The sequence below is a fragment of the Prionailurus bengalensis genome, chromosome B3, assembly GCF_016509475.1.
Source record: "Prionailurus bengalensis isolate Pbe53 chromosome B3, Fcat_Pben_1.1_paternal_pri, whole genome shotgun sequence".
In the NCBI taxonomy this organism is placed as follows: Eukaryota; Metazoa; Chordata; class Mammalia; order Carnivora; family Felidae; genus Prionailurus; species Prionailurus bengalensis.
In genome coordinates, this window is record NC_057355.1 from 115,331,189 (window position 1) to 115,473,831 (window position 142,643).

The following is a 142,643-nucleotide window of genomic DNA, read 5'->3' on the forward strand; positions in this document are numbered from 1 at the left end:
CTCTGCCTCAACCTACCCCTGTGACCGCGAGCAAGCCAATGCTCTCAGGCTGTAATCTTCTCCTCTGTCAAATGAAAAGGCTGGACTTTGTGACCTCTTCGGTTCTCTAACACTAACATTCCATGGACATCTTTGCCCTTCATCCCACATTTAGCTCGTCACCGAGGCCCACTGAAGCTTCCTTGGACGTCTCTCAGCCACCCCTCCTGCTATTACCTTGGGAGAGGAGTGGCTCCTCCCTTTCTTCCTGAAATGCTGCTTTCACCACTGGCTCTAAATTTAGAACTAAAAAGAATTTTGCAGTGAGTAGAGCCTGGGAGGGCTCCCTGGGAAATTCTGGACGGACAAGGGGACATCTCCGTTAATTCTGATCCTCAGAGAACGAAACTGAGATGAAACTTCAGCTCCTAATTTCCCCAAACAACTCAGTGTCCTAGACTGTGTCCTGCCTGCAGCCCTCACCCCCTCAGCCCAGGGCCACTAACCAGTCCACCCACTTCCTGTGGGCCTGGCCATTCTGGCCCTTTTGGGGTTTCAGGGTTTTGTAGCTTCTATCTCCCTCCTCTGTGGACTAGTGTTTTTAGGGTGAGGGGCTCTGGTCCAACAGCTGTGACAGCCTCCCAGGGGCCAACATTGCAAACTGAAGCTTTTGAAGCGGGAGTGGTTTCTCCAGAGCCTCAAGCCTATAACATGGGCCCCTGGCGTCAGGGAGGCAACCAGGCTCCCGTGAGGCCTGAACAATGGAGCAGGTGTGAGTTTCCTACTGCTGCTGTAACAAATTACCACAAACATAGTGGCTTCAAACAACACGAGTTTATTATCTTATACAGGCATCTACCTCAGAGATATTGTAGGTTTGGTTCCAGACCACCACAATTAAGCAAATATCACAATAAAGCAAATCAAATGAATTTTTTGGTTCTCCACTGCATATAAATGTATGTTTACACTATACTGCAGCCTATTAAGCGTGCGATAGCATTATGTCAAAAAAAAAAAAAAAAGATGCGTGTGCCTTAATTTTAAAATACTTTATTGACACAGAGACACGAAGTTGGCAAATGCTGTTGGAAAAATGGCGCCGAGAGACTTGCTCAACTCCCGGCTGCCAAAAAATTTCAACCTGTACAAAACACGGTATCTGTGAGGTGCCATAAAACAAGGTAAGCCTATATAGTTCTAGAGATCAGAAATACAAAGTCAGTAGCAGGGCCGCGTTTCTTCTGGAGGTTCTAGGGGAGATTCCATTTCCTTGTCTGTTCCAGCTTCTACTAGCCATCCACATCCCTCAGTTTATGCCTCTACAGCACTCCAATCTCTACCTTCACTGTCCCTACCTCTTGATGAAGGCCCACCCAGATAATCCAGAATATTCTCCCCATCTCAAGATCCTTCAATACATCTGCAAAGTGCCATCTGCCATGTGCAGTGGCGTAATCACACGTTCCAGGGATTAGGACAGGGACGTCTCCTGGGGACTACTATTAAGCCCACCACAGAGCTCAAAGACCGGAAGAGGACTCCCCTTAATGGTATTTTTCTAGAACCAGGCCTTTTGCCTCAAGAATTTTTAAAATAGCATAACAAAGCACAGCTAATTTTTTTTTTAAAAAAAAACTATATTAATACTTACTATCACCTATTAAATGCCTATCGTGTGCCAGGCACAAAAGGTAAGTGGCATTACTGACGCCATTTGGGGAGGTTATTTACCTAGCTGGGGAGTAGGAGGGCACACCTGAGCCCACGTGTCTCCTTTGAAAGGCACTGATGTCAAAAGAGGTTGTATTCCTTCCCTCAGTGACAAGAAGGCAGACCCTAGTCTAAGGCTGGGTTTAGGTGGGACGACTCAGAGGCACCCCTCACCACACACGCCACCCTTGGGCACCCTCCATACTGAGCAACCCTACCTGGCACAGGCCAAGGTACTGGCAGAGCCTCTGATCCCCTTCCAACCTAAGGAAATCTTAACTGTTCTCAGTTGTGGTAACTCACTCACCACAATGACTGTACCCTTTGAGCATTTGTCCTGTGTCCAGGGGACAGTTGTGTGTTGGTCCAGTGATGGAGGACACAGCAGATTCCTGAGACAGGCCTGGGACTTGGAATGGTCACAGGATCTCAACCAAACGCTTGACAGGCCAGAGAGAGAGGAGCTATTTTCGTAGACTGGCCTTCATCAGGCTGTCACCAAAGTCCCTCCAAATGTATGGACAGAGGCAGATAAAAATACAAGAGAAACGCATGCTCTACATAGGCAAGAGAGTCAATGAGTTCATCCCAAGGATGCAGGAACAACCAACTGCCACCTGCATCAGGACAGAAAATTCCACCTACCCTATCATTGCAAGTAAGCTGGAATTGTTTACAATGAAAATTGGCAAAGGGTGAAACATAAGAGATGACCAGCAGGTGAGGGGCATGGGCTCGGGCACAGCAAACAGCCCTTGACTATTGGAGTCAAGGCCATGAGTTCACCGGTGCCTTGGGTGAAATCTAGAAGTGGGTGAGCACTTCATCTTGTGTCCTGGTTTGGAATCGCCACATGACAGATGTCACAATTCTGAACCTGTGACCCGAAAACCCAGCAATGAGCCACAGGGGAACTTAAAATCACCTATGTAGAAATAAGTAAATGGACGAAGTAAGTCAGACTCTCAGTATTAAGATTCTGGAGGGGGGGGGGAGGGGGGTTACACAGTTTTATACTCGTGACAACCTGTGGCTTAATCTAAGAAGTTTGAACACATAAGAGAGCCCAGCACCTATCTGCTTTGGGATTTTCATCTGGAATGTGTAATTGAAATTAGATGCATGATTTTAATTTTGGAGGTGTGAGAGAATTGTTAGTAAACAGCTTTGCACTGCTCCAGAGAACTTGATTTACATTTATAATACTTCAACTGCTTTGTGCTAAGACTTTGCTGCTTCAATTTGAATTTGCCTTGGTGGGAGTCTGATGTACTGGAAAGAATGAAAATTTGTAAATATGTTTAAAATATTTAAAGGAACTTAATTATTTTGGGAAATTTAAACGGGGTTGTTTGTGGGTGGTTAACTTAAGATGTATGAATGATTAGGACAAGCAAGAGTGTTTTTACTTTTAGAGAAAAAATCATATTGTCAATATATTAAGACAAGTGTGGTGACCTAAAAAGCTTAAGAAACAGGTTTTAAAATTTTTATCTCTTTAACAGATTGAACATTTAAAGTAACTATAGTCATTTGCCCACATACAAGCATGCTTGAATATTGAAAAAATCAAATAAGGGAATTTCTCTAAAGGATGTGGAATAACTCAGTAAGCATACTTGCATTGAAAGGACTCTTACACAATTTCTTTTTTAAAGCAAGCAGTGAAAAGGTTGATTGATTGTACCTCTGGAAACTGTGGTATGGTAAAGTGCTTGCACCCCAGGTTTAGGAAACTTTCTGGTTGGAACGATTTCCCCTTCTCTTCAACTCCTGTCCCACTGTACCCTTGGTTAGACTTGCGTATAAATAGCTAAAAGAAGCCATCTTATATATTGGCCTCTCTCAAAGGACTCTGACCTTCTGAGACCAGCCTCTGGCCTTGTTCCACGGCTCTCCCCGTGCAGCTATACCCACAGCAGACCGACGGCTGAGCATTTTCTGGACTTTTTACCAGCCAGTGGTAACACTGACAGGAATGTTTCCCAAAGCAAATGCCAACCTCTACCCCAGGTCCTTCCTTCTGAATGGCCTTCTTGCCTCTTTCCCTGGGAAGTGAGTATTCCAAAATGTTCTAATATTCTTGGAGCTCTGTGTGTTACCGCGATGGCTTTCCAAAAGCACTATTATTCCCACTTAACAGATAAGGGAACTGTAGTGCAGTTTACCCATTTGGGAAGTGGCAGTCTACTGCACTATTACTGGTATGATCACTAATTGTCTTTACTCCCTGTACTTGAAGTAAAAGCCTCAGGGAGGAGAGAGAGGTAAGGAGAAAAAACTACAGAAGCCAGAGCAGTGCACACAGATCCCCTGGGGATCTTGTTAAAATGCAGATTATGGGGTGCCTGCATGGCTCAGTCAGTTAAGCGTCCGACTTTGGCTCAGGTCATGATCTCACAGTTCGTGGGTTCGAGCCCCACATTGGGATCTGTGCTGACAGCTCAGAGCCGGGAGCCTGCTTCGGATTCTGTGTCTCCCTCTCTCTCTACCCCTCCCTTGTTTGTACTCTCTTTCAAAAATAAATAAACATTAAAAAAAATGCAGATTCTGAGTCTGAAAGTCTGGGGTGGGGCCTGGGACTCTGTATTTCCAGCAAGCTCCCAGGTGATGCTGGACAGCTGTTGTCTGTGGAACATTTTGAATAGCAAGGGGTGGGAGGGGTTTTTGAGACCTCAGTGCATTCCCTTGTAGCAAAGATACAAGGAAGGGGGGCATAGAGATGTCACAGAGCTGTTTCATGCCACAGAAAACAAAGGTAGGACTTATCATTAAACGGCCCCTTCCTCTAATGGGTCACATCTGTGACCTTATTCTCAACTCACAGGAGCCTTCCGAGGAAACCACCTTTTAAAATAAAGGGGGTCGCCTGGGTGGCTCTTTCAGTAAAGTGTCCAACTCTTGGATTGACTATGCCAAGGTCATAAACATATTAAGGTTGGGTACAGGTGGCCCCCATCATCCTTGACCCCACACACACACTTCTGGAAAACAGTAAGCAAGGAGCAAGCAAAAAGCGGTCACGGGAACGCTGTCGCTTTAATATGGCGTGTGACAAGCAATACCAAAGTTGTCCACACTCTCCGATCTTGTTCTGACCATTTTTAATAGGCAATATTAAAATTAAAGGGAAAATAGTGTGTGCTGATAAAGAACCTAACCACACTTCTGGACTTAAAAACGAGAAGACAAGCCACATAAATTCTCTTCCTTAGAAAACAGCCATTTCAAAAGATTTTCTTTAATATCATAAAATATTTTCATGGACAAGTGAGCTAGCAAACACACATGCACCAATGTGCCTTTTGACAAGATCCCCCACCCCCACCCCCACCCCCACATCAAGGTGGACATGAGATTGGCGAAATGAATACAGCAGATGATACAGAGAGGAAAAAAAAATCGATAAAAAGTATGGAATATAACATTGTGCTTGGTTTTTTTCCTATGTCACAACAAAACAAAACATTTCGGTGCAAACAGTTAATTTTTCCTCTTTTCCATTGAAGTCTGGTGGAGAAAAAAATACTTTTTCTATAATAAAATATGTGGTTTTTTGGTGGTTTTTTTTTTTGTTTTTTGTTTTTACTTTTTTTAATGTAACTTTTTTTTTTCTTTTTTTTGCAGAAAATAATTTTGTAAACTGTCACTTTGCGGGCAGGGCGGCTCGACGCCACGTGGGTCCCGGCTCGCCCGGTTCGAGGGTTCGAGGCTGCGCGAGGAGACCAAACCCGGGCTGGGGTGGCGGGCGGGGGAGCAGCGGGGGCGCAGGGCGGGGGCGCACAGCGGGCAGGGCGAGGGCGCTGGCCGGGGCCGGCGGGTTAGAGGTCGCTCTCGCCGTACAGCGCCGTGGAGAAGGACATGTAGTCCAGAGCACCGGGCACGGCGTCGGGGCCGGTGTAGGGGGCCATCCGGGCGATGCAGTACTCCGCCTGATCCGGCGGCAGCTCTCGGCGCAGCTCGTCCACCGTGATGTAGTTCTGCAGAGAAAGCGGGCGGGGCGGCCGGGACCCTCACTCAGGGCGGCAGGAAGTGCCCCGCCCTCCCGCTTCTGGATACGCAGGCATGTGTGTGCACACATATCCACGTGTACACCAAGTATACACGTGTGTTTATTATGCATACACAGGCATACATATACACCACGAAATACACAGGCATTTAAAATCTCCTGTTTGCCATTTCAACACCGACTTTGGCCCGCTTCCAAGCTAATTCCAAGTGGGAACTGCACCTGTAATTTCATGTACTCTAGACTCACTCTAGTCTGCAGGAACCATGGGCAGGATCAACACCAGCAGGTACTCTGGTGGAAGACAGGGGACCCCAAACCCACTCAAGCTGGGCTCTGTGGAGGTCATGTCATTTCAGCAAATACAGTGAGCATCCAAGTTTGACACCCGGCTGCTGTCTCCTCCATGACGTTGGCAGGTCTTGGGCCTGCCCCCGCCCCCGCCCGGCCTGGCTCCCGGTCTAGGTTATCTGCTTGCCCATGACAGGCCTCCTTGGAAGCTGCTTCTCTTGGGAGCTTCAGGCTCCAGAAGGGCTCACTCACAGGATCTGACCCACAAGGTGGGCCCCTAGCCCCATGCCCTACTCCTTGCCAGAGTCCCCTAGGAACCAGTTTCAAGGAGGGTGGGGTTGATCAGATCCCTCCAGAAGTCAGGAGACCAGGCCCCAGAGTCACTTCAACAAGGTGGTTTCTGAGGGTCATTCCAGCTCTAGGTATGACTCTGATAAGGTGTGCCTGAACTTAAATCAGACCTTTAGGAACCTCTATAGGTTCAGTCTTTTTTCCCTTATGGATTGAGGCATTTCCAAAATCAGAAATCCCTATTGGCTTTCATTTTTTATAATTGAATCTTTCCCGTCTGAAAGGAAAGGATGGCATTAAGGATTAAAGGAAATCTGGCCTCTAGAATCCCTGCTTTGCTAGTTTCCCTTGGTGCTCCCACTTTTCCACTGCCAGGCAGGGAACTTGGGAAATTTGGAAACCAAAACGGATTGCTGCTTGGGGTAGACAAATGCGAGACACGCTTCCCTCCTGATCCCCTCCAACCTTCCACACCTATGCCCAGAGTGATGTAAGGGTAACATCACCCTTACATCACTCAGTCACATACCCCCCCGACCCCCACTCTACCCACCTCTGCCACTCATCACTCCATCCCAAGTGTGAAGGAGTCCCACGCCCTGGCAGGAGACCCCTTTAAGCTAATATGTGTCCTAACACCTTAGCAGATGCCCAGGCATTACAGAAATGGGTAGAAGTGGACAGCACTGGGAGGCCCCAGCGGGAGGAAGAGGCTATGGGGTGCAAGTGGCCTCCCCTCCAGATCAGAGTGGCCCCTGCATGGTGCCCACGCCATAGCAGACCCACCTTGTCCCCAGCCAAGATCTTGAAGGAGGCCATGACTTGGTCTGCTGTGTCCGTGTCGGCCGTCTCCCGAGACATAAAGTCGATGAAGGCCTGGAACGTCACTACCCCCAGGCGGTTGGGGTCCACAATGCTCATGATGCGGGCAAATTCTGCCTCTCCCTGGAGAGAAGAGCCAACCCCAGGCCTGTCAGCCTCTCTGCCTCAGCCCGCTGGGAATCTCTCCTATGGTCCTGAAGCCCCAGGGGGCTCAGAGTAGCCCGAGGCTGTCAGAGGCGGGGCACAGCGGCCCTCTGACCTAACCTGGGCTGTCCTGAGGGCATGACAGGGACACAACATCTAGGAGTGGAGACCCGGTTCAGGCTTCCCGCCCCCTGCAGGTTCCCGGGGGAGCAAATGCTGATAATGCCGGTCACAGCTGTAATCACAACCACTGCATGCCAGGTGCTACTCTAACCACCACACACGTTTCATCTCACTTAACCCTCACCACGACCACAGGACATGGGCATTTATTATTTCCATCAGGCTTCCACATGAGAAACCCGAGGCCCGGACGGGCTTAGTGACTTGCTCAAGGTCACACGACCAGGAAGTAGTAGAGTTGGGACTTGAACTTGGATGGTCTGCCTCCACAGCCTGTGCTCTCCCCACCACCCCGTACTTTGTGTGTCAGATGTACTTTGTGTGCCCAGCATTCAGGGAAGTTCCTTCATTTAACCCTTACGACAGGCCTGCAGGGTTCCCCTGGTCCCCAAGCTGGAGCTGGGATTTACTCCTGGGCTCCCCACATAGACAGCCTGCGCCCTTGCTCTGCCCTGGGCAGCCCACAAGCTCTGCGCTCTGCATCATGGCTCAGGAGCTGCCCGGCCGCCCAGGTAGGCCCCTGCTCTGCTCAGAAGGCCTGGTTGGGGGCAGACCACTGAGAAAGTTGTGAAGGCCAAGGGGCGGCAGGCGTGGCTGGAGCCCCCACCAGGGCAGAGACAGAAATTTCTTGCTTCACGAAAAGACGAAGTAGAGCCAACTCGGGGCCAGAAAGGCCAAACTACCAGTCCTTCCTGCTGGCCTTGGGGTCAGCCCCGCCATCTGCCATGGGAGTGAAAAAGCCCATCTCCACAGTAAGTACCAAAAGACAATGCCAGCACCGAGACGGAGGGGAGAAGGCCAGGCCTCGGGGACACGCACAGGCCACGAGGCCGGGCCCAGACTTCAGGGCGCCATCTTCCCCACCGACCAGAATCTTGAGGGCCCTCCGGGGAGAGCAGCCCCTAGCCTGGGGCCTCCAGCCTGCCCTGGCCAGTACTTGGCTTCTCTGGCCAGCTGGCTGGCCCTCGCCAGAACAGAGGGTGGGGTTTACATTACCATGTTGTAACCCATGGAGATAAGGCAGGCGCGGAAATCATCCGTGTCCATCATGCCTGTCTTCTTCTGTGGGGCAGTAGCGAGGGTCAGAGGCAGGAGGAGGAAGAGCCGGCCCGGGGCCAGGAAGACAGGGAACAGATGGCCAGAGGGGAGGTCAAGGTATACGGTTGGGAGGTTTGGAGGGGAAAAGGAACACAGGAAGAGACACATCCACAGGGAGGAGAAAGAATAGGGAGGTACAAAAGTTGGTCCACAGGATGGAGGGCAACAAGGAGAGAGGAAGGTGGGCCCCAAGCAGGTTCCCACGAAAGACAACCAAGGGCAGAGGTCAGAGGTAGGAGCCCGACGCAGGCCAGGCAGGGACAGCAGGAGAAGACGAGCCCCGAGGCCCACAGGAAAGGGAAGACAGGGAGATCCAGACAGAGAGAGAAAAGAAAAAGGAGAAACGCGTTATTTCTCGCCCCGGATGCCACCCCTGAGCGTGCTCCATGCAGGAGGCGAGTACCTGGGGGTCGTTGCCAATATCATAACCCAAGCTGATGAGGCAGGCTTTGAACTCCTCGGGACCCAGCGTGCCGGAGTGATCCTGGGGCCGCCGTGCGCCAGGCAGCGAGCCATGCGGTGCCAGGGAGGTGGAGGCCGTGAGGGGAGGGGGGTGGGCCATGCCCCGGGTGGAGGGTGGTGTGTGTGGGGAGACACAGGGACAAAGGCATGCGGACGGAGAGGGTGGAGGGTGGAAGGGGCAGGGGAGGAGGGGAAATAAAAGTGCACACGGTTAGACACACGGACGAGGTCCAGAGGGTGCCCTCTCCCTGGCACACACAGCCCTGCTCCGGGAAGCAGGCCAGAGGGGAGCACGGTGAGCCGTGGGGGTGCCCAGCCCACCCCAGCCCCAATGCCCAGACCCGGCTTTCTAAGAGGGCCTCACCCACCTCACCCAAGAGGCTGGAGGACAGTGAAGCAGGCAGAGGTGGTGGGCAGCACCTGGCCCCATGCTTCCACCCCTCTGGCCGCCCCGGAGCCCCAGGGCACTGGGAGGGACAGCCCACACAGAACCCAGCCTGTCCCTGAGCTAGGATGAGAACCCATGACTTAACATCACTGACACCCCCATAGCGCCTCCCGAAGGCTGTGGGGTGGGGATGGGGGGTGCGGTGGGGACGAAGCCTCTGCTCCTCTGTCCTGAGGCAGAGGCAAGTGATAGTCCCCACAGCCAGGGGACATCAGGCCTGCCCTTAAGGCCATGGTAGCCTTGCTCCCAAGGGTTGACCCCTCGTGGCAGAAGAGCAAGTGTCATGGGCCAAATAGCCTGTCTCTACCCACTACATGAGCTCTTGCTTCAGAAAAGCAGGGAAATTCACAGGACACCAGGACAGGTTGATAGCACTTCCTGCCCAGGAACTGGCCCGGCATGGCCGCCCATCCCCTGGGCAGTGCCCTCCAGGGCCCTGGGGCAAGGGTTGGGGGCTGCTCTAAGTGCAGGGGCTCTCACCCGGTCAAAGTGGTTGAAGGAAGCTCGGAACTCGTTCATCTGCTCCTGGCTGATGCCTTTGGCATCTCGGGTCAGGATCTGATTCTCCACCTCATTGATGGTCCTGGCGATGGTGGTGAGGAGCTGCTCCCAGCCCACACGGATGTGCTAGGGGTGCATGAGGGGCCTGTCATCAAAGGGCACCCCCCCAGGCCCGGACCCAGGCCGCTCGTGGCTACTCCCTTCCCCCAACTGTCAAAATGGCCCAAGCAATCAAATCCAGCCTTCTGTCCAGATTTACAGCATCACCAGGACAAGGACAACACACTCTCTAGGACAGAGAACCCAGATGATGAGCAGGGAAGTTCAGGCAGGGCGGTGGCCTCTGCCTGGGACAGCAGAGACCAGAACTGACAGCGTGGGTCAGGTCAGGAAGGAGGGCAGGTTTGGTAGAGGGAAGGATTAAAGAACAAAGCCTGGGTAATTCCCCGTACATCCTGCTCTGTGACCTCATGTACGTGCCTTCATGGCCCGAACAATTCATTGCCTGGAAAGCAGGTGCCTAAGCCAGTGTTTGGAGACCACCCGCATCTGAATTTTACATCTGCTTGTTAAAAATTTTGATTCCTCAGCCCCACCCCAGACCTCGTGAATCAAATTCTGGAGATGGAGCCTGAAAGTCTGCATACTCAACAAGCTCCCTGGAAATTCAGAAGGCCCTGAGGACTGAAGACCCTGAGCTCTAGGAGTGAGAAGCAGTGTGTATCCCCTCACTCCAAAGAGTCTGTCCTCCTAGTATGACCAACTAGCTTCCTTGGAAGATGAGTAACTGTCCCCTGCCCCAGCCCAGGGGGCAGGGAGCAGAATGGGATCCAGGGCTCCCTTCCTGGAGGAGCAGAGTCGGCGCCACCCACCTCCATGGTGTAGTTAGTGTGCTTGTTGTCGAAGATGAGAGCCTCCTGGATGAGCTGGTGGTCGCCCTCCAGCTGGTCGATCTTGGGCTTGTAGTTGACGATGCTCTTCTCATACTGCCGCAGATGGCTGAGCTGGTCCTCCAGGGTCCCGTGCATCTCAATGGAGATCCGCCCAATCTCCTGCTCACCCAGAAGGAAGCCCTGGTCAGACTACCCCACTCTGCGCCCCTAGGGTAAGGACTGGGATGCCTAGGTCATCAGTCAGCCCCTCAGATGATTCCTCGGTTCCTACTCCAGCACCAGGGAACCCGTCAGTGGTAATTAGTAAGCCGAGAGCAAGACGCATTCAGCAGGGATGCACTTTGGCATGGAAATAGCATCATAAAGGGGTATGACAAACACTGTCGTCATCAGATGAAATACTTCCTGTCTCTCAAGTAGCTCTCAGCCTCAGAAAGGGGCTGCAAGGTCAGTTGCCAACCTAAATGCTCATTCCTCTGCTTGCCATTCAAACTCCCCGCCCAAGCCTTGTTCCCAACTGTCACCCATCTCAGGGACTCTCTCTGTGCCCAGGGAGCCAGATTCCTCACAGCCTCAGAGCACCGGACTTACCTCCTCAGTGGCTATGCCTGCCTTGGCCTGCCTCAATCCCACCTGCCCCATGGGCCAGGCCTAATCCCCCTTCCTGTCTGTCCTTCATCCATGTAAACAAACATTTGTAAGAGCCCTTTCTGTGCGCTCAATTCGACCCAGCAAATATTTCCTGAGCACCTACTATGCACAATGTGCTAAGCAGATAGGGCTGGGGTACAGGAGAGACACAAACATGACCTCGAGATGGTCTTTGCCCTCAAGGAGCTCGGAGGGACACCATGCTCTAACCCTAGCAGTGCCCCCTTCCCTGATCTACAGAACCCCAATATCTGGCCCAACGATTCAATAAAAGGTTCTATGCCTGCCCGAGTCTCGGTTCTCTCTCTGGAAAGATCCTCCTCTTTGCTCAGGAGGAAGGGAGGCCTGGTTAGCCAAATAAGCCGAAGTAAGCTAGTCAGTTCCCCAGGCACTCATCCCTCCGTGGGACTTTCTCAGGTGGCTCTTCAGTGGCATCCCTGTGCAGGTCTTCGCTCCCGAACCAGACTTTGGGACCAACCCACCGGCCTTCCCTGACAGGCTCCACACCCTCTGTAGGGCAGCAGACCAATCTTGAACCTATTTAGGACTGCATTCCTCCACGAGTCTCGCCAAGGAGGAGACAGGGCAAGCCTGACTGGCTGGGACGGTGCTGGGAAGGGGTGGAAACCCCTATCCCTGCCTCCCATGATGGGACTCACCTCCATCTTGGTCTGAATCCAGGGCCCGATGACATTGGCCTGGGCCGCGAACTGCTTGCGTAGCCTCTCGTTGTGCTGCTGGCGGGCATGCTCCTCCGTCAGGGCCTGGTCCCTCCGTGGCACCAACTGCCGCACCTGGGGTGGGAACAATCACAGAACCTTGGGAATGGACCAGCCACCTGCCCCATTCTTCAGATCAGGGAATGGAGGAGCCATGAAGGGAAGGGGCCAGTCAGTAAATAGAACAAGAATGAACATGTTGACCTATTCCAGAAATTCAGTCATTCATTAACTTGGCAGATGAACGCTTGCCACGTAATGATGAAATAAATAAATAAATAAAATCAATGAAAATCAACAACAAAAAAGGTAAAATCCCTGCCCTCATAAAACTTGCAATGGCTCGGCCACAATGTCCCACCAGCCCTTGGACTCACGTGGTCCCACTTGCTATTGATCTCCTGAGGAGTGATGGTTGTGTAGGGGTTGGTGCCCGCCATGTTGACGTGGTAGGTCTGGACAATCTTGGACACCTCGTTGTGGATACCCAGGATGGCCAGGCGTTCCTTGTCGGCATCAGGGAGGGTGGCCTTGAACTGCTCGTGGGCTGTGGTCAGTCCCTGGATGCAAGAGAAACACAGTGACTGGTGCCTCGTGTGGGCAAGATGAACTACGGGAGCCCTACAGGTCCCAGGGTAGAGGTGGGTGGGAAGGCCACTGAAGGCATGGCCCCACACCAGCGGGGAGACCTGGAGCATCAACCAAGGATGCTCATGGCTGAGAACCAGGAGAGCAGGGCTGGCCACGGGGAGGTGAAGGCAGAGCCATTAAAGCAACCGCTTCATGCCTGTGGCTGGTAAAGTCAGGGGCGACCACCCTAGAGTGCGCACCGCCCCGCAGTCAGGTTGGGGACGAGTCTGCTCCCCAGGTGACCTCCCCCAACCCAGGCTCTCCCTCTGCAAAATCTTTTAAACCTAATACACCACAGCTGTATAAAAGAATGGGGAAGTGGTTTATTACAATGCAATGAGCTCCAAAATATTTAGTTAAAGATAAAGGGTTCAGAATACAGTACCCAGCGAAAGCTACTTTTTGTGTTAAAAAGGGGTATGGGGAAGAACGTGTTAATAAATAAATCTATTTGCCTGCATGTGCAGAGACTGCGGGGCTGGGGGACAAAGGTAGGAGGGACAATTTATCGTATATTCTTTTTACCTTTTCGGTTTTACACGACCTGCATAAATTACCTAGTCAAAATAAATAAAATGCAATTCTTCCAAACCTATCAACTCCTCGCTCGCTATCTCCATTCCCCCATCCTCTCCCTAGAGAGCAGTCATGCAGGAGTAAGGTTTGCAGAGTGAGGTTTCCACGGGTGTCTGGTGGGGGTGCAGCTTCCAGGGGTGAGGGGTCCGCAGCGCACCTGGATCTCCTCGATGGTGTGCACGATGAAGGTGTCCTGCAGATCCTCCATGGCCCCCTCCATCCAGTTGTTGAAGGGTGCAGCCCGCTTGGCATACTCCAGGTACAGCTGGTCAATGGTCTCCAGCAGTTTCTCTGTCCGCTAGGAATGGCAGTTGAGGGGAGGGGGTGGATAGAAGGATTGCAGCAGAGTCAGATCCAGAATCACCACCCCCTGCTCCCCCACCCCTGAACTCCCAAGGTCCTCCCGGCCAGCCACAAGGGGTCCAAGTCGGGAAGCACCAGACTAAGTCAGACCAAAAGAATAGACTTTCTCTGGGACACTGCTTCTTAATGTGGGGTCTACGGACCATCCCACATTGGAATCACCCGGCCTGGCCCCCGGGCTGGTTTGTAGATAGGAAAATTCTCCAAGGGCTGGGGTTGGGCTGTGAAGTGCACTGAACGATGAGGGGGAGGTATGGTCAGGGCCACAAAGGAGGCGTCTCCATTAAGGCAAAGCCCAATCCGGCGCCAGGGTGAACCTTCAACAGGCCACGGCAGGTCCAGGCAGCGCAGTGGAACCTTCTGGCCCAAAGCAAAGAGGCACACAGAGCTGCCATCTCCCTCAGGGGCCCTCACCTCCAGAGCTTCCCTCCGCTTCTGGGTTAGGGCTCCCAGATTGTCCCACTGGTCACAGATCTTTTGGCACCGGGCGTTGACACTGGGTGAGTCGTAATAGTCCAGCTCACTGGAAGGGAAGAGACAGGAAGAGTCAGGTGACCCAGGTTACCTCCACGGCCTGCTCTCTTCTCCCTGGGGCTGGGGGTGTGCTCCCTTCACCAAGACCTTCCACGTGCCCTCCCACCCCCAACTCCGTGGCTTTCAGAGGACCACTGGGAGATGAATGAAGGCCCGTTCTAAGGCCCCCCCTGCACCTGAGCTGGAGGCGATACAGTCTTGACCCCAATGTCCAATGGCAGGGAGCCACTGAGGCCCAGCGAGAGCTCAGAGTGCACATGGTCATCCTCTGGTCCTGCACTACTTACAGGGAAGGACCAGAGGCCCTCCACAGGAAGGGTCACAGGCTCCTTCTCCACCTGGGGGATACTCAGAGTCCTCTGTATTGACGCCCTTCCCACTGGGGCACCGGCTGTACCCAGCCCCCTCACTTTTCACGGCCACGCCCCACTTCCCCCAGCAGCCCCAGCCCTCACTGGGCCTCGCATACTTGAGTTCCTGTGCGATGGCGGCAATTTGCTCCACGCGGTCCTGGTGGGCGGCGAGGTCACTCTCAAAGGCCTCATGCTTCTTGAGCAGGGCCTTGATCTCCGAGAGAGTGGCGGTCTCGTAATCCTTCTGCCGTAGCATAGCCTCTTTGCCTGGGTTCAAAGAGAGGGACACAAGGCTAAGCGGAAGCCGGGGCCCCCCATCTTCTTGGCCCCAACCATCCACCCCTTGGGACCCCAGGAGCCCCATTTCCGGGAGTACATCCCCAGAAGATGTCCACCAGATAGCTATCGATCATCTGCAGTTCGAGAAAGCAGATGTGCAACTGAACATCCCCTACGGGGCCAGGTAAGGGAAGTTACTACCTTCCATGGAACATGTACCATGTTCCATGGCCATGAGGAGCAGTTACATACAAAGGCTGCGCAGGGCTAGGCCCTATGGTATAACCAGGAAAAAACGAGCCAGGCACCTCAGGGGCACCCCATCTTTAGAGTTTCTCCAGCTATTGTTGCTAGCCCCCAGCAGCCCTGCAGGGACCCCTCCCCTGAATTAGTCTCAGTTTCTCAGCATGTCTAGTGCCCTCTGCAAATAATCCACCACTGGCCAGAATATTCCCTGTCAGGGACACTGCCCTCTCTTTAGGAGTGGGGCAGGGCTTGCATTTCTTGGATCCCTCTTTTCCAGGAGGAAATGGGATGAGAAATGAACCTCTTGGGGCTGTCACTACATGACGTCCACCAGCTGTCTCGGGAAACACCCGGTACCAGACTGGGGCTGCCCTGGCCTTGCCCACACGCCCACCTGCCACGTCTGTGTCCACCAGGGATGTTCTGCCCTGCTCAGCAAACGAAAGCTGGGCCGTGAGGTCGGAGTCTGTGCCTCATGTGGCCCTCCTTCCCTTCCCTCTACTTCTCTTTCCTTTGTTTTTTTTTTTTTTTTTTTTTAAGATTTTATTTTTAAGTCATCTCTGCACCCAATGTGGGGCTCGAATTCAAGCCCCCTGACTGAGCTAGCCAGGCACCCCTCCGCTTTTTCTTTAAGTCCAAATAATAATATGACAAGTTTAGGGGAAAAAATTACAGATGAGCCTACCTATCTACTCTTTTTCAGTCTTTCCTTATACGGAGGCTGTGGTAAGACCATAGGGTATATGTAAATTCAGTTTCCTGCTTTTCAAACATTCAGCAGCACACCATCAGAGTCTCTGCCTTGGTGCCAGATTTCCCACGTGCCCCCTCCGGTGGCCAGCGTTCCATCACGTGGCCGAACCACCAGTGGTGTAACCACCTGCTGCCCTACCGTGTGGCATTCAGGGCCCTCGGCTTGTGCTATTATAGAGGGTCTCATGGCAACCATCCGCAGACGTGTGATTTCCCCACATTTAGGGTTAATTCTTTAGACAGTCTCAAGAATTCCTAGGTCAGCAGGCAAGAACACCGTTAGGTGGGGATGTGTGTCACCGGACTGCTTTGCCCAGGGGCTGCGCCCGCGTCTGCCGCCAGCATGCCGGCACTTCTCATGTCCTTGCTGGCGGCTGGCCAGCTGATGGGGTCCCTGCTCTGTACCTTTCTGTGAGCGGTTCCTTGGCCCTGGAGAGGACACGATAGAAGCGCATGGGTGAACTGGTACAGTCTCCAGTATTCTGCACCATCCGTACCTACATAAAAAACTTCGCGCATGTGTGGGGGGGCGGGGGGGGGGCAGCGACCTCACATCCTAGCGTTCTTACAACACGGAGCAAAACCCAACCTCCTCAGGCTGAGTCAAGCACACTCCCGTCTCCTACCAAGCCGGGCGGCCCCTGAGTGGCCGCAGCGTACGGCTGTCCCTAATCGTCTCCAGCCTGAGATCGGAGGAGCCCAATGGAGCCCAATGGGGGAGTCTGGGGACATTGTGCCCCAGCAGCCAATAGGGTCTGCCGCAGGGGCTCCAGCCGAAGTGGCTGCAGAACCCTAGGAGGCGGGCGGCGTGGATTCTTCTCCAGCCCTGGCCCAGGTTCTGAGGAAAAGACGATTCCAGGTGTGATTCTCTCTCTTTGGAGTTAACTTCGGCCGTCAACAAGCAGACACCAGACATGGCCCCAAACGCCTCTGAGTTGGAGTAATGGAAACACACTTGTGCTAACAGGGAAAAGGCTCTAGGTCACTATAATTGGGGCCAGAAGGCAGTGGAGGAAGAATATCCAGGGCTACCATTTACTGAGTACATTCTACGTGCCATGCACTAATCTAAGCATAAAAGGTACTTGTGATACTTATGCCTACAACGATCCTACGAGGTGGTATGCTGAGTTGAACAGTGTCCCCCAAAACTCATGTCAACCCAGAACCTCAGAATCTGGGCTTCTTTGAAAATAAAGTCTCAGGGCACCTGGGTGGCTCAGTCGGGTTAAGCGTCTGACTGGATTTCGGCTCAGGTCATGACCTCAATGTTTGTGAGTTTGAGCCCCACATCGGGCTCTGTGCTGAGAGTGCAGAGCCTGCCTGGGATTCTCTCTCTTCCTCTCTCTGTCCCTTCCCACCCCCCTCAAAAATAAACAAATAAGCATTAAAAAAAAAAAAAAAAAAAAGGAAAAAGAAAACAGGGTCTTTGTAGATGCAATTAGTTAAGATGAGGTCATACGAGATTAGGGAGGCGACTAAATCCAATGACTGGTGTCTTTATTAGCTAAGGAAAGAGAAATTCCGTCACTGAGACGTAGAAGCAGCCATGTGGGGACGGAGGCAGGGACTGAACTAAGTCAGTGACACCAAGGATGGCCAGCAACCCCAGAGGCCAGGAAGCAGCACAGATGGCCTCCGGCTCAGAGCCTCCAGAAGGCATCAATTCTGCCGACGCTTTCCCTTAGAACCCCTCCTGACCTGTGAGAGAACACATTTCTGTTAAGCCAGCCAGTGTGTGGTCATTTGTTCTGGTGGCCCTAGGAAGCTAACACAGGAGAGGACACACGATCACCTGCATGTTACAGAAGTTGCTGGTCCAAATGTACTCTGCTTCTAGGTGGTAGAGTCGGGATTCGAACCCCAACCTAACGGACTCAGGGAAGAAGAAATCATCACGGTGACAAGAACCATCAACAAATTACACATACACAGCATCGTACCATGCCAGGAACTCTTCTCGATGCTTCAGATGTAGTAATCCATCAAATTCTCATAAACCTATGAAGTTGATACTCTGATTATCCCCACTTTACAGACGAGGAAACTGAGGCAACCAAAGGGCTGATGAACTTGTCTAACATCAAGCAACCAGTAAGACACAAAGCAAAACAAACCAAAAAGCAGGAGAGAAAGGAGTTGTGGCCTGGCAATTCAGTCAGCAGAGCACGAGGGTCAGAACCCTCCAGGAGGCAGGAGGTCAGGCTGGCCTTACCGTCCGTCCAGGCCTCGTGGATGGAGGCTTTCTGCCGGAATTTCTCTGCCAGGTGGTCGAGACGCTCCAGCCTCCGGATCTCGTTCAGCAGCCACTCCTCATAGCCCTTCTCTGCCTGCTCTAGGCAGCCCCAGGCATTGTTGATGTCCTGTAGGGATGAGAGGCATGGGGTCAGCCCCACCTGGCCCCCAAGACCCGCAGAGCTGCCCCAAGCCTTCTGGAAGAAGCCCCTTTCCCATCTCAGTTGTGCCCACCCAGCCCTCTACTGGTGTTAACCTGGGCTTCTGGACACCAGGCTTCCCGGGCAGGGAGTGAGGCCCAAGTCCATGTGGGCCACCCAGCTATTGGGCCGTGGGTGTGCAGCTCTGTGAAGAGCCCAAGGCCCTCTGTGACCCAGGATTCTGGCCAATCACAGAGGCTGGAGGGCCAGCCAGTGGAAAAGAACAATAACTGAATGAAGCAAGCAGGCATGGGAAACTCCCAGCCTCCCCACATTTCTGGATCTGTTCATGGGCTCTGGGCAGTAGCCTGGAGCCTGCAGGGACCCTGGCCTGGGCGAGCTGGCCATGCACCTGAGGACAGTGACGGCTGCTGAGTACAACCCACAGCCCTTCAGGCAGAGAGCCACCCACCGGGTCGTCTCTACAATTAGCACAAGCGTGCCCGCTGGGCACATGTGGGCTGAAGCCAGCCTGCCCGCCACCTGGGGCCCAGGGGACAGGCCGCATCTACCCAGAGGGGGCACTTCTAACTCGCACAGAATACCCTCTGGTCAGCTGAGGCTCTGGCCACCTAAAAGCTGCAGATGCAGCCTGGAATCTATAAAAAGACTCCAATTTTCCAAAGTGCATACACAGTGGAAAGGGCCTATTTCTTTCCTCCAGATTCCCCGGGATCCTGCCGGCTTCCAATACTGTTTGCTGGCTTGGCCGTTCCCTGCCCTTCCCTTTTATGTCCATGCCTTCTCATGATTTCTCATTTTGAAGGCCAAAAGCTCTATCTTGGTGGGTTTTTAAATTTTCTTTTGCATGTTTGTCTGTCTCGTAACATTTCTCCGAGTCTGAGAGAGGGCAAGAAGGAAGGGGAAATAACATAAGTAACATAAATGAAGATAATTTAACAACTTGGAAAGCCATTCACAATATAATTTTAGTTGGGTTTTTAAAATATTTTTTAATGTTTTATTTACTTTTGTGAGAGAGAGGGAGAGAGAGAGAGAACACAAGCGGGGAGGGGCAGAGAAAGAGACACACACACACACAATCTGAAGCAGGCTCCAGGCTCTGAGCTGTCAGCACAGAGCCCGACATGGAGCTTGAACTCGTGAACAGTGAGATCATAACCTGAGCTAAAGTTGGATGCTTAAGCTACTGAGCCACCCAGGCACCCCTTAGTTTTTTTGTTTTTTTGTTTTTAAAGCAGCTTATTAAGTAAAACATGCTTTAGAATTCCCTTAAAAATCATATTTACGTAGGGCGCCTGGGTGGCTCAGTTCGTTAAGTGTCCAACTCCTTTTTTTTCCCCAAGTTTGTTTTATTTCTTTTTGAGACAGAGACAGTGCAAGAAGGACAGAGAGAGAGGGAAAGAGAGAGAATCCCAAGCAGACTCCACACTGTCAGCGTGGAGCCAGATGCAGGGCTCACGAACCATGAGATCATGACCTGAGCCGAAATCAAGAACTGGACAGTTAACTGACTGAGCCACCCAGGCGCCCCAAGTGTCTTCTGACTTCGGCTCAGGTCATGATCTCAAGGGATTTGTGGATTAAGCCCCACGTCGGCTCCGTGCTGATGACCCAGAGCCTGCTTGGGATTCTCCCTCCTCTCTTTCTCTGCCCCTCCCTCCACCTGTACTCTTTCTCTCTCAAAATAAATACATTTTTTAAAAAATCCTATTTACATAGACTAAAAGAATCTTTTCCAAAAAACACTTTATTTCAAAAAACATTTTTAAGTTGATATTGGATAGTTAAGATTATGAGTAATTTCTATTTTCTGTATTTAGCAGATTTGTATCTTTGAAATATCCTACCAAAAAAAAAAAAAAAAAACCACCAACTCATTACTTGTTTAAGGTAACACATTTTTTTTTTTTAAGTGCTTAAAAAAGATTTTACAGAGGGGCACCTGGGTGGCTCAGTTGGTTGAGAATCTGACTCTTGGTTTGGGCTCAGGTCATGATCCCAAGGTCGTGGGCTCGAGCCCCGGGTCAGCTTGGCACTTAAGAGTGGAGCCTGCTTATGATTCTTTCTCCCCTTGTCTCTCTCTCTGCCCCTCCCCTGCTCATGCTCACATCCTCTCTCTCTCTCTCTCAAATAAATAAAGTAATAAAATGTTTAAAAAAGTAAAAATCACCCTAATTGCTACTGAATTATGCCCTCTTTGGTTCAATATGTCAAGAAGCACTTAGTTTGCAGAGATGCTTTTCTAAGGTGGGGGGAGGGGGTGCTGGGAGGCCCAGGTGGATATTCAGGGGTCTGGCAGGACAGGTCTGACCTGGGATGGTCAGGAGACAGGGGGCTTGAGTCTGGGTGGCAATCTGGAAGGGAGAAACGATTTCTGGAACAGCGTATGCAGGTGGAAGGAAGCCCATCCCGCCCTGACCCGCCCTGTCCTGCCCTGTCCCGCCCACGGTGCCGGTGCCACATTCGGCCGGGAGCAGCTCCCGGCTCCCCGGCGCTCACCGAGACCATCCTGCCCTCGGAGGGCATGAAGGCGGGCCGGTTGCTGAGGCGCAGCTTGGTCTGCAGTGTGTTGAAGTTGATCTCCAGCTGGCACTTCTCCTGCACCTTGGGTGGCTTGTGCAGACGCCGGTAGTCCCGGAAGTCCTCCAGCTTCTGCTGCATGGCGTGCATGGTGTTCTCCGGCGCCCGGTTCTCCAGCCACGGGATGGTGCGGCGGATCCACTCCAGCAGCTGGGGGGAGGGGCACGCGGAGGGCGTGAGGATGCTGGGAGGGGGGCCCGGGGCTGCCTCCCTTCCCTCCTATGGCCTTTGGGCCCCTTCCCTGCCAGGGGGAGCCGGGGGATGTCTCTCCTGACAGCATGTCCCGTCCCAGCTACCACTCCCCGGCAGTAGAGGCCAGGCTCCAGGAGAGCCACAGACTTCATGCAGCCTGGCCACCAGCCTCTTCTCTGCCAGGGGAAGGGGTTAACTCAAGCTCTGCCCAAGGAAGAACCGTGGACCTGGTAGGAAGTCAGCCAGACCAGGAGGAGACCCAAGCTCTGGGTCCAGCCCCACCAGCTGGCTGGGCTTCGGTGTCCTCTGTCCCGGGGAGGTAACAACCATAACGGCCGCTTCCTGAGGCCCTTGTCACCCGGGATCTAGAATTCTAGAATGTGGGCCTCTGACTCAAAAAGGAAGAGGCTGGCTTCTGGGGCACAGGCAGGGAACAGCCTGGATGAGGTGATGACGGTGGAGAAAGTGGAGGAGGAGTGGAATGGGTGACAGGAAACAGAACGAGCACCTGCAAGGTGCCAGCGTGTCCCCCAGACGGACTCATCGGAATGAGGATTGGGATCCCATGGGGTTCTGTGCTGTGACTCCTGCCCCAGGTTACAGAGAGGTAAACCGAGGCGCCGTGAGGTTACGTGACTTGCCAAGGTGACCAAGCTGGAATGGCAGAGCTGGGCTTACACCTGGCACCTGTGTTCTTACTATGCTGGATGGCAGATCCACCAAGAGCCTGGGCTGAGCTGTTCAGAAGGCTGAATTCTTTTAAGCAAGTGGAGCCCTACCCTAAATATAGTCAACGGCAGAACAGCAAACCCAGCCCTGTCTCCTCCTGTCCCCTGGGTGGGCCCAGCTGCTTAGCGAGCCTGAGGCAGCACTGACCCCATCTCCAGATCACATCCTCTCAGAACCAGGCATACTGTTTTTCTAGGCCAAGCGACTCACAGAACAACAGTATACCAGGCTAGAAAGGCCCTTGAGATCCCTTGGCTTAGCTCTCACTCGGCAAGGGGAAAAAACCCAAGACCCAGAGAGGTGAAAAGTTTCGCGGGCTCACTGTTTGTTGGCAAGAAACACAGCCTACGACTCGGCTTTCTGGAGCCTAGAGATGAGCCCCACCTCTGCCCTGGGTCAGCTGTGCTGGGACCAAGGACTACGCCCAGCCTGGGATTGTACCCCAGGGATGGGTCTGGAGGTACAGGCTCTGGGGGCTCCCTCTTCTCCCGGGGTGGGGTAGCAGAGCCCTGCCGGAGCCAGCTGGGGGAACTCAAGAGGTACCCACATCGCTGGCCAGCTTCTCATAGTCTTCCATAAGCTGCTCGTTCTCCTGGTTGACGGCCAACACCTTGCAGATGCGATTGGCTGCTGTCTCCGCCTGGCAACAAGAAAGGGCGTGGGTGTCACGGTCAGCCCTGGGCAGCAGGAGCTCCCGCCCTGCAGCTCTACCGGCAGGAAGTCAGCCCCTGAGGCTTTCAGTCCACATCCTCCTCCTCATCCTCTGCCAGCCCATGCCGGGTCCCACAGGTCAAGTGAGCCCGAAGAGAGATCTTGGTGGCTGAACCGGGGCCCTTGGAGAAGGACCAGAGTTTGAGGCCAACCATGCACGTTGGGAAGTAACTAATGTGATGACTGATACAGTCAAAACGGTCAGCTCAGGTAAAGAGGGCAGAAAAATTCATGCCAACCCTACAATCCCAAGTGGAGGCCCTGGGGTCCCCAAGGCTCAGGCTGTCAGGTTGGATTTGCCAGGATCTTAGGAGATGCAGGTATTCAAACCTGGGAGTCCAGAATAAGGTGCTGACTGAGAAACAAAGGGGCCTACAGAATCTGCTCCTGGCTCAAAGCCCAAAGAACATTAGAGAAGACTCAGGGACCCCTACTGCATGAAGGGCAAGACTTCAGGATCAAGCCAGCATGCACAGAATGTCCAGAAAGCTGGGCACTGGCACCTCTGGGAAAGCGGAGGCCTCATGCTCAGTGAGTGCCGGGCAAACAGACACAGGACGCAGGTTTTGGCAACAAGAGGACTGAAAGGAAATCAGATGCAAAGGCCCGGAAACTCCAGGGACACCACCTTCTTGGGCCATGGAAGGCACCGTGCACTTAACACCAGCAAGGGCCAGGTGGTCCTAAACCACCAGGAGCTCAGGTAACCTTTAAATTCATCTGTTTTCTTGTGTACATCATAACCCAACTCCAAGGGGAGGGGAACTCAAAGCCTTTTTGGGGTCCTGGGATAGAAAGACAGCCTGGGAGTAGGAGCAGATAATGCCTATTAGAGAAGGGTAAGCCTACAGATGACAAGGGTTTAGGGGATAGAAAGATGGGACCTCACAACTGGTTGATGAACAAGGCAAAATGGGTTTTGACTGCAGCAAGATAAACTGAGGCTAGGCATGAAGAAGAACTTCCTGAGAATGAGGGTGCTTTGAACTGAGAAGGAGTAATTAAAATGTAAATGTTTTTTCTTTGCAAAACTTTTCAAATAGGATACACAGCCACCAAATCCCGTGATTGGGAGTGGCTGCTGGGATGGGGGGGGGGCGTGCAGAATGAGGTCAGCATAAAGGTCTTTTCAAACTCAAAATCAGGAGATCACACCCCCCGCCCCAGGCAAGGTGTTAGAGCAGGGAGGCCTCCACCAGGCAACTGGGAATGGCTAGAGGGCCTTCAAGATGGGCACTTTGAGACTTGGGTCTCAAGAAACTGAGGCAAGGAGTCACATCCTTAGACCTTCACCCCCCTGCCCTCTGACCTAACTCTGCCCGGGAGATGCCATGACCATTTCTTCCATGGAGCTCTTGATTGATTGTCCTTCCTCTTAAGAACCAACAAGTAACCACAGAGAAAACCAAAAGGTGACAAGGAGAGAAATTCTTTCCTGGAGACTGTGCCAGAAGACGTGGGGCCCTTGGAAAGAGCAAGGTCATGGGAAACATGCCAATGTGCCCCATGAAGAGGGCCGGGGGTAGCAATCTGCCTGAAGCGACCAGGGCCACTTCCTGTGAAGGCCGGGGAAGGGGACACAGGGGCCAGTGGTCTCTGTGCTGACATAAGTAAGCTATGCCCAGCATGCTGACCAAGTGGGTAAGAATCAGAGGTGGCCACGCATCACAGGCAAGAAGCGGCTGCCACCGTGATGTCTCATGAATAAAGCCCTCCTTGGCCTCGTTACCCCGACGCATCTTGAAATCCTGGGCTCAGTGGTCATAAGCTTTGACTTGTGTGTCAGTCGGTCAAACTGGCAGACTGAGTGAGAGATAATCCATTGAGCCTCAGGAGCCTCACCCATCCGCAGAGCCTGTTGACGGACTGTTCTAGGATCAACAGAGGCTCCTTTTGGATGCCGTCTGGGGGACGTTCCCAGGTGGGCCACCTGGGGACTTTTTGCAGAGACCCACCTCTTTCCCAAGCTTGCGGCTCAGCCTGCCCCACTCCTAGGTGGCTTCACCAGCAGAGACTGAGAAAACCACTCATTATAACCAGGAAATCTGTCTTCGGAAAGAAAGCACGGGCATCATGGAACAAGAGAGCTTTCTTTAAGAGAGCTGTCTGCAAACTCCATCTGGATTGCCTCTGCCCTCGAGGGACAGCCCAGCTTCCACGGTTACCATTAGGAAGGAAGCAGACTCCTGGAACCCAGATTTAACGTTAGGGGAAAAAAGAAAAAAAAAAAAAAAGGTAGAAACCTCAAGACCTTGACCCATCTCTTTCACTCACTGCTTAACTCCCTCCCCCAGACTGGCAGTCTCACCCTTTACAAAGAAGGGTTCAGTCATCCACCACCACCAGCCCAGGAGGTCACAGAGACCACGCAGGAAAGACCAACGTGGTAAGGCCTGAAGGACATAATCCCTGGGGTGGAAGGCAAACGGGACTCTTGAGCGTGGGACCCAGGCTTACCCTAGCATCCCACTTTCTAGTTTTCTAGAAACTGTTTCTTCCGTGGCCACAAGAACGCCATCACCATGAGGGATTTAGGAGAGAGGTACTTAGCACCACCAGCTCCTAAAGAGACTGCCCAAAGGAGAGATTTGTTCTAGGGGAGGAAAGATTCATTCTCTGAGAGAAACAGAAATTGAAACGCCATCAGAAAAACAACCGTAGGAGAGTCCTGGCCTCGGGCAGTTCCCGCAAGAGGAGATGGGCTGTTCCAGAACCCAAGAAGCAAAACCAGAGTGCCCAGGCCTTTCTGATGTTGGCAGAATTTGCACAAGGGGTGGAAGCGTAAATATCGTAAATGGGCTGAGAAAATATTTTGTAACACTAGGCAATAAACACACACACAAAAAAGGGAGACTTCTAGAAATCTGCATTTGCCTTCCCTTGGTTTATATTTTCACAACTTACTTTAAGTTATATTATTATACAGCTTAACACAGAACAATCTGTTTGGCTTTATATTAGTAACTTTTTTTTTTAAGTTATGGACTCTTATTCCTGGAGTACTAATAGCTATCCCAACTGAAACTCTGCAATCCCAAAGCCACACTGCTGTGCTAACACGCAGCATCGAACTCGCTGGTACAAGGTAGTTAATTAAGGTAACATCTAACACCCAAATGTGGCCAAATGACGCACAATGGCTCTGCCACCCACAAGCCGCAGATTCACACGAATGCCACAAAAATGTCATCTGTGACCTTTTTAGTCGAGAATTTCCCAGATCTATCTAGAATTGCCCATTTCCTTCCTCCCACAGCCTAGCCTCTCCCTGTGCCTAAGTCAGCACCCAGCCCCAGTACCCCTGCCAGCCAGGCCCGCAGGCAAAGGCACGCGGCCTGCTCCCCGTCTCTGGCTCCCCCTGTGCTCCTCACCCCAGGCAGAGGACCAGGGCTAACTCGCTGTCCCCTCACAGGCTGACCTGTGACATCTCGAAGCTGTCACACAAGCTGTGACCACCTTCCTGATCTTTGCCGCACTTTCACTTGAGGACCCCTACTCCACCCTTAAGACCCCCAAGACCAGGTGCCTCCTGTTCAAGAAAGCCTCCGTGTGGTGCAGCCCCGTGGCCCTCCCCCCCTGCCCGTCCCCTGCTCAGGCCCACAGGACAGCAGGCACTGACTAGACCGCAGCCATTGCTGGCTTCCAGGTTTCAGGGTTTCCCCAGATGGACCATAATCCTTCAAGGGCACAAATGGCTGTTTCCTTCCCTTAGGAGATTCACGATGTGACAAAAGCAAGCAAGGGGCCAAGCGAAGAGATGCAAACGTCACCATCTACTCCTGAAAGCATCCAGAAACACCTGCAGCAGATCTAGCCTGTGCTTTAAATGGCTGTTTCTCCAACATTCCCAATAGACCGTAAACTTTAAGGCACAAACTACATAAACAAAAATCTGGTGCTTTCTGTTGATTCTGAATCGACGCGGGGGACGAGGAGGGCAAAGGAAAACTGAGAAAGAGTCAGAACCCAAACCAACATGTCAAACAGAAGTCGGTCCTCACCTGACAAGGAAAACCAACGACGCGCCCCTGTGTGGGTGCGTGGACGGCCACACGCGCGCGCACACGCATGCACACGCGTGTACACGTGTGCACGCGTGTGCATGCATGTGTATACCATCGTATGGTGCACGCATGTATGTACTGAGCATGGGTTTCAGAATATGGCCCCCCACTGGCATCAGACACGGAGACAGTCAAGACACGAAGAGTGTGTGAGTCGGAATGAATCGTCCATCTTCCAAGGAGAGGAGGAAGCTTCCCCTCCCCCTGGTCTGCTTGGCTCTAAGCAGTTGCCTGAATCCTTAGAAGTGGTTACGGGCAACTCTAGGAGAGGCCCCCGACCCAGGACATGAGGTGAACGCCACCGCCCCCCCGCCCCCAGCCCCACACTGGTGACCTTGTCCTCGAATGTGGACAAAAGGAGTGTGAAATGGTTGCAACAAGGATGAGAGGGAGGGAAGAGGGGCGTGGGGAGAGGTGGTATGAGATCTGGGAGGGAGAAAAGCAGGCTGCTAATGCACACGCACATACGCACACGCACGTGCACACACTCTCGCACACACTCCCGTCCGAGCATTATCATCAGCCAGGACACAGGGAAGGCCAGTGTCGGCAGGCGTGAAGCCCAGGAGAGGACCCCTGGAGGGGCAGGGGACAGAGAGGAGGAGCTGGAAAACCCCAGAGCAGAGAGCAGTCTAGCTACAGAGGCGGGCAAGCAGGCCCTCTGTGGTTATCAGGGCTGGGGGGGGCCCACCAAGGAAGGGGACAGATGCTGCTCACAACCTGGCTGACAGGTGGGGGCTCAGAGGGGCCAGAAGAAGTTGACGAGAGAGCAGCAGCAGAGGTGGGACAGAGGGAAACAGGAGGAAGCAAGAGGCAGGCCGGAGAGGAGGTTGGAGGGGGCTGGGGATCCTGGGAGGGCCAGGACACCTGTGAGTCACGGAAGCCTCCACGAGGGGCAGCTCTCCCGTCTCAGTGCCAGTGAGGCCTGCAAGGAAGGCGAGGAGGGTTCTGGTGCCCGTCCAGCCAGGGGACGGGGTTGCTACAAGCCCACGTGCCTCTGTGTAACTTTTTAAAGGCACCTCTTCCCAAGGCATTCCTATTGGAAAACTGTCATACTGATCTGTTAGAGAATATTGTTACTGCCATCTGCAGGATTCCTTCTGTAACAAATATCCAAATCTCCATGGTCTATGGTGCACACATGGCAGGCTTGTGGAGTGCGCAACCTGCACCACGTCCGTGGCAGGCCTGGTTGGGAAGGGCTCTGAGCCTCTGGCCTGGACACCAGGGAGAAGGCAGGAAGGCTTCTCCCTGCCCTGTCTGCTGGGTAATTTGAAAGGATGGTTGTGACGGAGCGGGAAGGAGAGAAAATGAAGGGGCCCTGAATGTTTAAGGGAATAGTTAGGAAGCATAGCCCAGAGCCATATCGCTTGGGATAAGGGCTCTTGACTCAGGGTCCAGGGAAGGAGCTGAGACCACGAGCTTCTTTCCCATCTGTGACCTCCACTAAGCCCAGTGTGCATGGTCAGAGACACAAGGGGCCATCCAGAGGCTGGGGCTCTCTGGCGTCTTCAACCGGCCAAGGTTCAGAGAGCACCCTGCCCTCCTACAAGAGGAGGAGGGGCTGCAGCCCCACGGACTGCTGCCGGAGCATCCAGGGAGGAAGGAAGAGGTGGGTGGAGGGCGGCAGGGAGAGCGGGCGAGGCCGAGGGAGAGCTCACCTTCTGCGCACCCAAGAAGGCGTGGCAGTGACATGAAACATTAGGTCACATGGCCTTCCCATCCTTAGCGTGCCTACACATCTGCACAGAGAAGGAGAAGAGGTTGAGAGGAGAAAGGGAGCAGCAGCACAGAATAAACCCAAACAGCCGTGGCGGACAGGGAGAATGCAAGACAGACGCACAGACAGCAGATGAGGGAGTGGGCAGAGAGAGACGAAATGAGATGGTGGGAGGAGAGAAGGGTGAGGAGGTGGAGGGCACAGGCTGAGACAGGAAAGGGAGAGAGAGAGCAGAGGGAAAGGCTGGGCAGAGGTGGGAGGGGGGAGCGCCCCCATCATGCATTTGGAGACAGGTCACTCAGACTCCATGCGGAGGGTGGGAAATTGGCCTGAGCACATCCAACCTGATGTGACAGGTCCACGGCTCGACACCGTGAAGGCCCAGCCTGTGGTCCTGTCAACCTGCATGTTGTGTTTCCAGGGTCCTGCCTGTGAGTGGGGTCTGGAAGAGAGGCTTCTGCTGCCTGAGCTAAGCCTGGTAACAAAAATATTCAGCGCTCTTTAGTTGTGGTACCCTTGTGCAGTGTGCAACCCGCACAACTGGACTTTAAACTCAGGCCTCCCTGAGCAAAACTGGGCCGGGACATTTGAAGGGGGCTCACAGCGGCCCACCTCCTCCCATCCCCCTCCAAGGGGCTGTGCTTACGTCTGTAAATACAGCATGCAGAGTGACCCCACATGTGGGTCCCCGGCAGGATACAGAAGGCATCAGGGCCCGAAAAAAAAGCTGTGGACAGATTTGCTACATCATGCCCACGAGTGGGAGAAAGGCGGGGGGCTTCACGACACCTTTGCAAAACAGGTCCGTGAGGACAGGAGACGCCTCCCTAAGGGAAGCCCGGCTGCTGTGTTAAAAAGCCTGTGGCTTCAACAAAGGTGGGCGCGGAGAGCTTCCAGGAGTCCAGAACCCCCAGGCTGATTCCACACATGCAGCTCTTCCTGCTCAAGCCAGCCCTCTGGGCCCCAGAAGGCGAGCTCGAGCCCAGTCCTCTCAGAGACTGCAGGGGAAGAGGAGAAGAGGAACAGAGGGGCAGGGCGGGAGAGGAGCCGAGCGAGAGCAGCACGCCGCGTTGGCACCGGGAGCTAACTCTACCAGAGAGACGCGCCATCCAGACCCTGCTGCCAGGGAGAGGTGGGGTGGGGGGGCGGGGGCGCATGGTTTGGGTCCCGGCCCGAGGTGTGCTGCACAAGGAATGAGGGGAAGGGGGGGGGCGGGTACCTTCTGGGCTCCGGAGAAGGCATGGTAGAAGCTGGACACGTAAGTCATGATGGCTTTCTCATCCGGTCGGGCGGTTCCGACGATGTCTGTCAAGAAAAATCTGGAGTTAAAAGCCAGCTGGCGAACACATGATGCACTTCCTGATGTGATGCGGAAAGAAGCTTGCAGAATCACCAAGTCTTCTGGGCCACAGGCTGAGCCTGAATCTCACCAGCTTCTGGACTCAGCTTCCTTCCGCTTACAGGAACATGAGAGGTAGAGGGAGGAGAGAAACAGTGACCCAAGGAAGCAAACAACGAACCCAGAATGAGGAACATTCCACGAGCAGCTGGCCCCGTCTGTGCAACAAGTTTCACGGCAGGAATAAAAAAGGGATGAAGGAAGGAGGGAAGTACTACAGATTGGAAAAGACATAAGAAATAGAACTAAACGCCAAGTGCAGACCTTATCTGGATCCTGGTTAAAACAAACCAACTCTAGGGGCGCCTGGGTGGCTCAGTCGGTTAAGCGCCCGACTTCGGCTCAGGTCATGATCTCACGGTCCGTGAGTTTGAGCCCTGCATCTGGCTCCGTGCTGACAGTGTGGAGCCTGCTTCGAATTCTCTCTCTCTCCCTCTCTCTCTGTCCCTTTTACACTCTCTCTCTCTCTCAAAATAAATAAAATAAACTTGAAATTAAAAAAAGGAGTTGGACACTTAACCAACTGAGCCACCCAGGTGCCCTACACAAATATGATTTTTAAGGGAATTCTAAAGTATCTTTTATTTAAAATGCTGCTTAAAAAAAAAAAAAAAAGCAACTAAGGGGTGCCTGGGTGGCTCAGTACCTTAAGCATCTGACTTTAGCTCAGGTCATGATCTCACTGTTCAGGAGTTCGAGCCCCACGTCGGGCTCTGTGCTGATAGCTCAGAGCCTGGAGCCTGCTTCAGATTCTGTGTCTCCCTCTCTCGCTGCCCTGCTTGTGCTGTGTCTCTCTCTCTCAAAAATTAAAAAAACAAAACAAAACAAAACAATAAAACTCTAAAAAGAAACAATTGGGGAAATTTGATTTTGAATTAGGCAGTCAATATATCAAGGATTTACAGTCGCCTTCCTAGGCATGACATTTGTTTTATGGTTACGTAAGAATATTTTTAAGGTATGTGGTGGTGAAATGCTGTGATGTCTGGGATTTATTTGATAATATTCCAATGAAGAAAACAAAAGGGAAAAAAACTGACAAAATCTATTTTTTTGTTCTTTTTTTTTTTTTTTAATTTTTTTTTTTTTCAACGTTTATTTATTTTTGGGACAGAGAGAGACAGAGCATGAACGGGGGAGGGGCAGAGAGAGAGGGAGACACAGAATCGGAAACAGGCTCCAGGCTCTGAGCCATCAGCCCAGAGCCCGACGCGGGGCTCGAACTCCCGGACCGCGAGATCGTGACCTGGCTGAAGTCGGACGCTTAACCGACTGCGCCACCCAGGCGCCCCAAAAACTGACAAAATCTAATTGTTTTATCTATATGCTGGGTAAATGGAAGTTCCTGCACTATCCCCCTGCTTTTGCATATATTTGAAAATGGCCCCAGACACACATTGTCACAAACTATCACCTCTCCCTCCCATTCTCCGAAGGGCCCATTCATCTTTCTAAAAAGTCACTTGTTTTTCTATAAATGCCAGTTGTCCCCTCCATTTCCCCTACAAGTTGGGTATGGATATAGACCCCCAACTCCTAACCACCCCATGAAGGCCTCATCACCGAGAGCTCTCATGTGTGTACACACGATGCACTTGTTAAGAGACCTCTGTTTGCTTTTCTCCTGTTAATCTGTCTTTTGCCAGTCTAATGTGCAGGATCCCAGCTGGACAGCCTAAGAGGGTAAGGGGAAAGATTTTTTCCCTTGGCTACAACAACAGAGGAATGTGGTGCCCCACCCCAGCACCCTCTACCTCAACTCCAAGACAGAGATGAGAACCATCTTTAGGCAGCTGATGCAGAAACGGCCTCAAAGCCCTTCTCAGCACCAGCTAGCCTCCCCTCCAAACCCCAGGGAACCGAGGAATCCCCGGCGGCAGGTGACCCCCAGGCTCCCCAGATGAGGTCCCAGAGACCAGACCTTTTCTCTTCCCACCTCGGGCTGCCGGGCCCCACCCTTCCCGGGTGAGAAAAGGGCCAGAGGCACAGACAGAGACGCCTTTTACCTTCAGCATCCAGCATCTTGGGGATGTCTAGGTACTTCTCTGCCACATCAAAGGCTGTGTTCAGATTTGTGAGTGGGTCATCCTAGAGGGAGACGAGGATGAAGGCATGTGAGAGGCCCAAGAAGTCACTGGTTACCCCCATGCAGGTGACCAAAGACTGGGGGCACAGAGGGGACTTCTGCAGTCCTCTCTCCCCCAAGGTGTGGTCCTCAAGGTCCAGCTCTGTGTGTACAAGGCTCGCTTCACCTCCAGGGCTTGTTGTGTGGGCGGTTAAAATGCCATCTTTCCCCGTCAAGCCTCAGTTTGCCAGAAACAGGATGGAGAGGGGCGCCTGGGTGGCTCAGTCGGTTGAGCGTCCGACTTCAGCTCAGGTCACGATCTCGCGGTTCGTGAGTTCGAGCCCCGCGTCGGGCTCTGGGCTGATGGCTCAGAGCCTGGAGCCTGCTTCCGATTCTGTGTCTCCCTCTCTCTCTGCCCCTCCCCCGTTCATGCTCTGTCTCTCTCTGTCTCAAAAATAAATAAACATTAAAAAAATTTTTTTTAAAAAAGAAACGGGATGGAGAATACTGGCCTACAGCCCAAGAAAGAACTGCTAGGAACTACACGCTGCAAGCCGAGCACAGGCCTGGGCATCGTCCTTCTTGGCTCCTGGCTTCAGTTCTGCCACCAGCCGGCAGGACTGGTACGTAACCCGAGCTCAGCTTCCCCAGCTGTTTTTCAAGAGTTGGACTAGGCTCCCTCAAGCCCCTCCGGTGCTCACATTTCACAAAATCTGAGGGCACCTTCGCACAGCCACAACCTTTGACTATCCTGGCTTCTGCCGCCACATCCAGAAAACTCACTGGGGACTGGTGAGGACGTGGAGAAATCAGAACCCGTGGGCACTGCTGGTGGGAATATATAATGGTGCGGCCCCTGTGGAACACAGTGTCCTCCACAAGTGAAGCACAGGGTTCCTTGTAACCCAGCAGGCCCACTTCTGGGCATATCTCCCGAAGAATTGAAAGCGGGGACTCAAGCAGACGTGCGTACCCCCGGATTCACAGCAGCATTATTCACAAGAGCTAAACGGTGGAAATAACACAAAAGCCCACTGGCACATGAAGAGATAAACCAACTGTGCGATCCATACAACGGACTCTTACTCCGCCTGAAAAAGGAAGGAAGGAAGTTCTGACACGCGGCACAAGCAGGGTGAACCTTGAACACATCGTGCAAAGTGAAACGAGCCAGACACAAATATCGTACGATGCCACTTACACGAGGCATCTAGAGTCAGATTCATAGAGTCAGAAGGTAGAGGCTGGGGGAGGGGGAGGGGAGAGTGATGGTTTGGCGGGTTCCGAGTTGGAGTTGTGCAAGATGGAGAGAGCCCTGGAGGCGGAGAGTGATGGCGGCACAGTCAGGTGAATGCACTGTCACCACCCCATACGCCTCGACGCAGTTAAAGCTTTTAGATTATACGTGTTCTGCGTTTTTACGTACGTTACATTTTATGTTATGTACATTTTACCACAGTTAAAATAATTTTTTTTTTTTGACGTGGGAAAACACACAACCCAGTGATGGGAGCTCCTTGCTGACCCTCCCCCCTCCACGTCTCGGTGCCCCCTGGTTTTGTCAGCCCGGGACCCCGTTTCCCCATTTGCTACGATGAGAATCACAAAGTTACAAAGAAATCAATACATTCACTCCGGATACTTTCAGGAAGAAACTGCTTAAAATAGAGAAGGTGGAGTCTTTCTGGGAAAGCTTCTGACAGCTTCCAGAATGATTTAAAAACCACTGCCAAGCAGTGAAAGTCACTTCCGTCCAGGGCCTCAAGCAGTCCTGCACACCCGCCTGCCCCACTCGATTCCCAGGGACCGCCAGGCCCCCGTGCCCACCTAAGGCCACAGCAGGAAGAGCTTCCCAGTCAACAGCCCATGGCTCTCCTCTGTGTCCCAATGCCAGCTGGCTCTGGCAACCTGTGCTTTCTGGAAAGCATCCACACTTCAGTGGGAGCAGGTCTGTGCTAGGATTTGGGCTGGATTTTACTGATGCTGCTGAATTAAGGAGAGGGGAGACAGTGAAACGGGGAAAAAAGAAAAGACACACGGGGGTGGGTGGCTGGTTAGGTATCAGACCAAGGCCCCTAGACCCTCACCTCCGGAATGGCTGAGGCTCCTGGAGTCTGTGGAATGGGGGAAGGGACTATAGTCACAGCCAGCAGGACCCCACTTTGTATGGGGTGGCCAACAGCTCTGGATTAAGTGGCTGTCACCCCACACACTGCCATAGGGATACATGCACGCTTGTCACCAAAGCACATCAGGCAAACAGTAAGGAGGTATGTGATGATGCCTCTTAAAAATATTTTTTTTTAACATTCATTCACTGAGAGACAGAGATAGAGCATGAGTGGGGGTAGGGCAGAGAGAGAGAGAGAGAGAGAGAGAGAGAGAGAGAGAGAGAGGCACAGAGCCCAATGTGGAGCTCGAGCTCACCAACTGTGAGATGATGACCTGAGCCAAAGTTGGACGCTTAACCGACTGAGCCGCCCAGGCGCCCCAGTACGTGAGGGTGCCCCTTAAAGCAAAAAATCACTGCTTCTAGGGTTTCTCGCCTCAGCTCTGTTTGATGTGGCCACACAGCGTTCAGGTAAGTTAGGGGGTTCTCAACCTGATTTTCTTCCTTGCAAGGCAGCGGACTTAGAGTGCAGGGACCCTCCTACCCATTAAGAGGGTAGCTGTCCAAAGCCACGTGCAAGAGCGGGGAGGCTTTCTCTCCTTCAGCAGGTGGGCCAAGAGCCCAGCCTCAGGCTTTGGCCTGACTTAGAGAAACTGGAGGGGGTGGGAGTCTGCTCCTTTCCTCCCCGACACCCTGGAAATGGAGGGCTTGACACCATCCTGGAGTTCCCAGAGCAGCTCCCGTACCGGCAACATCCAGCCTTACTTCTGGGGGCACAGGCCAGATGGGGGTCTTCACGGAACACTGTGCTCTCCAAGTGTCAAGGTCAAGTGGAGAAATACAAGAAGAGCCATTCCTAGCAGCTGCCTTGTCAAGAGATTCACACACATGGACAGGTGACATTCCAACCCAAGGTCTAGATCATCAACTGGGGGTGTGGGAGGGCTCCAGGGGTGGCCTCTTGGTGCTGGGATGGGCTGACAGGGAAGCTGGTGAGTTGAGGTCAGAGTGGTCCCAGACAGGCCTCTCCAAGGTCTTGGCCAGCCCAGACACCAGAACCACCTCGAGGTTAGAAACACAGCTCCCACGCCCTGGTCTGCTCCACAACACATACGTGTGCTCAGGAAAATCCACCAGCTTCATGTCAAGACCCTAAGTGAAATCAAGAAGCAGCTAAAGAAAATCTCCCACCCATGGGGCACCTGGCTGTCTCAGTCGGTTGAGCATCCAACTCTTGGTTTCGGCTCAGGTCATGATCTCATGGTTCGTGGGTTCAAGTCCCGAGTCAGGCTCTGCACTGTCAGTGCAGAGGAATTCTCTCTCTCTCTCTCTTTCTCTGCCCTTCCCCTGCTCGTGCTCTCTTTCTCTCAAAATAAATAGAGTTTAAAAAAAAAGAAAAAAAGAAAATCGCCCAGCCAAACGTCAACAGTGACAGGGACCTGCGGGGACCGTCCAACAGCAACTCTTGGACACGGACGGGGGTAAATGCCTCTAAGAATATGCAAACAGCTTAAATTTAAAATATTATATCCACTTTACAAAACCCAGAAAATAGAAGGGGGAGATGCCGATTAGTGTTCCAATACCCCAACAAAAGGCTGCAGGGGTTCGGACATTCTGTGAGCTGTTCGGGTCAGCAAGTACATGCGTGCTGTGCACAGAGGGTACCCCAGCGGCCCTCACAGTGAAGGTGTTTTTCTCTTTCTCTTGTAGGCTATCTCCTGGACTAGTCTAAGGAGACCAACCCCCCCCACCCTTACCATGGCCATGGACCCTCAGAATAAGGGCCCAGTCCTGCACTTCACCCCCACCCCCTGTCAGGGACCCAGCAAGAGGGCTCTGGCAGCGAGAAGTCAGGGAAGCACACATACCTTCCGCAGCTTCCCATAGTCAATCAGCTCAGGCCGGTGTCGGTGGATCAAGGCACAGAAGCCGAGGCCGTCCTTCCAGCTGCCCAAGGGAGAGAGAAGGGTGGGGGGCAAGCTGGTGAGTAGGGCCGGGTTCTAAGGGTAAAGCTCTAAGCAAGGATGGCGGGGGGTCCCCTCCTTTGTACCAGAGGTGAACCCACAGTGCTTCGGAGCAGGAGTGAGAAGACAGGATGGGAAGGCACACTCCTTCTGGCCACAATCCCAGGCTCTGGGGTCAAGATTCTATGGGGCGTGGGACGTTCGCACACCTGTCATATCCAACTATCCTCTCCGCCAAGGTCTTTGTCCCTCCTGCTCTGTTCCAGTGCCCTAGGCTGGAACCTACAGGACACGCTCCTTGGGGAGCTCTCCAGCAGCTGGGGCGTCGAACGAAAGTGCGTAGAAGCAGCCACATCAAAGGGTTTGCGGCACACCCTGAGATAGCAGCTTCTTCCCCAAGGACCCCTGCTCTGTTCTGGAGCTGAGGCTAACCCAGCCAAAGGGGCCTGGGGGAGCAGCTGATGCTCTGCAAGAGCCCCTCCGCCCCTGGCCACTCACCTTATGTGGAAGTTCTGGATGTTGACGTTTTTGTAAGGGGCGGTCTTTCTCTGACACCACAAGAGCAGCCCCTCCTTCGCGGAAGTCTCTGTGAGGAGGGAGATGAAGGACAGAGAGGTCAGTGGGCTGGCTTGGTGGGGGGAGGGGTGTTGGTTCATGGGGAGGCCCCACCATGACCCCAGGGTCCGTACAAAGACCCCCTAGATGGCAACCCTGCTGCTTCCAGGCCATCAAGTCTGTTTCCTTGACAAAGTCTGAGTAGCTATTTGAGAAACAAAGAAGCAAACTAGGCAGCTTTTCAGGGCTGGCCACGTTACACATTTAAACACTGAGACAATGACCTTTCAAACTTTCAGGTCTCCCCCATCACTCCCTGTTATTCAAAGACACGGGAGCATTACAAAATAAATCAGCAAGCTGTATCAGGTCTATGTTTGATTGGTCTATGAAATCTGAAGTCCCAGAATCTCCAGACAGGGGTACATAGTACATAGGCCATGCAGAGTGCACACAGCTCTATGGGGCAAAAGCATTAGGATCATCTAAAACATAAAGTTGCCTTGTATTTAATGCACCACTGCTGCACGTGTGAAGCAGACAGGTGCCTGTAAGATAAAGCAGGCGGGTATCTGAGGGGACCCCAGGAGCTCCCAACACAGAAGGGCTGCAAACGACACTGCCCCCACGTGTTCACATCTGTGAATTGCAGATACGGCACCCAGCAAAGAGGGTTCATGGATGATCTCCTTTCCTTTCAATTCACAAAATGGACTCTAAAATGACATCAAATGACTCCTGCAAAGATAATATTTCAAGCACAAGCAAACAATTAAAAAATCAGCAAAGCTAATGCTTCTACTCAGCTCCAGCTTTTCATCAGCTATATTACAAGATTAAAACAACGACAATTTAACCAGAGCTGACAAGGTCAGCCCCAAAGAATTAAACTAATCAGGGCGCCTAGATGGCTCAGTCAGTAAAGCATCTGACTTCCGCTCAGGTCATGCATGGTCTCGTGGTTTTTGAGTTTGAGCCCCGCGTCAGGGTCTTTGTTGACAGCTCAGAGCCTGGAGCCTGCTTTAGATGCTGTGTCTTCCTCTCTCTCTGCCCCTCCCCTACTCGTGCTATGTCTCTATCTCTCTCAAAAATAAATAAATACTTAAAAAAAATCAAACTTATCAAGAAGGCAACTTGAAAATGGATTTATATCCATCATTACTAAAAAGAACCATGTTCAAAGTGACTATTGTGGACACATTTTTAACCACTTCAGCCCTAAATACCAAGTCTCTATAAATCAAACTTAGACCTTCACATGGCTGTATCATCATGTGTCAAACCAAGATTTCTATAAGCAAACAATTTAATCTGCATTATTCTCATTAAAAAAATTACTTTGAATAAAAGTCTTTATAAGATTCCTGGGCCATAGAGGCACCTGGGTGGCTCAGTTGGTTAAGCATCCAACTTGTGGTCTTGGCTCAGGTCATGATCTCACAGTTCGTGGGTTTGAGCCCCACAATGGGCTCTGTGCTGGGAGTGTGGAGCCTTCTTGGGATTCTTTCTCTCTCTCCCTCCCTCTCTACTCTTCCCCTGCTTGTGATCTCTCTCTCAAAAATAAATAAAGATTAAAAAAAAAAAAAAAGATTCCTGGCTGATAAAATGAATTTAAATTATACATTTTAAAACGTATTTTTTTAGTGATCTCTACACCCAATGTGGGGCTCAAACTCACAACCCCAGGATAAGAGTCACATGTGCCAATGACTGAGCCAGCCAGGCGCCCCATGAATAAAAAAATATTTAAAAAATATTATCTCCGTGTCATCTTTTTGAAATTTGTTTTGGTATAGGTTTCATAATATGAATTCCAATACACAAATATAACTTATTATAAAATGAATACACGCATATCAGATATAAAGCTCAGAAACTGCTGGAGTATGGAACCAAAAGTTCAGAGCTCCCAGCCCCAAACTATGGTGGCCTCTTAAAGATCTGCGAAGTGGCCACCAGAGGGTGCTGTGGGAGCAAAGTGGAGGACCTGGGGTCAACTCAGAATCCCAAGACACTCCCTCCACGCTGCTATCTCCCTACCTTTTTGGATTTAACAGCCCACAAACCAGGTGGGGTTTCCAGTTCCCCAGAGCAACCTCAGGCAGGCTTAGCGTCAGGGGGATTCCCCAGGGGCCAACATACCAGTGGAAACCAGAACCCCAATCAGTTCTTATTTCTCTACAGACTAGGAGGGAGGGCAGATAACAGCAAAGGGTCAGAAGCCCAAGATGCGGCCCATGATTAAGCCCCCATTGCCAGGGGTCAGGGAGTTCTCCAGGCTGAGTCCAGGAAAGAAGATGTGATGGCAAGGGCAGGGGAGTGGAGGGGGCTCAGGGACTAATGGAACAGAGCAGAAGACCCACCTTCCACAGAGATGTCCTGGATGGCGAAGCGGAGGATGATGGTCCAGATCATGCCCAGGGTCATTTTCACGTTCCCATCCACGATTTCTACAGAAATGGCATCAGGACATGTTAGGATGGCTCTTGGCAGGGACAGAGTTAAAATTCCCGGAGTGCCCACATCCATGGGTGTACCATGTAGTAAATCAAGGACCACACAGCTCCACTTCTAGGGAAAAGTGGGTATGGGTTTTTAAAGTACAACCAGGTACCACAGGTAACAGGAGAGAAATCTATTTGGAGGTGACCCTGAGCACAAGGCAGGTGTGATCAATTCCAATGGGGTACATTTGGGAAGGCAAGAGAGAAGGGGGTGTCTTCACCAGCCTGACAGAGAAAAGGGAGATGTTTCTAAATCATTGCAAATGTTCTGGCAATTCTATGAGTCAGGGAAGTCTGGGCGATCACAGCTCTCAAAATAGCCACCCACACCCAAAAAGCCAGTGTCCACATCAGAAGATAATCAACCCAGCAAACACAGATCCCTAACCCTCACCTGCTTCCAGACCAGGAGACAGTAACCCGGCCCCATGGCAAGGTACTCTCAGCTAAGAGTTTGGCATCCAAAGAATATCTTTTTTTTTTTTTCCAACCTGAAAAGCTAACTGTAGGACAAACCTACCAGAACCATGAGAAGGAGTAAGTTCCAGGAACTCCCGATATCCTGAGCCCGTGTCCACTAGGGTCTGCTTCCCACAAACCCCTTAAACAAGAGTAGATTCCATTAAGGAGATGACATTCTAAGATTCTAACATCTTACCCCCTCCAAAGTGAGGGCAAAACTGCATGTTGCCACATGACCAAGAAGGTACAGAGCAGTGTTGCTGCTTCCTGGCGGGGGGCGGGGGGTGGGGGGTAACTCTGTGGAGCCTGCATGGGGGGTGGGGTCTAGAAGGAACAGTGTCCACGTCGGACAGGGGACAGGATATAACCCTTCCTGCTAACGACGGCTTTAAATGCCCTTCCCAGAGCCCCAGATACCCGCGGGACACAGACCCGAGCCGGAGGACCTGGGTTAGAGACAGACAACTGAGTAGCATATGACCATCTTCTTTAACAGGTAAGAGAGCCAGCCAGCTCTTTGCAGAGCATGCTGGGGGGAAGTAGAGGCAGTTAATCAGTCAGGAGTCAGTTCATAAAGATTTGGTTTTTTAAAAATGCCTTTTCACTAGTGACTTCCGATGGTTTAATATCTGTAACGTTTAAAGAGTTTATACAGGGAGAGCACCTGGGTGGCTCAGTCGGTTGAACGTCCGACTTTGGGTCAGGTCATGATCTCCCGGTTTGTGAGTTCGAGCCCCACATTGGGCTCTGTGCTGACAGCACGGAGCCCACTTTGGAGCCTCTGTCTCCCTCTCTCTCTGCCCATCCCCTGCTTGCGCTATCTCAAAAATAAATAAAACATTACAAATAAATTTAATTTTTTTTAATTTAAAAAATAAAAGAGTTTATATAAATTGATAAGGAAAAAAATCTAAATTCACAATAGGCAAAAAACATGAATAAATACTTCACAAAATATGAAATATAACCAATTTATAACCATGTTCCTTCTCCCTGTAATTAAAGAGATAACATTTTCCCAGCTACTAAATTAGCAAAGTTAAAAAACAAGGAACACACACCATGATGGTAACAAGGCTACCACACTGTGGCTAGAAGTATAAACTGGTTGAAAAAAACACTTTCTGGGAAATAATTTGGCAACAGGATCAAGCACCTTGAAGTTGTTCGACTTTTTCACGGTGAAATCCACCTTTAGGAATCTGTCCCTAGCCAATGATCTGAAATGCAGAGTAAGGTTACTGCATAAAGGAGTTTGTCGTAGGGTCATTTATCATGGCCCCAAGTTGGAAACTTCAAGAATATACCAAGTTCGAGGTGTGACTGAGTAAATCCCCAGCCCCTGGCACCCCCATGCTCAGAACCTCCATAGCTTCCCACCTTACTTGGAGTCAAAGCCAGTGGCCAGTGAGGTGCTCACGGTCCCCCCATCTCCTCCAGTCACATGGCCCCCATGTGACTTGTCCCTCACCTCCCTCCCATCTCCACTGCATCTTCTCCTAGAAACCTCCCACCTTACTCCCTGCTGGGTTTTTCCCCTTCTGACGCATGTATGTGTGTATTTTCTCTGTTCCCCTTCCAGAACATAAGCTCCAAGGGGGGAACAAGTTTTCTGTTTTGCATCGCTGCTTAGAGCCCAGCACGGTGCCTGGCACAGAGAAAGCCCTCCATCAACATTTGCTGAATGAATGAATGAGTGAATGAATGAATGAATGAGTACTGGAGGTCACTACACACATGTGGGTGAGTGGGTGGTGGTCACCCAGGCCTGGGGCTGGGAGAACATAACCGCACTCAAGCTCCTCCAGGGCAGGACCCAGGTCTGGGACAGAGCACAGCTGGGCTCAACAATTAACACAGCCACTAAATATTACATTCATGACTTTTTAATGACTTGGAGAAATCTTTGTAATATGGAAAGTGGAAAAAGCAAGTATGAAATTTCAGGGACGGTGTTTCAAATACAGGGGGCATTTTTTTAAAGCCTAGAAGAGGCTCCAGTGGTAACAGGGCCACGTGACCTTCCCATCGGAGGAGAGGCCGCTACATGGGTTCCCGCCTCTGCCCCAACCGTGAAGGCCAAACACCCGTGCCTCCTGCTGGCCCGGAGCTCAGCACCCTCCCAGCACTAAGGGAGACAAGCTCAGGGAGACAGAGTGCCTTCTTTCTTGGGTTTTGCCTGCTTACTCCTCTCTCCCTCCTTCCTCTAGAAACCCCCAGGGAGTTTTGCTCCCTGAATTCTCATACCAGATCCTTCGGGAAAGAGGAGAGCCAAGTACAGGCAAAAAGGGGGGGGGTGTTAACACCCCATGCACCACCCCAGCCTCAGGGCCCACTGGCTCCCTGTCCCACCCCAGAGAACAGCCCTCCCCAGAGGAGCCCCAGAACAAACCCTTTTCCCAGGCATCTGTATGTTTGGAGCAGGGACACCCCATCTCACCAGCAGGGGGCTACCACGCATGCTGGGTCCAAAAGGAGGGTCCCAAGGCCACCACTGGGCCCTGTGGACAAAACCACAATGACAGACTACAATGTGTGCCACGGGTGTGGGAAGAAGCGGCACGTTTCTGAATTTCTGGTCTACGGCCAGCCAAGGAGCTGCTCGCATCCTGCATTTACCCTCTGCCCCCACTCCAGGGATGCGGTCGCCTGCACACGATTCAGAGGGCAGAATGAAGACGTTCCACCTGGCAGAAACTAGACCTGGATGTCACCACCTCCCAGACCGATGCTTTAGTTACTGCACCCACTACCCCCTCCACCCTGAGGACACGTGAGAAATCATCAAGAGCACCGCCAGGCTCTTGGCCCCCAAAGCCATCAAGCTTTCCCTGCCCAAAGATCTTAACATAAATCCTTCCGGGTCCTCTCACCTGCTTAAATCCCAACCACTCACCTAGGACAAGCCTCAACTCTATGAAGTCTGGGCACTAAACCAAGTCTGGTAAAGGAAACCGTGAGGACCTATCCTAATCCCTCCGGGATGTACGGAAGTTCCCTGCCTTCGGCCTCCATCTGAACACCTTCAGGGTCAGGGGCCATATGCCCCCCCCCCGCCGGAGAGCACCCATTCCATTCCCGTGGGTTCTGCCCATCGTGCAGAATCAGCCTGCCCAGGGGGGCTCCCGGGCCTGGTTCTGCCCTTCAGGGCTTGACCGGAGTCTAGTCCTTGCACCACATGATAGTTCTTTAAAGGTCTTGCCCACGCCAGGCCTGCTCCCCTCGGCCCAGAATGGCTCCTCAGGGCAACCAGCAACACCTCCCCCCACCCCAGCCCAGCCCCCAGGAGAGCTCATTCCGGGTGATCCCCTCCACCGCGTTTTGTTATATAGTCTACAGCGGTAAACTTCATTTCATTAAAATAAACAAAGCCCACATGTGGCCTCGTCCAGTGTCCTGGCACAGCAGGGCAGCCATCACAGCATGATCTCAGTGCTCACCGTGAAACGGGAGAGAGGATTTCAAAGCGGAAGGCTCAGCCTGAAGCCCTGACTCCTGCAGGCAGAGAGAAGGTAAGGATGATCTCATTTTAAAGGACCCTTTAAAAATCTTTAGAGGAGGGGCGCCTGGGTGGCTCAGTCAGTTAAGTGTCCAACTTCCAGCCTGGGTCATGATCTCATGGTTCACAGGTTCGAGCCCAGCATCTTGTTCCAGATGGCTGATGGCATGGAGCCTACTTGAAATTCTCTCTCTCCCTCTCTCTGCCCCTCCCCTGCTCAGGTGTGCTCTCTCTCAAATAAATAAACTTTAAAAAATAATAATAAAAATATTTAGAGGAGTGAGCCCATGTGAAAAAAAATTGGAAACTGCGGCCAGCTTGGTTAACAGACTTCTGGGAAGGCCAGAGGTGCTGGGTGGAGTTTGAGCCAGTGTCTGTCTTTGCTCTTCACCCCCTGCTGGGGGGAGCACAGCCAACCTGGCCCGCCACTTGGTCGCTGATGGGACAGTCCTATCCTTGGCCTCCAACGGTGTCCGGAGTGACAGGAAGAAGTTCAGACCTCAGCTCTGGAGCCCGAACCCCTGGTTTCAAAACCCTAGCAACGTTTGTAAGCTTCTGTTGCCTTGACTGTAAAACGTGGCCAGTGATACCCACCCTACAGGCCTGCCCTCAGGTCAAAGGGGATATCCCATGCAAAGCATCCTGTCCACAACCAGGAAAAGAGTCAGAACCAAGTGCTATTCCCTCCCATCTGCCCTGTCCCTCCTCCCCTTTGGACTTCAGAGTTTAAAAAAAAAAAACAAAAACATTTTTTTGTTGTTGTTAGATAGCTATTAAATTTTTCTTTCTAAAAATCTGGATGTCTGGCTTCTTTTAAAACACTGAAAGATGTGGCGATGCTGGAACCCACATTCCCAGAGAGCAACAAACGATGAGAGATGCATGGCAGGTGCCCCGCTTAGAAGGACATGCCTCCCAGTTCTCCACAATCCCCACCCATCCCTACGGTCATCCCTGACCCACCTTCTCCATCCTTCACTTCCCGGCCCCAGGGGACATGTGTGGTTGCTCCAGACCAGCTGAGTGCCATTTTCTTTGGTTTCCCAGCCCTGCTTGGTTGAAACTTTTTCTGCCACGTCTTTGTTCCTCCCTAACAGACCAACCTACTCTTTTCTTTTCTTCTTGTTAAAAAGCAGAGAATACGTCCCCACTCAGAAAACCAAGTACCCTGCCGTGTGCAAGTCCTTCGAACATTTACTGAGTACATACTATGTGCATCACACTGTGAGGAGCCGGCGCCACACGGATGTGGAAGATGCAGTCTTGGCTCCACAGCTGAAGGTGTGCCGGGCCACACGAGGCCCTACCCATGACCGCTCAAGCATTAGCTTGAGTCCCCAGTAAGGCAGGGGATGGCAATATTTTTCTGTAAAAGGCCTGACAGGAAATAGTTTCAGCTTTGCAGGCCATATGGTCTCTGTCGCAACTATTCTGCCAATTGTAGCGGGAAAGCAGACACAGATAATATGCAAACAGACAGGTGTGGCTGCGTTCCAGTATTTACAAAAACCCGTGTCAGCCGCATTTGACATCATGGGCTACACTTTGCCAACACCGTGCTAACATTTGTGTTTGATGTAGCAATATGCAATCCCTCAATTTCTAGAAAAGAAGGGCGCCAGGGGCTTTAAATTCATCAACCAGAAGAGAGATCTGCTCCTGTGATTTACTGGAGCAAGTCCCCCACCCTCTTTAAGAAAAGGCTGCTCTCCAGGGGCATCTCTCTGGGGTCATGCAGACCGGGTCTGAGTTCTGGTTTTGCCATTTACTGCCCTTGGGACCTTAAGTAAGTTATTTCATCTCATCAGGGCATCCGTTTCCTTCTCCTCAAGTGAGGATAACTGGGGCCACCAGAGAGGGTTAAATGAGATCACTGGTACACGGGGCTTTGGCACACCCCCTCCACAGCGTATGTGCTCAGCGATCGCAGCCGTGCACACACCTTCAATCGTGAATGAATGGACGGAGACTCTTTCCATCTCTAGATTTCTGGTGCTGCACGGCAGGTGCCCGCTGAGTCCCGGCTGAGTCCTTGGGACACAGTCCTGACACGGCCTGGTTAGGGTGTCCTATTCTAATCACCTCCACCCTCCCCAAATCCTTCAGAGCCGCCCCAGTGCACACAAGAAACTGCACTGCCTCTTCTAAACCATTAAGAACAAGCTAATAACAATTTACACTGAGCTTTAAAGTTGTTGTTTTTTTTTTTCAAGTGAAGAAAAAAAAGAGTCAAGAAGCTAACAGGCAGAAGAATGCTATTCGGAATGTCCCTGAATGTCCCGGAAGGCTTCTGGACATCAGTCTTCCCGGGACTCTGTGGGGCCTCGGGGCAGCCCTCGCTGTCCAACCCAGTCCGTGTCTGACACTCTCCAGGCAATAGGATTCCCCACCCCGGGCAGCAAAGTGCAGGCAGGCCTTCGGGTGAGGGAAGTAGCATTCCGCTCACACGGGACCCCATGGCACCAGGATTAGGCTAGGCGTGTGGAGGAGGGGCTGGCACTGGGGTGAGGACCAGGGAGCTGGCCCTTGGCTTTCCAGGAGGCAGACCCGGGGGTGGGGGGCACAGAGACTGGATGGAAAGCGTATTTGTTACATGCAGAATCCACAGGTCGACCAGATGGAGGTGCCGGCAGCCTCACTTTCAAATGCCCCTAGCGATGCAGGACCCGGGGAGTCAGGGCAGAAAAGGCCAGGAGAGCAGAGAGCAGAAACTCAGGCTCCGAGAGGAGCCAGCCCACCAGCAGGCCTCACTCACCTTCGGCTCCAATGGACACGAGCTTGACTCCCTTGCTGGCGATGAAATCCAGGGCCTTGTTGACGTTGGAGATCTTGTGCACTCTCATTTTGCCTCTCTCCGGCTTGGCCAAGCGCTCCCCTGAATACAGACCGAGAGGGAGGGCAGGAAGGGTGAGATGCTGTTTCCCAGGACCCGGGCTGCTGCTCTCACGACCCCCTCGCCTGGCTGTGAGCGAGGGCCACGCTGGCAGGAAACAACAGAGAGAGCCGACCCTGCCTCTTTTCTGCCACTTCTCAGACCTGAACTGCTTGCCTCCACCCAGCAGATCTGTAGTAAGCCCCCCCCCCTCCCCAATCAGGGACTTGGCTGGGTGCTAGGAATAGAGGGGTGAATGAAACCGTTTCCTGCCTTTGTGCACTTACGGACCAGGAGGAGCTTCAACAGAGAAACACACAAGTATATGCAAATGAGCAAACACCAAGAAGGATAAATACTTAACAAAAGGATGCAGAGGAGCACAGGAGGAGGACAAAGGGCTTAGGGAAGTCAGGGAAGGCCTGTGAGTGGGAGGGCAGCCAGGCCGGGACAGCAGGGAGTGATGTTCAAGGCAGAAAAGGAACAGCACATGCAAAGGCCCTGAATCCCTTCTAGTCTGGAACGTTTGGCCTGGGAAGGTGTGTCGGCACTCTCGAATATTCTGGAAAAGTTCCTGGCGTTTGAATGGAGCTGCCCACAGCCTCCCTCTCTCACTTGAAACCGCTGCCTCCGGCAGGGACATCGTTGGCTTGGCTCCAAGTCAACCCCCACCCTCACTCCACTCCCTCCTCCAACTCAGGTGTCAGGCTCAGAAGCTGTGGGGAAAGGATGGTGCCCCCAACAGCCCACTAAGAGCACTTTCGGCTCAGAACAGAGGCACTCGGGGCCTTCTCGAAACTATTTGAAAAATTCATATGTCTAACACGCGCGCCCATACCGGGGGAAGGGCACAGAGCAGTAAAGTCTCTAAGAGGCCAGGGGCACCAAAGGGCTGAGAAATACCGTCCTAGAGCCCCAGACTCAGTACGCCTGCACCTGCCACGGTCTCCAGCACAGCCAGCTGCACACCCCTCCGTGCCACACCAAGCACGTGAGCCGCCTGGCTGAGGGAGCTCAAGGGGCTGGGCGGCCACAAGGTCAGAGCAGCGCTTCTGCAGGGGGGCTCCCGGCCCCCCAGCTTCTAGGGAACAGACTTCCTGCTACAGATGGGATGAGGCAGTTCCCAGGGAAGCACAGCTGGGCTTTTGTGATTAAATCAAGACTTTCCACTCGCGGCCGCTGCTCAGCCTCTCCAACAAGGTACCCCGCCGTCCTCCCGGGCGGATGACACGCCACATCTTCCCACAGGATGGATGGAAGTGGCACTCCATCCCGCCACCCCCCCCCCGAAGGCCCTCCTGCTAAAGACCCAGCCGTTAGGTCCCACCAAGCCCGGGCTCCCCAGCCAGCTGACGGCTGTGCACACCGGCTGGAACAGGACGGCGGAGGCGGTCAGGCCAGCAGTTCTCGAGCTTCAGACACCCAGCCTTCACCTGCCTCCTGCGTTTCTGATTTAGGAAGTTTGGGGCGTGTTCCGGGAATCTGCAGGCTGACAAGCAGTCCTGTGGACTCTGGTGTGGGTGGTCCAGGGACGCTTCTCAGAGAACCTCTGCAGGCACTTCCTTCCGTCACTCTATCCACCTCAAGACACTCAAGGAAGAAAAGGCAACGTCTCAGTGACTCCATTTCTCCCACTCCATGGGAAGAGACAAGCCCGCTTCACGGACACACACCGGTCCCGTTCAGTGGGGACACACTGGCAGCTACACAGAAAAGCCCAGTTCAGGGCATCCGGTCACCCTACTATTTGCCAAGCATCACCTACATGCCGAGTACAATCTGAAGCACTTGAGACACAAAGATGAGACCATCCCTGTCCCCAACAGCTCAGGGTAGAAGGGGGGAAAAAAAACCAAGTGAGCCAAAAATGATCATGCCACGGGGAAACTAACACAGTAGAGGAATTAATGGGGTGTGACAGGAGCCCAAAGGAGGGCGGCCACTCACGTGGTGAAAGCCTTCCTGGAGGGAAACCCCGAGCTGAGTTTTAAAGAATGCAAAAGAACAACACCAGGTTTGTTTAAATGAAGAAATGCTGAAGAGGAGGCAGGGAAGGATGCTCTAAAAGGCAGTTAAAGGAAAACAGTATGGCAGTTCCTACAAAAAGTTAAACATAGAATTACCATATGATCCAGCATTTCTACTTCTAGGTTTATACCCCCAAAGAACTGAAAGCAGGGACTCGAACAGACATCATCCACTCATGTTCACAGCAGCATCTTTCACGATAGCCACAGGGTGGAAGCCGTCCGTCCAAATGTCCCATCAGATGAGTGGATAAGCAAAACGTGGCACGTACATACAGTGGGATATTAGCCTGCCAAAGGAAGGAGATTCCGACACATGGTACAACACGGATGAGCGCAGAAGACGTCACGAGGAAATAAGACAGCCGCCAAAGGACACGTGTCCTGTATGATTCCACTGTTATGAGGTGCTGAGAACAGGCAAACACACCGAGACTAAAAGAACGGTGGCTTCCAGGGGCTCGAGGGAGAAGGGATGGGGGAGTTAGTGTTTAATGGGCTTGGAGTCTCTGCATGGGATGATGGAAAAGTCTAGAGATGGATGGTGGTGATGGCAGCACAACACTGGGAACGTACTGACTACTTCTGGGTACAATTAAAAATGTTCAAAATGTTGGGGGCATGGGTGGCTCAGCTGGTTAAGCTTTCGGCTCAGGTCATGATCTCACAGTTTCGTGAGTTCGAGACCCGCGTCAGGCTCCATGCTGATGGTGCAGAGACTGCTTGGGATTCTTTCTCTCTCCCCCTCTCTCTCTCCCATTCTCTCTACCCCTCCCCCACTCATGCTGTCTCTGTCTCTCTCAAAATAAATACTTTAAAAATGTTCAAAATGCTAAATTTGGGGCGCCTGGGTGGCGCAGTCGGTTAAGCATCCGACTTCAGCCAGGTCACGAGCTCGCGGTCCGTGAGTTCGAGCCCCGCGTCGGGCTCTGGGCTGATGGCTCAGAGCCTGGAGCCTGTTTCCGATTCTGTGTCTCCCTCTCTCTCTGCCCCTCCCCCGTTCATGCTCTGTCTCTCTCTGTCCCAAAAATAAATAAATGTTGAAAAAAAAATTAAAAACAAAAAAAACCAAAAAAAACCAAAATGCTAAATTTTATGTTATGCAGATTTTACCACACACACACACACACACACACACAATTCCCCACCCCACCCCCAATGCACAGATTTCACCTGCAAGAGGTTATTTAGAAGTATTGGGGGGGGAAAAGTCAGTTGGAGCTTATGCAAAAGCCCAGAGGGTTTCCAGAAAGCATGTCATTGGTGAGGACTGCATGTCTCTTGGGGTGGCAGAGGGTCTGAGGTCTGATACCTTTTTGGGAAGTTAGTTGAAAACAAAACAGGTGCCAGCTCACAAAGGATCCTTCAAGCTATGCTATGGAATGCGGGCCGCAGGCTTCGAGCCCTGGGGAGGCACTGAAGGGCTCTGAGCAGGGAACAGGGAGACCATATTTGGGCCGTCAGATGGTCCCTCTGGCTACGCTGTGGGTGATGGACTGCAGCGGCGGGGAAGGAGCCAGGTGGGGGTTGCAGGCCTCTGTGGACCACCTAGGTGAGAGCTGACCCAGGGCCACACTGATACCACGGTAGCAGAGGTTAAAAGGATAAGAGAAAGGGGCGCCTGGGTGGCTCAGCTGACCGTCCGACTTCAGCTCAGGTCATGATCTCACGATTCGTGAGTTCGAGCCCTACACTGGGCTTGCTCCTGTCAGCACGGAGCCTGCTTTGGATCTTCTGTTCTCCTCACTCTCTGCCCCTGCCCCGCTCTTTCTCTCTCAAAAATGAATAAACATTAAAAAAAAAAAAAAAAAAGGATAACAGAACGGACAGAACTCAAATGCCCAGTTGGAGACAGAGGAAGAGCGGTCTTTGATTCCTACATTAGGTTCAGAAGGACAAGATGGAGATGATGAGAGGAAAGAGGTCTGCCGGGGCCAGGGCTGGTCAGCGCAGTTTGGGACATGCTGAGGGGACCCTGGGGGGCATGTGGGTGGAGATGGGGTTTGAGAGAAAAGGCTGGACTGAGACCAGGTCTGGGACTCACTAGGGTCAAGGTAGAAGGTAAAGTGAAGAGAGTAGCTATGATTACCCAGTGTATGAACCAAGGTGAGAATGTTGGAACCACCGACCCCTAAGGCATCGTGGAGGAAAGGTACTCATAAGAAAGTGGAAATGTGCATTCAAAGGGAGCTGCCCCTCCAGATTTCTGGACATCCAAATTCTACACGGGGGGCCAGATAAGCGAGTGGGATCATCTGGATATAGGCAGATGGGTTCTAGTGGAGCTGAGGTTTGGAGATGGTTACATAATGACCCCAAAGTCCAAGCACTCTGGAGGGGGAAGGGACCTCCGAGACCACCCTCCATACTCCCTCGTTTTGCAAATCAGGGTGCTAAGGCAGAAAGGCAGTGACATGTCCAAGGACACATGGACGGCTGGCCGCGGCAGAGCCGGAAGCAAACCCGGTCTCCTCGTCTTAATTCACACAGGTCGCCCCTGACTTCTTGCAAGAGACCCACAGCTCACCACGACCAAAGGCAGAGCAGAAGCAGGTGGCAGACAATGCTCCCAAAGCGGCCGAGCCCAGCAGGCAGCACCCCGTCTCGGCCAGGGCGGCCCACCTCACCTGAGATGACCTCCAGCAGCAGCATGAGCTTTAGTCCGTCCCGGAAGTCCTCCTCGATGTTCTCGATCTGCGTCCCCGCCTTGCGAAGGTGGGAGTTGCACCATGCCGTGAACGTCTGGGCAAAGGAAAGACGAGCAGACGGTCAGGCTCCCCACAGGTCCCATGGTCTCTGAAGCCCTCACAGGGGCCTCCGGGGGTCCCCAGGACCCACCTGCCTCATGCCCTTTCTAGCTGCTGTGTTGACACCAGTGGGATGGACAAAGCAACACGTCCTTTAACGCCTCCCCAACCAACCTTCTTCCAAAAACACCACCCCGTCCACAGCAGAAGGGCCAGCAACTTACCTCTTGGGGTATAAAGCTTAGTTTCGATCTTCACAGTTACAAGGCAGATTACCCCAGAGGTAACACATTAAGCCTCACTAGTTAATTAGGGCAAAACAGTTCGTTAAATCCTTGTCCACTTGGCAGGGACAAGGGAAAGACTTAGTAAGTCTTGTCGGGATCAGAGTTCAGAGGCCCGGGATCAGGATAAAGGAGAAAACGGTGAGCATCCTGATGCCCACGTGTTGTGTATGTTTGGGGTAGGGATGTGGAGCCACCTCAAGCTGCAAGAGCATGAGGAAGAATTCCAGGAAGGGAATCTAAGGAGAGAAAATGAAAGACCGTCTATATTGTAATTTTCTAGCTGGTGGGGACAGAGCAGCAACACTGAAGCCTCTTCTGTAGCAACCAAGCAGTCCTGTGCCAACAGCACCACCTTGTGGCTCAAACAAGGAACAGGGTGACTCAACAAGCAGAGGAAAAAAAAAAAAAAAAAGCGCGTGCTTCAATTTCCCACGCCTGCCTAAAATCTGGGCAGGGGTCTCTCCCCAGCTGCCACATTCCACCGGAAACAGAGAGAGGAACTCTCTTGCTTCAGATCCAATCCACTTTTGGCAATGCCACACTTCTATGCATCAACCAAACGGCACTCAACTACATGGGGGCTCAAGAGCCAACGTCCAGCCCCCCACAGCAGGGCCAGTCAGCGTTCTTCCCACCTGCCCTGCGAAGTTGCAACAGTGAGCAGTGTGTTACTCAGCAGCAGCAGCTGCCCCAGAACTACCCTCCTCCTCAGCAAGGTCACCAGACTCATGACCCCCCCTCCCCCACCACTTCCTCTTGCCTCGGAGGATCAGTTAAGTGGCAATGAACTGGCAGAAGGGAAGATCGCCACACCGGTGACCATCAGGGGAAAAGAAATGGTTGCTTAGGTTTATAAGGAAGAATTACAGAGCCCGTGAGCAGGAAGAAGGGATAACCGTTCACATAGGTGGGGAGAAGAGGCAGTATTATGACACCCCCAGTTCTGACCTTACCTTTAAACCATGCCTCACTAGGAATTTACCAACATGGGCTACTTCTCTGTCCCTGCAAACACACCTCCACTCTGTAGGCCAGTCTGCTCCCGTGAGAGAGAAGAGGCGCGTATGTGCTCTCCAAAAGCTTTGCGAAGGTTGGCACATAGGCTAAGGGTGGGCAGGGGGTGTAGACGAATCCTCAGCCTGGAATATCCTCTAGGTCACGCTTGGCTAGCTCATGCTCATCTCCCAAGATCAGGCTAAGATATCACCTCCTCCGGGAAGCCTTCCTGACAGCCAACTGCCACATCTGGGTTGGGGCACAGAGCCCAAAGCACCCCACACCCACTCCATCCTTGCCCATATCCCACTGCGTGTTCCTTGCCTGGCCACCTGCCAGAATGGGAGCTCCTGAAGGTGTGGACTCAATGCTCTCCCCAGAGTTCCAGGCACAGAGTCAGGGACACAGCAGTGACCAAAAGAGCAAAAACCCCTGCCCTGTGCAGCGGACATTCTAGTGGAAAATTGGGCAACTGGGGAAGGAGCCAGTGAGAAGCTGATGTGAAGTGAGGGGGCCTAGATGATCCCACTGCGCCTGTGGGTGATGCCGGATGGTATCAGAGCAGGGGGCCACACAGTGCCCTCAGGGACCCTCCGGAAGTGTGAGACGACAGCTCAGAGGAAAGGGCAAGAAGGAATATTTACTGGGTGCCCTTCCTTTGTGTTGGTGCTACAACCTGGCAGGAAATGAGAGGGCACTTAGCCTTTATCTTCATTTTGTTAAGACTATTTTGGTTGTTGTAAAAAATATTAGAGTGTTAGAGAAATTTTTTATCTTGAAGATAATTTATTTTGTGGTTCCATATTCTCCCCCAGCTGCACCTGTCCATATACTACTGCCTGGATGTCACCACACTGTGTAGTTAGTGGCGGTGGGGGGGGGGGGGGGGTACTCTTTCTTCATTTACCACCATCTTGGATTTCCACAGCGCCTTGTTCTCATCTCCCTTCCACGCCCACACTCTGCCACTGCCTGGAGTTTTCTACAGACCGGAGGGTAAGTGGATCCACACCCCTCCCACCCCCCCAAGCAGGGGACAGTTTCAGTCCTAATGCGGCCAGAGTCCTGGCGGGAATCACCAGCACAGCTGGGGCCTGTGAAATCTCACTGTTTATCACCCAGTTGTGGAGAGGGGTTGGGGATGAGAGGAAGAGGCTGGTTTTGAAAAAAGACACTGCTTTTGCAAGAGGAAAATGCTGTTGAAAGCAGCCAGCCCCATTTCCTGGGGAAGCCAGGCTCAGAGCCCTGGGAGACAGAAATGCACCTGTGTTTGATCACGTCTCCCACACAAAACCCTGCTTCTGAGGCCTCTGGGACTGCGCTTCGCTAAAACCCTCAGTCTTGCATCCCGGGCCCCACTGATGATGCCTTGAAGGGGCGTCTGAGCACCTCCCAAATAAGACAGTTCCACCAACAAGCAGCACCCATCACGCAACTCAGGTTTACATAGGAAATGGCGGAGGTAACTTGGTGACCGAGAACGTGCCTTCGAGATATACCAGATCTGGATTCAGTGCTTAGATCTACTCTCTTCAAGCTGCGTGACCTTCAGACTACCCTTCCTAAACTCTAGTTTCCTGAACAGTAAAAGAGAGACAGTGACGGCATGCTTTAAGTCAGGAGGATTCACTAGAAAACACTTAGAAAGTGCCTGTCACTTAGAAAAGTGCACAATCCATGGTAAAGGAGGAGAAAGGGTAGCTCCCCTGAAACCTCCCAGTGGACCCATCACTGTGTCCCCAGCCTGCAGCCTTCCCACCAAACTCTGCCTGGGGCCCACCCCAAAAGTGCAGCCCTGGGTTCCCAAGAAGACACTTAGTGTGTCTGAGAACGCGGATGTGTTATGGGAAAGGACTACCATTGTGTGGGGTGCAGAAAGCATGTGACTTTGACAGTGGCCTTGTGACTCCTCAACAGAGGAGAGACTAATAGGGTAAAGAGTGTGTGGGGGGGGAGCGCGGGGTGGGGGGGGAAGCACAGCACCAGCAACGTGGGCATCCAGGCACACCACGCAGTGATATTCTTTCCTCTAGCATATGGCCCCACCTGTTGTGTCTGAGACACTGAAGATTCACGCTTCCCTGGCCAGGGCAGCGCTTCAGGAGCTCCTTAGTAAAGGATTTATTAAACTGTGGTTTCAAAGCCCAGAGCTCAAGTAATTTCCACAAGAAACACGAAGGGTGGAGGGGTCTCAATTGCTGGTGAAGACGCACGAACAGACCTTGGTCTTGATGCTCAAGCTCCAACATTATGACTGAGGAGGACACCTGCCCCTTAGCAGTGGCCCAGGGGTCCAGCAAGGAGGAAAAACCAGCAGCCACAATGGACGTCCATGGCTAGAGACGCAGGGCCCCTTGACCCCCAGTGCAGGGAGCAGTGCTATCCCAGCAGGGCTATGGTCCAGTCTCATTCAAACGAAGGGCAGAGGGCCATTTTATTGCCTTAGTCCCCGCCAGGCCAGGCCCCATTGGACCTTCCCCCTGCTCCAACTGCATCATCACTGGGTCCATCTTTGGCTCACAGCCTAAAGAGATAGAGGGAACCAGTAAGCTTTCTGTGGATGCACGCAGTTGCAGAAATGGGCTCGGGAAACATGCTTGGGGCGCAGGTTCCCTTTCCCATTTCACCCTCCTCCAGCCCTGCGGCAAGTTCTGAGGGCGCTGGACAGAGAGAGGGGGGCTAGCGGAGAACCTGGACCCTGTTCAACCTCTCACTGACCTTGAATTATCTACCCGTATCCCATCTGGATTACCTCATAGGCATGACTCAGAGGCTGAACCTTTAAAGTCCAGCGGCGTTCATAGCCTTGATCTTGGTGGAAGAAGGGAGTGCAAAACATGAGATGCTGAAGCACAGGAAGGTCACTCTACAGAGTGAGCATCTAAGAGCCTGGAAGGGTTCATTCGAAAGAAGACAATGCAACCACTTCTGGTCAGGTGGGCACCTTGGGCCAGTGACACAACAGGGCTCTGCCTCAAGGCACTCATCTGTAGAATGGGGGGTAATATAATGGGGGTAATAAGAGCATGGGGTTGGAGGGGCCAGTAAGACGATCTGTTCAAAACATTGAAAAGAGCCTGGAAGAGAGTGACTGCTTAATAATTACCTATCGTTACTGCTACCACACTAATTAGAGTTATTGCAAGCTCCTGCTGCCCAACATATTTCACCAAAGAATGTTAGAGCTGGAAAAGACGCTAACATCACCCAAGTCAAAGCCTCACTTCACAACGGAGGACACACGACCAGAGAAGGCGAGTGGCTTTTCCCAGGCCACAAAGTTGGGTGTGTTCACAAACCAGCCAGCCTCCTGACTCCCCACCCCACACACTTTCTATTCCACCAGGACATCGTAGATATCAGATTCAGGTACAGGTGGGCTGAATCTTGTGGAGTATCATTGAAAATGGGTCACTATGAAGTGAAAATACCAACTAGACAGGATCTGGATGACTCCGGTCAGCACTGGCACAGAGTCTGAGCTGATGAAACGTCAACAGAGCTGGCGTGGGGTGGGCAGCCTCTCCGGGGGCCGGGGGCAGCGTGGTGGAGAGGGGTGAGGGGAGCAGAGCCACAACACAGGCAGGTGACCACCAAGACATGGGAGAGCGTTCTGGATGGTGAGCGGATCAGAAACACGTCTTTGCAGGGAACTCTGGGAACTGGGGCTCTTTGACCAGGAGGACAGAAGAGAGGGCTCAGAGGCCACCCCAAATAGCTGAAAGATCTTCCTGTGGATGAGCAAATCAGCTCGCTGGGTGCAGCCCCAGGCGGGACAAGGCGGAAGCAAAGAGCAAGCCTGACCTGCATCTAGTCCCAGCTCTGCCCCTGAGTGATCCTGAACAAGGGACGTCACTTCTCCCACCCTCAACCTCCACATCTGTAAAATGGGTATAAGAAGAGAACCCACCTTGAAGGATGGTGAGGATCAATACAGCAACACATGGCAACTGCTAAGTACAACCACGCACACATCAGGTTCAATGAGTGGTGGCCACCGTTACTAGGTGGAGGACAGGAAGCTTCCGGGAAGGCTGGAGTTCAATGTAATAAACAGACCTAATGTTGGATGTACAGTGTGCTATCTGCCAAAGGTATGTGCTTGGTGAGGGTGCTAGGAAAGGATCCAAGTACCCCTGGGGGCCGTACTAAGTAAGGTCCCTTATAATTCTGATTCTTTGAGAGACCAAGGCAGTCCTTGTTCCCTTAGAGATATGTTTAAGGAGCTCAGTTACCAAGAGTCACACTTAAATGTCTAAACAGGGCTTCTCAGCCTCCGTACTATTGACATTTGGGGCTGGTGACTTCTTTGTTAGGGGTGGGGGACCTGTTCTATGCATCACAGGATGTTCAGCAACATCCCCAGCCCCTCCTGTGAGACTCCAACAACAGCTCCCCATGTCAAGTTGTGACAACCAAAACTCACCCCTAGCTGAGAACCTACAGGAGACAAACATACGCCCTAAATAATAAGATTAGCAGCTAACGTCGCCTAAGCACTTACTTCTGGGTATCGTACCCCCTTTAAATCCTGTATCTTCACGGCAACACTGCGAAGCAGGTGCTGTTATTCTTTGCCATTTTACAGATGAGGAAACTAAGGCTCAAGGAGGCTGAATGCATGAGCAAAAGGGGCAAATGTAAGAAAAGGAGGACTGGCTAGTCCTCACCGCCACGTATGCTCACGCATCTTTCTTAAAACACTGGCCCTCTTGGGGACAGCAACATGGGCACAGAGAAGAGGTTGCCAGGGTACAAGACGGCAGGTGACAACTGGAACCCAGCTTCAGTATGAGAGTGGGGGTGACGAGGGGACAAGGAGCAGCCTCTGCCCCATTTCACATGGGAACATGGGCCTCGGTTGCCAGCTCTCCAAGGAAGGGGAGCTAGAAATCCGGCCCTTTTATATGAATCCCCTAGTTTTTATTTTTTTTATTTTTTATTATTTTATTTATTTTTTTATTTAAAAAAAATTTTTTTTTCCAACGTTTATTTATTTTTGGGACAGAGAGAGACAGAGCATGAACGGGGGAGGGGCAGAGAGAGAGGGAGACACAGAATCGGAAACAGGCTCCAGGCTCTGAGCCATCAGCCCAGAGCCCGACGTGGGGCTCGAACTCACGGACCGCGAGCTCGTGACCTGGCTGAAGTCGGACGCTTAATCGACTGCGCCACCCAGGCGCCCCAGAATCCCCTAGTTTTTAAATGCTCATACCGTTTAAAAATAAGACATCCCACAAGCCCCCAAAAAGCTGTCACCAGGATAAGCCTGAATTCAGACTCATAGGGTCCCACGGCATCTGGCTGGCTTAGTCGATAGAGCATGCGACTCTTGACCTTGGGGTTGTGAGTTCAAGACCCATGTTGGATGTAGAGATTACTTAAAAATAAAATGTTTTTTTTTTAAAGGCGGGGGGGGGCACCTGGGTGGCTCAGTCAGTGAAACGTCCGACGTCAGCTCAGGTCATGATCTTGCGGTCCGTGGGTTTGAGCCCCGCATCGGGCTCTGTACTGACAGCTCAGAGCCTTGAGTCTGCTTCGGATTCTGTGTCTCCCTCTCTCTCTGCTCCTCCCCTGCTGGTGCTCTCTCTTTCTCAAAAATAAACATTAAAAAAATTTTTTTTGATAAAAAAAAAGAAAAAGAAAAGACTCAGGGACTCTGGCTCCACAGTGGGAAAACATGAAATCTCTGTTAAGTCTCCTAACAAAAGAAGCAGCACACGCAGGAACATCCAGTGTGTTGACCATAAGAACACAGCAGTGCTTAGCACAGTCCCCTTCTCACATCACAGCGGACACCAGCCATCTAGGGATCTGGCAGTAGAGGCTGATGGGACTTCCTGTCAGAGGTAGCAGGGGCTCCCCTCATTTGGGCCTGATCAAGGACTGATCCCTGTCACTAGGGATGACAATTAGATGTGCCACGCACACCGCCACACTTTGTGAACTGAAACAAAGGAACCAATGTTCATTTACTACCTTTGCAAAAATCAGTTTCTGCTAATTCCCACCGCAGGGCGGGTACAGTGACGAGGCCTCAACACGTCACAGCGGGCCGAACCCCCGGAGAAACAACTACAATGGGCTCATGCCCAGGGTGGAGGCACTATTCTGGGCAAATGACGCTGAAGACAGAAAGGACCACGCGTGTGAAAATGTTTTTGCCAGCATTACTGGAGAGGAAGAGATCAGAAATGGCCCCAAGTTATATTAATAAAGTATCAGTAAAGTACATTATGATTCATCCACTCAGTGGAACACTATACAGCCAAAATGAGGGGTTTCTGAAATCATAGACTATTATGGGAAAAAAAAAAACAAAAAAAACCCACCTTAGATATAATTAACAAAAAGCGGGATACAGAACTGTGTGTGCTGCGGGTTTGAAACTACGTGAGGGATCACACAAGCAGGAAAAGCACCTGAAACAAAACACATCCGAACGTGCACAGTGCTGGCACTCCAGTAACTAATGTCCGTGACTTTGTCTGCTTCCCTTGTCCAGGCGTCCGCAAACGTCGCTGGTTGTTAACGATCTGCTTCCCCCTGCTAGCACTTTCCTTTCTGATGTTTACTCACCTCTGTGCACAATCCAGGCCGTCCACTCTTGGCTGACCTCACCAGAGAAGCCTCCGTTGACAAAGGTGCCTTTTCTACTGGTGGCGCAACAGAGTAAACAAGATAACCCACCTGCAGCCAAATAAGGCTGGCGTGGCGGCGGTCGGGGGAGAGCAGCGCCGCCTCACTGAGCCACCAGGGCCCAGGCTCACATGCTGACCACGCCTCTCCCAAGCACCTCCTCCTGCTCTCCTGGGATCATGCTGGGGGAGCTATTGTTCAGAGGACAGGGGTCAGGAAACCTGGTCAGCCAGGTGTGCGTGCCATCCCGGATAAGTCACCTCCACCCCTTTACGTGACCCCAAATAAGTCCCTCACACCTTGCAGGCTGGAATCCAGCAACTTTCCCCAGCATAACATGCCTAATTAAAAGACAGAAGCACAGGGGCACCTGGGTGGCTTGGTCAGTTAAGCGTCCGACTTCAGCTCGGGTCATGATCTCACGGCTTGTGAGTTCGAGCCCTGCGTCGGGCTCTGTGCTGACAGCTCAGAGCCTGGAGCCTGTTTTGGATTCTGTCTCTGTCTCTCTCTCTCTCTCTGTCCCTCCCCAGCTTGTGCTCTGTCTCTTGTTCTCTCTCTCTCTATATATATATATAAACATTTTTAAAAATTAAAAATAAAAATAGGGGCGCCTGGGCAGCTCAGTTGGTTAAGTGTCCGACTTCGGATCAGGTCATGATCTCGCGGTCCATGAGTTCGAGCCCCACGTTGGGCTCTGTGCTGACAGCTCAGAGCCTGGAGCCTGTTTCAGATTGTGTCTCCCTCTCTCTCTGACCCTCCCCCGTTCATGCTCTGTCTCTCTCTGTCTCAAAAATAAATAAACGTTAAAAAAAATTTTTTTTAATTTAAAAAATAAAAAAAATAAAAGCAGCACAAATGGGAGCTACACTGTGATGTATAGACAGCATAATGTATAGAATTATCAAGAATCGCTATTGTGCACCTGAAACTAATGGAATGCTGTGTGTCAACTAGACTTCAATTAAACAATAAAAGACAGCACAGCCAAACAGAGCACCAGGGACAATCTTTTGTTCCTGTGTAGGGCTGATTCTGATGGGCGGGCTCCACTGCTTATCAAAAGAGGCCAATAAATTTCATAGGGATAGTCTCATCTCAAAGGACTCAAAGTATGATCAGTGTTTCAGTCTCAAGACCGTGAGCTCCTACCCTCACAAGCAGACATTGTCAGTAGTTTACAGGATCATCCACAAAGGCTTTATGCCAGAGTATCCCTGGAAGGACACACAAGGACCTGCAACAGTGGCTCCCTCCAGGGAAGGGATCTGGGGCCTCCTGGCTGAGGAGGGAAGGACATTTGCTTTTCACAGAATACCCTTTTGTTTCTTTTGAATTTTATACCATACACAGTCATTACTTATTTAAAAAAAAAAAAAGAGCTCTGCAAATATTAGAAAAGTGTGCCTAGGGGAGGTGGCGCCTGGGTGGCTCAGCCGGTTGAGCATCCGACTTCAATTCAGGTCATGATCTTAACAGTTCGTGAGTTCCAGCCCTGAGTCAGGCTCCGTGCTGACAGCTCAGGGCCTGGAGCCTACTTCGGATTCTGTGTCTCCCTCTCTCTCTGCCCCTCCCCTGCTCATGCTCTATCTCTCTCTGTCTCTCAAAAATAAATAAATGCTAAAAAAAAAAAAAAAAAAAAATTTTAAAGTCTGCCTGCGGGGCGCCTGGGTGGCTCAGTCGGTTAAGCGGCCGACTTCGGCTCAGGTCATGATCTCTCAGTCCGTGAGTCCGAGCCCCGCGTCGGGCTCTGTGCTGACAGCTCGGAGCCTGGAGCCTGTTTCGGATTCTGTGTCTCCCTCTGTCTGACCCTCCCCCGTTCATGCTCTGTGTCTCTCTCTGTCTCAAAAATAAATAAACGTTAAAAAAAATAAAATAAAATAAAAAAGTCTGCCTGAAAACATGTACATTTATCTAAGTCAGACCTCTGGGGTAGGATATAGGGAACTTCCCATTTCTCTGGGAATTTTTTTTTTTTTGTCGGGGAGAGGGATCAGTGCTCATGTATTATCAGGGAGGGCGGGGGGGAGGGAAACACAGAAATTTCCAAAACAAAAAAGAACAATAAAAAAGATTAAAAAAAGGAAAAAGTATCCCATCTACTTAAAAGAATGAGCAAGACAATCAAATATTACATAGAGAAAGGGATGTGAAAAACTTTCAAGTGCTTCATCAGGGTCCACGATTACCAAGAAAGTCATCGTCAGGGGCGAAGACGAGGATAAACCACCCACCCCGATAGTCAGTACCCGTTAACTGTGGAGGAAGATGAAGGGCAAAACGCCCCTGACCAAGTGGCCCCAGAAAACCCCGCATCTAGGATCTAAGCGTCTTAAAGACAGAACATGGCTTCTCCTTCTCCATCCCCCTCCCTGCAGTAGAACAACCAGGAACCTGATCTAGGCTCTAAGTAAAACGTCAGGTCTTCAACCCCGAGACCCCCACCCCCCTGCCCCGCGGGTGCCCAGATGCCAGCCAGGGTCCACCCCTCCTCTGCCGCCGCTGGCCGCATTGGGAGAGCGTCAGGCCAGGGGCCCCCTGAAAGGGCCAGGCCAGCACGCGTGCACAGGGCTCAGTTCTCTGCAGTAGCTGCCGGCACAGCCAGGGTACCTTCTCTCCCTCGGGCCACCCTGGAGACCCTCTGGTCCCCACACGCTGCCAGTGCCGCCAGGGCGTGGGCACTGGTCGGTGTTTCTAGGCGAAGAGCTGCCCGGAAGTGATCTCAGATGCCCGCTGTTCTGGTAACATAAACAGGAGTATCTGGTTAACTGATCAAGGGCATGCTGCCAGCCTTTCAAAGCAAGCTGTCAGCTGGCTAGCTCAAAGATGAAAAGCAGAGTCTTCAAGAACATCTCCACCCAGATCTATTTACTTTCTCCCCACCTGGGAGTGGTTGCTGACGAAGTTGAGAACCACCAGGCAGTTTCCTCTGTTTGGAAAGGGGACCTCTAACAGCTTGGCCCCCCCACCCCCCGCCCCAGGTCGTGTAAGTGCTGGGGTCCTGGAAACTCAGGGCGGCGGGGACATCCAAGGGAGCTAGCTAGACTTTGGAACTGGGCGGAGCTGGTTCACCTCTCACTAGCTCTCTTTGGACAGGATTCTCAGTCTCAGCCTCAGGATGCCCACCTGTAAAATGGGAATAACAAGACCTACACAGCCCAGCATCAGAAAGGACCAAATTATATCTCACATGCTCAATTAAAGACAACCTGGTGCTGTGTTCACAGCAGGCACTTAAAAATTTTTTTAATCTAGAGGCAAACCATAAGAAACTCTTAAATACAGAGAACAAACTGAGGGTTGCTGGGGCGTGGGGGGGTGGGGAATGGGCTAGATGGGGGATGGGCATTAACGAGGGCACTTGTTAGGATGGGCACTGGGTGTTAAATGCAAGTGATGAATCACTAAATTCTACTCCTGAAACCATTATTACCCTGTATGTTAACTAACTTGGATTTAAACACAATTAAAAAAAAAAGCTTCATCCAGCTGGCCTCTGTCACTCGCTGGCAACGTGGCTTTAATTAACCTGTTGAGGCCTCAGTCGCTTCACCTGACAAATGGGGACACAGAATATATCCCTACTTTGCAGATTGTTGTCACAATGAGGGCAATGGAAGCAAAACAGAACAGAGCCAGAGCCCAGAAATGTCCGCGGTCACACGGCTCTCACTTCCCATCCCTTTCTGTTTAATCAAGGTTAATCATTCACGGAGCTCCACAGGCCGAAGGAAAGAGGTCCTGTTATTTATTTCACCACTGACGGGGAAACCTCGAGACCAGCCTCCCAGCCAGAGTGGGGAGACTAGAGAGGGGAGCAGGAACCTGTCTGTTTCCTGGTTTATGTCCACCTGCAGCCCAGGTCCGGAGACAAAAGGGTCACCACGGAGTAAGGGGGCCACATGGCTCATCCTGCAAAGTGGTTTGGCCTAACGAACACACCCCGGTTAGAGAGCCCAGGCACCCCCTTCCTGACAAGGACCCCAGAAAGTAGATCGTGGCCTGGATAGCTCAGCACCTTTCCGCCAGTGTGGATGGAACCTGCAGGCTCCTGAGATAATCTGGAGTGGTTTTAAAAGTCAGGTGGTGGGGCACCTGGGTGGCTCGGTAGGTTAAGTGTCCGACTTCGGCTCAGGTCATGATCTGGCGGTTCGTGGGTTTGAGCCCCGCATTGGGCTCTGTGCTGACAGCCCAGAGCCTGAAGCCTGCTTCAAATTCTGTGTCTCCGTCTCTCTCTGCCCCTCCCCCACTTGTGTTCTGTCTCTCTCAAAAATGAATAAACATTTCAAAAAAAAAAAAAAAAAAAGTCAGGTGGCACATGATCTCAGTGAAGCAGCAAGGACCGTCCTCTTAGCTTGTAGCCAGTAAGAGTCGGCTGCCCCCGCCAATCTACCACCTCCACAGCCTGGCCTGGCTTCTTCCAGAGACCAAACGACGACCATCTAGCCATCAGCAGGCTCTGTCAACTATGGCCTTTGTAAGCCGGATTCACTGAGTCTCAGTTTCCACATCAGTAAGACAAAGACACATCTGAGTGTCTCTTCTACTTGGTTGTTGTGAGGGAGTGTTGTGTGAGCTACTGCAATGGTCTTAGCCTGGTGCTGGACACAGATGAAGTGCTCACTAAATGTTGAAATCCACAGAAAGCAGAGTACTGGTTGCTTAGGGCTGGAAGCAGGGGAGAAAGGGGGTGCAGCTAAGGGGCACAGGTGATGAAATGTTCTTTTTGAGGTGATGAAAATGTTCTCAAACGAACAGTGGTGCTGGTTGCAAAGCTATGAATATGCTAACAACCATTTAACCATACCCTCCAAATGGGTGAACCGTATGTAAATTATATCTCAAAAAAGTTATAAATAAAATAAAATAAAAAAATAAAAAATAAAATAAAATAAAATAAAATATCCAGACCCCACTAAGCCTTTTACCAAGATGTTGTTGTTGTTCTTTACCCATTAGTCCCACTGGCAAGAAACCAGCCAAAAAGGCAGGCCCTGGACCATCCCCCTCTCCAGGCACTGAGGTCACTGATGGGACTACCCAGCTACTGACAGTGGCCCAAAAGCAAGCGAGGATGAAGATTCCAAGGTGAGAGGGGCTGCTCTCATCTTTGGCCACATGGAGCACTTGAGCCAGGCCTGAACTGTGAGCCTGAGGTACCACTGGCCTTGACCAAGCCTCCCCAAGGAGGAACTACTCTGAAGGGCAGGTCACAGCCCGGGGCATCTCCTCCTTCGGGCCACACTTCACACCAGTCCACAGCAGGGCAACACCGTGCTCTGGAGGCCACCGTGAGAACAACCTAACCTGCCCCCACGACTGCCCCTGGGCTTGGTCCCGCCTGTAACACCTCCCCCATGTCTGGAGTCCAACGTCTGGAGCCCTTGCAGGTCTGATAACGCACAGGCCTCAGCAGGCCATAGCTCACAGAAGTAGCCCACACATTCCTTTCCCAAAGAAGGAAAAGCCACCCAAAAGTGAGGTCATTTGGTTTTTCTGGCTCAGATGTTGACAGCTATGGGCCACTCGGTTCCACAGAAAACTTCCCGGATGACAAAGGATTTGGCCCAGCCTGGCATTCAGAAAATATGGGGATCTGTGGTCTGATTGAGTGGACCCTAACTGGGCTCCTCTGCGTAGCTGAGGAGTGACCCCTTGACTTCATATCTCAGAGCCTCGATCTGTGAAAGCACGCTCAGCAGAAATGGTCCTGTAAGAGGAAGGAAGCAAACGGTCTTCGAAATGGTCAGCTGGCCAAAAGGTCACCTCGGTGCCTGGAGTGTTCCTGAGTCTGGGCCAGCAGGATCTAGCAGGCACTGTGCCCCAGCTCCTCCCGGCCCTAGACTCCTTGACCCAGTCAAGGGCACATGACCAACAGGACCCCAGACTTAAGCCCATGCCACAGTGTTACCCACCTCCCTCCTCAGGACATGCCACCCAGCAGCCACAGGACCTCACACCAAACACAGGTAGAAACATGGCCTCCCAAGGGAAAGCTCAAAGCTCCGGGGGAATCCAGAGCCCTCAGGAAGGCAGAGACACCCCGAGAAGAAAGCAGGGTTGGGGGCACAAGCTCAGAGCCCCACAAGTATGGAAGTGTGACAAGCCACAAGGAATCACCCCAGTGACTGGTGGCCTGGCAGGCGGGGTGGAGCACAGACTTCCTAAGAGGCATCAACAGACCGTGTCTATACCCTGCCACTCCCTGTGACAGAAGACCTCCATAATTCTCATCCATGACAGCAATTACCCTCTGCCTAAGAGGAAGTTTCTGGTTCCTGAAGCACTGAATGGAGGAAGGGAACAAGAGGCGTGGCACTTTGAGTTCCTCCTGAGTTGCATATAAAACAATAATTTATCTCTCTACACTGAACAGACTGGTAAGCAGTTAGGATGTCACTGGGGTGGAGGGACCCAGGAGCCCTCACGCCCTGCTGGAGGGCACACTGCAGCCATTCTAGAGCTCAGTCCAGCACTGTATTGTGAAATAAGATGTGCACCTACCCCACTACCCACAATTCCGGCCAGGAAATCCGTCCCCCTCCAAGAAATCCTCCCGTGGGGAACGCTGGGTATGTAGGAGACTGTTCATCATTCCATTAGCTGTGCTGGCAGGGGAGGGGTCGGGGACGATTTCTGTGTTCATTGTAGGAAGACCGTGGGGTAAAAATGTGACTCATGTGACCTTGCACAGACCTGCAATGACAGTGGGCCACGAGCCGAGGGCCTAATTAAGTCCGTTCTCTTTACTTGAAGTCCAAGAAAATAGTTTCTTCTCCCCAAACCCAAACACAGATCAGCACATCATAAAGCAACACAGAAATCCCAAAACCTTTATTAAGGGGCCAAAGACAACACGTGAGCCAAGGAAAACCCCACCCAGGCCCAGACCGATGTGGCCTACTGCCGTCACTGTCCCCGCAACCTGTCCACTAGACCCATCAGAAGTGTGGGAACCGGCAGCCAGCACAGCAGGCCTGTTGGCCAGGTAGCCAGCCAACAAGTCAGCGTGGCCAGCCCGGCTCCAGGGACAGGGCAGCCAGGGGTTCAGCAGCAGGAAGCAGGAAGCAGCAGGCTGGGGAACAGGAATGTGTCTGCAGAGAAGTCCACATTTCCAGAAGGGTGAGAAAGGGCAGCTGCAGGTAGATCTGACCAGGACCCTCCAACTCTGCTGGGACAGGGCAGGACACGGGGGGCTTCTGAGTGAATGTATTCAGAGGCTTCCTTGAAGCTGTGAGATCCACACCCCTCTGTCCCCCAGCACAGGACTTACCCTCAGAAACTGTGCAGTGGGAGAAAAAAGCTGCAGGGAGCAGGGACAGCCAGTGGGCACCACAGCCGCCCCCAAACCTCGGTCCAGAGAAAAACACAGTGTCCAGCCCTCACAATGGGGGCACTGAGGCAAAGTGGACCTCTGGTCCAGAGGGGAGGAGAGAGGAAAAGAGATCAAAGATGTTGGCTATTATTATCACTCAGAGAGGCATTTACCACCTCAGCAAATCTGCTCAACAATCCTATGCTAGAGGAGGAGACTGACGGTCAGAGGGGTTACACACCTTCCCTGTCACACAGCTAGGCAGAGGCAGAACTGACATTTGAACCGGGGTCTATAGGACACCCAAGCCTGAGCCCTGTCCACTATGCTGGTGCTGAGGCTTCCAGGCAAGCCTTCTACCTTCAGAGTGGCAAGTAATGAGGGATCTGACAGCACCACCTGCCCCCACCACCCAGCTTTGCCCACCAACCTGCACCAGTCCCGGGTCTGCTCAGAGCCACGCAGGGACCTGTGCGGCTATCCTCAGGCAGTCCCTGGGCCTGGATCAGGGAGGTAGCTAAAGGGCAGCCCGGGACACCAGGCTAAGAACCCCCCCCCCCCCCCCCCCCCCCCCCCCCCCCCCCCCCCCCCCCCCCCCCCCCCCCCAGTGCTCATCCAGCCACGAGAGAAGATCCTGGACCTGGTGGCTCCCAAGGGATGCAGAATGGGCTGGGCAAGTTTTTCTTCTAAGTCTCAGTTTTAGGGAGGTGGAAAGAGGTTTGAACTCCTGTCTCTTTTGGCTTTCTGAACACAAAACCCATTGAGAGAGACCAGGAATATAATTAAAAGGACAGCCAAGGCGGGGGTGTGTATGCCAGAGTGTGGGCAACTGGCTTGTTGGGGCTTGGACTGGCCTGATGTCAGCAGCCTCCCCTACAGCGGTCCACTGTGGGTGCTCCTGACTCGCGCAGGCTCTAGGATCCCCCGGCCTGTGAGCCGGGAGCCAGATTCGCATGGGGGTCACACGATGAGCTCCTAATTCAAGGAGCCTTTAGTCTGCCGGGGATGCCAAATGTTAATCAAAAAGTCATATCAATGGGGGCGCCTGGGTGGCTCAGTTGGTTAAGCATCTGACTTTGGCTCAGGTCATGATCTCACAGTTCACAAGTTCAAGCCCCGGGTTGGGCTCTGTGCTGACAGCTCAGAGCCTGGAACCTGCTTCAGATTCTAACTCCCTCTTTCTCTGCCCCTCCCCAGCTTGTGCACTCTCTCTCTCTCAAAAATAAACATTAAAAAAAAAAATCGTATCAATGACTGTATATTTGCAAACTGAGTTTAAAGGCATACGGGAAAAGTTTCAGAAGGTGTAAGGCTAAAACAGGGCCCTAACCCGGTCGTGCGTACGTGTGTGTGAGCAGGTGTGTGTATCCACATCTGACTGCTGCCCTGAGGGAGTCAGTGAATTTTTAAAGCCGAGGAATTTTAATTAGATGAAAAGACTGTAAATGTGAAGAGAGATCATATAATTTATCATCCAAACCAGGGCACTTAAAAACAAAAGGAGGTGCTATTAATAATTACATCAGGGTAACAGGTGCAAACCAAGACATATGGTGGCCCTACCCCCATGTGTGGGGTCGGGCATGGTCGGGAGGGTGATGCCGCCCAAGCAGAGGAAATCAAAGGGCAAAGTCCTCAGGGACGACACTGGCTCAAACCACTAGAAAATGGCCATGGGGCTGGTGCAGGAGGAGGGGAGAGGGAGGCCATTGGCTGGAGGTCAGCAGGCCGCAGGGGCCTGACGCTCGTGCATGATGTTAGGACGGTTTCTCTTGAGAACAATGGAAGCCACTGGAGAGCCCTGTTTGATTTCAGCCAAGGGTCGGGGTGTGAGAATGAGGCGGGTCCAGGAATCAGGTGTTGGTTTACAAATACTACGCCCGCACCTTGGAAAGAGACTCCTAGTTTTGGCGTGAACAACAGATCAGAGGCGGACAAGAATGTCAGCAGACACCAATCAGGAGACCATGCGAATGTCCAGGCAAGAGATAACGGTGACTTGGGGTGGGGCGTGGGGAGGGTGAAGACAGAGAAGCAGGCGGACAAGTACACTTGGGGGTTAGGGACCTCACCGCCAGATTTTGCACCTGAGCCAAAAGATGCATAGATGGATAGAAGGATGGATGGATGGGCGAAGATGTCATCCACTAAAGCCCAGCTCTCCACCACACTCCCCCTGCCCACCCAGACACCACAAGCCGCTCACCACGGCTACAAAAGAGGGTCCACAGCCCTCAGCCGGACAGTCTAAGTTGAAGGTCAGAATGGAAGGATCTGAGAGAGCAGAACGCCCTCCCAAGCCCACTGTCGAGGGCTCTGTCAGTAGCAGCACAATTCAATCCTCCCAACCTCCCTATGAGGTAGGTAGCATCATTAATCCCATTTTACAAATGAGAAAGCTCACAAAGTCACTCAAGGTCACATCGAACAGTACACAGAGGAGCCAGAATTCAGGCTGCAGAGCCCCTGCTTCTAACCACAAGCTCAGTCAGCCCGGACCTCCGCTCCCTCGACTCCCCTGCCAGCCCAGGCCCAGCAGCAGGCCAGGTGCACAAGCCCAGAGTGAGGCTCCTCCTCTCTCACTGCCCCCCACCCCCAGCCCACCTCACCCCAACCCAGGCAGATCACCCTCCTGGAGTGGGCCCAGCACAGGCAGTGCCTGAAGCTCCCAGCTAGAGGTGATCTTACTATGTGGTCAGGACGGACAACCTTGGCCTTAGAACAGCCTGAAGGGAACAAGTCCAGGGCCTCCCTCTCCCCTGGAAGCCTCTCCATCAAAACCCAGAGAAAATCAGGCTGAAATCATTAAGAGCCTCTAAAGAGGAAACTGGAAACTGGGGGGAACGCCAAGGACCTAAACTGGTCTTCCTTTAACGGACCAAGCCAGCCTGGGGAATAAGGAAGCAGGAGAGGCCGTGTAGCCCTTGTACCTGGAGTGGCTGGCTGACCCTGGCAATACCACTCCTCACTTCCTGCACACTTTGCTTCCACCATCTGAGCCGGGGGGCCGGCCCTGCCTGTGCTTCTAGAAGTCTTTCTGGACAGAACCGTAATGGGGGAAGGGCAGGAGAAGTGGTCACTACCTACCCTCAGGAGTTCCAGGATTCCCCCAATGTCCCTGAGAAGGTGTTTGAGCCCAGTCCACCTGGCCCGTGCCGCCTCCCCACCCTCCTTCTATCTGTGGATCCCAGTGGCGCTGGGACAAAGCCCACGGCTCACCCTGCTCACGTGGGCCCTGGCTTTCAGAAGGCACATCTGGGGAAGCGTCCTGGTGGGTGCCCCCCCCCCACCCCACCACCTGTGCACCATGGCTGGTCTCTGCAGGCCTCCCTCGAGGGGCAGAAGGATGCCCCTGTTCCCCCTCTGCCATCACTGGGGCATGTTACTCACCTCCTTCCTGTCACCCCACCTCTCTTCATCCCCCACCTTTTCCATGCCTTAGTAGAATGTTTGCAGACACAATGGACACAGGCGCTGGAAGATCTGAGTTCTAATTCTGTTCCACCACAAGGGAGCGCAGGGCCTCGGGTCTGCCCCTTAAGCTTCACACTCACCTCAAAGTCTCCCACTTTATGTGGGGCCATACCTGCCTCCCAGCTGCCCTAATGGGCTCTTGTTAAATCAGATGATACCACCACTGGGAGAGGACTCTGAGAGCAGCAAATGTGAGTTTCCCAAATTGACCTAATTATAAAACATGCTGAAAATGCAGATTCCACCCCAACAACGGGCACTCTGGTTCCCCGAGTTCTGGGTGGGACCCACGAATCAGAATTTTAACAAGTAACAAGCGCTCCAAGCGAATCCTATAATCGAGCAAGTTTGGGCAACTCTGGGCTGGGGAAACATGGAGGAAGTCTCTATCACCTCCCCTCCCGTGTAGAGAAGGACAAGAGGAGTTTGCGGAAAGCCCTCCTTGGCTTTGTGCACACATAAAATCACCACCCTGCCCACACTCGGGGAGCCCACCGGGCACAGGACACTAACCTGGGTGGTTTACATCCCTCATCCCATTTAGTCCTGGCAATGACCCTACAGGATAGATTGAAAAAGAAGCCAAGGCTCAGAGTAAGGACCTGCTCAAGGTCACAAGACTAAGACGGCAGAGGGCTTCTCTTCGCCCCAGAAGTGCCAACACCGAAGCTGACTCTGCTCAACACCCTGTGGCCCCCACAAGATGGACTCTCCTGCGAGGAAGGGGGGCAGGGGAGGAGGGGTTAGAAAGGAGGCAGCTGCAGGCAGGACTGCCCCCCTCCCCTCCTCCGAGCCTGGACGTGACCCGTGCGTGGCTGGTCCCCACCACTCTATCCTGCAGGAGAAAGGGGGGCTCCACTGCCTGGACGTGGAGGCTGCTATTTCCTGTCCCCAAATAGGAAGGAGGCAGGGATCCTGGAGTCTGCAAACTAGGAAGGTAGGGGGACCCACCTAGGGCACAGTCACACAGCAACTTAACTGGGGGAGAGTTCTGAGCCAGAATGCCTGGCACAGAAGTGAGGGGCTCGGGCTCCCCGAGGGTCTGGCAGGTTCGCTGCCGTCGGGCAGAGCCCACTTCAGATCTTCTGTCCCCCTTCTCTCTGCTCCTCCCTTGCTCACTTGCTCTCTCTCCAAAATAAGCGAACAGCTGGGCGCCTGGATGGCTCAGTCAGTTAAGCATCCGACTCGATTTTTGGCTCAGGTTATATGATCTTAGGGTGTCAGGAGTTTGAGCCCCACATCTGGCTCTGTGCGCTGACCATATGGAGCCTGCTTGGGATTCCCTGTCTTCCTCGCTTCCTGCCCCTCCCCTGCTCACACCCCCTAAATAAATAAATAAATAAGAGGGGATAAACAAAACGTGGTGTATACACACAATGGAATATTAGTCGGCCATAAAAAGGGAATTCTGACACATGCTATCACATGGATGAACCTTGAGGACATTATGCTAAGAGAATGAGCCAGACACAAAAGGACAAATACTGTCTGACTCCCCTTTGATGAAGTACCTAAAGCCGTCAAATTCTCAAAGACGGTAGATGCTGGTTGTCGGGGCTGGGAGAGGAAGGGATGGGGAGTGAGTGTTTAATGAGTACAGAGTTTCAGTTTGGCCAGATGCCAAGAGTTCTGGAGACGGACGGTGGTGATGGCTGCACAACAGTGGGAATGCGCTTAATGTCACTGACCTGCACACTTAAAAATGGCAAAAATGATAAATTTCACGTTATATATATTTTACCACAAACTACCTCTCTCTCTCTATATATATATATATATATAAATATAAATATAAATATAAATATAAATATAAATATAAAGAGATGCAGGTTAAACATAAACTTGCATGTGGGCATCGGAAAATAACCCTATTACCTGTGGGGAAGCATTTTTTGGGTTGTTTGTTTTTACCGTGAACATGTTACACTTTCCTAATAAAACCAAAAGAGACCCTGGAGACTTCTCAACAAAACCGTTTCGAATCGTGACCCATTTCGGTGTCTGAGAACTGCCCACTCTACACAATGTTGCAGGCAATGCCGTCACCTGACTCCTCTCTGCCACCAGCGACGGCCTGCCGAGCGGGACAGGGATGAGCATCACCCCCCTTGAAAGCAGTGAAGGTGGACTTGGGGTGGGGGCCAGCAATGACGCACGGGGCCTCCCCAGCCCTCCCCACTTCACGAAAACAGGAGTAGGGAAATGCCCCCAGGGCCAGAGACGATGGGTAACTGGTGTGCCCCTCCCTAGGCTCTGACTCCAAGGTGACTCTGGCTTTGGAAGGAAATGAGCCACCCTGCCCTATTTCCCCTTCGAGGAAGGCACAAGGGAATGACTGAGCCCAGTCCCTACATGCCCGGCCTTCTCCCCCACGGGACTCTGGTGAAATCACCTCCCATCCTCCACCGCAGGGGGACAGGAAGCTGCAGCGAAGAGGGAGACGGAGAAAACGTCCACCTGATGGAGGAAGGCGCGGGATGGGGGAGGCACGAAGGACAAGAGGGGCCTTTCCAATTTCTACCCTCAATCCTGCCATGAAGACACCAGGAAGGATGCAGACTCAGGCTCCAGTCCTGATGTTCCCACTGACTGGCCATGTGGCCTTGCCTCAGTTTCCTCATCTGTAACTTGAAACGGATGGAATGCTTGTTTTCAGTGGCTCCTTCCTTTCAGCTCTGAAACTGAAGGCTTCCATCTGAGCTTGGTGATGTCCCCGAACCAGGAAAGGGCTGGGGAAGACAAGACATGGCCTTGGAGCAAGGAGAGCCTCCTCCAAGGACCCATGCCTGGTCTCCCTCCTGGACGCAGCGCTTCTAACTGGAGCACCAGCACCCCCACCCTCAGACCACACCGCCCTGCCATTCATTTCATATTTTTTAAGCTCTCACCCTGGGCCAGGGGCCGAGCCAGCACTGGGAAACAGTGGCGAGCAGCCCAGCCTTCGAGGCACTCACAGCCTCGTGACTGTGTCCACCCCACCCCCTGTCCCCAAGGCCAGCCCTCTGAGGAAGCAGAGCCTGGAACAGTCATCCGAACAGTAGGCAGAAGGGGAAGCCATACGGGGCCCTGAGAAGTGCACCAAACCAAACTGAGAGCCAGGGAAAGCGTGGTTTGAATCCCGCACCGGCCGTCAATTTGCTGCGTGACCTTGGACTAGCTTCTTCAGCCCGCTGGGACTCAGTTTCCTGATCTGTCAAGAGAGGCCTGGGACTGGTCTCTGCACGACCTTCCAGCTCAGACAGCCTGGGCGTCTCTGGGATCCCGGGATCCCAGCAGCACCACTGACCCCGACCATCTGGGCCCCGTGGACTCCAGACAAGCGGAGCTGATGGTCGGCCAGCTCCGGAGAGTCATGCGGCACCAGGGACAGAGGCTCAGCCCTGCAAAGCCCAGCTGCCAGAGGCCGTCTGAAGGCAAACGTCTGCTGTAACTTTAGGATCAAATGGGTGTCTCGGCTTTCTCAGAGTTGGAACTGTTTAGCTCGGGACGGGGTCAGAAGACCAGAAGGAAGCTTCGTGCATTCTCGGTGCCGCACTGCCTAGTAGGGGAAAGTGGCGCCCCTCCCGCCCCATCTCTGCCGGATTTGAACCATAAACACAGCCCTTTTCTGAAGGGAAGGGCTTAACACAAACCAGATGTGGTAGGGACTTTCCCCCACCCCCTTCTGGCCCTAAAATTAAACATTCAGTGTCTCCTCTGCCAAAATTCACTTGAAGGCCGAGCCTTAAAGAGCCAGCACCTCCGGTTCTCACCCTCACACATTCTCAATCACATCCCCGCTTAAACAAAATGTCAAAGTACCCAAATGGCAAGTGTGGATGGGGCGGCCCCCCAGGAGTGCCTGGCACCCATGCAGGCCAGGGACAGATTTGAAAGGAAAGGTCACTGGAGAAGAAATGCTGATCCTCTATCACTGGCCCAGAAGGTACCAAAGGTACCTTCCAGGAGTGGTTCCGGCGCCTGGGGATTTGCCCCTGGGGACGGCACAGAGAGGGTTTGCACATGCAGGGGCACTCAGCTCACAGGGAGCATCACTCCTGTCCTAGGGGACTCTGGAGATTCCTGGAAGAGTCCATTTCTAGGACTCGAGTTTGCAGTCTCTAGAAATGGGATGAATAACAGGTATCTGATTTATCTCTGATCTCATGCAAGGCTGTGCCGGTGCAGACAGAGCCCACCTCAAGAGACCTGGACTCTGCTGGGCTGCCAGGCTGGTCGCTCCCCTGTCCTAAAAGCTCACCTGGGTCCTACAGATCCTTCCAACCCCAGCCGAAGTCCCAGACCATCCCATCCACCATCCACCTAACCGCCCCCCCATCTGCCCATGCCCCCTATGCTAGGGCCAGGCCTCAGCACCCAGCACTAATCAGTTGGCCCTACAGAGGCACATCCTGTCTCCACAGCAAGGGGACACATCCATCCCCTGCCCTTAAGCTCAGGGGACCACATCTTACACCTTCTATGCACTCCACAGCGCCTAGCAGCACATAACACACACTGAGCGTGCTCAGAACAGATGGTTAAATCTCATGCAGCTGCCATTACTCAAGCAAAGGACAGGTTACAGCAATAAATAAATAAATAAATAAATACATACATACATACATACATACATAAAATTTGGAGAGAGATGGTGCTTCAGATAGAAATTCCCTGACTTGCTATTAAATTGAATACTATTTTTTTCTTAAAAAGTAGTTCATCCTACAACCTCAACATAGTCTTTTTCGTTTCTGCGTATTACCTGTTTACACTGGTTTTTATGGTTGCAACTGATTATAATGCATATAGCATATAGTGTTACTCTAACATTCAACAGTCTATTGGATATTCTATTCCTGTATAATCTGTATAAATGTCATTCTAAAGGCTGAAAAAAAATGTCCCACCACTACCATGTATCAGGAAGGTTTGTTAAACTCCTCCCCTAATGTTGCTTAGACACGGAAGCTTTTTTTTTCCCCCAGATGGCACAGAGCATATTCTTAGGCGTTTCTGTCTCAGTTGGACAGTTTTCTTCAGACAAAATCCTGGAGGCCAGTGGAGCGGGGGAGGGGGTGGGGGTGGGGGGCAGTGGAATTACCAGGCCAAAGGATATGAACATTTTCACAGCTTTTGCTACATAAATGAGCCACGATGCTAACCCACAAGTTGCAACAATCCCTAGAGCCTTCAGAAAGGAGTCCATCCACCTGTTCATCTAAAACCTTGCCTTGATTGGATTTTTTTCTCTTTGCAAAACTGTGTCTCAGTTACACGTATTGCCTGGAAGAGTTCATCACCTCTGGGACTCCAGAATAAGTGCTCTGAGGGTCCTTTTTCTTATACCTTAGCTCTCAGGCCCACCTTCTCTATACCAACCCCTGATGTCAGAGGCATGCTGTGGCCCCCTGAGGCCTGCTCTACCAAACTCAATCTCCCCCCTCAACTTCTGAGAGTCGTGGTTCCCTTCTACACTGTGCCCCTCCTCCCACGGTACCACATCCCCCCCTGAGAAACTGCGGATAGTCAGAGAGGCAGAGGGGGTGGTTCTTGACCTACAGCCCCCAAAATGACACCCAGGGATGTGGAACTGCCCCGTTAAACTGAGTCTCACGTGCTTTCTCAGCTCCCTGTTGCCTGGGCCTGTCTCCCTGGGCCAGTTGGAGTCTATGCCAACAAAACACACTGCAGCTGGCAGACCCCCGGACTGAAAAGACCCAGGAGCATGGCAATGAGGAGGCGTCCACAGTCTAGAGCCAACCCAAACCCCTGTTGTCACGCTGTCTGGATGAAAGCTAGAACCCACACAACAGTACACAGTCAGAATTTGGCTCAACTGAGACTACAGGGTCAGAGGTCACTAAGGTGGGACAGGGCGAGGCAGCATATGGGGCGCTGAAAAGCCCTGTCTCCACAGGAAACCAAACAGAGCTGGACAGTCACTAAAGGACACAGATGTTTGTGCTGGGTGAGCAGGGAGGGCCACCTGTCTGATAGAAGTGGCCTCTCAGAATGCCCAGGGTGAGAAAAGCATGGCCTCCACCATTAGCACTGCAATATTGCTTTAAAGCAGCCTTATTGGCCCTCTTGCTCCAAAGCCAAAAACAATTTACGGTCAGGGAAGCAAGAACAGATTTTCTTTCCTTTCCTTATTTACTTTCCCTCTAAGTAATAATATGGGTTCAGGGTCCAGAAGAGACACTTGGTTCACATTTTGGGGATACTCCTACCACTCAGACTAGAGCAATGATACTCTCCACGTAAGCCTTCCTAGATGTTCTCTAAAAATTAAGTAGGGGGCTTGCTAGAAATGCAGATTCCTGGGCTCTGAGCCCAGAGCATTTGGTTCGGCAGGTCTGGGCAAGGCTCAGGAGGCTACAGTTCATGCATGAGGCCTCAGTGGGCCGTGGACCACCCTTTAGTAAATATGGCATCGGAGTGAAATTCTCCACTTGGGTGGTAGAGAATGGACATGCCCACTGGAACCAGAACTGGAAGATGTGGTCACCGGAAGCGGGTGCTCAATTAATACACTGTGGGCAGGACACCCTTTGCTGTTGCCCACCTCCCCTCCTCAGAGCAAAGGAACCTCTCCTTCACAGAGCAAAGTTAAGTACATGTTGTTGTCTCCTCAGGAGTCCCTCTCGCCCTCCCAACGACCATGAGTCTTAATTGGACCAGCCTTTACAGTTCATTGTGGTTTCTGGGTAGGGAGAGACAGAGAGGGTAGAGTGTCTAACAAACCAGACAGAACAAATCAATCCCAGCCCGTCCACATGGCCACAAGCTGGAGTACCATGAGGCCCTGACAGGGAGCTCTTGACCTAACCAACTCAAACAGCAGCTGAGACATTCCAGTGGCTTCCCCCTTCGGTGCCCCCAACACCAAGAATCCCTCTGGTGAATCCCACAGTTCTGATCCAAAGTTCTGATCATCCACAGCCCCTGGACATTGGAAAACAGTCTGCCACTGTGTCAGAGGGGCCGGCCGTAGGACACTCAGCATTGGGGACATCAAGCATGCTCTAGGTGCACCTCCAAGACAGCCTGAGAGTCCCACACGTGGGTACGGGGGCTGGGGTGGCTCGAAGAAGCCACCATTGCAGCTCCATCTCATCTTTCCCCAAGAAACACCTGTGGACCTCCAGGTATGATCCCCAACCGAAGCGCACCTGGCGCACCTGACTCCATACGTCTAGCACTAGGTTAAAATGAAACAAGGGGAGAGCCACAGCTGCAGGAGAAAGGAAGCTTCTGCGCATCACCTCTTCCATATTGAAAATGACACAAACATCCAAGTGTGTCACTAGTGTGGGCACAGCACCAGGTGCCCCCATGCATTCACCCATGTTGGCATTTGAAGCCACCTGAGAAATCTTCAGCTGGCTCTTAAGAGTTCCCAGGGACTGAGGCCTCGTTCCCTACTTCAGGTCAAGCCATTTCATGAACAGTCCAGCTTCCTCTTCCCAGCCCAGCATCAGGGGCATTTCATCAGACACGTCACTGCTCAGGGGACGGCGGAGCTGCCCGGGGACAGAAGTAACCCTGCCGGGTTGAGGAGTGCCGGCAACCCCAGTCGAGAGTTCACCAAGGGCCCAGCCGGAGCAGGAAGCGGTCTCTTCCACCCTGAGGATTCCTCCTGCAGATGGAAGTATGGGAGAGGGTCGCCTGGGCCATGGAATGTTTGGTTCAGAGAAGTGAAGGGGGGAAGTGAGAGCCGGGCGCAGAGCCGGCAGGTTTAGGTTCTGTTCTAGGACTTCTCCCACTTCCCTTCAGCTTTACCAAGAACCCTGGCTCTTCTGACAAGCCTCACAGACAGACAGGAACTTGCAACAATGTGGTCAACAGCCAGGTCCGGGGGGAGGGGGAACTTTCCCAGACACGGAGGCTCATGAGCCTTGTGCCCTGCCCCTGAGGTAGCGCCTGGCAGGTGGTAGCTACCGAAGAATCTACTAAGTTGCCAGCGGAGGATCATATTTCACATTTTCCTCCCAAATATTTAAGTCCTGACAGTTTTCTGAACCACCTTCTACATATCTAGCACTAGGTTGAAATATTAACAGGGACTTCAGGTTAGAAATGTTAAGCCCACAGCCAGGCAGGCCAGTGGCTAAGCTATTCTGGGTCAGAGGAAAGTCGGGTGCCCTCCCTGCCAAGCAGGAGGGCACCTAGGACTAACAGGGGACCGCCACAGCTCCCACTCCTGCCTGACAAGAGGCAGGAGGTCACTACAGCAGCACCCCAAACCGACACCTCCATGCTCTCAGCGTGGGAGAATTCCAGGCAATCTCTATTTTCTTCCTTGTACTGTGCTGTATTTTTCACAATAAACATTACGTTCCTTCTTAATTAAAGAAACAGGTTTGTGTATTGCCGGTGGCATATTAAGTCAGTCCGTCTTAGAAAGGCAACTGAAGAACACGTAAAATGGTCATCTCTCTTGACCAATTAACTCAGATCCCAGGTATGAACCTAAAAGGCAAGAAAACGTCCACAGGAAAGGACTACTTATAGAGGCATTACCTAGGATAGCCAAAAACTGGAAACCATGGAGATGTCCAATGCCGGGAGAATGAAGAGGAGAGGAGTAGCACCTCACTGAGGAGAGAGGCAGCCAGTAAAGGTGACACGCCAGGCCCAGCCCCGACAGGTAAGCCATTTCCTTCCCAGGGGGACCTCATCCCTGCTCTGTGGCCAAGAGCCTGAGGCCAGAAGCACCTTGCTGAGACTCGGAGCAAATCCAAATGTGCTTCCAGAAGACAGCCTTGGCCTCCACCACCTTCGTTCTGAAAAGGTAGATGCCGACCTCTCATTTTCCTAACAAAATAGCAGCTTTGGTCCTCACATGCCTAGTACCTCAAACAGTTCTCTTCTCTGTGCAGGCCTCGGAAAACCTCTAACAGACGCAGGGCCCAGGAGCCCAGCCCTGGGCAAACAACCGGGAGAGGGTCTCCAGTGACAAGCAAGGGGTGAGGCCTCGCCTCAGCTGGACCTCTTGAAGCAGTAGGAAAAGACTTCATTATTCAGCTTCTCACAGAAATGCCTTCACACAAGTGTGATTTAACACCATGCCTTTGGCTCTACTGAGGGTTGATTTAAGAACCAATATGCAGGGGCGCCTGGCTGGCTCAGTCAGCGGAGCATGCGACTCTTGATCTCGGGGTCGTAAGTTTGAGCCCCATGCTGGGTATAAAGATACTTAAAACTAAAAATCTTTTTTTTAATTTTTATTTTTTATTGTTTATTCATTTTTGACGGAGAGAGAGAGAGAGAGAGAAAGAGACAGAGCACAAGCAGGGGAGGGGCAGAGAGAAAGAGGGGGGGAGACACAGAATCCAAAGCAAGCTCCACGTTCTGAGCTGTCAGCACAGAGCCCAACACCTGGCTCGAACCCACAAACCGTGAGATCATGACCTGAGCCAAGGTCGGATGTTTAACTGACTGAGCCACCCAGGTGTCCCTAAAAATAAAAACCTTAAAAAAAAAAAGAAAGAAAGAACCAATATGCAAAAAAGGTCTCTGTGTGTTCCGTGAAACTACGACCGACAGCATTAAGCACAACACGACTCTAAAACGGAAAAGTCCCTGGTGGTCAGTAATTACTGTAAGTGTCTCTTCCCCATGAACTGATATGCTTCCTTTCATTAGGAAATAAATGTTATGATAATTCCAATTTCCCCTTTTGCTGTGGCTACCAGGAAGCTTGGAATGAGGGTCAGGGCAAACTAAGAAAAACTAGCCTCTTTGAACAGTTACCTCATCCTCACCCTGACAAAGCTCAGATCTTCCGACTTTAAAACTTAGCCATACGTGAGCCTTGGGATGTGCTCTCCTCAAATGCTTTTTGGAAAGAGGCAGAAAAGCACAAATAAAAAACTATTCATGAAACAAACTCTATCCCTGGATCTCACTTTCATCAGGGAAGGAACACAAAGGCTGTGTTGCTATATATGAAAAAACAAATCTTTAATAAAAAGCCACGTGGAGAAATAAAAAAACGGAACTGAACTGCATACACGCTATGGTTACCACTATGAAAGTAACGCACGTATGAGGACAAAAACAAAAATAGGTTTCTGAAACGATAAATCGTGGTGTGTAGGTGAGAGGGTTAAAATGTCATCTTTTTTGCCCCCTCCGAAGTGCCTTCTCTTCTCCAATGGCAACGGAGGCCCAGGTAGATGCATCAAGTAAGGCAAGCAAAAGCCAGTGTTCCCTGGCCTTTCCCATGTCGTCCCCAAGGCTGCCACATTGGGGGTGGAGACAGGCTACAAGCCCACAGGTGGCTCCTTAGAGACTGGAACCCAGTAGGTGGTGGGCTGGACTTCTTAGGGTCTTGCAGAAGATGCCCGGTGCCCTGAAATCACAGCGGTTTGAAATTCTTGTCCTCACTACCCGTCAGCGGGCATGTTCCGAACACACCCTCATAAGAACAACAAACTAGACACCTGCACACATGGTTGTGGGGAGGGGCAGGAGCCATAAGCCACGACCTCTGACCTCTACATGCCTAGGACTCGATGGGCAAACTAGTGACCCCTCAGTCTTCCCGTGTCAGATCAAACGCGCTCCCTCCGGGAAGCTTTCCTCCTCCATCCCCCATCCTCGGGCCCTCGCACCTGACTGATGGGCATTCACACACAGCCTGCACGTCTCCTTCGAAACCCTTGACACACCTGAAACCCCGTCCTCGGTGCGTCCAGCCCAGGGGACCGCGAGCCCAAGGCCGGCGCAGTTGCAGATGGCACCCAGGCCACATGAGCCACATGGCCGGCAGACAGGATGGCTCAGCCTCTGCTGAGGACCAAGGTTTGGGCGACTGGACTAGAGGCTTCCTCCTCCCTCCACTGGACTCAGGATCCCCAGGGCTGCCAGAGTGGCTGGTCGCTGTCTCTATTGCACCCATCTCTTTTCCAGTGACAGCAGCCCACGTGGGGCAGGGGAGCCTAGCCCTGGAGAGCAAGTAGGTCTTCGGAGGCTGACTCACCACCTTGCAGGTGGAGTGAGCTCATTCCCTTCCAGGGCACCCTCGAACCAGAAACCCACAGCAGAGGTGGTTCCCATGGCAACCGGCCAGCGCCTCCTCCACAGCCGCCTTCCTTGGAGCGCCTGCGCCCTGCGCCCTGTGCCAAGGGTCACTTAGCCCGCCCTCCGCCGCCCGAATCCCGAGAGCACAGAGCGAGCCGGGGCCCTGGGGGCCAGGCACGGCAGAGCCCTCCCCCCTCCACCACCCCCACCGGCTTCGACAAGTCCACCCAACACACTCGAGACCAGGAAACTCATGACCCCACAGTTCATTCCCTCTTTGGAAAGTTTGACAGTTAGAAGCTCTGAGCTAGATTCCCATCTCCCACACAACCCCCACAAGTACTATTTTGCCCCCTTGGGCCTCCCAACGTGGTCTGCAGCCTTGTCTACACAGCCAGGCTCCTTCCACTACTCCTGACACGACTCCCACCCACCCCACCGGGCAGTGTCCAGTGTCCAGCGTCCAGTTCAGACAGCCGAGCACTGAGCAGGACTCAGGACAAGTCTAGAGCCCGCTGCTGCCCCGAAGACGGCCGAGCTCGTCCGCTGACTCACCGGGTCCGCTGTCACCCACCCCCAGGCCTCTTTCTCTCCAGCTGCTCCCAGCCCACTCCTTCTCACTCATCCCCTGCCCCGCCCTTCCCAGAGCTTCATACTCACTGTTCATGCCTTTGGTCACATTCTGCCTGGCCCACCTCCCCCGCCCTTTGCCACCACCCCCCCTGCCTGACTCACCCAGACATACTCCAGATTTGATTTTTAGCTCACTTTTATCACCTCCTCCAGGAAGCCTTCCCTATCTCCTCCAAGGTGGGATGGGGCCTTCTTTGGGCTCGCTTCACTATACTGCACGTCACATCTTTGTGACAAGGAAATGCGGTTCATAGGTCTGTCACCCACTGGCCTCTCGAGCACCTTGCCCTGACCTGGAAAGAGCAAGTGATTCATATTTATTAAACCTGGGTGGTGGGGCGCCTGGGTGGCGCAGTCGGTTGAGCGTCCGACTTCAGCCAGGTCACGATCTCACGGTCCATGAGTTTGAGCCCCGCGTCGGGCTCTGGGCTGATGGCTCGGAGCCTGGAGCCTGTTTCCGATTCTGTGTCTCCCTCTCTCTCTGCCCCTCCCCCGTTCATGCTCTGTCTCTCTCTGTCCCAAAAATAAAAATTAAAAACGTTGAAAAAAAAATTAAAAAAAAAAAAAAAAAAACCTGGGTGGTGAGCACATAGGTCTTTGTCGTGGTGTTCTCTACACTTTTTCTTATATTTCAAATGTCATTTAAAAAAATAAAATGATCCACAGTAAATGTGAATTGAGAGGGTAGACCATCGTCGGCAGCCGTGCCTTTGGTGCGGGTTATGTCTGCCCACCTCAAACATCTGGCTGAACTCATCCTTCAGGAACTTTTCCCCCCACCCTGGGGCTGGAGGAACGCCACTTGGCCAGTTGCCAAGTAGTCCGTTCAAACCTTCTGGAACGTCTGCATCGTGCTCGGCACAGTGGTGACCCCACGGGCGAGGTTGCGTTGGTACTGGCGTATCGTTTCACCTCCGCTTGTCCTTTTCATTCGCGAGAACACAGTTCACCCCAGCTAATCTCACTGCATGCTAGCCCAGATGGCTAAACAGGACAGGGAGGTTTTGTGGCTAAGCGCTGAAGCTGGGGAAAGGGGAAATCGGGATTCGTTACACTATCCTCTACTCCTGCACTTGAATTCTCCATGATAAGTAGGTTTTGTTTTGTTTTTTTAACTTATTCACACAACTAATATCCCCTAAGTGCCTCCCACATTTCAGACGTCATGGCTAAAGAGAGAAATAAGAAACAACCCTCCCCCGTCCCTGCCATGAATTGAAACTTTATTAAATTCTAAATTACTGGGGCGCCTGGGTGGCTCAATTGGTTAAGCGTCCGACTTCGGCTCGGGTCATGATCTCATGGTTCGTGAGTTCCAGCCCCACATTGGGCTCTCGGCGCTCAGCGTGGAGCCCACTTGGGATCCTCTGTCTCCCTCTCTCTCTCTCTCTCTCTCTCTGCCCCTCCCCCACTTGCTTGCACTGGCTCTCTCTCGAAAATCAATAAACTTTTTTTTTTTTAATTCTAAATTACTTACTATCTTAACCCTCCCTGAAAATTAACATCTAACCACACTTGTGACAAGACGATGCTAATCTCCCCGGAGGGAAGAAGACCGATAAGGGGCTTTGGGAACTGTGTCCCCTGGGCTTGTCTCCCCAGCCCTGCCTCCTCCACCTACAGGGTCTCCCCCTGTACCGGGGCAGCCCCCCATTCAGAAAGTGGCCGCAGGGCACCAAGGGTGGGCCTCAGAGCTGCTGCAGATCTCACAAGCCCCCAGGAAGCCTGCAAAAGACAGCTTTCCCCTCAAAGGGCAGGATCCAAACACCCTTCATTCTGTCATTACAACTTCTCCTAAAGCCCTCTCAGTATCAGGTGCGAGACCGGCTTCGGAGATAGAAATAAAGGCCACACAGACATCCCTGACTTAAGGGAATCATGGTTCTAGTGACTGGAAATCCCAGGATTCAGATCCTAGCCCTGCCACTTACCAGCTGCAGGACGCTGGGTAAACTACTAAACCTCTCTGGGCCTCGGTTTCCCCATCTGTAAAATGGGGACATACTGCCCGCCTCACGGGGTTGTTGTGAGAATCTTATGGGTCAGTGCATGGGAAATTCTCATCCCAGTGCTTAGATGCAAAAAGCTAAGCACGGTGCCAGGCACGCAGCATTACAAGAGCTACTTCGTATGACTCCTGTATTAGTATTATTCACCAGGCCCCCATGGCCTATTAACAGGCAGAGGTGACAGTGGAGCTTGAAATGCAAAGAAGGAATCACAGAGGCAAGGCCAGATTCAAGAGACAGGCACAGACTGGCTCCAATTGTCTTTGCACCATTATGTTCGTCTGCCTGAGCTTTTCCGAGCAATGCCGCAGCCACAGCCTAATGGGTGAATGGTGCCCACGAGCCTGCAAATGCTTTCCATCTGGCCTCTTCTCTCAGAGGAAGCCAGCAATGCCCCTTCATCACCCCCAGCCTGCCCACACCCAGGGTGCTGTAGCCCGGCTGAGCACTGTGTCCTTGCTGTTCAGGGCTTTTGTCTTTTTCAGCCAGCTGTCAATTTCTGCTCACCCTGGGCATTAAATTTTTTTTTTTAACGTTTTTTTAATTTATTTTTGAGACAGAGAGAGACAGAGCATGAACAGGGGAGGGTCAGAGAGAGGGAGACACAGAATCTGAAACAGGCTCCAGGCTCTGAGCTGTCAGCACAGAGCCCGACGCGGGGCTCGAACTCACGGACCGCGAGACTGTGACCTGAGCCGAAGTCGGCCACTTAACCGACTGAGCCACCCCGGCGCCCCTCACCCTGGGCATTAGGTGGTAGGAGCACTTGAGCCCCCACAGACCTGGGTGCGGATCTCAGCCTGCAGTATGCCAGCCTCAGCGTGTTATTTGACTTCTCAGGGTTTTGAGCCCCTCGCCTGTAAACAGAGCTAATGCCTCCTACCTTGCTCTGAGGATGAAATAATAGTGTGATGTGAAACAAACAAACAGCTGGCACAGGGCCTACAACCACCGTGACTATGTCAGAGGGTGGAGCCTGGAACACCCCCACAGCCACAGAACCGGCCCAACCCTGTCATGGCCAAGAAGGTGCCATACTCGGGGGCAGCCAGCAAAGGCATAACCAGCACCCCCGTGCTCCCAGGAGGGCGAGGAAATCTGCCCCTCCCCAGTACAGCCTCATTCCCAAGACCCTCCTTGGGGGTGGCCAGTGCCTGGGGTGCCACGCAAGGCAAGAAGGTAAGAGAAGAAACACGGGGAAGAAAGGAAGAGGCGAAGGAGCAGCTCCCATCTAGCCCTGGGCTGCCCCACCTCCACTGCTTGGCATGGCACCGGGGCTTGCGGTGTCAGGGACCAGAACCCGCAGCGTTTACAACAGAGCGTGCCCACCATCCTGGAATGCAGTCCCCTCATCTTACAGGTGAGGATCAGGTGTGGCTTGTCCAGCATCGCACAGCAGCCACAGGCACAGCTCTTATGAACGGACCACTTCCGGGTTCCACAGGCAAGTGCAGGAATGTGTGTGTCAGAAGAGAGGTATTTGGGGCCCAAGGAGGGTGGAGACCCAGTTCTATCTCTAGTGAGGGGCTTCCGGTCTGCAGTCAGGGAAGACAGCTGGTGCTCGCTGCCGAGCAGAGGGAACCTGGCAGGGAGGGGACAGCCAGGGCAGTTGGCGAGGACCGTGCGCTCTGGCCAGACAGCCCTGAGTTCAAAGTCTGGAACACCACTCAAGAGCTGTGTGGCTTGGGGCAAACGGTTTAATCTCACCAGAGCTCCATTTCTTCTGCAAAGTGGAGATGAAAATGAAATAGTACTTGCACTTGACAGTGCGGTTAGGATGACTGATATAATGCACGTTACGGAATTAGCACAGGGCTGGGCATGTAGTAAGCGTTAGCTGTTAATGTGAGGACTGGCACCGCTCATGCCACCAGCGCCACCTGCACCTGTCCCTTTGGCTCGTTTCTCGCTCCCCTCCTCAGCTGTAATCTCAGGAGCCAGTCCCGGGAACATCTGGGTACAAGGGCAGCCATGCAAAGGACCCACCTGTCATTCACCACCTCCAACCTGGCAGAGGACAGCTGCCGTCATGTGTGAAACTCACCTGAACTCGACCACCCACACACTAGCCAGAACCCCAGCGGCTCCATCCATCTGCCTTCAGAGCACAGAGGCTCACGCTGCCTGTCTGTCAGCAGGTGTTTGGAGCCCACCCACACGTATGACCTCAGAAGAGGGTTTATATGTGCCTGGAATAAACAGTCCTTACCAAAACCAGCCCCACAAGGAAAGAACTCATGGCAGAGCATCCTTGGACAAGTCAGATCACCATCGTGGACCTCAGTCTCTTCATCTAAGTGGGGAGGACCAGGTGACGGTATAGTTCCCTTCGGGCTCTGGCATTCTGTGACTCGATTTCTTCAAACTGCTCCAGAAGAAAGAAGGGTTAGAGCTGGGTCCTGGGAGTAAACAAAGTGGAAGACAAGGCTGCCTATTGACACCAGTCCCTTGGGCTGATTCCAGGCTGAAATCCTTGCTCCCTGGCTCCGCTCAGCCTGCAGTCTCTCCCACCTCACACCGATCCTGTGACCCAGATAAGCCTACACCAAAGACGGATCGATGATGAGCAGCCCACCTTGCAGTGGGCCCAGATACTCTCCCCACCCCAGGACCACACCTGGAGCACCCAGGCTAGAAGGTAGAGCTAAGAGACCCTTCACCAATCCCAAATAAGGCTCCCTACCCTCCACAGGCACCTGGCTTCCCACATGGCCACACCCTAAGCAGGCATTTCCAGAATAAGAGAGTGCATGCAGATCCCAAAACACAGAGCACCACCAGATCCCGTAAGGGAAGCTCATTCACCGGGCCCCACCCACACCCTCCCTAGAGGGTAGGAACAAATTCCTGACAGCTGAGGACACAGAAGACTCCTAAAGATAAGAGTCCGTGTATGAGCAGAATAGTTTCAGGGCCAGGCTGGGAAGCCCAGGAATCAACCTCAAGATCACCTCCAGAAGCCCTTGGCTCTACTGAGCAACCCCCATCAAGGGGACAGAAACACAGAAAGCTGGCGTTGGCCCCAGACCTTAGAGATCATCTCCATGTGCTAATCCAGGCAAGGCATTTCCAACACCGCACTCCCCCCAACCCAGTCCTCTCATTTTATAGGTAAGGATCAGGTGTGGCTTATCCAGCATCACACAGCAGCCATAAGCAGCTCTAAAACCAGACCTCAGGTCTCCTGTGGCCCTGGTACCTGAGGCACAACTGCTGTCCTTGTTCCGAAGGGACAGAACAGGGTCCTCCCAGGCAGCTCTCTGGACTGATAGTTCAAAGAGGACAGTTTTTCCATATCTAGTCCTTTCCTAAATGCCACCCACCAGGGTCCCAACAGGAAGGGAGCAGGAGGCAGGTGGACCAGGGTCCTGCTGGGCCCCACATGCTGGGGAGCTGGGGGGTCTGAAGGTTCTGTCTGGTTCCATGCCCCCCCCCGGCTGTTATGGCTAAAGACAGCAGGCTGCTGACGTCCACCGCCGAAGAGAGAACCCTCAGTGCTGGGGCTGGAAGGTTTTATTTCCTTTGAGGCCCCCAAGCCCACATAAGAGGACCAGAAACTCCCTAAGATTTTCTGAAGTAGGGGCCGTAGCCAAATCCAACAAGGGCAGGGAACAGAAGGACGTGTCAGCATGGCCAGTACCTCAGGAGAGGAATCTGAAGTGGGCTGCTGGCCAAAAGAAGAAAACACACAGCTGGACTGCCTGCCAGGGAGCCGGGGAGGGGGGTGGGTGCGCTGGCTCCCGGCCACCCTGCTTCGGTCAGACACCTGGGAGGGGGTGTCGAGCAGCATGGCAGGGCTGAGGTCATCCTGAGCTTGGACCCCAGCTCAAGCATAACGCCAGCTTCCCCGGCCTCCTCTGGACTCCGGGGCACACTTCTGAGGCTGCAAGGCCAGCCTGGGCTCCCTCTGGGACCTCAATTCAGCCCCATCACCAAAGCGGCCCTTGATGCCTTGGACTATCGCCACCCAACACCTCAGCATCCGCCAGACATTTCCGGCTGGACTGTGGCTGCCCCACCCCCTCTAAGGCACCCACGGTCACCGCTCAGCATATCTAATATTTGGTGAGCACCTACTGTGTGCCAGCAGGAGGCTCCTGAGGAGTCGCCCTCGCAGGGTACAGGAGCACATCTCCCACCCCAGGTCCAGGCCCCCCCACCCCCCACAGAGAAAGAACGCAACTTCCCCTTATTTGGGGGGGAAGAGGGAGGAGGCACTAGGTACTAAATACCAGCAAAGTCACCATCTACATAAAGACCTCTAGGGCAGATTGCAAAAGTAGCCCCAATGCTTTCCCTTGCCTGTATCTATCTTCTTTGCGAGTAGCTTTGCAGTGCTCTCACACTTGTTAAAAATACAAATTCTCAGGCCCCACCCCAGACCTATATAAACCCTGAGGATGGGGTCCAGCATCTGTATTTTAAGCAGCCTTCTGGGTGATTCTGATGCACGGTCAAGTTTGAGAACCACCCTTCTAGGCTTCAAGGCTCTGAGATGAGGTGGCCTGAATGTGTCTGGATCCCGGTGGCACAGCCTTCCAGGAGCCCCCTACTAGGGAGGCTCCCACGAGACCCCCAGACCCACCTCCAATCATCCAAGGAGCCCCAAGTCATTCACAGATCAGTGATATCCCCTGAGAACCCTCCAAATGTCCTCAGGGCCAAGAGTTCCACAACAATGCCCAAAGCGACTCTGATGAGGACTGCCAAGAGGCTGCCAACTCGCCTGTCCTTTCCAGCTCCCTCCTGCCCATCCTCTACCCAGGCGCTAAGTGAGCGAGGCAAGGGCTGAGCGGCCAAGAGCCAGCAGACAAGGAAGAAAAGGCCAGAGCCAGGAAACCAGGCATGGACAGGGAGACATAACTGGAATCCCACTGGCTGCCCCCCGGCCCCGGCCAAGAAGGGCTCAGCTGTGGCTCCCCACCTCTGCCTCTTCCAAAACTCTATGTGCAGAGAACGACTGACTTCCAAATGTTGCAAGATACCACTGTGAGACATAAAATGCAAACTCATTTAGAAGCATTCCCAAATTCACAGTAGCTTTCTGTCATTACATATTTGCTTCATCAAGAAGCAATAAAAGGACAACTGCTATCCTGGGAGGAGAAAAACTGGCAAAGCAGTGAGCCCCTAAGAAGCTGACTCTTGGAGCCCCAGGAAGAGGGCAGCGGGCAAGGGTGTAGGTCCCCCCCCACCCAGGAAATGGGAGCCAGGTGCCAAAAACACATGTGGGAAGAAAGAAAAGAAGAAACTGAGGCTGGCTGCTTCTGCCCTCCCTCCTCAAATACCAGGGAGTCTCCGAACCCCGAGGGGGCTCATGGCAGCAGGTATAACACAGAGAGGCACCTGCAGCCTCCGGTCCCACCTGCCATCTGTAAGCCACTGTGCAACTCGGACAAGTCCCTCAAGTCCCAGCCCCTCTGGGCCTCAACTGTTGTCTCATCCACAAAACAGGGCGGAGCCAGGCCAGCCTCCACAGCTCCAGGCCACAGGAACCGTGTGAGCAGAAAGAACAGCATGTGAGCACGCTGCTACGTTGGGTATGACATCATTTATGTAGTTTTTTTTTTTAATGTTTATTTATTTTTGAGGGGGGGAGGGAGAGAGAGAGAGAGAGAGAGAGAGAGAGAGAGAGAGAGAGAGAATGAGCTGGGGAGGGGCAGAGAGAGGAGACACAGAATCCGAAGCAGGCTCCAAGCTGTCAGCACAGAGCCTGACGCGGGGCTCGAACTCACGGACGGCGAGATCATGACCTAAGCCGAAGTCGGACGCTCAACCGACTGAGCCACCCAGGTGCCCCCATTTATGTAGTTTTCAACAGGCACAAAGATACAGACAACTACACAGGCAGGAACTGTATAAACCAACGTTGAGGAAAGAAAACACCAAATGCGGGACAGCGGTTAATTCCAGTGAGGAAGGGAACAGCATTGGGGACAGGAACACCAGAACCCTACCTCTGCCTATAAGGCCTTTGTGAACTGGCCTCCAAAGCAGAAAACCTAGAAAAACAGCTGTAACCAACTGAGCCTTTGCAAACCTTTCTAAATTTCGTTACCTCCAGCTAAGCCATCGCATAAGGTGTTGCAAAGACTAAATGAATCAATATCTGGGAAACACTTAGAGTGTGCGTGGCCCACGGCACAGAACTGGGCTGGCACATGCTGGGGGTGGGTGCTCAGCTCCGCTTTCCCTGGGCCTGGGCCTGGGCCTAAGCTGGGGCCTTCCGAACCAGGGGCTTCCATGAAAAGGTAATCAGGGGCCGGTCCCGAGCCTGACCCCCCTGCGCCCGCTGTGGCCTTAATGCTTGTGCCAAGCACCCCTAGTAGAGGAGCTCCAGACAGGCCCACTGAACTGAAACCCCAGAGTGGCACTTCTTAATTTTTTGAAAGTTAATTATAGAATGAACCTCTCAATTAACTATAGCTTAAGACAAACAACAACCACAACAACAAAGTGGCTTTCACCTGAGACGAAAGTTTGGGGAAACATCTAAATTAAAAAGAGGCCTCCGGGCTTCATGCAGGCAAAGCTACCTCCCGACAGTCCCAGCCAGGATCCAGGATAAAGGGCAGGAAACCGGGGGTCTGGCCCCGCTTCCCCTGCTCCGGGAATGCAGGATTCATGAGCCGCCTCCTCCTGGTTCCCAGAGCCAAGCCTGGAAAAGCACTTCGGGTTCCTGGAAAGAAAGGCCTTTCCGAAAAACGGGGAGCTCTACTGGAAAGTGCCATTATGTATTATCTGGAGGATGTCTGCGGCGTTTGAAAGGGAGCCACTCCTCTGCCAAAGTCAAATCAGTGGCCAAAATCAACAAGGGGGCTTCTCAGAGCCAAAGAGGCACACACGTGTGCCTGCGCTCACACAGCCGGACAGACACTGCTGTCGGGACCACAGAACCTCCATAAAGTTGCACCCCCCTGCAGACGCTGCACTGGGGGGCAGGCGGGGACCCTATTTCCTGGTGTTGGCACTTAGAAGAAGTAAAAGCCCCACTTCCGTCTGTTCCCAAGCCACAGGCTGTGTGGCCATTCCCACGCTGGACACAAGAAGAAAAGAGAGTCTGGCTGGAACAAGCCCCCACCCACCCGAGCACAAGGCTTGCGGCCTGTCCTCCAAGATGCAAAGCCAAGTTCCATGAGGAGACCTGCCTGAAGCAGGCCACCCACCTTGACGTGCCCCCCCACCTCCTGTCGGTTCACCTACAGACGATCTGAAAATAGAGCTCAGCATCACTCCATTCTGTTCCCATCCGTTTATAATCAGCTTTACAGATGGCTTTTAAAAAATAAATCTTTGGGCCCATAAAAATGCTCCCCTGCAAGCCCCGGCCTGGCCTCAAATCACAGGCCTGTGACTGGGCTCGGAACAACCCCATAGTATCAACCACCAAGAAACAGGAAAAACAAGGTAGAGAGGAGGCAGCTTGTCAAAAGCTCCCTTCCCCCAAGGATCGCTTTTCCACCATCAGCTGAACCCCCTGGGGCCTCTGATTTAGACCCTGAGACGAAAGGTTCAACCCCGGGGGCCAGGAAGGACACTGTCCTACCCTCCGCGCCGTCCTCTGGCCTGGTCCACAGCGCGGAAAAGCCAGAACGGCTCACTCCCAACAACCTAAGCCTCGCCAACTTTCCCTCACCAACTTTTTACCAGCCTCAAGGCTTAAACAAGAACCTCCAACTTCACGTTCCATGTGCACAAGCTTTCAAAAGCAAAACAAACACCTCAGCTACCTGGTTCAAAGCCTGTTGTTCCCCTGGTGACCAAACAAAGGGAAGATGAACAGGTGAGGCTGAAGGAACAGAGGAGGGACATGGTTGAATCTGAAAGCAGGGAAGCCAGTCCCCAAAAGCTGGAGTCAGCTCTTACAGGGGCCACCAGGGACACCTAGGGCCCTCCAGGTTCAGGGGACCTGAGTGTATTCCCGTCAGTTATTCTTTAGATGTGTAGAAATACGACTAGAACGCTCCCCTACCTTTTCAACCGAGAAAAGTAACTTCAGAAAGGTCCTGCTCACCTGGCTTAGACTACAGACCCTCCAGTCAAAGACCTGGATTCAAAACCAACTCTACCCGTCCATTCAGGTTGCAGGGGAGACCCTGGTAAAGTCACTGAACCTTTCTGAGCCTTATTTGCCCTGTCTACAAAATGGGGAGAAGGCCTGACAAGTTTGCTCATCATGATTAACGAAGAGAAAACCACGTGTGAAAGCATAAATATTAAAAATCATGAATCATGGGGCGCCTGCCTGGCTCGGTGGGTACAGCGCATGACTCTTGTTCTTAGGGTCGTGAGTTTGAGCCCCACATTGGGGGTGGAGTTTATTTTTAAAACATCATGAATCATGTAATGAGTACTTGATTATATAGCACCTTTAATCGTTTCTTACGATTTCATTTATATAAGCCTTGTCCCTCAAAACATAAACTACGGAATAGCAAAAGGTTTGTCCGTTTCTAGTGAAGGGTCGAGTTCCAAGGTCAGTGTGCCTGGGTTCATGCATAACCTGGCTTACTAGCTGTTTGATCTTGGGCAAGACACTTGACCTCACTGAGTCTCAGTTTCCCTGTCTGCAAAAAGGAAAGTAACATTCCTTCCTCAAAGGGTTGACGGATGGAGGTAATCCAAACCATGCAACCCTCAAACAGTATGAACTATTATTATTTGGGGAACATTCTTACCAAATACTGGTTGGTTGGTACAAAACAGTTAATCTCCTTTCTAGTCGTCCTTCTCTCACCTTCTCTTTCCTTTCTGGGAGGTGGACAGTGTTGACATTATCTCCTATCATGGGTTTGGGAAATGCTTTAATTTTTTTTAGTGTTTTTATTATTTTTGAGACAGAGAGAGACAGAGCATGAGTAGAGAGAGAGAGGGTGACATAGAATCCGAAGCAGGCTCCAGGCTCCGAGCTGTCAGCACAGAGCCCGACGCGGGACTCGAACTCACGGACCGCGAGATCATGACCTGAGCTGAAGTCGGCTGCTCAACTGACAGAGCCACCCAGGCGCCCCAGGCAATGCTTTAAACCAAAACGTAAAGTTCCCCTTAAGGACCGAGGGTACCTTCATTCCCAGGCCCTTCTTGCTCTGCAGTCATTGAGCATGTTATGTCTCCAAGCTCAGGATTTTCGTCTATCAGGTGTGAGCATCCCACATCCCTTACAAGGCTGTTGTGAATGTTAAACGGGGCCCATCGACAGAACACATCTACCATACAAGCCACGTGCAACGGGGGCTTCTCTATGGTCCCCCCCCCCCCCTTGTGAGAGATGACAGGCCTGGACACGACCCCAAAACCTCTCAATAAAGAGCAGACACCAGCCCAAAAGTAGCCCGCTACAGCCAAGGACCAAGCAGGCAGTTTCCAGGGCAACAGCATCCTCTGCACCTACTCCGGATTTCCATCCCCAGCTGCTTTTAATTCTCTTCCCGCCTCTGTAGTGGGCTAAGTCACCTCTTCCCACTATTGCTAGGCAACCCTGAGCACAGTGCAGCTGCCTCCTGGGGGAGGACCGCGCCCCCCCCCCCCCCCACTTCTCGGGACTGGGGAAAGCTGCCCCACGTGGACCCCATTAACCCTGGGAATGGGAGAAGGTGAGAAGCACTCCCAGACCAACAGGGTCTATAGGTGCAGGTGCAGTGGGGACTCCACCTGGGGGAAATAAGGAAAGCCACCCCCTCGTTCCCCACCCCAGACTTCTACTTGCCTGGGCTTATCTGTGATCCATTCTTTTTAAAAAAAAATTTTTTTTTTGTTTCAAAGTTTATTTATTTTTGGGACAGAGAGAGACAGAGCATGAACGGGGGAGGGGCAGAGAGAGAGGGAGACACAGAATCGGAAACAGGCTCCAGGCTCTGAGCCATCAGCCCAGAGCCTGACGCGGGGCTCGAACTCGCAGACCGCGAGATCGTGACCTGGCTGAAGTCAGACGCTTAACCGACTGCGCCACCCAGGCGCCCCTGTGATCCATTCTTAAGCAGTCTCCAAGCACAGGGTCACATCAAGCTTTTTATGAAAGCTGCCCTCTTGATTAGTTACCTCTTCGGCGGCTCTCCCACTCACGCACCATGAACCTGGATCCCCGACCTTAGAGTAAACGGTCAGCAGGAGAGAACAGGTGGACAGACACGAATGAGGAAGAGGGACAAGGAGGCAGAGAGCACCAGAAGCTCCCGTGAGGTCCCTTAGCTTCGGAGGTGGGAGGACGGGTAATTGTCATTTTCTTCTCTGTATTACTTAGCATTTTCTGGGGCTTTTTAAATTAAATTTTTAAATTAAGATGGAATTATACCATAAAAGTCATCCGTTTGAGTGGGTTTTAGTATATTTAGATACATTTAGATTATATTTACATATATTTTAGTGTACACATATTTAGAGGAAGTTTTAGTTTACTTAGTATATAGTTTTTAGTGTATTCACAAGGCTGTGCCACCATCACCACTATCTAATTCCAGAATGTTTTCATCACTGGGTTTTGTTTTTTGTATATGTCTTCTCTGGTCAGTGTTCCAGACACGCAAGCATTTCTTTTATAAGCAGCAAAGTGGTGAGGAGGGAAATGCCGGAGCCCCAACTGCCCACCTCTCATGGGCTCTGTGATCTTGGAAGTTATGCAGCTGCTCTGAGCCAGCTCCCTCATCCGTAAAATGTGGATAAAGTGCCCACCTCACAGGACTAGACGTGCTAACACAACACAGAGTCCCTGACACAGTGCCCGATACTTAGCCTGTGCTCAGAAAAGGTGAACCACTATGGAGATCATGAGAAAAAGAATTTTTTTTTTTTAAGTACAGCTCTGCTCCCAGCTCCGGTCCCCGGGAAGATGACCGTACCCAGGCTATTGGGGACTGCCATCAGTTTTGCTTATTTGTCTGGGAGGGCTGAATGGGGCACCCAGAGTGGGTAGGCTGGAGTCATGACTATCGCCTAGGTGGCTCTGGGCATCACTACACCAGACCTAAGGGGCCCACTGTGTTGAGAATCTGCCAGATAATCCCCAGCCAGGACATGGGAGCAGGGGCTAGGCAAGGCGAGAAGACAGCATCTAACTAGCCCTCTCTGTAAATGTACCCCCTACCCACTGAGAAGGAAGGCTTCTGGGAGCTGGGACTTGATGCCTAACCTGGGACCCAGTGAGAAAACTTGATGGTTCAGAAGAAGGTGGCTGGCTCAGCTGGTGGAACATGCAACTCTTGATCTCAGGGTTGTGAGTTCGAACCCCATGCTGGGTATAGAGATTACTTTTTAAAAAAAAATTTTTTTTTCAACGTTTTTATTTATTTTTGGGACAGAGAGAGACAGAGCATGAATGGGGGAGGGGCAGAGAGAGAGGGAAACACAGAATCGGAAACAGGCTCCAGGCTCTGAGCCATCAGCCCAGAGCCCGACGCGGGGCTCGAACTCATGGACCGCGAGATCGTGACCTGGCTGAAGTCGGACGCTTAACCGACTGCGCCACCCAGGCGCCTCTAGAGATTACTTTTAAAAAATCTATTTAAAAAAAAAAAAAGAAAGGTGGGCTTCCAGGGTGACTCTGAGCCCTGGTTTGCTGGGTCTCCTGCCCCCACCGCTCCCAAGGTCCCCTGAGCTTCCATCAGGGCCAGGTTTGGGCAGGCAGTGGTGCTTAGCAGGATACCAGTGCCTCAGCAGTGAGACAAAACCCTGGGCTGAATCAAGAGTCCAATCAGGGGGCGCCTGGCTGGCTCAGTCAGTGGAGCATATGACTCTTAATCTCAGGGTTGTGAGTTCAAGCCCCACATTGGGTACAGAGATTATTTGAAAATAAAATCTTTAAGAAAAAAAAAAAAAAAAGGAGTCCAATCGGGCTGACCCAGAGTGGCCAGGACTAAGGAACTCAGCCATGACCCCTTTGGGGAGCTACAGACTAAACTGTCTAAACCAGCTGGTGGGCTCCAGGACCTCTTCAGGGTCATTGGTGAGTAACTGAGCCCAGCTCCCTGGGCTCTTGCAGAGCTGTGTGCCCAAGGAGCAAACACAAAGGGGAGAAAAGTAGGGCTGGTGGGGAAGGTGCCCTGAGACCACAGCCCCTTGGCTGCACATCCCGTCCTAGAAAAAGCTTGGGTAGGTTACACGTTGGGGCAGCTCAGGTGGGGTTAACTGGCTGGGACAGTCCCAACAACACCTGCACAGGTGTGGGGCTCTCGAGCTGTACAAAGAGACTGGCCTCTCAGAAAGGTGAGAGTTCAGCTCTGGGAGGGACAAAGCTGACCGGGAAAGAAGGACAAAGGATGAGAACAATGGGAGGGGGTGTTCCCTAGCCTGCAGCAGCTTACACATCATTGCCCTCTGGTCTGCCCTTCCAGCCTTCTCCTTTCTCCTACTGCCCTACCCTTCTTTACACACACACACACACACACACACACACGCACGCACGCACGCGCGCGCACGCATGCACACGCACGCACACACAGCCCAGATGTCAGGGAAAGGGGAGGCTTCCCAGCAGCACCTTCAAATCCTGCCCCACAGAGACCAGCACCGCATCTCTGGCCATTTGTGGCACTGCCCGGTGTGATTTCTACCCTTCCAGTTCCCTCTCCATCTAAACCGTGGGTTTTCCACGACCCCAGGTGGGTGGAGCATTGGATACCCAACAGGGATTCAACCAATGCTCACTGACTGAGTCTACCAAGAGAAATTACTGATGTTCTCACACTAAGAAGGGACTAGAAGGTAGACGAGCAGAGACATCGGCTCTTCTCTAGAGACACCCAGCAGCAGATCTCATGTCTCAGACCTGGGCCACCCCGCCCTGGTTCCAGACCCACAGGAGGCACCGGGTCTTGTGTGACAAGTCCTCAAGCCAGGCTTACGGTTTGTGGCCACTGGCCAGGCGCCCAGCCCCAGGCCTTCCTGGAGGAGGAAAGGGGAGACCCAAATCCCAACCACAAACAACAAACTACAAGACACCCCTTTGGTTTGACCTCTTCACACTTAAAACCGCCCCACAAGGAAGGGCCCGGGGGCCCAGGCCTCCTCCCACCCCACCCCCACTCCCCACAGCCTTAGCAGCCCCTTCTCAAGAAAAGAGCTTCAGGAAACAAGTTTGCTCCTTTTTCATTTGAAAAGGCTGGTGACCAGGGACCTTGCAGGAGCCTGCTAGCCTGTCACTCCTACAAGCCCATCTCCAGTGACCAACGGCTCCTGGAGATCTCATCATTCCTCAAAACTGGACAAGCTGGTTCTCAGGAAGCTCCAGGCCTTCTCACATCTGTCCCAGGGTAGGCTGGGTGGCAGCCAGAGACAGCTCCCTGGGGCAAAGCAGGGCTGGTAGGCTACCGGGAGGTTTGGGCAGGGCCTAAAGAATGCCCTCAGCTATTTGACTGTAGGGCCTGAAGACACTCTAGGCTTTATTTTAGTTTAGTTTAGTGTATTTCCTTTATTTTAGTTTAGTGTATTTTTTAAGTTTACCTATTTATTTTGAGAGAGACAGCAAGCGTGGCCGGGGAGGGGCAGAGAGAGGGAGAGAGAGAACCCCAAGCAGGCCCCACGCTGTCAGCGCAGAGCCCAACTCCGGGCTCAAACTCATGAAACGTGAGATCATCACCTGAGCTGAAATCAAGAGTCAGTCGCTTAACCGACTGAGCCACCCAGGGGCCCCCAGGCTGTCTCCTTTAGAAGACACTCATACTTTGAGGTCATTTTACCTGTACTGTGACCAACTTACAAAGCTTTTGAGCACGTCACATTCATTTGTTTCTCCTGGATACCCAAAATGTAGGCAAAGGGTAAGCAAGGGATTCTACACCATTCTATAGTGAAGGGACTGAGCAATCAGAAGGGTCAAGTGACAGCGAATGAGCCAGAGATGACGTCAGGGTCCGAGGTCAAGGAGAACACAACTCCATACACTCCTAGCCAACTAGAAGTGGGCTCCTTCTAAGATGGGTTTATATACTACACCTTATCTCAAAGAATACAGGGTAAAGGCCACAGAAACTCTGGCTCCTCAAAATAGTTAACATGCATTTTTATTGAGCACGCGCTGTCAGGTGCTGTATTAAATTCCCTACACACATTACTTGGTTTAAACCTCCACTCAACTAAGTCAGGCAGGAGCGATTATTAGACTCATTTCCCCATTGGCATCATCAGGCACAGAGCAGGTAAGTGATCCCCCGAGGATCACATAGGTAGTCAGTGGACGGGCTGAGATTTGAACCCAGTGTGCCCAGAGCATGTCTAGATACAGCCCCAGGATGAGGCCAATTATTTATTCAGTGTTATTTCTTGACCACCTACAGGCCTAACCCCGCAGGAGGCACTAGGGATTCAGCAGAGAACAGGACAGGCTGAGTGCTGGGCCCATGGCCACGGGCACGGAGTGAAGCAGGCAGGAGAGCACAACAGCGAGGGGTAGGATGATGGGAACAAGAGCCAATTCTCTCCTCCTGGACATTTTACTTCCACCAGGCATCAGTTTGGTTTTTGCAGTCCTAACCTCCAAGGCAGGTGGATGTCCTGTTCCTCCCCATGTAAACCCCTCCAAAACAGGCCTCCCCTCTCTACAGGCCTCCACCTTCATCAGTGGCCTTGGCTAGCTCCTGTGATGGTCCTGCAGACCAGCAGTGAGTACAAACGAGGTGGTACAGGGCCACCTGGGTGGCTCAGTCGGTTTGGCGGCCGACTTCAGCTCAGGTCACGATCTCGCGGTCTGTGAGTTCGGGCCCTGCGTTGCGCTCTGTGCTGACAGCTCAGAGCCTGGAGCCTGCTTCTAGTTCTGTGTCTCCCTCTCATTCTGCCCCTGCTTATTCTCTCTCTCTCAAAAATAATACACATTGAAAAAACATTTAAAACAAAAAACAAAAAACAAGGTGGTACATATTCCTGTGACCTGGAATGATGTGGGTACAGACTCTGGAGCAGGAACTATTTACAACCACCTTCATTTACCTGCCAGGTGAATGTTTCTGTTTCAACACCATTAGCTCAACAAATATTGATTAAGTTACATATGTTAAAAAAAAAAAACAAAAAAAAAAAAAAAAAAAACAGGACTGGCACCTGTGGAAATCCACATTAAACCAGAGCCTCCAAGATTTAAGAGAGAAAATAAAATTTAACAACCAAAAGCTGCCATTTTACAAATCTTCGTCAACCCAGCAGGTGGGGGTATTAGCTCCTTTTTATGAATAAGGAATCGGAGGCTGAGAGGTTACAGTAACTTGCCCAAGGTCACAAGCCTGAAAGTGTAGAGCCAGGATGCTACTCAAAGTCCATGCTCTTTCCAGCTTGCCTGGCATCCAGCAGGCCTCGCATGAGGGTGTGGGTGAGGGAAAAAACTGGGGGCTACGGTCATCTCGAAAAGACGGGCGTTCAGACCTGCCACCTTCTAAAAGGTGGCTTTAGAGCTCAGCCTCAAAGGTCAGGAAGATTGTGAAAGCCAGCAAACTCCCTAATCCACTGCATTTTATGTCTGGAGGCAGGGAGTCAAGCCCCAGGAACGCTGCAAGAAAGCATTCTTTGAAGAAGGGACAAGCCACGGCCAACCAATGCAGGTTTTTGAGTCATGCCTCCTGCCTGCACAGACTTCTACCTGCATCTGCATCAGGCCTAACCATTCACCAAGGAAGTGCTTCCTACCACATCACTTAATCTGATGCCCGTAAGAGCCCTGGGGATCGGCAGGGCAGGGCAGGGCAGGGCAGGACGGGAATGTGGCCCGTTTACCGAGGAGGAAACAGATCGGAAGCACCTGTCTGTACCATTCAGCGCTCTATCCTCAGCCCTTGGAACTGGGCCTGACAGAGTAGCTGCTCAAAGTTATGTGTTGAATAGTCTAATAAAAGCTCAGAGAAGTGAAACGACTGGGCCAAAGTCTCTCTTGTTGTGAACACACCAGGGCTAAAAACAGGCCCTTCTGCCTCCCACCCAGAGGCCTTCGTATCCTACCGCACTGGGTCCTCCCACCCACCCACCCACATACACTCACTCTGCTGCCTCCATCTGCAATGGTCAGCCTCCTCTGTCCACCTGTCTGCTCTGATCCCACTCAACTCTGACCTCCCACGATCAGCAGGGAGGCTGTCAAAAGCAGCCAGTTACTTCAGATCCGATCCCCCACACCTAAAACCACTTCCTTATATACCTACCACCCCGCTGAAAACGAGGTGAAATTTTCAGACAAGTTCACCGCGGCCCATGCAAGGTAACAGAATCGATGGCAGGCCAAAAAAAAACCCTTGGATTTTCAAAGTGAGGCCCAGAGTTTGTGCCACGCCCCCCCGACCCCCACCCCATCAACCCACCAAAGCACGGGTTGACTCCCCTTGGTCCAGAGATCCTTGTAGGCTCTGGATGCCAAGCCCAGCTTTCCTGCCTTCCTCGCCACCAAGGGACAAGTGAGGGGAAGCTTCCTGCCCCTGACATGGCTGCATTCCAGTCCCAACATGCACCATTTGGGCCTCGGGGCTGGTCACTTCTCCCTCTGCCCCTCATTTCCTCAACCTCAGGTGTGCCAGGCTCACATCAGCCAGAGCCAGCTCTTAGAACTGTTGAGTCTGCCCTCCAGATAACCACATTTCCCAGATGACCCTGATCCCACCTGGCTACCCAGAGGCCTGGTGCACACCCCCACCACCCTGATCAGGGGTTTGTGAGTCTGTATGTGTGTACATACACACAAATAGAAACAATACAATTTTCCTCCCCAACTATATCTAATGTATTCATTCATTCGATACCAGGGAATACTGTGAGCAGGTCCAGTGGCAACGCTGAGGAGACAGGAATTTCTGCCCCCCAGGAACTTCATCCCACAGTCCTGTCACTCCTGCCCCAACTAGGCATACAGTAGGTGCTCAGTAAACAGGAATGTCTCTTCTACTCCCATGGAAGATCCCAAGACATCCACCTCCCTACTCCCTACCCCTCCTGTCCAATTTAAAATCTAGTCTCATGAAGGCCTCACCCTGAAATTTAAAAAGGGTCCCCTGCCTTGGCCTCTTGATAATCTCCAAATTACCACTCCATTTCTCAGCCCGAATGCCGAGGAAATAAGCCCCCAGAGTGGGGGGCTGTCACAGCCTCTCCCCGCAGCTCCCCCTGGGGGGCCAACAGGAAGAGGGGGAGGGGTGTTTAAGCAACTGCCACACTGCAAATAAGTCAGCTGGAAGCCGGGGACCTTCTGCCGTTGCCCTATAGGGTTGGGCCCAGCAGAAGCCTCGGCTTGGGTCTCAGGTCGCCGGGCTTTGAGGAAGCCCTTTGTGCGTGTGTTTTAAATTACCTCTGCTTGTCTGATGAAGTGAGTAAAAAGGGCGCCGATTCAGGGCTTAGGATTCCTGAGTGAGCTAATACAGGATGCCTTTGGCTGAAAAAAAAAAACTTCAGTCGGCTCCCTAAACTCCCCCCCTTTTAAGTTTAAAAAAGGGAATGAATGTTACCATTTTTGGACATGAGCGTTCTCCCTCAAGCCCAGCCCTAACCGCACTATCCAAAGGGACGCGCCATCCTGTCCCCCCCATTCCCAGATCTGCGGGGGGGGGGGGGGGGGATGAAATGAGGAGGGACCGGATGGGAGCGGACAGCAGGGGAGGGGGGAGAGGAGGGTGTTCAGGGTACGTGGCCGCCTGGGGCAAGAGCTCACAGCGCGCGGGCAGGAAGCAGAGGCAGGGTTGGGGCACCCTCCTCCCCCTCCCCACAAGAGTGGTTTCTGACCTCTTCCTGCCGCCGGCCACTGTGCCCAGGTCCCATCGCCAGCTCTGAGCCCAGCCCCCGTGGAGGGTGCGCACCCGGCACACCTCGTCTGGGACTCTTGGGGAAGGTGGCTGAGCAGGGGTTCCCCATTGACTGACCCCAAATATCTCAGTAAACAACCTCTTGCCCTGGAGCCCTTCAACTCAGATCAAGTTGCCCAAATTCGCCTTCTCCCGAGAATAAGCGGGGGTCGGACTGGCAGGACGCAGACGCAAAACCCCCATCTCCGCCGGCAGCTGAGTTAAGCAATAAAACGGTTGGTCGTCCTGACCCCGCCCCCACAGGGCCAGCTGGAGAACCCGCTTATGCCCCCCCAGTTTCCTCAGCCCCAACCCACTCCAGCAGGTCCACCTCCAGGCAGACCCGGAGGCGGCTGCCAACCCCTGCGGCGCCCGCTTTCCCCTCGGCCTGCGGGCTGGGGTTGGGAGGTGCAGAGTCCCGTGCAGCTCGCCTCCTGCAGGTACGGAGCCCAGGGTGGCCCAGGAAGCGCGCTGCCACCGCACGCCAGATGGAGAGGCGGCCAGGGGGCGGGGAAGTGAAGGGAAAATCGATCCGGAGCAAGCAGCCACCGCGCCACGGCTCAGCCCCAGCCTCCCAAGCACCGCCCTCCACCCCCTGCCCACGCGGGGACGGTGCGGCTGCAGCCGGGTGGCCTGAATCGCGGACCCCAAGGCGACCTGCCCGCCGGCGGCCCCACCTCCCCGCGCTCGGGCTCCGGCGTTCGCGGGCTCTGGGAAAGGGGCTCTCCCGCTTCCGCCCGCGCCTGTAACCCAACACCCCACCTCGCGGCGGCCGCGCATCCCCCGCCCCCGCTCGTGCGAGGCTGGAATCCGTTCCGAGCCGGGAGCGCGGCTAGCGGAGCGGGCCGGGCCGGGGTGCTACGGCGTGCTGGGGCTGCTGCTGACCTTTCTCTGCTGCTTCTCCCAGGCCGGGTCCAGGAGCAGGTCTCGATCCCAGTCCTCTTCGGGCTGCATGTAGTCGTTGGTTTGCTGGGAATCATAATGGTCCATGATGGTGCGCGCGTGCTACAAGCTGGATTTCTTCCTCCACCTTCTCTCGGGGCGGCGGTGGCGGCTGCTGCTCCTGCCCCGGCGTGGGGAGGGAGTCGGGCCGTACTGGGCTGGGCTGGCGGGGCCGGGCTCGCTCCCCTGCGCCCGGTTCCGCCGCGGCGCTGCTCGCGGTAGCTGCTGCTGGCGGCGGTGGCGGCGGCCGGCTGCTGGAGCTCGCGGACTGCCTGCCTGGGACCTAATCTCCACGCACAGTGAGCGAGGCGGACACACTCGCGCTGCGGGAGCAGAGGCGGGCGGGGGCGGGGGGAAGGGGCAGAGCCCTCCCGAGGTTCTCCATTGGCCAGGCCGAGTTGCCCAAACTTCCCCCCATCGCCTTTCATTGGGAATTCCTGGCATCCGTCAGCCGGGCCGCGGCGCATATAGGTGGACTGGGCGGCCCCCTCCCGGCGCGCACGCCCCCGCCCACTCCCCGGGTTCCCACTCCCCCGCCGCTCATGTGACACCGGCTTAAGCCGAACGGGACCGAAGCCGGGGGACGCCTCCCCGAGCTGTGGGACCGAGCGGCAGCGCGCCCCGGAGCCCCAGTCGCCGCCTGGGACTGGACACGCTCCCCGCCCGCGGGAAGGCGGCGAACTCCGGCGCGCCGGCCTTACTGCTCCCCCGACGCGCTCCAAACCCCAGGCGGCCCGCGGCTGGAGAAGGGACGCGAGGAAACCCGGAAAGCGTTTCATTTCTCCTTCCCGGGGTCCGGAGAGGTCAGCACCCAAGGAAAGGGGGCAGGGAATGCTGGAATGGAAAGGAATTTCCCGGGAATTTCTTGACCATCCCACCCGGCCCCGCCCGTCGCGACCGGGCAGACCCCTGCCCTACGAGAGAGAGCCCGTATCTTGCCACTGAATGGCACTCGGGAGCCTCAGAGCTTTCCCGCCTCGCCACCGGCTCCTTTCTGGCCCGACCTCGGTCTCAGGGGACCGCTCTGCCTAGGGGCTTCCCGGGCAGCGCCTACGTCCCCCAACTTTCTGGGATCCGCTGTCGTTCCCCGCGGGCGGACGGGCCGGATCTACCCTCGTATACATCTGGGCAGCACCCTGAAAACTGGGACGGAGGGCCCTGAGTGGTTTACCCACTCCACGCCCCGCCCCCAACACACACACCTGACAAATGGGGAGACCGAGGCTCAAAGAGTTGGGTTCGAAAAGGGATTTAGCAGGTTTTCAGGACTCCACAGACTGACCTGTAACCTTAGGCCTGATAAACAAAGCCTTATTGTTATTGGAGGAAGAAAGAGGGCGGGATTGGCTAAACACCTCTCACTTCTTGGTGCCTGCCTGGGCTTCCTTCCCCAGGCCTAGTAAGGAGGGCCTAAACACACTGCCCCAGCTGTGACAGATACTGGGAAGAGGCAGCCCTGACCTCCTAGTGGGTTCCTCTGAGGGATCCCAGACCGAAGAACAGTAGGAGCAAGCAGACCTCCGACAGGTCATGGGCATGGTGGGGCTTTTATATTGGTGCCCTGAGGATTAGCTGAGCCAACTCAGGGACTCCAGCGTGTCACCCCAGAGGGGAGTGAAGGAGTTAGAAGAGTGCATTGCCAGGTAGGGCCATGAATTAGGATACGTGAGAGGCCACAGAGGGAAAAGGTGAAGTGCCTCCGACTCTCAGAACAGCTAGCTGATGCTGCTGTAAGCCGCTATCTGTTGTGCTGTCACTCCCTGTATCATTAGTCAACCTCACGTTTCTGCAAGTGTTACCGGTCAGCGGCCAGCACTGTGCCTGCCACCAGCCCCTGGCTGAGGAAGCACTGCCTCTGAGCCAGAGAGGGTAGATTTATAGACTATTTTATAACCATTTCTGAACTATGGCTCTAAACCTAACATAGAGGATAATATCGTGCTGTAGCCATCCATTCACTCAATAAATATTTGCTGAGCACCGTCTGTGTGTCAGGGGATGTGCTAGATGTTATGTATATACAGATGAAAAAGACACAATTCCTTCCCCATGCAGCCCAGCCGAGACAGATACAGAAACAAAAATATACTGCAAGGAGACAGCTCTGACCACTGAGCCCAGCAGGGGAAGGGAGGCTCCAGGTGGAACTTTTTGGAGTAGGTGAAATTCAAGGGAGCCTTGAAAACAAGAGTCAGCCAGATGAAGAGTGTGGGAGGTTATTCCAGGCAGAAGGAGCGGTGTGAGTTAGTACATGGGGGCAGGAAACTGCAGGGTATAAAAGGAATGCCTAACATTTCACTGCGGCTAGACTAGAAATCCAAGGCCAGGAGGGGCAAGAGATGGGGCTGTGGAGATGGGCAGCGGCCAGACCACGCAGGCCCGGTGCACCGTGTGAAGTGTGGATCTGAGGGGAATGAGGCTGTACAGAAGCTTTGAGAACCAGGTGCAAAGCAATTGCAATAATCCGGGTAGGAATGGCCCCTTAGTCCATTTGGGCCGCTGTAACAGAATCCTGTAGACTGGGTGGCTTCGACAAGAATGTTTATTTCTCAGGGTTCTGGAGGCTGGGAAGTCCAAGGTCAGATTCGGTGTGGTGAGAGCCCACATCCTGGCTCCTAGACAGCCATCTTCTGTGTCCTCATGTGGTGGTAGGAGCTCTGCCCTCATGACACCCACTCATCCTCCTAATACCGTCGCTCTGGGGGGTGGGGGGGCAGGATTTCAACATGTGAATTTGGGCGGGACATGAACTTCAGTCTCTTGCAAATGGAGAAGCGTGGATAGACGAGAAATACCTAGAAAATGAAACTGAGCGGCCTCAGAGTTTCAGTGTGAGAACAGAGGAGTCTTTGTTGCTCTCGACCAATGTCCCATATGGAATAGACCATGCAATTTATCTATATTATCTTAGGTAAGTTCTATGAGATGAGGGCTGTCTCTGCTTACAGAGAAAACCAACCAAAGCTCAGTGAGGTAGCTAACTAGCCCCATATACACGTAACACACATCCATGTGACACCTAAACCCATGCTTTGGCCCCAGTGTTTCTCAACCCTAGGATAGTTTGACACCCTCCTTCCCAGGGGATATTTGGCAATATCTGGAGACACTTTCTAGTTGTCACAACTGGCGGGTCCCTACTGGCATGCAGTGGACAGAAGCTAAACATCTGTTAACAAGCAGGACAGGACAGTCTCCCCACAACAAAGAATGATCCAGCCCAAAATATCAACAGTACTAGGGTTGAGAACCCCTGCCTTAATTATTGGTTTCTAGTTTGGACAAAGAATTTCAGATTTGGGAATGGAATCCTGGATTGAACGCATGGAGCTTGAAGGGCTCAGAGAATGTTCAGATTCGGTGGTCCGGCAAGCAGGTGACCGCATGGCCCTGACCTCAGAGGAAACAGACCTGAGAGTCATCTGTGTACAGGTGGTATTGACCCCATGTGACCACCCATGAAAAATAACGAATGCCTAAGCGGGACTGGGAAGGGACCACGGCTGAACCAGGAGAAGCAGCACTTGGAAGGAAGTATAAAGAACAAGGTCCCCTGATGGAGACAGAGAGGAAGGGGTCAGCAGGAACACAGAGAGCCTGGCCCACTCTGTGTCATAAAAGTCAAAGTTGCGAAATTTCAAAGTGAGGGGAGTCAGCAACATCAGATATATCAGGAAAATAAGGCTTAACGAAGTATTCTTTGCATGTGATCATTGAAAATTCACTGGTGTCCTTTGCCTGTGGAATTTCAATAATGTGGCCAAAGCTGTGACTTTAAGAGACACTATCCAGGAATAAAGGACAACAGTGAATATAGAAGTCCCAGACAGGGGTCCAAAGGAGGAATTTTTTTCTTTGAATAGGAGAAACTTGAGGAAGGATTCCGTTGAGAGGAAAGAACTGAAAAGGCAAGCAAGTGAAAGGTGAGAGGTGGCACAGTTTTGAGGAGACAAGACCGTGTGGGTTCAAGGGTGCAGGCTGAAAAGATGGGCCCATAAAAAGGGCAAAGGGGGTGTGCCTGTCTGGCTCAGTCAGTAGACCATATGACTCTTGATCTTGGGGTTATGAGCTCAAGCCCCACATTGGGAGGACAGATTACTTAAAACTAAAGTCTTGGGGCACCTGGGTGGCTCAGTTGGTTAAGCGCCCGACTTCAGCTCAGGTCATGATCTCGCAGTTTGTGAGTTTGAGCCCCGCGTTGGGCTCTGTGCTGATGGCTCAGAGCCTGGAGCCTGCTTCAGATTCTGTGTCTCCCTCTCTCTCTGCCCCTCCCCTGCTCATTCTCTCTCTCTCTCTCTCTCTCTCTCTCTCTCTCCCTCCCTCCCTCCCTCCCTCCCTCCCTCTCTCTCTCTCTCTCTCAAAAATGAATACACATTACAATTTTTTTAAATAAAATCTTTAAAAAAAAAAAGAGGAAAAGGCCCTGGTGCTCTGAGTAGGGGGGTGGGGGATGAGGATGGGCGAGGGTGTCCAGAAGTGAATCTCAAGAGGGTACGGGAGTGGGTTGAAGCAATAACTGATGCTCTTGGTCTTCTCAATAGGGAAGAGGCCCTGCAGGATGGACTGAAGGTGTGGAATTGACCGGTCTTTCCATCCAGGACTCACTGGTGGCCATCACACTGTGATACTAGTTCCATATAACGCTATCTCCCACAGAGAAAACAGAATTACTAAACATGCTGATTTTTTACAGATACTAAGGTATATGCGTGTTTCTAACATCCATTCTTTTCCTTCAGTCAGGGTATAATGTACAGTAAAATGCATTCCCCAAGGGTGCTAATCTTCAGCATACAGCTCAGCGAAATGTCTCCTGGGTCTACACCCATGAAACTACTACCCAGCTCGAGATAAAACATTCTCAGCACCTCAGGTTTTCTCATGCCCCTTCCCAATCTATACTCCTGATCCACGTAGGAAGCCATTATTCTGACTTCCTACCGCCAGTGATTGTTCTCACTGGTTTTTGCACTTCATATACATGGAATCATACAGTGTGTATGCTTTGGTTTCTGGATTTTTCACGCGATTTCATGTCTATGAGATTTGTGTGTGTGTGTGTTGTATATTGTATCCATAGCTCGTTTGTTTTTGTTTTTTTCTGGTTTTGCTGTGTAGTATTTCACTGTATAAGTATATCCCAAGTAATGTATCCACTCTCTTGTTGACGGGCACTTGCCTCGTTTATAGTTTGGAGCTACCATACGTAAGTGCCATGAACATTTCTATGTGTGTTTTTGGTGACCATATGCATTCATTCTCTTGGGTATACACCTAGGAATGGATTGGGTCATAGGGTGGGTCTATATTTCATTGTAGTAGCTATTGCCAAAACACTTTTTCAAATTGACGGTAACAGTTGACTTTCCAGCAGCAAGGTCTGAGGAATTCAGTCATTCCACATCCTCTGACTACAAGCTATTGTCAATTTTTGTTTTAATTTTAGCCATTATGGTGGGTGAAGAGTGGTCTCTTTTTATGGGTTTAATCTTGCCATAGGCTTATCAACCTTTTGAATAAAAAACTTCCATTCTTGCTGCCATTAATAGCAATTGATTCTTAATGTATTAGCTCCTTGAGATAAGGAGACAATGGCATGTGTATTGTATCGATTTCACCAAATTTAATTCATTCAACAAATATTTAGCAAGCAATTGCTCTATGCCCTGCACCATGCTGGAGAATAAAGATGCACGAATGGTCATGTCCCTCTTAGAATAGACAGTAGATGCTTAATAAATATTCCATGAATAATTGTTTTTCGAGGCTATTCAGCCCTGGTAGGAGCTGTTTTGTTTTGGACTTGTTTTGGTGGGAAGCCATGGCCATTTCATGTGACTTTTCAATTAAAAGTTTAAGAAAAAAAACAGATTTTTTTTTGAGAGAGAGAGAGAGAGAATGGGAGAGAGAGAGAGAGAGAGAGAGAGAGAGAGAGAGAGCGAGCAGGGGAGGGGCAAAGGGAGAGAAAGAATCCCAAGCAGGCTCCTTGCTGTCAGCCTAGAGCCCGACTCGGGGCTCAAACTCACCAACCGTGAGATCATGACCTGAGCCCAAATCAAAAGTTGGACGCTTAACCAACTAAGTCACCAGGTGCCCCCCAAAAAGCTCTTTAAAAACAAAACAAAATCCCTGGGGTCATGTGGGCAGCCAAAATGGAGTGAGGTAAGATCATGAAGGAAAATTGGAGGATTTATCTGGGAAGCAGTCCTGACTCCTCTCTTTCCAGAGGCTCAGCCTCTTTTACCCCTTTTCCATTCATTCTCTGCATTTCTCTAGGTGCGATGACAAAGGAACCGAGATCGAGGGCAGAATTCTTGCCATTCTTGCCATTCACTGCCATGGCCAGTGGCCATGAACTGAGGCTCAAGAAGTTTGCTCAAGTCATGGCAGGGCAGACAACATTGATGTCCCTTCAGGCACCAGTCAGGCCTTTCCCTGGATGGGAGATCTCCTGACTCAGCAGCAACAGGCTCTGAGACTAGCCGAATCCACCACCAGCACTGCAGACAACTGTTTCTGCCCCAATCTAGTCGGTAATGAGTCACCCAGAAAGCCATAAGTGCTTTGCTATTGAAAGAACCTAGGTCTGGAGTAGATGACCCAATTTCCTTGGAAAGAAGAAATCATGTCTATGAGTTCTGGGAGTACTTATTAGGCACCTACTCTGTGCCAGGCAGAATTCTAGGAGACCCACAGAAGAGCCCTATTCCTCCCAAACCTTCTGGACTAGCTGCGGCCAAACAATGGGCTTCCGCCTCTAGAATTCATCATCCAAGAATCCATCAGATACTTACTGACAGGCTGAGAGAATAGAAACGAATTGGACTGCCACGTGAGGTGACATAAACAATGTAGAGTACCAGCCCAGTGCCTGACATGCACCAGGCCACCTAGATGCTCAGCAGTTTCTTTTTCTTACCCCACTATGTGTCATTCATTGGCCATGCAAGTCCCCATGAGGAAACACAAAAAAAGCAGCATCTGCAAGATTCTGGAAAGTAAAAGCTCTGTGGACCTCCCAGCCCAGAGTTCCGGGGATTTCCTTCAGCGTGTCCCAAATCTCTAACCTTACACCCTAATGGCCACGGGTTCCTTATTGGCTCTTCCTAAGAGAACTAAGGACAGTAGTATTTGCAGAAGGCTAAAAGGAGGGAGGGAACTCACCATGGTTTCTTGGGTTCCTGGCTCCATAGGTCAGAGATCTCAGTTGCATTGCCGGTCCCAACAGCAGTCTAATTTATGCACGCCTTTGTCACTGAGTTCCCATAGACACCATTTATGGTTGTCTCTCTAATATACATCATATATTATAGCATTCTCTATTGTGCTTCTTTGTCCCCATGTTATTTCCTATTGTCACACTGTGGTTTCATCCCTCTTCCTTCCCCCACACAGGGCCTAGAACACCATAGGTGCTCCAGTTCAATCTTTGCTGAATGAAACAATGCGTTAGGCAAATTCCATCTCGGTGCCTCAGTTTCCCTCATCAACCTGTAGGAGGCCCTGGAAGTCCAGTCCTTTGCCATAGCCTATGTAAGCCTTTCCTAAGTCTTCTGACCACCCAAGGAGCCAGTGCTGGAGACACGGACGTGGCCATCTAGCTCACATGCCTCAGCCAGCAGCTCCCAGCCCTCACCAGGCCTACCTCTTCACCACCAGGGAAAGGTTGTTTGCCTCTAGGCCACCTCCTGCCCCTCCCACTACACGCGGCTCAGGGGAGGAGAGAACACAGTTTCCCTCTAGCAGAATCTCTAGTAAAGGACAGGCCTAGAGCACGCAGCAGTTTGTTTCCATGCTCTGCCTCGTTCTCGGGTCTTAGGTGCCAAGTGATGGAACATCTGGCCTCTCTGGTGCCCTCTTTTTCATCTTTTGGCATATATCTTTACCCCAAATTCCGGAGGAAATCCAGGCAGGACCCTCAGAAGTCTTCACTTCCGATTATTACCCTGAGATGGGTTCTGTGAGCAAGAGATAGTCATGCCTGCTAGCTGCCAAACCTGAGTCCTCCAAGGAGGGCCTCGAGCTCCCCCAGCTACCTCTAGTTCCCAGCAAATCACAGCTGGGAAATTCCTGTTGAGTAACACGCGCCCCTGCCCCGTTTTAGGAGCTGGCAGGCAGAATCCAGGCCGGGGGAATGCATTGCAGGGAAGTCTGATTAACCTCAGCTTCCCTCTCACTGGTCTCCCACAGAAGCTGAGCCCCAGAGGCCTGCCCAGGGCGCTTCCTAGAAATGAAGAAAAATCTTCCAGAAAAATCTTCTGGCAGCAAGGTAACCTCAGAAGAAGACTCGGGGCCAGGAGACCTGTGCCCCCCGGGCTTTGGTTTATTCACCTGCAAAGTAAGAGGGCTGGACTCACCAGATGGTGGTTTAGCCCTGAGCCCTACCCTAAGAACATCTTTCTCAGGCTCCTTCTCTATATTGCGATGACAAGTGGGTTTGAGTCCTATCTTGAATATAAACAAATTCCTCTAGGGGCGCCTGGGTGGCTCAATTGGTTAAGCGTCTGACTCTTGATTTTGGCTCAGGTCATGGTCTCACGGTTGTGGGATCCATCGACTGAGCCCCCGCGGCGGTCTGCGCACCGAGTGTGGAGCCTGCTTGGGATTCTCCTTCTCCCTCTCCCTCTGCCCCTCTCCTGCTCACTCTCCCTCTCTCTCTTTCTTTCAGAATAAATAAACATTGACAAAAAAATAAGCAAGTTCCTCTATAAAAGATAACAGCGTCTCACAAAGTTACTTAATTTTTGTTTTAATGTTCCTTAAATATATACAAACGGAAAAACTAGGTACACACTTGTTAAGGTTTTAGGTTTACAATTAACACAGAATAAAAACAAGCTTACAAATTCCCATCTAAAAGAAACTATCAAAGCAGTAAGACTCACCTTAGCCGCTTTAATTTAAATTTGACTGTTGCTATTTGCCCAAATGAAACTGCTCCTCCCAGCATGACTGAAGTTCTGGTGGTGACAGAGTAGGTGGCCCTTTGCCTTCAGGACGCCTGTCTTCCTGCATGCCTTCCCGTGACTCTGTTCTACTGTCTCTGAACTGCTGCATCAGGGCATCACTTAACCCTTGGAGGGAACACACCATTATGCATTAAGTTCCCTTCTCCTGTGTTCTCATTAGCATTCCACAATTAAAGGTGTTTCCTTTTTTTTTTTTTTTTAAGTTCTTTTTAATCTTTTTGCCAACAGGATCCTTCTCTCAAGTTTCAATGTCCTGGGGTGGGGGGTGGGCAAAATAGGAATTAAGAAGTACACGCTTCTAGTTATAAAATAAACAAATCACAGGGACGAAAAGTACAGCATAGGGAATATAGTCAATAATACTATAATAACTTTGTGTGGTGACAGTAACTACACTTATGGTTAAGTATATAGCAATATATATAATTGTTGAAATGCTATGTTGTATACCTGAAATGAGCATAATATTATATGTAAACTATACTTCAATTAATTTTTTTTTTTAAATTTTGGGGCACCTGGCTGGCTCAGTCAGTAGGGCATGTGACTCTTGTTTTGTTGTTTTTGTTTTTGTTTCTTTTTCCCCACCCCGAGCATGTGACTCTTGATCTCAGGGGTCATGAGTTTGAGCCCCACGTTGGGGGTAGAATTTACTTAAAAAAATTTTTTTTTAATTTAAAAATTTCAGGGTGCCTGGTGGCTCAGTCAGTTAGGCATCTAACTTCTGCTCAAGTCATGATCTCAAGGTTCGTGAGTTTGAGCCCCACATCGGGCTCTGGGCTGACAGTGTGGAATCTGGACCCTGCTTCAGATTCTGTGTCTCCCTCTCTTCTCTCTGCCCCTCCCCTGCTCTAGAGCTTGCTCTCTCTCTCTCTCTCTCTCTCTCTCAAAAATAAGTAAACATTTAAAAAAATTAAAATATCTTTAAAACAAAATCTCACTGTCCTTACCTTCAAGAGAAGGAGAATCACCTTGATTCTACCTACTTCACAGGATGACTGTGAACATTCATTCATTCATCCTATCATCATTTATCTAGTACAGAGGGTGTAGCAGTGACCAGAATGGACAAGCTCCTTCCCTGTGGAGCTGCCATTCCAATAGGAGAGACTGATAATAGGAGAAATGAGGAAAATAATAGGATAATATTAAGGAAAAAATTAAGCAGGGATGGGAACAGAGTATGGGGATCCAATATATGGGTTTTCTGACATCACCAAGCAATTCTCTGATACCAACTGGGTGCCCAACAATTCAACTCCATTCTGACAATGTCTACCTGGTGACAGCATCAGGTCCCCCGGTTAAGTGCCCAGGCCTGCAAGATTTCAGATGCCAATCGCACCTCTGCTTCAGGCTGACTGGCTATAGATCCCAGGTTCCCACAGCTCCCTCCATGGGGTTGACTGATTTGCCAGAGTGGCTCACAAAGTTCAGAGAAATGTTTTACTTATTAGATGACTGGCTTATTATAAAAGGATATAATCCAGGAAGAGCCAGATGGAAGAGATGCCTAGGGCAAGGTATGGGGACAGGGTGCCACTCTCCTAGGTTCTCCACATGTTCACTAACCCAGAAGCTTTCCAAACACCATCTTTTTTGGGGTCTTTTATGGAGGATTCATTACATGACTGATTAAATCATTGCCTGCTGGCAATTGATCCAATCCCCAACCCTTCTCCTCTCTCAGAAGGTCAGGGAGTTGGGACTGAAGGTTCTAAGCCTTCCACCAATTGGTTGGCTCTCCTGGCAACCAGCCCCCACTCCTAGGTGCTTTCTAAAAGGCACCCCATGGGGCGCCTGGGTGGCTCAGTCGGTTAAGCAGCCGACTTCAGCTCAGGTCATGATCTCGCGGTCTGAGTTCGAGCCCCGCGTCGGGCTCTGTGCTGACAGCTCAGAGCCTGGAGCCTGTTTCAGATTCTGTGTCTCCTTCTCTCTCTGACCCTCCCCCGTTCATGCTCTGTCTCTCTCTGTCTCAAAAATAAATAAACGTTAAAAAATAAAAATAAAAAAAAAAATAAATAAAAGGCACCCCATTAACACAAACTCTGGTGTTATTGAAAAGAGTTCATTGTGACTATCAAGACACCTTCCTTGCTCTTATCACATAGGAAGTTCCAAGGGTATGAAGAGCTTTGTGCCAGAAATGGGGACAAAGACCAAATATATATTTGTTCTTATAAATCACAATATCTCAGGGGAGAAGTAGAGGGAAGTTACATTTTTAAAATGGCATGTTCTGGGGAGGCTTCATAGAGTAGGTAACATTTAAGACCTAAGCGAGTTGGAGGAAGCTAAAGCATTTGAGGAACAGCCAGGAGGTCAGGTGTCTATTTTGGAATAACACACAGCAGCGCAAGTGTGTGTGTGTGTGTGTGTGTGTGTGTGCGCGCGCGCGCACGCGCGTGCACACACACACGGAAAAGCACAATGCAAACCTGGATATATAGTAGATACCATTGTTTCACTGCCCAGCAACCATTTCCCCTCCTGGCAACTCTGCGGTGATATTCCTCTGGGGAGGCACCTCCCCTGTCCCTGGTCTCCCCTGCTGGTAGGATGACCCCACCCCTAACCACCAGGGCTGGGCAAATGATGGGCCCGACCAATCAGAACAAAACAATTGGTTTAGGCCTCGGCGTGGGACCCAATCAGAATGAATAACACACAATGGCATTGCGGGCACCCTTGGGAGAGAGCCACAGTCTTTTCCCCCTGGAGATCCAAGCAGTAAAGATGATAGGAGCCTGGTGCTTTCCGGAGCCACCCACTTGGAACCTGAGAAAAAAGCCAGTGCAGAGGAAGATCACAGGGATGAATCCTGGAAACATATTTTGATACCCTGTATAAGCTGTATCTACTTCTGGACTTCCCAGTTTATGTGCACCAATTAATTCCCTGTTTTTCTGCATAAGCTGGTGTGTCAGTTGTCTATTGCTGCACAGTAATTTGCTGCAAGACGTGGTCACTGAAAAGAACATCTATTACCTCACAGTTTCTTTAGGTCAGGGATTTGGGAGTGCTCGAAGCTGCGTGATCCTGGTTCAGGGTCTCTCTTAGGCTTTCAGGCGGGGTGGTAGCAAGGACTCTGAAGGCCTGGCTGGGCCTGAAGGATGTGCTTTCACAGTGGTTCACCCCATGGCTGTTGGCAGGAGCCCTCAGTTCCCTGTCACGCGGGTTCTGCATAGGCTGGGTGAGTGTCCTCACAACATGGCTGCTGACGTCCCCTGAGGGAGAGACATCCAAGAGAGCAAGTGAGGCGTGCCCTTTATAAGCTCGTCCCTGAAGTAACTCTGAAGTGTTACTACCTCAAGCCCACGCTCAAGGGGAGGGAAGCAGGCCCCTCCTCTTGAAGGGAGGAAGATCAAAGAATTTGTGGACATATCTGAAAACCACCACACCTGGCTTAACCTTGATGTTCTGTCACTCGCAACCACTAGAGTTCTGACAGTTATTCAGGAGTTTATCACAATTGTATTATGGCTGTTACAACATGGCTCTTGGCAAAAGCAACAACAACAAAAACCCAGCCGCCTATAACGTGCTAACAACCTACATCTTATAAATGCCAATTCGATCCTGTCCTAGGTAAGCTCAAAAACCTCCAATGGTCGTCGTGGTCCAAAAGTTCAAATTTCTTGAGGGGGGTCCAACTGGCTCAGTCGGCAAAGCATGAGACTCTTAATCTCATGGGTTTAGAGTCTCATGGGTTAAGAGTCTCATGGGTTAAGGGTTGTGGGTTCGAGCCCCATGTTGGGTGAAGAGATTACTTAAAAACAAATCTTAAAAATAAAGTTCAAATTTCTTTACATCGGGCACATAGCCACCACAGCTTGCTCCCCACGCCCTCCCTACCACCCTCCTAAAACCTCCCTGCTTCAGACCCTCCTAGCTGCTTGCTTTTCTCTGAATATGCCATATTTCCACATCTCCGTGCCCTTGTCCATGCTGTTCTAGCTTCTCCACGTAAAGCTCTGCTCAAAACCCGATTCATATGTCACCTCTTCTGTGAAGACTTCTCTGACTTCACCCCAAAACTGATGATACTACTGAGCTTCAGGCCCTTCATATTTATTGTGTCCAAATCCATAACCCTGAATTTATGTGCTATTTATATTATCCCCATATACAAATGAGGGCCCAGTATACAGATCCGGGGTCCTCTAAAAAGGGTGAGGAGCTTCCTTGCAGGCATCGGGCCGGTGAGCAACACAGCACATGTTGGCACACCCTGTTAGTTAGTTATTCCTTCCTCTTCTGCTCCTAAACACTGTGGTCGTGTATACTGTGTATAGTTATCCATGAATCCGGCTCCCCTGACAGATCAAGAACTTCCTGGGGGCCTGGCCCTCATCTTGTATAGCCACCTTTCATGGAGCACTCACTGCATTAATGTTGCGTGATTAATGTGGCCCATTTTCCAGATGAGGAAATCAAGGCTCAGAAGGATTAAAGGACCAAGGTCTGAGGCCGGACTCCATGCCCTCATCCCCTACATGCGACAGTACTTGAGATGTACTAGGTAGGTGCTCAGTATGCATGTTGGAAGGCCTGACTGGAGTGAATGAGAACTGGGTGGCCCCAGCTTCCCCATCCCCCACCGTGTCCGTGTCCGTGTCCGTGTCCGGCTGGAGGCTTCAAGGCTGCTGTTTACTTGCAGGTTGGGAGCAGGGGAAGGAGCTGCAGGCAGGTAGAGTGGAAATACTCCAACCAGAAGCCAAGGGCCCCAGCTTCTGGTCCTGGCTCAGCCTCCATCTAACTGGGTGACCTTGGGCGGGTCTGCAATGCCAGGTAGCATTTGAGATGACTCCAGATAAAAGGGGCAGCCCAGGCCCCTGTGGATCCAGGAGCTCCTCAGGAGGCTGGAACCCTGGGGTGGGGGGGCCCTAGTTCTAGTGACCACGGGGGGGGGGGGGGGCTCTGCCCTGAACCGGGCAAGCACCCCACTCCCTGCCAGGACTCTACCCCGAGTCCTCACCAAAGAAGCAGAGATGAGCTTTCACTCCGTGTGCCTTACCTCGAATGTGCTCAGGTTAAATTTTAGCTGCCATCCTTGCCTGGCGCACAGAGGAGATTAACTCCATCTGGAGTTTCTCACAGGCCCCCCGCCGCCCGCCCAGCCAGCTGAAACGTGTCTGGATCCACAACAAACTTCATCAGCTCGTTTCCGCCTCCAACCCTCACTAAATGGATTAGGCAACAGGAGCCCCAGGGTTGACCTTTGCAGCATCCATTGTCGTGGCTGTTATTGTAGACAGAAATAATAGCCAGGATAATAATTCGTGGTTAATGGTCCTTTAACCAGAGGGCTGGAGGGCTCTGGGAACATTACTTCATGGCCCTCTTGGCATGCCTCCCACAAGCCTTTTCTTCAATCCCTCTTTCATGCTCCCACCTCTGGAAAGCCTTCCTCCACATTCCCTAACTTCATTGCGGTACAGCTTATGCCCCGGCTCCCGGGTTCCGGCCTTGAGGAGAAGCCTCGTGGAGAACACAGTCCAGGCCTCAAAGATCTTCTTGTCGCCCACCTCGGGGCACCATCCTGGACATATTCCCCTTCACTGACCTGTTCCCCTGTCTGCTCAGAAGGAAGAAAAATCGATGTGTCGAAGTGTTTTCGGATAGGGATGGGAAAAAACCCAAAAAACCAAAAATACAATCTTGTAGTTGGTATGCGGCTTTGCTGTGGTTGTTGGTAACCCCCTGTTCCTGGTTGGCCAGAGGCTAAGTTATCTGCAAGTACAAGCTGTTCTTGCAGAATTATTACCATAATGTGCATATAAATTTGGCTGTTGGGTGTTGCTATTGGTTTCTTTCCTCTCCTTTGTTCTTCCTTTCTTTCCACCACCTAAAAGTCAGAATGCATTTGCTGTAGCACAAGAATTACCCAGCCTGTGGCCAAGAAGAAGTTAATCTACCCCCTAGACTTTGGGAAAACACAGCAGGTCAAAATGGATGGGCCCCCATCAAACACCTTTCCCTCAGTTGTTTTGGAAATAAACCTGCAGGCCCGAGGAGATTATCTGGAGTGAGAAAGGAATGTGTAAAGAGGCGGGGAAAGAAATGGAGATTAGAAAGACACAGTCTCCGGGAAATACAGCCTTCTCTCCAAAACAATGATGTGGCTTGACAACCAAATGGGATCATGTGGGTTCTGAAATATTTCCAACTGTTTAAAAAGGAAGTGACAGCGAAGGCCAGCAAGTGTGTTTTAACTCCCCCAGGAATATCGACTCGCCTGTGAAAGAAGCAGATACCACGCAGATCCTGGATCCAGTTCCAGATACTTGCTGGCCCAAATGGGGCAGGGAAATGGAGGCGGGGCTTCCATGGAGGCGGGGTGAGCTGAAGCCTGCACAGACGTGGAGAGAGGAGGGAAGGAGGCGGGCAGAGCTGGAGTGAGTGGGATCCAGACAGTGCTGCTAGAGAGGGCAGGGCACCTGACTGGGTGCTGGTGGTCGTGACTCTGAAACTTTTCTCCGTCTGTGAAATGGGGATATTAGTAGTATCTGGAAGGCAAGGACATTGGCCAGGATCTCCAGAGAAAGAGAACCAATAGGATGTATACAGAGAGAAAGAGATTTATTATAAGGAACTGTCTCACCTGATTGTAGAGGCAGGCAAGTCCCAAGATCCTCAGGGCAAGTTGGTAAGCTGGAGACTCACGAGAGCCTGATGGTTAGTTCTAGTCTGAATCTGAATATCTGAGAATCAGGAGAGCTGATAACTGTAGTGCCAGTGCTAAGGCCAACAGGCTCAAGACCCAGGAAGAACCAGTGTTTCAGTTCAGTTCAAGTCAAAGTCAGGGAAAAAAGCCAACATCCCAGTTCAAAGGCCATCAGACAAGAAGAATATTCCCTTACTCTGGGTAGGGTCAGCCGTTTTGTTCTATTCAGACCTTCAACTGATTGGATGAGGCCCATCCACATTAAGGAAAGCAATCTGCTTCACTCGGTCTACTCATTTAAGTGTTAATCGCATCCAGAAACGTCTCATAGAAACACCCAGCATAAAATGTGACTAAATATCTGGGCACCTGTGGCTCAGTCAAGTAGACCCATAAAATTAAATATCACACAAGGCTATTTTGATGGCAGACCAACTGTGGAAGCAGTACCATTTGTATTCACGTAAATAGATGGTCCTCAGTTCAGTTCATCACTACAACTGTGCCTTGTTCTTGGCCTGACATTCCCTCCTATTGTTTCCAAGTATGCCCTTGACTTGAGGGAAGGGTGTGGGGACAGCCATGGAAGAGAAGTGGAAGGGGAGTAGAAGCCAGGAAAAGGTCTCTGTTAGCAGCAGAAAGCCAACAGAGAGAGACCAAGCAGGTAAGGCCTGCCTAGAGGGCAGACTCTCCCTGAGGAGCTGTGGTCGAGGCAATCCCAGCTCATTCCTGCTTTTGGTTCCTTTCAGCCTGTTATTCCTCTCTGGCTGAGGGCCAGGGCCAGGAGGCCAGCCCTTCCTCATGTCCCCAGCTAAAGGCTATGGGCGCTGAGGCTACACGCAATCCCTGTAAGGCTAGGTTAAATTAAATTAGACAAGAATTCAAAATCTTACAAGAAGAAAGGTAGCAACAGAGGCAGCATCGCTCCACCAGCTTCCTTTGGCACTGCAGAATTCTGGAAGAGGTGAGGAGGATGCCTGCCTTAACCCCTGGGAGGTAAGATCTCACTGGAAAGTTGGATTTCTTACCCTATTACAAGAGAGCTTACATCACAGTTCTAGAAGAATGCACTTCTAACAATCCAGGGCAATCAAGAGAGAATATTTACAGATATGGGCCTCTCCTGGTTCTGAACCAATCTGTGTCACCAGGGCCATATCCTCACATGGGGGCTAAGCAGAGTCAGAACCCGGGAGTACCTGAGTATTTTCCACACCCAGCTTTCCAGCATTGCAGACAGCACATCCCACACAGATACTTTTGACACAACGAATTCAGCATTGTTGGGGGTGACAAGTAACACCTTCCAAACAGGGCATGCTGCAAAGACTGCTGCTCCCTTGTTGTCCCTACTGGGACCCCAAGCTCAAGGAACCCTCGTGAGTCAAGGAGAGTAGCCGTGTCCAGAGGAAGCAAGAAGCAGTTGGGCAGTGGCTTGAAGTCCAGCTCCGGGACATGTGACACCTTGGGCTAGTTACTGAGCTTCTCTGGGTTTAAATCCTCCTCCTCTCACAGTGGTTCTCAACCCTGTGTACAAGTCACTTGAGAAACTTCAAAAAAAACCAACTATGTTTTTATCCATCGGACTGATGGATAAAACCAGACTCGGGGCGCGTGGGTGGCGCAGTCGGTTAAGCGTCCGACTTCAGCCAGGTCACGATCTCGCGGTCCGTGAGTTCGAGCCCCGCGTCAGGCTCTGGGCTGATGGCTCAGAGCCTGGAGCCTGCTTCCGGGTTCTGTGTCTCCCTCTCTCTCTGCCCCTCCCCCATTCATGCTCTGTCTCTCTCTGTCCCAAAAATAAATTAAAAAAAAAAAAGTTGAAAAAAAAATTAAAAAAAAAAAAAAAACCAGACTCTCTGGGCATTGTAGGTTAGAGATGTCCCCGATGATTCTAAAGTGTTGTGTCCATCTTTTCTAATCTGCCTGGGTTACAACCAGATAACCAAGTATGTTAGGGTGTAGTGGGGTGTGGAGAGTGGTGGTGATGAGGCTGAGTCTTTGTGGTTCCAGCATTCACACTGGAGCCACAGAAGCAAATTACAAGGAGGCAAATTTTAGTCCAGACAAGAAAGAAATTTCTAACCTCTTCTGAAATTGCCTTCATGACCAGACTATGAACCCCACAAGATGATCAGTCTTGTGCAAATTGATGCTGAACATGCCTAATTTTGCCAAGTTGGATGAATTACCCAGATTAGTAGACTTTGCTCCAAATAGCTTTTGGCTGTTTCAAAAAATCAAGTTCATTCCCAAGAGTTATTGCAGGGCCACTTACTACAAGTTCCTTAACCTCTCTGAGTGTCCCTACCTTCCTCCCAAGGACGGTTGGGATGGTTGTCCACACACCTTGCTGTGGGGAGATTTCAAGAGCAGCACGAAGGCATGTGAAAGTTTCTGATTCCTGTGGCTGAACCTGAATGACAGCGAATCCTCATACCATCAGTGAGGACCTGAAAGGACAGCATTTATTCCAACTTCTGAACATCATTCTAACTCTGGAGTCGGGAGCTTTGGGCCAGGGTTTGAATCCCAGCTTTATCACCTAGTAGTCACATGACTTCATCTCTCTAAACCTCAGTTTTCTCATCTGTTAATGGGACTGTGAGGGTCAAATGAGAAATACCCATAAGGCTCTTAGCACAGAGCCTAACATTTGTAAATGCTCCATAAATGTTGACACCTTACTATTATTATCACCTTGGATGTCGATCTGAAGCCCGCCCAGGTGACCGTGTTGAAGGGGACAACGCTTACTTGGATGTGTAAGTCTGGAATGTTCATTATGAAAGCCATCCCACTACTCTGTGGTTACAGCTCATGGATACGTTTGTTGACTTCCATTCAAAATCAAGTCTCAGGTCCTTGGCTCAGGAGCTCCGCTCCCGTAGAGCGCGCCTGGGCGTGAGAACAGAAGCCAAGGCAAGTGTTTGCTTTGGAACAAAGAAGGGACAAGGATGGATTTCTGGAGGCGTTCGCCATTTCAGAGCAAGGAGTCATCTGTTTCTCATAAGATGGAGTGCAGGCAGCAGAATCCATTTTTCTGAACTCTCTAGGATAGCTCATTACTAGTCTGGCCACAGCTCCTGTGGGCCAGGAGAGTGGCTGAAGTAGGACCGGGCCCCACCACAGCCAGGCCTAGACTTTGCAAATGGACTTGAATTTCTTTTGAGTCTTTAAAGTTTTTGCTAAAAGATGTTGCAAATGGCTCGCATCCTCTCCTCCGTAGCTAGATTGGGGGGGGGGGCGGGTGTCGGTGGGGAAGGTATCCAGGTGAGCAGTCCTGAGTCACTGGTCCTGGAAGATCCTGCCATAGCACTGATTTAAATTCCTAAGAAGGCTTTAACCTCTCGGGTCCCTCACTGTGGGATTCAAGAAATTGCTCTCCTGGGGCCGCGGAAAGCATCAGCCTGGCTGCAGAAAGTGCTGTGTAGAGCCATGCCTCAGACAGAGGCAGCCATCTTTTTTTTTTTTTTTTTTAATATATGAAATTTATTGTCAAATTGGTTTCCATACAACACCCAGTGCTCATCCCAAAAGATGCCCTCTTCAATGCCCATCACCGACCCTCCCCTCCCTCCCACCCCCCCATCAACCCTCGGTTTGTTCTCAGTTTTTAAGAGTCTCTTACGCTTTGGCTCTCTCCCACTCTAACCTCATTTTTTTTTTCCTTCCCCTCCCCCATGGGTTTCTGTTAAGTTTCTCAGGATCCACATAAGAGTGAAACCATATGGTCTCTGTCTTTCTCTGTATGGCTTATTTCACTTAGCATCACACACTCCAGTTCCACCCACATCGCTACAAAGGGCCATATTTCATTCTTTCTCATTGCCACGTAGTACTCCATTGTGTATATAAACCACAATTTCTTTATCCATTCACCAGTTGATGGACATTTAGGCTTTTTCCACAATTTGGCCATTGTTGAGAGTGCTGCTATAAACATTGGGGTACAAGTGGCCCTATGCATCAGTACTCCTGTATCCCTTGGGTAAATTCCTAGCAGTGCTACTGCTGGGTCATAGGGTAGGTCTACTTTTAATTTTTTGAGGAACTTCCACACTGTTTTCCAGAGTGGAGGCAGCCATCTTTAACAAGGGCCAGGTGCTTTCCCTGGGGGGGGGTTGTTTCTCCCCATTGAACTCCCATATTTGCGTCCTCCTCCTTGTACCACCACCACCTCACTAAACTTGCCTCTTTCCAAAAAAAAGACACAGCCCAGAGGTTTGTTTTCACGTTACTTATCTACTTTTATTATTTTGTATTAGAGTCAAGGCATAGACTAAGGGAGGGGCCCTACCAGATGCCGATATTCCCAAATGTTTCTTTCCTGTCGCATGGCACCAAGGGGGACAATTCGTGGTAAATGAGCAAGGCACCCTCCCCACCCCCACCCCCCACCACAAGATGGAGGCAGCTGGTGGCAGTGGTGAGGAGACAGTGTGGCTGCCACAGCTTGTGGCAAATGGAAGGTGGATGCCAGAAGCCGTCAGTACCACATCTCTCAACAACCCCAAATTACTGCCCCAGGATCTACATGGAAGGAGCTGGGGAGTGTGGAGAGACAGAACTCATAACACTTGCTGCCTACTTCCATAGGGAGCTATTGACCTCATTGTTATGCCCCAGAGATCCACGGGAAGGTCTGGTCCGGTGGCCTTGTCTGCCTTTGCCAAGAATGACCATCTTGTTAGGGGAGGGCAAGAAGCGGACGTTTAGTGAGCTCTTTCCGTGAACCACATTGGGCTCAGAACCTGCCATACGTCCTCTCGTCACATCTGTACCACAACCATGTGAACGGGGCGTGTTTCTCCCAGAGGAGGGGAAACTCAGACTCAGTTTGTGTGTTAGCTAGGATAGGCTAGGCTGTGCTGTGGTAACAGTGTCAAGAATGTCAGCGGTTTTTTTTTTTTTTTTTAATTTTTTTAACCTTTATTTATTTTTGAGACAGAGAGAGACAGAGCATGAATAGGGGAGGGTCAGAGAGAGGGAGACACAGAATCTGAAACAGGCTCCGGGCTCTGAGCTGGCAGCACAGAGGCCGATGCGGGGCTTGAACTCACGGACTGTGAGATCATGACCTGAGCTGAAGTCAGACGCTTAACTGACTGAGCCACCCAGGCGCCCCAAGAATGTCAGCGGTTTTATGCGGTTACAGAATATTTCCCACTCACCAGCAGCCTTCCGTGCAGTGACTCGGGGACCCCGGCTGCTTTGACCTTTTCGCACCCCGCGTCAGCACAAGTTTCTGGCACAGCTTGTCGCCACCGGGCCTCCTCCACAGCATGGCGGGGCAAGAGGGAGCCTAGAGACGCAGGCGTGCCTTTCTCACCGCCCGGAAGTGTGCTGCTTCTGTCATTTCATGTGCCAGCAACTAGTCCCACGACCCCGCCCAAGCACAAGAGCGCCGAGCCTCCCATGTTCCGCGAGGGCGACGAGGACTGGACAGTGGTGAGCGTAGAGGACGGTGACCACAGGACATTTAACGACCTCCAAGTAGTAAATGGCAGAGCGAAGGTGTTCCGCAACTCAAGAAACTGAAACCGGGAAGGTGAAAAGACTTGACTTGCTCAGAGCTAGTCACTGAAATACTCACACCAGGACTTGGTTCTTCCAAACTCGAAGCCCTTCCTGACACACACAACTCTCCGTGAAAAAACACCCTTTTCCCCAAATTATCTCCTCTCCTCTACCTACTCACCAATGCCTCAAATCCCACCAGCAGGATATTGTGTCGTCATCAATGCATGCAAAACCTTTAAAGTGCCACATCGTGTAGCCTTAGGTTTAAGAACACTTGAGAGAATGGAGGGGGACCTGGGTGGCTCAGTCAGTCGAGCGTCCCAATTTGGCTCAGGTCCCGATCTCGTGGTTCATGAGTTTAGCCTTGCGTCGGGCTCTGTGCTGACAGCTCAGAGCCTGGAGGCTGCTTCAGATTCTGTGTCTCCCTCTCTCTCTGCCCCTCCCCAACTCAGACTCTGACTCTCTCTCTCTCAAAAATAAAATAAAAACATTAAATTTAAAAAAAAAAAAAAAGAAGAAGAAAGAAAAAAGAACACTTGAGAGGATGGAGAGATCAGGGTGAATGGGAGAGTCCGGGAAAGGTGCACTGAGAAGCCACTGGCCTTGGTGAGATGTGGAAAAAGGAGAAATCCATTCCAGATGAAAATTCATTCCTAATTTTCTTTCCTCTGTTCTATTTTTACTGCATTTAAAAATTTGTAGAGTGCCTTCCATTTACTATTCTATTTAACTTTCCGAACAATTCTGTTAGGGAATTGAGAGGTTAGTCAGATATTTCTTCCCATTTGACAAAAAACTGAAACTGACATAGTATAAAGTGGTTTATCTAACACCAGAGCAAAGCAAACCAAGTAAAGAAGCAAAAATGTTAAAAAGAAATAATCAGCAATCCTTGTGTGTATAAATTAATACTTTTTAAAGTTTATTTAATTATTTTGAGAGACAGAGAGCAGAGGAGGGGCAGAGAGAGGGAGACACAATCCCAAGCAGGCTCTGCATTGTCAGAGCAGAGCCCAACATGGGGCTCGAACTCACAAATGAGATCCTAACCTGACCCAAAATCAGAGTCAGCCACCTAACCAACTGAGCCACCCAGGGACCCCTCGATTAATACATGTTACAAAAATCAAGTGCTTGATATGAAATATTTCAGAGATACAATGGAATTCACATAATGCATGTATGATATTTAGAATAATAAAACACTGTTATCTGCCACCCTCTTATTACTAGGGTTCTAAAACATTAGGTCACTTTAAATTTTAAAAATGATATACACCAGGGGCACTTGGATGGCTCAGTTGGTTGAGTGTTTGACTTCAGCTCAAGTCATGATCTCTCATGGTTCCTGGGTTCCAGCCACTCATCAAGCTCTGGTGCTGACAACACAAAGCCTGCTTGGGATTCTCTCTCTTTCCCTCTCTCTCTCTGCCCTTCCCTGACTTGCACTTTCTCTCTCTCTCAGAACAAATGAATAAACTTAAAAAAGAAATGATATATACTGGGGAACCTGGGTGCTTCAGTCAATTGAGCGTCTGACTTCGGCTCAGGTCACGGTCTCGTGGCTGGTGAGTTCAATTCACGCGTGGGACTCTGTGCTGACAGCTCGCACCCTGGAGCCTGCTTCAGATTCTGTGTCTCCCTCTTCTTCTGCCCCTCTCCCCCTTGCACGCTCTCTCTCCCTCTCAAAAATAAACATTAAAACCAATTTAAATGTAAAATAAAATTATGTATACCAATATATATATAGCCAAAAGTTAAATCATGCAGACGATGGGAACTTTAAAGTCCCTTTTCTCATCGTGTCAACCTCTGAATCCCACGCCCCTGGAGTAACAACCATTGACAATTGGACACATGATCCTGTATATGTTCATTTTGGAAAACAAGCCAGTCATATATGTGGGGGGTGGTAATCAAAGGTCATAAAAATGTCTCTAACTTTTGGTCCTGTCACCCTAGTGTGGGAATTTATCCCAGGAAAAGACCCCGCAGGCTTCTGTCTTTTCCTTCCTGTCTTTTCCTAGAAAGTCTTTTCCTGTCTTTTCCTTTTCCTGTCTTTTCTAAGCTCATTCCCAAACGAGTCTTTGCCCTTGTTGTTTTCCTCTGGAACTCTGTTTCCCCAGATTTGTTTATGGTTGGATGTCCACTTAAGTCTCAGCTCAAATGCCACCACCTCTGAGAGGCTGCCCATGGTCACCTGTCTAGACCTGCTCCCTCTCCCCATGGAACCTTGTGGCACGCAGTAGGAATGCACATTTTAGTTCAGAGGATAAACATCCACTCGTGAAAACAGCACCTGGGTTACTTAGGTAAGGGATGTTATTTGACTCACCTTGGAACCCTGGCAGGTACTTCTGCAAAGAAAGAGTTCTTGCTGGCTTTCAAGACTCCAAAAAACCGGCTGAGTGGGAAGTCAGGCCAGCCTGGGGCCAACCTGACTGTCGTTTCTTCCAGCCATCTTTCAGATGCAGTGACTGCAAACGGGAGAGTTACCCTCCCACTAAAGCATTTTCCTTCTTGGCTTCTAAAACAAAGAAGAGGTAAAGAAAATTCAATGGGTGAGAGTCTGTCAAAATAACACCTAGGCAACACTTAATTAAGATGAATAATTTCAACACTCTCAAGGCAGACAATGGAAACATTAAGAGTTTCCACCAAAACATAAACTGGGCCAAGTGGGCGGGGTCTCCAGAAGTTTCCATGAAAATTCCCAGTTGGGGGAGTGGGGGAGAGGTTTCTTGCTTAGGGATGGGGGAGGGACGGTGGGGGGTTTGGGGTGGAGGGGGATGGGGAGTGGGGGTTAGGGAGAAGATGGGAGAAAGGGAAGCCTGGATCAGAGTTCCACAAACACATGCTGAGTCGTTGGGGCTGAAGAACTCTAACTTTTCTCCTTATAGCAAAATAAAATATGTTTACTACAGAGGAGTCAAAAGAAAAATCAAAACCTCACATAATCCTACCACTCAGAAAGGCAATATTTATGTAATGTCTTCTTACAGTGGTTTTTTTCTTAGCACACATATACTTTAAATTTAAAAAAAATAGTTTTATTTATTTATTTTATTTTAATTTTGTTTTGTTAAGTAAGCTCTAGGCCCAACGTAGGGCTTGAACGCAAGAGCCTGAGATCAAGTGTCACACACTCTAAGTTAGCCAGGCACTCCTTTTAAATTTTTTAATGTGATTATACTATACACTGCTCTATAAAGTGCTTTTTTTTTTTACTTAATAACATATTGTGAACATTTTCCCATGCCATTAAATACCACCCAACATTGTCATTTTTTTTTTATGGCTGTATAGTATCACATTGTATGGCTGTGTCATATAAGCAATGCCCTCTCTTTGAAAATGTAAGTTCCTGATTTTTTTTTTAATGTTTATTTATTTTTGAGAGACAGAGAGTGCGGGAGAGGCAGAGAGAGAGAGAGGGAGACAGAAGACCCGAAGCGGGCTCCGCGCTGACAGCAGAGAGCCTGATGTGGGACTTGAACCCACAAACCAGGAGATCATGCCCTGAGCTGAAGCCAGATGCTTAATCAACTGAGCCACCACCAGTTGTTCCTGACTTTTATAAGCAATTTATCAATGACTATTTCTGAAATGCATACATGATTATTTCCCTAGGACTAATTCCCAGAAGTGGAATTTCTGTGTACATAAAATTCTAAGGGTTTTTCTATGCACCTGCTGTGGACAGCACATTTGTTAGTTTGAGGAGCATTGATCGGTGTGGTCTGCTACCTTAATACTTGTTTTCTCCACCTACACTTTTACTGAGTGTAGTGACACCGAGCGAGGAACAACGCACAGTTTACATTCAGATGGGAATTTCTGCCTTCCAAGGAGCTTGTGTTTTAAAGAAAACCTTTTTGATTTCTGATCCGGGCAAACCTAAAGCAAATCAATTAAACAGAAAGAATGATTAACTAATTGGTCAAGTAAATTAAAAACAGAAAGCTAATAGAAGACCCGGACCTTTCCTGTTTGCTTGTGTTAAATAATTAGTTAACTAATTACTTAGTTATTTTATGTGTTAAATTTCCACATGTGCATTTGTACTTCAGATGTGTCTTTTAGGGCAGACACCGCTGACTACCTGCCCAGTAACCCTTTTCAGTCCTCTTCTCCACTTTCTGCTTCCCCCCGTGGACAATGAAAAACCCCAAAACTCACTTTCCGAGTCTCCCCAGCAGCTAAGGGTGACCCATCTTTGCCCCGTGAGAACGAAGGGGACATCTGTTGCAAGGATCTAAGAAAGGTTTTTCCCCGCTTGACAAAAGAAGTCAAAAAGCAAACTCTTAGTGCATTGGTCCTGCACCTCATTCCCAACCTCTGAACGCTGTCATGTGGGTGAATGATTCCAGGAGCTGTGGCAGCCATCTTATAACCATGAGGCGACAAGCCTAAGGATAAAAACAAAAAACAAAAAACTCTAATAATCATTTGTCTTCAATTACATCAGGGGGTTGCTGAGCCTAACCTGGAATCTAACTCCCAAAATAAATATCTTTACAGTTTAAGTTAGGGTTCTCAAAGTTTGTGGCTAAGTTAGCATGTTAGGATCACCTGGGAAGGTTTACAATTCCTGATACCCAAGCCATAGCTCATACCAGTAAAGTCAGCATCCCTGGGAGGAGTGGGGAAGGTAGGTGGTACTCAGGCATCAGAACTTTTAAAAATCTGCTGATTCCAAGGTGTAGCAAATTTGAGAACCTGTAGCATAAGCCAGTGCTTCTCAGACTTTAATGTGCTTATGAATCATCCAGGAATTTCACTAAACTAAGACTGATTCGGTAGGTCTTAGCTTCTATAGCCTTAGCAAGATCCTAGTTGATGTTGATGTTGCTGGTTCAGGGACCATACTTTTGAGTAGCAAGCATCACTGTCCCATTGGCCTAAGGCATCCTAACTGGTACATCCTTTTTCTAGATGTCGAAGTCATCCTCATTTCACTGGTGTGGGAGGAGGCGGCCCTTTGGGAAGGGGGAGACAGCAGGAGGGCCTTCACCCTGCCAGAGGCCTGTTAGCCCCTCTGTGTCACCAGGCCCCCAGCCGGAGCTGATGGGCTCCTAAGTGAATGCTCATCCAGTAGCAAGCGAACTCCTGGGCTGCAAGGCTGTAGACTGCTGATGTCCCATCCCCTGCCAAGCCAGCTTTTCCGACCAGACCCACCCAGGCATAAGCAGTCTTGGCCAAAGGGCTCTAACTAGAGCTCACCCTTCATTTGGGGGCCTTCCTCCACCAGCCTCCATATCGGCTCTGCTCTTGGCTGATAGTGAGTGGGTGGCGCTTAAGGTAGCATCTTTCTCTTTGGTTGCTAACAGTCAGGCTTCCAGAAACAGTCAAGGAGAAATTTCAGGCCAGAGAGGAAGAGCACCGGCCGAGACCCTCCAACCCCTTCAGGGTTGCCTGAGTATTTATCCTTCCTTCCCTCTTTCCTTCCAGTCTCAGGGAGGACGTGCCAGCCTCCCAACTAACACCGTGGTCCCCTGTCCACCTCTGCGGCTCTGAAGTCCCTCGGCAAGGTCATCAGTGACCACCCAGCTTCTCTATCTTCTGCTCGCAGGTCCAAACGGCTCGTCTACGGTTCCATTTCCCTGTTCCCTTGTGTAGCAACGTCCCTCGAGGAGATTCATCTGCCCTAGCATCTCAGTACCCTGCCGTCCTATTCAACCTGTGCTCACTCTTCTGAGGCCTCGGTCCCCACTGCCCCGCTGAAGCTCTCTTGTCCAGCTCACCCGTGACCTCCAACGTGCCAGTCCAGACTGCCAGCGGTTTTTGGCACAGTCGAGCCTCCCCTGTCCTGCCGGTGTGCCTTCCTTTGGTCAGTACAGCTCATCTTTCCTCTCTGCCTCCTCTCTTTCAGTCTCCCGGGCTGGTTCCACCTCCTCTCCCTGGTAGAGGCCCAGGGTTCAGTGCTCACTTCCCTCCCCTTCCCTTCTAAGTTTCTCCAGGGATCCCATCTCTCCCGTAACTGTCAGCCCCACCCGCAAGCCATGCCCAACCCCAGACACGAGCCTCACGGCTTCAGCTGCATACTAATATCTCCACAGGGGTGGCCCACGGGCACCTCAAACGTCACGTGTCCCGAGTGGAATTCTCAACGTCCCCTCACCGGCACCGTTGACCTGGAAGCTCATGAGGCAAACCTAGGAATCCGCCTTGCCTCCTCATTCCTCACACCTGCCTCCATTCTATCATCAAATCCCGTCAGCTCAACTTCCATAGTATGTCAGCAGCTTTTGAATCCCTTGCTCTGGGCGCCTCCGAAGCCAGTCCCTGGCCTCCTGTCGGTCACATAGAGAAAGCTGGGTTCCACGGGCCCAGAGCTGTGGCCCTGCCTACCTCTGCACCCCCAGGTGCCACCACACTCTCCTTTCCAAAGCTGCAGCCGCGTTGACCTCCTCATCATGCCTCAAGGTCCTTCTCACAGCAGGACCTCTGTTCCTTCCCCCAAATCTCCTTGTCCCACTCTCTTCCCTCAGGCCTCTGCTCAGGTCAGGGTCTTCTCTTCAGAGGCCTCCTCAGCCCACAAGTAGAAATAGCTCACCTTTCCACTCCACTCACTCTCTCTCCCGTTATCCCGATTCATCTTTCTTCCTGACACCATTCGACTGGACTAGGTTCCATATTGGTTTGTTTATTGTTCTGTTGTCTGTTCCCCTTCTGGTATGTAAACTCCATGAGAGCAGGGCGTTGTTTGCTTCCTTCACAGCTAACTTGCAGAGCCAAGCTCCGTGCCTGGCACGTAGCAAGTGTGGAATGAATCAATGAATGAATGGGCCTGTGTTGCCTCGGGCACTTGACACATGCTGTGAGGAAGGTGCCTTGGCTCAGGCTAATCCACCTAAGAGACCACATGTCTGCCTCAGAGCTGCTTCCAGAGAAGATGCCGGGACTGTTCCCATGTCCTGTGGTCCCCAGAGCCATGGCCGCCACCCCTGTGTCTGCCTCCCAGGGGTCGCTCAGCCAGCCCTGGGGGCCATTTGGACCCTGGTTTCTTTCATTGCCAGTCCTGGGTCTCCACAGGCCTAGATCAGAGCTATGGACTAGGAGCAGGAGCTCTTCTGGGACTGAAAGCCACCCCCACACCCTCTCTGTCCTGCATCTGGCTTCCTTGGAGGATAGTGTGAGTCCTTTCAGCCCAGGCGGACAGGTTAGAGAAGACTACCTTGGAGGCTGCCCTAGGGTGAACTGATTAGCCCCAGGAATTTTATATATATATATATATATATATATATATATATATATATATATTTATTTATTTATTTTTGAAAGAGAGAGAGAGCACAAGTGGGGAAGGTGCAGAGAGAGAGAAAGAGAGACATAGCATGTGAGGCAGGCTCCAGGCTTTTAGCTGTCAGCACAGAGCCCGATGTGGGGCTCGAAGTCACAAACCTCAAGATCATGACCTGAGCTGACGTCGGACGCTCAACCCACTGAGCCACCAGGTACCCCTGTCCCAGAAGTGCTTCAGAGGAAATAAACAGATAAATGGATGGATGGATGGATGGATGGGTAAATAACAGCTCCTCTTGCCTCTCTATTTACTATCCTTGAAATTCTACCCTTAGAAACTCATTCTTAGGGTGGCTCAGTCAGTTAAGCATCCAACTTTGGCTCAGGTCATGATCTCACAGCTCATGAGTTTGAGTCCCGAATCAGGCTCTGTGCTGTCAGCACAGAACCTGCTTGGGATTTTCCCTCCCTCTCTCTCTTTGCCCTTCCCTGGCTTGCATGCATACACAAGTACGCTTTCTCTCTCTCTCTCTCAAATAAATAACTAAACATAGAAAGAAAGAAAAAGAGGGGCGCCTGGGTGGCGCAGTCGGTTAAGCGTCCGACTTCAGCCAGGTCACGATCTCGCGGTCCGTGAGTTCGAGCCCCGCGTCAGGCTCTGGGCTGATGGCTCAGAGCCTGGAGCCTGTTTCCGATTCTGTGTCTCCCTCTCTCTCTGCCCCTCCCCCGTTCATGCTCTGTCTCTCTCTGTCCCAAAAATAAATAAACGTTGAAAAAAAAAATTAATAAAAAAAAAAAAAGAAAGAAAGAAAAAGAAAGAAAGAAAGACAAAGAAAGAAAGAAAAGGAAAGAAAAGAAAAAGACCCTCTGGCTGTGGACAAAATAGTGAAGGACATGGACCCGCGCCAAGATGGCAAAGCGGGCTTCCAGAACTTCTGTTCACTAACTACTGGGCTCACCATCTCCTGCAGGGAATGACTACTTTGTAGTACCCACGAAGCAGAAGGGAAACAGGAGGCAACACCGAGCAACCCTGTGCCCAGTGAGAGCTCTCTCGGAGGGTCGCCTAAGCAATCCGCCCCACTGCTTCCCACTGGATAAAGGATTCTGTGAGCAGATCAGGGCCCTTGGAAAATGTACAATAAAATCCAACCCCCATTTGAGAAGCAGATGAAGAAAAGTCAGTGAAAGCCAAACAAACTTTTGATTTTTATACTGCCTGCACCCTCCTTCCCTCAGTAAACAACTTCCTCTTTTAGTTCCAAAAAAGAAGGAAGAAAAAGAAAGAAAGAAAGAAAGAAAGAAAGAAAGAAAGAAAGAAATTTTTTTTTTTTAATGTTTATTCATTGTTGAGAGACAGAGAGAGACAGAGCATGAGCGGGGAAGGGGCAGAGAGAGAGGGAGACACAGAATCTGAAGCAGGCTTCAGGCTCTGAGCTGTCAGTACAGAGCCCGACACAAGGCTTGAACTCACAAACTGCAAGATCATGACCTCAGCCACAGTCAGACGCTCAACCAACTGGCCACCCAGGTGCCCCAAGAAAGAAATTCTCAAGAAATGAGAGGAATGCAGCAAGAAGTCTCCCAGACCACACCCCTGCTGTCCCCCCGCCCCTCCCCCCAGCCCTCCCTCAGCAAAAGTGCCTCCTCTCTCTCCCAGGCCTCACCACCTGGGCCTCTTCATGGTGGCCAGGTAGGCCCAGGGACCCAGGCTGCTTATTCCTCACACGTCTTCCAGAAGTTTCCATACCTTACTGTGCAAATACCATCATTAGAAAAAAGCGATCCCTCAGGAATGGATGAAAGGTGTAGATTCATCTGGTTTGGAGCCTATGCTTGGAGGCTGTAGTCCAAGCAAACACTCTGGTCTCCTTACACAGAGACCCTCAGGTGACACTGTAAGAGAGGCTGCTGCCTGGGCCTCTGCCCCCGGGGACCCTGATCTGCCTCGTCTGGGGCGCCCTGGGTCTCAGGGCTTGAATGCTCTCTGTCCCCCGCCCCCCTGCCACCCCCCACGGACTCTCCTGTGCAGTCAGGGCCGAGGGCCGCTGACTTTCCGGGCTGGCTAATAGGCGTTGACTGGAACGAAGGCCCTGGATACGTGGGCATCTCTCTGGATGGGCTGAGTCACTCAGCCGCACCGCCAGCCGTGAACAATTCAGCCTGGCGAGCGTTTCTGAAGAAGCCTGGTGCCAGGCCCTGCCTGTTGCTGGGGAAATGCTAAGAGATGTGGTCCCTCTCAGAGTTTCCATTCACCATGGAAAGTCAGAGCTCAGGAAGTGGCTCCACAGCCACGCTGGGCTCTGGCGATGAAGTGCAGGGTAAGCGGAGGAAATGGCTGCCGGGGAGGGGGCAGTGACCAGTGCCAGGCTGGCTCTGTTGCCGGCTATCTGCCAGCTGGCTCATTCCTCCCCTGCAAACCTGCAGGGAGGGCGTGTTATGGGAGAGGAAGCAAGGGCCACAGAGTTGAAGGACTGGCCCAGAACCCAGCTTCTGTCTCTGTCCAGATGCTATGTGCGGGCACAAAGACAGCCCAGAGAGACAGCCTCTGACATTTGCCCCTGAGGGTTGGAGGGGTGCTTAGATGCTTGCCGCTCGGAGGTTAGGATCCCTGCATCAGCTGGGGGTCTAGAAGAGCCCCAACCCCCTCAGGTCCTCTGTGTCCACATGACTCCATCCACCCAAGGCCCTGGCTCACTCTGCTTGCTCTAAGAGCCTGGGTACTCTGGTCTTACCTCCCCTACTGGACTGTGGGACCCACCAGGGGTGGAGGACAGGATTCCCCATTACCCACCCTTATTTCCCACCCCACCTCTCCGGTGCAGAGCAGACACCCAGCAAATCAGGTACCAGGCGGCTATCAGGGGCACAAGAGTTCTGAGTGGGCCCAGCGGGCCTTGGATTGGAGAGGTGGCATAGAGAAGCCAGGGGTCAAGAACCAAACCATCCCAGCTGAGTGATGGTGGACTTAACCTCAGTGTCCTCAGTTATAAAATGAAGACATTCACAGCATTGCTGTGAGGAATGCTGGTGTGAGAGAAAGCATGTACAGCACAATAAATTATTGTTCCAACTGTCGCTATTATTGATATCATATTATTATTGTTGATGCCTATTTCCCGGTTTGGCTCTGGGCCAGCCCCAGTTACAGATTTTGGACTCTGAGCTTGGGCCACTGCCATGGGCTTCTCTGGCCTTTTTCTTAATCCTGGGGCTGGTCAGACCAGGTCACATTTAGAGCCAATGACCTTGGTGGACTTGGTATCAACAAGACCAGTGGCACTCAGCTGTGGCTGCATGTTAGGATCACCTGGGGAACTTTTAAAAATCCTGATGCCCCATTAAAATAAAAATCTCTCGTGGTAAGACCCAGGCATCAATATTTTTTAAAGCTCTCCAGGAGATTCCAACCGGCAGCCAACATTGAGGTCTAGTGCTTAACGCTCATTTCTCACGCATGGGAGAGGCAGTACTCTGGTGGCCAGAGACTGGCTGGAGAGTCAGACAAGTGGCTCTTGACCTACTAGCCACATGACCTTGGGCAAGTTACTTAAGAATCCTCTGACTCAATTTCCTCATTGATAAAATGGAGGCCGTATCAACCTCACGGTTGGGTTTTGAGGCATAGTCTGAAGTTAAAAAGGGTGCCTGATACATAATAGGAATTTAACATGTATTTTTTAAAGTTTATTTTTATTTATTTTCAGAGAGAGTTAGAGAGCAAGCAGGGAAGGGGCAAAGAGAGAGGGAGACAGAAAATCCCCAAGCAGGCTCCGTGCTATCAGCTCAGAGCCCAGTGTGGGGCTCAGATTCACAAACTGTGAGATCATGACCTGAGCCCAAATCAAGAGTCTCACCCTTACCCAACTGAACCACCCATGTGTCCCAGGAATTTAATATGTGTTATTATTTCTAGTCCATAACTCAAAGCTCCCCTCAATGGTTGGGTATACCTTCTAACATGCTCAAGAAGATATTATCCACTTGTGAGGAATAAGCCCAGCGACCCAATCAAAGGAGAGTTGTGGAGACCCTGAGCACAGTAAAGTGAGGCTTTAATCAATGTTCTTGCACGAGTGGGCGTATGATGGACAGGCACACTCCTGGCAGTTACAGCAGACAATTTATCTCCTAGCATTCAAGCCCCTCCCCCGGTTCCTCATTGGCTTAGTACTACAGAGGTCACAGCCTTACCCGGAAGTGCCTATGCCCACGTGAGGCAAAAAGTAGTCTGACTGGAACAAATGTCCATTCCTTGAGGTGATGCAGAGACTTGAGTTCTTTGGTGCATGCTCATTGCAAAGCCTGTGAAAAAAATAAGCCTGCAAAAAACTAAGCCCACGAAATGGAAAGGAGAAGAAGAACCAGGAAGTGAAGTGTCTAAAGATTTGGGAGTCCACTGTTGGGTGTGTGTATGTGTGGGTGGGGGGAGGGTTGTACATATTTCCAATAGGTTGTAAACCTATTGTTAACTAGACAGCACAGCTTTTATTTGGTATTTCTGAAAATGAATCATTTCACTTCTCACACCAACCGCAGCCTGCCCCCCCCCCCCGCTAAAAATTTTAAATTCTTTCTCCTGAGGCTGCATGAATCCACTTGTAAGCCTTGTCTGTTCCACTCTTGCCTCACACCATTGCCAACTAATTTCTTGGGATTATTGTAATGCTTATAAGATTGCTCCTGGGTCCCATCTTAGAAGCTTCTTTGTGTCCTCCTTGGGTTTGATTTGCAAGGCACTGCTGTTACTAGTGGGTCTCCATGGGACAGGACTTAATCATTTGGAGTCTTCAAATACCTGAGTTTGGAATGGGGAGAGGGTCCCCCATGCAGTCATTCACCCAGGAAAAGCTGCGGAGCCTGACTGAAATGTTGTTTCCTTGCTTTGGGCTAAAAGTATCTTACCTCATACCGATTGGAAGTCCTGGCAGTTAGATGCCCTTGATTAATTAAAATGCAAAAATAGGGGCACCTAGTGGCTCAGTTCATTGAGCTTCTGACTCTGGGTTTTGGATCAGGACATCACCTGTTCAAGGGTTGGAGTCCTGTGTTGGGCTCTGGACTGATGGTGTGGAGCCTGCTTGGGATTCTCTCTCTCTCTCTCTCTCTCTCTCTCTCCCTCTCTCTCTCTCTGCCCCATGTCCTCTCTTTCAAAATAAATAAATAAACTTAAAAAAAATACGGAAAATATAAAAATAGATCAATGATTACCCATTAAATGCATATTTCCTCCACACACTTCTCAAATATGAAGATTTCTAGAAAAAAATCCTGGCCAAAGGAGGGATCATTGGCAATGGCATGGTCAGGGACCCTTGGACAGGACAGGAGCAATCAGGATGTAGTGGTGGGACAACTCTAGCCATTTCATAGTCCTGCCTTGGGGCTCAGGTTAAAACAAGATGCTGTTCTGGCAGGAAGGGCTCATCTTTGTATTCTGAGGAAGAGTGAGGAAGAGTGAGGAGGCCACACCCACAGAACTGCCATCGTAGGCCAGATCTAATGTCTGAGATGAGCGGTGGGAGCTGAATTACAGGGCACCCATCGTGGTAGAGGCTTTGCTTTAATAGACATGATTAGTGTAATAGATGACATCTCTGTGCTCCCACTACATATCAAACATCTGACTTTCTCTTGCTAAGTTCTACCAACCACGAATTAGACACTAATGGCCCCAGAGAGAGTTTCTTCCTTCCTTCATTCATTCAAAAATATTTATTGGGCTCTCACCATATGCTCAGCCTTTTTGGGGAGCAAACGCCATGGCAGTCCCTGCCCCATGGCGTTCACAGTCTAGTGAGGGAGATGAATACTACTTATATAACTAACACACAGATCGATGTATCAGAATACTTTTGGCAACGTGTCAGATTGAGCTATTTCAGGTAGCCTTTCTCTTGCTACCACATAGAAATGTTGCATAAGGCATAAGAAAACGCTTGAAAATACACAGTTGAGCTCAAAAGGAAGAAAAGAAATCCTCAGATTCCAGAGATAGTGCAAGAACTCAAAGCCAGGATAAGGAAGGGGAGCTCAGCCGATGATTCATGGAGTTTTGACTAGACAAAGGCCCTAAGACCTGGAGCCTGGAGTCTAAGGCCCTTTCAAAGACAGGAGGTAGCCCCAGGCTGTCTGAGGCAGGAGAGCTGGAACCAATTCCTCCAAACCTATCCTTTTAAGGCTTGAAGCCTTAAAAGGAGTCCTAGTCAGGGAAAAAGAAGGCTGGGCAAACTCTACCAACCAGGCCTGCAGAAGGCGCAGCAAAACTTTCTCACCATCCTGAGCCAGGATGGGAGAAAAGTTTCCGTGAAAAGTGGAGAGCCCAGGCCTGAACCATATGGAAGAAAGAGGCAGACTGCTGTATCCCTATCTCTTGTTGTGCCACTGGTCCCAGGACTCTTGTGCCAAAAAGTTAACATAAAAATTAGTTCAGAACTTAGGGCCCCAACAGAAGCAAACCCCAAAGTCCTATGTAAGAACATTTTGCAACGTAGGGCTCACAAACATCCCACAGCGAAAACAACTCCTGATGAAGATGAGTTCCCAATCAAAATTACAAACCACACAGGGAAAAAAACTATCATAAGAGATAATCAGTAAACACAAAAAATACACAACACGACAAAATACAGAAGAATTCACCCTCGCAGAAGTAGAAATTATAGAAAAATCTGAAAATAAAATAAACATTTTATGTGCTTGTAAAGAATTTTTAAAAAATTTATTTATTTTGGGAGAGAGAGAGAGAGCGCGCGGGAAGGGCAGAGAGAGAGAGAGAGAGAGAGGGAGAGAGAGTGAATCCCAAGCAGGTTCTGCACTGTCAGCATAGAGACAGATGCAGGGCTCAAACTCACAGACCATGAGATCATGATGTGAGCCAAAATCAACAGCTGGATGCTTAACCAACTGAGCCACCTAGGCGCCCCCATTATAAAGAATTTAAAAATTTTTTAATGTTTATTCATTTTTTGAGAGACAGAGAGACAGAGACAGAGCACGAATGCGGGAAGGGCAGAGACAGAGGGAGACACAGAATTTGAAGCAGGCTCCAGGCTCCAAGCTGTCAGCACAGAGCCCAACACAGGGCTCAAACTCAGGAACTGGGAGATCATGACCTGAGCCAAAGTTGGATGCTTAACTGAATGAGCCACTCAGGCATCAGCCATTTGAAAAGAAAGGATGCCTGGCTAGCTCAGTTGGTGGAGTGTGCAACTCTTGATCTTGGGGCTGTGGGTTCAAGCCTCGCGTTAGGTATAGAGATTGCTTAAAAATAAAATCTTAAAAAAGAAAGAAAGATAAGACACAGTAATAAAGAATAGAATAATATGAAAAACTTGATGGGAAACAAGCCAAATAGAAGTTGTAGAAATGAAAAAATAGTTTCAATAAATTATTGATTGTAACTGATAGTTTGAACAACAGAATAGGACGTTTAGCAAGTTAGTAAGTACCTCTAGAAAACAAATCACTCTGCTGGTACACAGCGAGAAAATGAAGAGAAGAAAAATATGGGAGCAACCGTGGCTAAGAGATACAGAGAAAGAAATGACAAGATCTAGCATACCTTAGTGAACATAGCCAGAAGAATGGAGAAAATGGCTAGAAATTGATCAAAATTGAAGAAAAATCTCAATCTTCAGATTGAAAACCACCCAAGAGTCTGGAGAAAATACACAACACATATTCATACCTTAGGCACAGGGTGGAAAATCTGGAGAACAGCAAAGCCAAGCAGGTGGTATCCGAAAGTGTTGTAGTTCTATGAAGGAGAAGTACACAGTTTGAGAATAACATGTAAGTACAGAGTGGGGGAGAAAGGGGGTGCTCATCTTCCCTAGAGGTCAAGGAAAATGTGATGATTAATTTTACATGTCAACTTGGCTAGGCTGTGGTACCCAGTTATATTGCTGTGAAGGTCATTTTTAATTTTTAATTTATTATTAAAAAAATTTTTTTTAAGTTTATTTATTTTTGAGATGGCACACAAGCGAGTGAGGGGCAGAGAGAGAGAGGGAGACACAGAATCCGAAGCAGGCTCCAGGCTCTGAGCTGTCAGCACAGAGCCTGACTTGGGGCTCTAACCCATGAATCGTGAGATCATCATCTAAGCCAAAGTCGGACGCTTACTCGACTGAGCCACCCAGGCAGCCGCCTCTGCAGGTATTTATTTTTTTATTTTATTTTATTTTTTAAGTTATTTTTAATGTTATTTATTTTTGAGAGAGAGAGAGAGACAGAGTGCAAGTGGGGGAGGGGCAGAGAGAGAGGGAGACAAAATCCAGAGCAGGCTCCAGGCTCTGAGCTGTCAGCACAGAGCCCCACACGGTGCTCGAACTCACGAGCCATGACATCATGACCCGAGCCGAAGTCAAACGCTTAACTGACTGAGCTGACAGGCGCTCCTGAAGGTATTTATTTTAGATGTGATTAACATTTATAATCAGCGGATTTTAAGTAGAGCAGACAACCCTCCACAAGGTGGGTGAGTCTCATCCAGTCAGTTGAAGGCCTTAGGAGCAAAGGCTGAGGTCTCAGAAGAAGGAATTCTGCCTCAAAACTACAACACAGAAACCCAACCTGCTACCCCGTGGATTTTGGACTCAGGACTGCAACATAACTCCTACCTGAATTTCCACTGTAAAGATCTCTGGATCGATAAATGTGTCATTTCTCTCCATTTCATTTTAACATAAATCCCTACCTATTAACCCCCTAGAGCGATTCTGTGTTCAGTGAAGTCTGAGAACCATGAAGCGAGAGTATGGCAGGTGCCCATGCAGGAGTCTGGGCCATCCACCCTGAGTTGGCCATGATCTTGTTTGCTGCAGCATTTATTCCACTCTCTCCCTTTTAAAAAAATGTTTATTTATTTTGAGAGAGAGAGAGAGAGAGAGAGAGAGAGAGAGAGAGAGTGCACCTGCCCTCAGGGGGAGGGACAGAGAGAGGGAGAGAGAAAGAATCCAAGCAGGTTCGACACTGTCAGCACAGAGCCCAACATGGGGCTCAATCTCATGAACCGTGAGATCATGACCTGAGCTGAAATCTAGAGTCGGTTGCTTAACCATCTGAGCCACCCAGGCGCCCCATTCCACTCTCTTTAATATGAAGCCTCTCCACCTTAGCCCGAAGAGTTCATGGGTATGTTTGCTGCTATGAGGTCTAAAGTAGACCATGGGGGACTGAGTTCTAGAGCCAGCCGGACTGCCCTGTGTATATAACACATCTGTCCTGGAACCCATGTGGAGGTGACACATGACACCCAATACCAACCTGGCACCTCTACAGTCTAGGATTGGGGCTGGATTTCTGAGAGAGTGTCTCTTAGAAAAGTGGAGTAGGAGCTCCTGGGTTGCAAGCAGAGATGCAAATTTTAATATCTTTAGTTTCTAGCACAGTTCCTGGCACTAAAGGGCTCAGTCCACGATGCAGGGGACTGGGCACGGAGGAAGGGAAAGAGAGAGGAACGTCCTCATCTTCTACCTCCGAGAACAGTGAAAATACAGAAATCCTTTTGCACAAGGCTGACATGCAGCCACAATGTGCCAGAATTATTTAAACACTGACACGCTTCCATTCTGGTTGGTTTATTAGTCACAGCCCCGAGTCTCCCCCCGCCTTCAGTGTCCCCAACGCTCTGGCTGCCGCTGCCCTTCCCTGGAGACCTTCACCCTCGACCCTGCCTCAGCCCCTCAAGCTGAAGTTAGTTCTGTTTGGTCACTGCCCTTGTGTGCCAGCTGCTATATGGAGTATCCCCCCCGCCCCCAACTCATGACACTTCTGTACCTGAATGGGACCATTTAGCTAAGACCACAGGGGCTGACCTATATGATTTCACAGGCAGAGTGACATCAGGTGACATTTGGCATTCTGGCCCGGGGTTCTCCCATCCGGGGAGTGGCTACACGGGGCTTTTGGGTATGTCACGCTGCCTGTGCTGTTGTGGAAAAATCCTTGACCTTCGAGCCAGAAGACTTGGGTCCTGCTCTGGTTCTGAATATCCTCGCTGTGCGATCGTAGGCAATTTACCTCACCTCTCTGAACTCCTAAAAAATAATCCCTTGCACAAGGTTGCCAGGGGGCTGAGCACATTGAAAAACTTGGGAACTCAGTCCCTTGTCTCAAGGTCCTGTGCTAAATCCAGACCTATAAATATAGCAACAGAGGATCTGCCCCCGCCTGCTGGCTCCTGCTGTTCCCAGAAGTACTCTCAGTCCCTGGTGATGGTTACCAGGATGCTGGGTGTAACCAGGTGCTCCCTTGGCCGAGGAGGGACTTCCCTCCTCCTCAGAGGGCCTGTGGATTATAAGCAGGGAAGTGACTGGAGGGGCACTGGCCACATGCCTTTTCTCTGCCCTGCATGGTTCCTGGTGAGGGGGCTCATTGCTGGGGGGGGGGGGCGGGGGGGTGGTCACCCCCCACAAAGACTCATCATCACGTAGACTGTCTAGTCCTTCTCCAGCCCATCCCATCTAACACTCACAGACACCACACCTTCAGGTACACTCGGGAACCCATCAACACACTCAGACACACACTTGCATGTTCACACACACTCACACGTACACCCCTCCCCCCCCACACCTTTGGATGCACACATACATACCCACTCACATACTCCCAAGAACATGTAAAAAATGCAGCACATGAAATAACTTGAGGTTGTTCACACATTTTCAAAAAATTTTAATAGAGATTTATATTAATATGTAATAGAAAAAAATGACAAGACTATCAACCTAGGGATTTCACAGCAATGACTTTATGACAAAGCTGAAGAAGGTAGGGCAAGATTTTAGTAAAAGGGAATGAGTTGCTTTAAAGGAAAATGTTGAGTAAACTGGGGCAAAGTTAGAAAAACACAGTAGCAGTGGCCGTGGAGGGCCGGGGGCGCTGCACAGAGCATGTGGGGAGTGTTAGCCCCTCAAGGTGCAGAAGAGGCACGGCAGGTATGGAGGGAGACTCAGGGAATCTTCTAGAAGGAAAAGGAAACGTATCAGTTTTTCTCTTTTATGGTTACTGCTTTCTGTGCCCATTCTAAAAAAAAAATAGTTGCCTACTCCAAGCTTGTGAAGACAGTCTCCTATGTTTTCATCCAGAAGCTTTAGAGTTTTGGCTTTTAAGTTTAGGTCTGTGATACATATGACACTAACTTTTGTGTTTGGTATCAGATAGGGGTCAAGGTTCATTTTTCTCTATATGAATAACTTGTTGTTCCAGAGCAGTTTGTTGATATAACTTCATTTCACCCACCGAATTGCCTTGATGTCTTTTTCAAACTCAATGAACTGTATTTTGTATGGATCTGTTTCTGGACCCTTCCGTTCCACTGACGTATTTGTTTCGCTTTTGCCAGTACCACACTGTCTTGATCATCATCGTTCTCATCCCAAGTCTTCACATCAGGTAGTGTGGAGTTCTACAATTATTTTCTTCTTTTTCAAGATTGTTTTGGCTATCATAGGTCCGTTGCATTTCTAGAAAAATTTTAGAATCAGCTTGTCCTGAGGGGACTTTGCTTAGGATTGCATTGAATCTATGGCATTGAATTTGAGGAACACTGATGTCTTTACAATATTGATTCTTTCAACCCATGAACGGGGCATATCACTCTATTTATTTTGTTCTTTAATTTCTCTCAGCAAATGTGCTGTCATTTCTAGTGTACGGGTCATGCACGTCTTTCATTTAAATTATTCCCAGGTATTCTATGCTATTATATACAATTGTATTAACATACAATATATATAATTCTATATATTAGATGGATGCATTTTTTTAAGTAATCTCTGTGCCCAACGTGGGGCTCGAATTCACAACCCTGAAATCTTGAGTCACATGCTCTACAGACTGAGCCAGCTAGGTGCCCCAGACTGTATGCATTTTTAAAATGACATTAAATGGCATCGTGGTGTGGATTTCATTCTGCTTCTTTTTTTTTTTTTTTTAATTTTTTTTCAACGTTTATTTATTTTTTTGGGGACAGAGAGAGACAGAGCATGAACAGGGGAGGGGCAGAAAGAGAGGGAGACACAGAATCGGAAACAGGCTCCAGGCTCTGAGCCATCAGCCCAGAGCCTGATGTGGGGCTCGAACTCACGGACCGCGGGATCGTGACCCGGCTGAAGTCGGACGCTTAACCGACTGCGCCACCCAGGCACCCCTCATTCTGCTTCTTAATTTTACTCTCAGTCCTATATTTTAAGATCCAACCATGTTGCTCTGTCTACAGGTAGCTCATTATTTACAACCACTGCATTACATTTCTGACCGAAATTCTGCGTTTGCCTCTTCGGAGTTACTCTCCACCTTCCTCCTTCCTGCTCCACGCCTCGAGCTCCCTTGCCCTCTGACTTCCCATTGGATTGGCCAACAGGGGGCACGATCAAGAGGTCAGAGGGCGGGAAGAGAGATGTTGGATTAGTCTCTTGGCTCCCACCTTGCTAGTAGTTTGTCAGTAACTGCGTTCTTCTACCTAAGGTCACAGCTTTTGTCATGTGACCCTCCCTTAAAGCTACAGGTCTGGTTGGTTCAGGTGGCTTTCTCCACTTGTCCCTCTTGTTAGATCTTGGTGCTTTACCATTCCTTATTGGTTTCTCTGAACCATGCCCATACCTTGTAAACAGTCTTTTCTTTAAACTATCCTCATTCACTCCTTTTGA

At 51.3% G+C, this 142,643-nt stretch overlaps 1 protein-coding gene and 1 long non-coding RNA gene across 5 annotated transcripts; one reads left to right on the plus strand and one right to left on the minus strand.

Annotated features, from left to right (window-relative positions):
* Nucleotides 1–794: 794 nt before the first annotated feature.
* ACTN1 (actinin alpha 1) lies at nucleotides 795–102,045 on the minus strand. 4 transcript variants are annotated; one of them, XM_043554367.1, is made up of 22 exons: nucleotides 101,527–102,024; nucleotides 50,424–50,538; nucleotides 45,653–45,772; nucleotides 38,796–38,882; nucleotides 36,376–36,463; nucleotides 35,782–35,860; nucleotides 31,742–31,823; nucleotides 29,556–29,641; nucleotides 22,389–22,481; nucleotides 20,840–21,070; nucleotides 18,157–18,304; nucleotides 14,780–14,930; nucleotides 14,191–14,299; nucleotides 13,571–13,711; nucleotides 12,585–12,767; nucleotides 12,148–12,282; nucleotides 10,817–10,996; nucleotides 9,924–10,070; nucleotides 8,937–9,017; nucleotides 8,432–8,497; nucleotides 7,073–7,231; nucleotides 795–5,672 (listed from the first exon to the last, which is right to left on the minus strand). In XM_043554367.1, exons 1-22 carry the CDS (start codon nucleotides 101,629–101,631, stop codon nucleotides 5,514–5,516), a joined length of 2,745 nt encoding a protein of 914 aa, XP_043410302.1. In that variant the 5' UTR covers nucleotides 101,632–102,024; the 3' UTR covers nucleotides 795–5,513. The 4 variants fall into 4 exon arrangements, with proteins under 4 accessions (XP_043410302.1, XP_043410303.1, XP_043410304.1 ...); XM_043554368.1 differs by lacking the exon at nucleotides 101,527–102,024 and adding an exon at nucleotides 69,168–69,227; XM_043554369.1 differs by lacking the exon at nucleotides 8,432–8,497 and having other exon boundaries at nucleotides 101,527–102,045.
* A 228-nt stretch (nucleotides 102,046–102,273) lies between these two features.
* LOC122467779 lies at nucleotides 102,274–108,895 on the plus strand. Its single transcript, XR_006293060.1, has 3 exons — nucleotides 102,274–102,386; nucleotides 106,125–106,284; nucleotides 107,860–108,895. It is a non-coding gene; the product is annotated as an uncharacterized LOC122467779 (long non-coding RNA).
* Nucleotides 108,896–142,643: the final 33,748 nt, after the last annotated feature.

Excerpts from the sequence above, each read along its gene's own strand:
- ACTN1 (XM_043554367.1), bottom strand. The coding sequence starts at position 101,631 with ATGGACCATTATGATTCCCAGCAAACCAACGACTACATGCAGCCCGAA. Across the intron at positions 21,071-22,388 it reads ATGAGAAGCTGGCCAGCGAT|CTGCTGGAGTGGATCCGCCG; the intron begins GTGGGTACCTCT and ends CCCTCCCCCCAG. Across the intron at positions 14,931-18,156 it reads CCACGAGGCCTGGACGGACG|GCAAAGAGGCTATGCTACGG; the intron begins GTAAGGCCAGCC and ends CTTTGAACCCAG.